We start from the raw sequence: 144,179 nt of genomic DNA, 5'->3' as shown, positions 1-144,179 counted from the left end.
CTGGAGTCAGTGGCAGACAGCAACCAGCGTCTGTGAAGCTCTGAATGAGTACTGTTTGTGCCTCCTATACTCTCAAAGCCGCATCAAAGGCCACAGTCGTGTTGTCAGGTCTACACTGAAAGTCCTCGGGAGCCACAGCTCCGAGGCATGGGGCGCCTGCAGCAGCACTGGCTCCCTGGGGGACCAGGTACTTTCCTGAAGAGAACACATCACGCGGCTCTTCCTGTGCTTTTACTGTAAACTCTTGGTTTACCATTCATCTAAAAGGAAGGACAGAGGGGAAGAGAGAGAGAGAACAAGACAGGCGGCAGAGAAGACACAGAGACCTAAGCAGCAGAGAGGTTTGATCCCAAAGGACATGGGGAATACCACAGACTCTTAGGCATTCCGAGCTGTCAGCAGCAGGCCCCTATTTGAGGAGACTGAGGCCCAGAGAGGGAACGTGACCTGCCCATGGCCCTGGAAGCTCAGTGGGCAGAAATGAAAACCTGACCTCCCTATGCTTTGTCCAATGCTCTTTCTGCCACATCCATGCGGCCACTTTGCCTGAGACCCCTCTACAATCCAGGACCTTTGGGCTAGCGGACTCTTAGGAAGGAGGGGAGGCCTCTTGCCTCACAGAGCCCCCAGCCCAGGGAGTGAGATAGGTACACACACAGCTCCACCCACCCCCAGGCCAACTGCGAGAAGGGTTAGAGGTGCACAGAGAAAGGGTTTGAGGGTCAGGATGGTCAGAAGCGCAGAGAGAAGCATATCAGCCAAGGCTTCACAACCAAGTTTAGCCTTAAGGGTGAGCATATGTTCACTGGAGGAAGAAAGGTCACAGCAGGAAGAGGGATGTGCAGAGCAAAGGCCCTGAAGTGGGGAAGTACGCAGTATAATCCTGGTGAGTCACCCCTACGACTGAGGCTTAGTGTGTTTGCAGGGGCAAGTGCAGAGAACTGACTAGGAAGGTGATTCCACCAGGTCATGAGAGACGCAGAGCCAGGAGCCTGGCCTCATTAATCTGTGAGTCCCCAGCACAGGGCTGGCACAGAATAGCTGTACATTGAATGAATCATGCACTAGATGAATGGCAGTGGAGCCTGGTTGTGCAGACTGAAAGTTTGGGGCCTTAATGAAATGCAAAACACGTTAACTACAACCTCTCCTATTGCTTGGGGGTTTGCGCATAAATCCCAACAGCCTATCTACAAAGCAATACCCATCACGTACCCAACATTCAGAAGCCTAGAAATCCTATGTCAGACTTGAGGTCAGGTAGCCCCCAAACTGCTTCTGCCAACATTACACCGCCACCTTCCTATAGACTTTACAAAAGGGTTTACAATTCTTCCAGTGCATGAAGAGGTAAGAAAATTAGGGCTTCTTTAGAGAGAGAATTTGTTGGGGTGCTCTACTTTTTCTCCCCCATCCCATCATAGGGTATGTGCTTTCCCCACCTCAGTCCAAATGAAGGGGCCTTCAGTGGGTACAGAGAGAACTTGACCTGTGACACCTGGACCTTGATGGTTTTGAACTCAGGGAAGGGGGGTGCTACTTACTGGACCCTTCAAATCTCAACTTATTTTACTTTTTTATAAGCCTAAATTTGCATACAAATAAAACCATCAAAATGTATCTGCAACATGTCTTTTTCACTCATTGGAATGATTTAGATTTATCTTTGCTGCCACATAGAGACCTAGTTCATTTATTTTAACTGCTATATGGAATGCCATCACATTTTATGTATCTACTCCCATACTTTATTCTTTTCTAGAATACAAAAGAAATGCATGATCAGTGAGGAAAACTTGGAACATACAAAAGGAGAATTTGTTAAAGCTGGTTATGCAAGGCAGTGACTCAGACCAATCACTCTCCTGCAGCATGGAGGTTGAACTGATAAAGTGGAAACAGGAGGCAAGGAGAGAGTAATCCAAGTCTGCGATAACAATGGCCTGGTCACACAAATAAAGACTGGGAGCCAGGCTTCAAAGCCCAAGTAGCTCTGACACAAACCCTAAGCTTTTTTTCATGATTTAATGGGATGTAACCGTATCTGTCAACTCGAGGGCAACGGGTTTGGTTTTGGTTTTTAACTGTATCTGTCGGGGCAGCAAACAGGATATGTTGAGGGGAACGTATTTAAAATGCATGCTAGCCACACTTCTGCCTAGAGACGGGAAAAGAAATCACTTAGAAAAAGTACTTTTGTGGGCTTTCTGAGTTATGTAAATACAGGCGACACTCACTGTGGGCAAAGGGAATTGGGAACAGAACCTTGAGTTATTACTTAAGAGTGCCACTTCTGGAGACCAACTGTGTACAAAATAGCAGGGCCGATTTATATGAGGAGGACAGGGTCTTCTGGGAGAGAAAGGCTGAGACCTCACCTGCTCTTCACTGAGATTCACAGTCAGGAAAAACAGTTGGGGGTTGAAAGTAAGGTACAGAGAGGTCCACATGTAATTAAAAGTTCAGAGGAAGGCAACGAGGCACCAAAAATAAAGTTACATTGAGGAAAGGGAGTGCGAAGGCTAGCAACACAGGCTCAGCATACATGCCTAAGAGTTCATGCAGGGAGAGCTGTTTCAGGTACAGCTTCTGGCCAATGCTCCCTCTGGCAGAGTGAAGTGGTGTGGGTGATAATGTCTTACTCATTGCCGTTGAGTTCATTCTGATTCGTAGTGATTCTATAGGGAAGTGCCATGGGTTGAATTGTGTCCCCCAAAAATATCTGTCAACCTAGCTGGGCGATAATTCTCAGTATTGTGTGATGGTTTGACATTTTATGTGATTCTCCACCATTTTATATGATCTTCCTATATATTGTAAATCCTATCACTAAGATGTAATAAGATGGATTAACGGCAATTATATTGATGAGCTCTACAAGATTAGGTAGTGTCTTAAGCCAGTCTCTTTTGAGATATAAAGAGAGGAATGATCAGAGAGACAGGGGGACCGCACACCAGCAAGAAAGCTGTGCTGTGAGCAGAATGCGTCCTTTGTACCTGAGGTTCCTGCGCTGAGATGCTCCCAGACGAAGGGAAGACTGATGACAAAGACCTTCCTCCAGAGGTGACAGAGAAAGAAAGACTTCCCCTAGAGCCAGTGCCCTGAATTCAGACTTCTAGCCAACTGGACTGTGAGAAAGTGAACTTCTCTTTGTTAAAGCCATCCACTTGTGGTATTTCTGTTATAGCAACACTAGATAACCAAGACAGACAGTATAGAACTTCCCCATAGGGTTTCCAAGGAGTGGCTGGTGGATTCAAACTGCCGACCTTTTAGTTAGCAGCCGAGCTCTTAACCACTGCACCACCAGGGCTCTGATGATGCCTAGGCTTATGGATATAATTGAAGAGAACAATCGGCATGGAAACCAAATAAGTGATTTGCATCTATGCAAAGACCTTGACAGCAAACATTACTACAGATTGGAAAAACAACCACAGGGCTCTACAGGACTAATTTGCAACAGCGACACCACCTGGCTGGCAGAAGCATGTGTGCCAAATCCAGCTTTCTCTCTGGGTTTTTTATGTGTAAAATGACTGATGCCATTGAGTAAAGTAAGCATCTGAAGTTCCTGGACAATCTGGAGGGGGTGGGGGAGCCTGAAAAAAAGAAAGAAAGAAATAGTACCTTTCTTTCTAATGGGCATGTGGGTTTTCAAGCAATAAGAAGTGTGACTTCATTCATACCCTAAGCTGGTAAAGGAGGTGATAGGGATTTTAGAAAAATCTTTTCCCCAGCCTATCAAACTCCGTTTTCACTTACTTTCCCTGGTTCGACTTTCAAAAGTCAAAAAAAAAAAAAAGTGGGAACTCATTGCCTAAGGTCATCCCCACCCACTACCTAACAACAGCTTATAAAAGAAAGAGAAAATACAAGGATATGTACTTATTTATGTGAAATTTCATTCATGTATCATTCATTTAATACTGACTCCTAATATTATAGATTATGACATTCTAGGAAATCAAAATATGGAGAGTTGCAGAGAATAAGTAATTGAAAACCCCATATTAATATAAATCACTTCTATAATGGTTTGCATAGTTATGCATTTTGCATAGGGAAGCATAAATTCACTCTGCTCCTGTGGAATAAATAAGAGCACTAAACATTACACCACCACCCTTCTGTCAGTTTGTCAAACTGTAGTGTCTTGTGCGCTGCTGTGATGCTGGAAGCTATGCCACTGGTATTTCAAATACTAACAGGGTTGCCCATGGTAGACAGGTTTCAGGGGAGCTTCCAGGCCAAGACAGACTAGGAAGAAAGGCCTAGTGATCCACTTCCAAAAATTAGCCACCGAAAACCTTATGGATAACAACAGAACCTTGTCTAATACAGTGCTGGAAGATGAGTCACTAAGGTTAGAAGGCATTCAAAATACAATTGGGGAAGAGTTGCTTCCTCAAAGTAGAGTCAGCCTTAACGACACGGATGGAGTAAAACCTTCACACTGATGTGACACAACTCAAAATGAGAAGTAACAGCTGCAAGCATCCATTAGTATAATGGAAATATATTGCATGAAAAATGAGGAAAAGTCTTAATGAAATGGATTGTCACAGTAGCCTCAACAATGGGCTTAAATATATCAAAGATCATGGAACTAGAGCAGGACCAGGTGACGCTGGTTGTTCTCTTACACATAAGGTCGCCATGAGCTGGAACCTACTGGACAGCAACTAACAACAACAATAAATATTAAAGCTCCCATTTCTGCTTGCCTTCTTTTATCCTCTGTCCTCTTGACACCTGCAATCGATTAAAAAATATATCTAAATAGTAGGAAATCCAGTATCAATGTTGTCCTACCCCATTGTGGCTAATCTACAAATCCCAAATATCTTTCCTTACATGGATGGAGTAAGGTAGAATGGAATTCATGCAGCTGGGTATGAAATTCTTGCTCTGCTACTGATTATATCTGTGACCTGGGGCAAATTACTTAAACCCTTGGAGCCTATAAATGGGTACAATTGCATAGACTTTATACCAGTGTTGCTCTGAGTATTATCTGAGACAACATTTACTAGACTATGGTGGGCACACGATAAATGAACTGTGGTTACATAAGATATGCTTATCTATCTGCCCCTCATTCTTCTCATTCTTCTAACTCCACCCTGGAAAATTCAATTTGTGGTCCACATTCTTGATATGAAATGCTAATGAAGGATGGTGGGCAGCTGTGGTAAGCATTCCTAAATTCTCTTCCAAGATATGCTCTCAGTGGGCATACCCAGCACCCACACAGCCCTGGGGGAGCCAGGCTTCAGGCTGGGGCCCCCCATGGTGCTGTGCCAAACCAGGGTGCCCCAAGACAAGGTGGATATCCCCAAATGCCTGTATCTCTGCCTCAAACAATCCCAGAAAGCTAAACAGCCTTAAAGTTTAAATTGGATGTAGGCTGGTTTCCTTGATCTATGTTAATATTGATCAAAAAGACATTTGAAAAATTGAGAAGTATGCACATAATACCATGCATTTGAATTGTGCTTCCCAAACATGTATATACCCCTTATCTCTTTCGATTGTTGCAAAAAACTTGTGAGGCTCACTGGGCAGGTACAAGTATCCCACTGTCATGGATTGAATTATGTCCCCCCCAAAATTTGTTTGTCAAACTTGGTAAGGCCACAATCCCCAGTATTCTGTGGTTGTCCTCTATTTTGTGATTGTAATTTTATGTTAAAGAGGATTAGGGTGGGATTGTAACACCCTTACCAGATCACATCCCTGATCCAATATAAAGGGAGTTTCCCTGGGGTGTGGCCTGCGCTACCTTTTATCTCTCAAGACATAAAAGGAAAGGGAAGCAAGAAGAGAGATGGGACCTCATACCACCAAGAAAGCAGTGCTGGTAGCAGAGTGCGTTCTTTGGACCTGAAGTTCCTGCACTGAAAGAAGACTGACGAGAAGGACTTTCCTCCAGATCCGACAAAGAGAGAAAGCCTTTTCCAGGAGCTGACTCCCCGAATTTAGACCTGAAGCCTACCAGATTATGAGAGAATAAATTTCTCTTCGTTAAAAGCCATCCACTGTGGTATTTCTGTTATAGCAGCACCAGATGACTAAGACACCCACCTTTGTAGGTGGGGAAATGGCAGTGCAAAAGGTGAAGCATTTTGCTCATGATCACAAAATCTGTAAGTGGTAGAGGTGAAGCGAAATGCAAAGGGTTCCCTACTACCACAATCTATTGTCCATGTCCCTGGGTATACAGTGGTGTGACTTATTTTAGTGCCTGGACATTGTTTCATGTCTATGTCCCACAGCATACCGATCTCATCTCCCTGCTGAGTGTATTTACTAGTAACCATGAGTTTATAAAAGAAAATATGTAAAAAAGGAGAGGTAAATTCAATCCTTTTTATTCACACTTGGAATTGGTACTTGGTGCAAATGTTACACTCCCCACTCTGTAGTAGTTTGTGCTAATGTTTTCTGAACCATGCAAAAAGAGGAGGATTTAGGGTCAAAATCTTCCTCTTCTTTGGCAATTCCTTGAAGACAATATCCTGGACCTTCCAGAATATTCTAATACAGATTTATACTAACATTATTTAATCTAAAATTACAACAGTATTTACTTAGATGAATAGAAAGATATTTCCACTAAGAAAAATATTTAAATATGGAAAAAGTGTGAAAATGAAATCACCCATAATTACACTGTATGTATATAAGTATGTATGTTTATACATATACGTGTGTGTGTGTTTCCAGTTTTTTTCCATGCTATGAAACTTGTCCCCCGACATGTTTGTCAGTTTGTCATACTGTGGGGCCTTGCATGTTGCTGTAATGCTGGCAGGTATGTCACCAGTATTCAGGTACCAGCAGGATCACCCAAGGCGGACAGGTTTCAGCTGAGCTTCCGTACTAAGACAGACTAGAAAGAAGGACCTGGCAGTCTACTTCTGAAAAGAATTAGCCAGTGAAAACCTTATGAATAGCAGTGGAATATTGTCTGATATAGTGCCAGATGAGCCCCTCAGGATGGAAGGCACTCAAAAGACAACTGGAGAAGAGCTGTCTCCTCAAAGTAGAGTTGGCCTTGATGTGGATGGAGTCAAGCTTTCGGGAGCTTCACTTGCTGATGTGGCAAGACTCAAAAAGAGAAGAAACAGCTGCAAATATCCATTAATAATTGGAAAATGGAATGTACAAAGTTTGAATAGAGGAAAATCGGAAATCGTCAAAAATCCTCACAACTTGACCAATAAGCAACATCATGATAAACAAAGAAAAGACTGAAGATGTCAAGGATTTCATTTTACTTGAATCCACAATCAACACCCATGGAAGCAGCCGTCAAGAAATCAAAAGACACATTTCACTGGGCAAATCTGCTGCAAAGGACCTCGTTAGAGTGTTGAAAAGCAAAGATGTCACCTTGAAGACTAAGGTGCTCCTGACCCAAGCCATGGTATTTTCAATCACATCATATATGTGCAAAAGCTGGACAATGAAAAAGGAAGACTGATGAATCACATCATATTCGTGCAAAAGACTGGACAATGATTAAGGAAGAATTGATGACTTTCAATTGTGGTGTTGGCGAGGAATATCGAATATACCATGGACTGCCAAAAGAACGAACAAACCTGTCTTGGAAGAAGTACAGCCAGAATGCTCCTTAGAAGCAAGGATGATGAGACTGCATCTTACATACTTTGGACATGTTGTCAGGAGGGATCAGTCCCTGGAGAAGGACATCATGCTTGGTAAAATACAGGGTCAACAGAAAAAAGGGAGACCCTCAATGAGATTGCTTGACAGTGGCTACAACAATGGGCTCAAGCATAACAATTCTGAGCGTGGCTTAGGACTGGGCAGTGTTTTGTTCTGTAGAACATGGGGTCACTATGAGTCAGAACCAACTTGACAGCACCTAACAACAACAACATGAAACTTATCGCCCTACCCCTTCCACTCACACTTGCACTCCTTCAGCAGAAAGATCCTAAGTCTTCATATTACCCCCTTTCTACTTACAGAGTGCAGTGTGAGAACGCCATGCCTAGGAATCTTATCTAGCCTAATATGCAGAAAAAGTAATTTTTCAAAATTTTCTCCTAGACATTTTTGTAAGTCTCAGTGAGTTGATGGTTTTATAATGGCATCCCTCTTTAAAAGCAGAGAGACTCTGGGAAACTGCTGGTTCCCCAAAAAGACCTCCACTTACTATGTAAAGTCAAGTTGTTACTGACCACAGTGAATGAGAGCTCAATCTTGAGAGAGTCTTAGTGTATCTGAGAATGAGGAGGTCAAACCAAAAAAATATCAAACCTGTTGCCCTCGAGTCAATTCTGACTCATAGCAACCCAAAGGACAGAATAGAACAGTCCCATAGGGTTTTCAAGGAGCACCTGGTGGATTCAGACTGCCAACATTTTGGTTAGCAGCCATAATAGTTCTTAACAACTATGTCACCAGGGTGGGTATTTATAGGTTTGGGAGGTCTAGATTTAAGTATTTCAAGCAGGTCTTTCAATAGGAGGTCTGACTGAGATTGGGCAAGCTTGGTTATTTAATAGTTCAGGCTAAGTGAATATGGAGAGAATAGGTTGAGCAGGATAAATGGGTTTTCAATAAGTGCCCGAAGTTCATGATGATGTTATTTACTGGTTTTTAAGCGTTATTCTTCTGAGCAAGAATTTTCTGGAACAAATGGTAAAGGCATTTGGGGGGCCTCAGTTCCTAGTCATGATCATTGAGCTCTAGGGATGCATATATTTCCATTCATACCAAAAACTAAAGAACCAAGAAGTGAATAACTGCTGCACCTACTAACAGACCCCTGATCCCATCGTGGACAGAGATCCATGCTGTCATGGATTGAATTGTGTTCCCCAAAAATATGTGTCAGCTTAGTTAGACCATGATTCCCAGTATTGTGTGGTTGTCCTCCATTTTGTGATTGATGTAATTTTCCTATGTGTTGTCCTAACCTCTGCCTGTGATTAATGAGGCAAGATTAGATTTTGCTAAAGGGGATTAGGGTGGGCTGTAACACCCTTACTCAAGTTACATCCCTGATCCAATGTAAAGGGAGTTTCCCTGGAATGTGGCCTGCATCATCTGTTATCTTACAAGAGATAAAAGGAAAGGGAAGTGAGCAGAGTTGGGGGCCTCATACCAGCAAGAGAGCAGAGCCAGGAGCAGAGTGTATCCTTTGGACCAAGGGTCCCTACGCTGAGAAGCTCCTAGTCCCTGGGAAGATTGATGATAAGGACCTTCCTCCAGAGCCGACAAAGAGAGAAAGCCTTCTGTCTTAGTCACCTAGTACTGCTATAACAGAAATACCACAAGTGAATGGCTTTAACAAAGAGAAATTTATTTTCTCACAGTCTAGTAGGCTAGAAGTCCAAATTCAGAGTGCCAGCTCCAGGGGAAGACTTTCTTACTCTGTCGGCTCTGAAGGAAGGTCCTTATGATGCATCAGTCTTTCCTTGGTCTGGGAGTATCTCAGCACAAGAACCTCAGGTCCAAAGGATGCACTCTTCTCTCAGCACTGCTTTCTTGGTGGTATGAGATCCCCAAGTCTCTGCTTGCTTCCCTTTCCTTTTATGTCTTGAGAGATAAAAGGTGGTGCAGGCCACACCCCAGGGAAACTCCCTTTACCCTGGATCAGGGAGGTGACCTGAGTAAGGATGGTGTTACAATCCCACCCTAATCCTCTCAATTGCGATCACAAAACGGAGGACAAACACACAATACTGGGAATCATGTCCTAACCAAGTTAATATACACATTTTTGGGGGGACGTAATTCAATCCATGACAACTTCCCCTGAAGCTGATGCCCTAAATTTGGACTTCTGGCCTTCTAGACTGTGAGAAAATAAAATTTGCTTTGTTAAAACCATTCACTTGTCGTATTTCTGCTATAGCAGCACTAGATAACCAAGGCAAATGCCAATAATGAAGGGAAATGTCCAGTGTGCACATAGACTGAGCTGTCTTAGAGAACTAGTATTTGTGTTAGGTGAGACAGTATGAGAATGTGTTTGAGTGTCTGTGTGTGAGAGAGAGAGAGAGAAGGAGAGTGTGTGTAAGTGATAGATTGAGGGAGAAAAAAACACACTGGAAAAACAAGGAAGAAGAATCCTCATTTTCCACTTCTCACAGGCAGGAATAATTTCATAATTATCAAACTTGGAATGCAAACTCTTCCTGTTTTGTCAATGCCATTTCTCTGGCTCCCAGTGGTTTTAAATTAATCTGAGTAATTCAGACCTTGAAATAAACTATTTGGGATTACAGTGCATGGAAGAAAAGGCCTGGTGGTCTGCTTCTGTTAAGACTACAGCCAAGGAAACCCTATGGAACAGTTCCATGATGCACACATGGGGTTGCCATGAGTCGGAATTGACTCAACAGCAACAAACAACAACAGCAACATGTGGGGTAAGGGGAGTATTCTAGGAAAAGATTAAACCCTGCAGCAGTTTCCTTTCAGGCACAGAAACGAGATGATTTTGTAAGCCCCCTCCCCCACTCCAGAGGCTATTTGGCAATGCCTGGAGACATTTTGGGTTGTCATAACTGGAGGGAGGTGGTTATTGCCACCCAGTGGGTTGAGGCAAAGGATACTGCTAAACTTCTTACAATGCACAGGACAGTTTCCCTCCCAACAAAATATTATCCACTCTAAAATGTCTAGAGGTTCAAGGTTGAGAACCTCTTTTCTTAAAAGAAAATGAAGATTCACTCTGAGGACAGTTAAAGGAGGAAAGGAGAAGCAGGGACCAGAGGCCCAGGAAGCAAGGTCAGGAATAATGAAGGACCCTCTGTGAAGGAATCAGTTTAAAAAGAGAATTGGGGAGGAAGGGCCAAGATGGAGGAATAGACAGAAGCTTCCGGCTAACCCTCTTACACAAAGACCTGAAAAAACAATTGAAACGAGTATATTTATGACAAGATAGGAGTCTGAACATCAAAGGCAAGGTTAGAAAACAAACTGAGGGGTGGGGGAGGAAGGGATCGTTCAGAAGTGGAGAGGAGTTACCAGACCTGAATCTCAGGGAGCCCTTAGGCACCATTCCAGGGAGTGACTGCAGTGGGCTGGCACTAGCGTTTGGCCACAGCTTCCTCAGAGAGAAGCAGCCAGCCACACAGCCTACTCACACCTCCGGAATCAGAGAAGAACAGGGCTCTTGGCAGAAGCTAAGTACTTACATATATTTTACCGCGACCCCCGCCCCCAAGCCAGCTTCAGTGGCTGTTCATTTCCCTGGGCCTGAGATAGGCCCAGCTGAGTCCCTAGAGACATCATCCCAACCTTGGAGAAGGAATAAATTTGCAGTTGGGGGAAAAGATAATTTGTCAGCTCCACTAACCAGGAGAGTTTAGGACATAAGCGGCTCCTGTCAAGGCATAAATGGTCTGTGGACTTTGAGTACCATTCCCCTCTGCCTGGAACTGTGTGGACCTATTTCAGGAAAATAAGCCCTTGTTGGAAGGCTACAACTGTTTCAGCTGTGCAGTGGAGAGGTGGGTATTTCATGTTTGACATTGCTTTGCCTATTAAACAGGGTCCTTAGCTACCCCCATCAGGGGCCTAAGGACTGGTGGCTCCCCTCAGGTCACCCAGCCACCCGTGACAGGGGACCAAGGATAACTAGTACCTCCAAGTCCTTACAACCAAAAACATTGGGTGCCCATGGTCCATCTGCAGAACCCACCCACCTGTGTACTCTACGGAACAGGGACATACTTTCCTCAGAGACAGTTGGGGGATGGTTCTCAGCCCCTTGTCTTGTTCAGAGTGTGACCCCCTGCTGCAACTAGATAATGGTACCTACACCAATCACCCCTGCCCCTCTAAGACTGTAAGACAGAGTCTGTACCACACACTTGATGATCAGCTACCTAGGCACCTGAGCTGAATTCATACAAGAACAGTGAACGATCTCCTGATAACACATCTAGCCATCTGGGGACAGGACATCAGAGCTTCAATCGTGAAAATAATCAAGCTAGCTCACTCAAGCAAGCCATTTGGGTATATTAAAATGAAACAAAGCAACAAGCTACGACACAGTAAGCAAACATAAAATAAACTAACACAATAACTTATAGATGGCTCGAAGACAACAGTCAATATCAAGTCACATAAAGAAACAGGCCATGATCACCTCAACAAGCTCTCAAAACAAAGAATCAAGGGATCTTCTATATGAAAATACATTCCTGGAATTACCAGAGGCAGAATACAAAAGATTACTATACAGAGCCCCTCAAAACATCAGGAAGGAGATCAGGCAATACGCAGAACAAGCCAAGGAACACACAGATAACGTAGTTGAAGAAATTAAAAAGATTATTCAGGATCATAATGAAAAATTTTAATAAGCTGGAAAAATCCACAGACAGACAACAATCAGAAATTCAGAAGATTAACAATAAAATTACAGAATTGACAACTCAATAGAAAGTCAGAGGAGCAGGGCTGAGGAAGTGGAAGGCAGAATTGGTGCCCATGAAGATAAAGCACTTGGCACCGATATACTTGAAGAAAAATCAGATAAAAGAATTTTTAAAAAAATGAAGAAAACTTAAGAATCATGTGGGAATCTATCAAGATGAATAACCTATGAGTGATTGGAGTACCAGAACAGGGAGGGATAACAGAAAACACAGAGAGAATTGTTGAAGATTTGTTCGCAGAAAACATCCCTGATATCTTGAAAGACAAGAAGATATCTATCCAAGATGCTCATCAAACTCCACATAAGGTAGATTTTAAAAGATAGTCAACAAGACATATTATAATCAAACTTGCCAAAACCAAAGATAAAGAGAGAATTTTAAGAGCAGCTAGGGATAAAGGAAAAGTCACTTACAAAGGACAGTAAATAAGAATAAACTCTGACTACTCAGCAGAAACCATGCATGCAAGAAGGCAATGGGATGACTTATATAAAAAATTGAAGGAAAAAAATTGACAGCCAAGAATCATACACCAGCAAAACTGTCTCTCAAATATGCAGATGAAATTAGGATATTTCCAGATAAACAGAAGTTTAGGGAATTGGTAAAAACCAAACTAAAACTACAAGAAATACTAAAGGGAGCTCTTTGGTTTAAAAATCAATAATATCAGGTATCAACCCAAGACTAGAACACTGGGCAGAGCAATCAGAATTAAACCCAGACAGGGAAATCACAAAACTAAATCAAGATTTAAAAAACCCTCAAAACAGGGAAACAGCAATGTTATTATGTAAAAGAAGACAACATTAAAACAATAAAGAAGGACAAAGAAATGAAGTCATAGAACTTCCATATGGAGAAGACAAGGAGATACAAACAAATAGAAGTTAGGTTTAAATTTAGAAAAATAGTGGTAAATAATAACGTAACAACAAATGAGACAAACTATCCTACACATCAAAATAAAATACAAGAAAAAAATAGAGATTCAACGGAAACAAAATTAACAACAACGAATATGAGGAAAGGACATTATACAAAGATAATCTACTTAGCACATAAGATTAAATGGGAAAAAGAAACTGTCAACACACAAATTCATAGCACTAAATTCATACCTATCCATAATTACGCTGAATATAAAAGGACTAAATGCACCAATAAAGAGACAGAGAGTGGCAGAATGGATTAAAAAACAAGATCCGTCTATATGCTGCCTACAAGAGACACACCTTAGAGATACAAACAAACTAAAACTCAAAGAATGGAAAAAAATATATCAAGCAAACAACAATCAAAAAAGAGCAGGAGTGGCAATATTGATTTCTGACAAAATAAACTTTAAAGTTAAATCCATCATAAAGGATAAGGAAGGACACTATGTAATGATTAAAGGGACAGTATACCAAGAAGATATAACCATATGAAATATCTATGCACCCAATGACAGGGCTGCAAGATACATGAAACAAACTCTATCAGCACTGAAAAGTGAGATAGAGAGCTCCACAATAATAGTAGGAGACTTCAACACACCACTTTTGGTGAAAGACAGGACATCCAGAAAGAAGCTCAATAAATACATGGAAGATCTAAATGCCACAATCAACCAACCTGACCTCATAGCCATATACAGAACACTCCACCCAACAGCAGTCAAGTATAGTTTCTTTTCTAGCGCACATGGAACACTCTCTAGAGTAGACCATATATTAGCTCATAAAGCAAGCTTTAGCAGAATTCAAAACACTGAAATATTAAAAAGCATCTTTTCTGATCATGAGGCCATAAAAGTAGAAATCAATAACAGAAAATGGAGGGAAAGAAATCAAACACTTGGAAACTGAATAATACCCTGCTCAAAAAAGACTGGATTATAGACGACATTAAGGATGGAATTAAGAAATTCATAGATTCCAATGAGAATGAAAACACTCCCTATTAGAACCTTTGGGATATAGAGAACGGAGCACTCAGGTAAATTTATATCAATAAATGAACACATACAAAAAGAAAAAAGGGCCCAAATCAAAGAATTATCCCTACAACTTGAACAAATACAAAGAGAGCAACAAAAGAAACAGGCACTGGAAGAAAACAAATAATAAAAATTAGAGCTGAACTAAATGAATTAGAAAACAGAAAAACAATTGAACGAATTAACAAGACCAAAAGCTGGTTCTCTGAAAAAATTAACAAAATTGATAAACCATTGGCCAAACTGACAAAAGAAGAACAAGAAAGGATGCAAATAACCCAAATACGAAATGAGATGGGCAATATTACAACAGACCCAACAGAAATTAAAAGAATCATATCAGATTACTATGAAAATTGTACGCTAACAAATTTGAAAACCTAGAAGAAATGGATGAATTCCTAGAAATACACTACCTACCTAAACTGACACAAACAGAGGTAGAACATCTAATGGACTCAAAATGAAAGAAGAGGTTGAAAAAGTAATTTAAAAAACTCCCAACAAAAAAAACCCTTGTCCTGGGTGACTCCACTGCAGAGTTCTACCAAACTTTCAGAGAAGAGCTAACACCACTACTACTAAAGGTATTTCAGAGCATAGAAAAGGATGGAATACTCCCAAACTCATTCTATGAAGCCAGCATATCCCTGATACCAAAACCAGGTAAAGACACCACAAAAAAGAAAATTAGAGACCTGTATCCTTCATGAATTTAGTTGCAAAAATCCTCAACAAAATTCTAGCCAATAGAATTCAACAACATATTAAAAAAATAATTCACCATGACCAAGTTGGATTCATAGCAGGTGTGCAGGGATGCTTCAACATTAGAAAAGCAATGAACATAATCCATCATATAAATAAAACAAAAGACAAGAACCACATGATTTTATCGATCGATGCAGAAAAGGCATTTGACAAAGTTCGACACCCATTCGTAATAAAAACTTTCAGCAAAATAGGAATAGAAGGAAAATTCCTGAACATAATAAAGGCATTTATACAAAGCCAACAGCTAACATCACCCTAAATGGAGAGAACCTGAAAGCATTCCCCCTTGAGATCAGGAACCAGACAAGGATGCCCTTTATCACCACTCTTATTCAACATTGTGCTGGAGGTCCTAGCCAGAGTAATTAGGCTAGATAAAGAAATAAAGGGCGTCCAGATTGGCAAGGACGAAGTAAAAATATCTCTATTTGCAGATGACATGATCTTATACACAGAAAGCCCTAAGGCATCCTCAAGAAAACTACTGAAACTAAGAGTTCAGCAGAGATCAGGATACAAGATAAACACACAAAAATCAGTTGGAGTCCTGTAGACCAATAAAAAGAACATCGAAGAGGAAATCACCAAATCAATGCCATTTACAGTAGCCCCCAAGGAGATAAAATACTTAGGAATAAATCTTACCCAGAAGTAAAAGACCTATACGTAGAAAACTACAAGACACTACGGCAAGAAACCGAAAGAGACCTACACAGTGGAAAAACATACCTTGCTCGTGGATAGGAAGACTTACCATTTTAAAAATATCTATTCTACCAAAAGCGATCTATAGATACAATGCAATTCCAATCCAATGACATTTTTTTTAATGAGATGGAGAAAGAAATCACCAACTTCATATGGAAAAGAAAGAGGCCCCAGATAAATAAAGCATTACAGAAAAAGAACAAAGTGGGAGGCCTCATTCTACCTGATTTTAGAACCTATATATATTTTTTTATACCACGACAGTAGTCAAAACAGCCTGGTACTGGTTCAACAACAGATACATAGACCAATGGAACAGAATTGAGAATCCAGACATAAATCCATCCACATATGAGCAGTTGATATTTGACAAAGGCCCCAAAGCATTTAAATGGGGAAAAGGCAGTCTTTTTAACAAATGGTGCTGGCATAACTGGATATCTATCTGCAAAAAAATGAAAAAAGACCCACACCTCACCCCATGCAGAAAAAAGAAACTCAAAATGGATGAAAGACCTAAATATAAAATCTAAAACGATAAAGATCATAGAAGAAAAAATAGGGACAACGTTAGGAGCCCTAATACATGGCATAAACAGTATACAAAACATTACTAACAATGCAGAAGAGAAACTAGATAACTGGAGGTTCCTTAAAATCTAACACCTATGCTCATCCAAAGACTTCACCAAAACGGTAAAAAAATTACCTACAGACTGGGGAAAAGTTTTTAGCTATGACATTTCCTATTAGTGCCTGACCTCTAAAATCTACATGACACTGCAAAAACTCAACTACAAAGACAAATAACCCAATCAGAAAATGGGGCAAAGGATATGAGCAGACACTTCACTGAAGAAGACGTTCAAGTGGCTAACGGATATATGAGGAAATGGTCACGATCATTAGCCATCAGAGAAATGCAAATCAAGACTACAATGAGATTCCACCTCACTCTAACAAGGCTGGCATTAATCTAGAAAACACAAAATAATCAATGTTGGAGAGGTTGTGGAGAGACTGGAACACATACACACTGCTGGTGGAAATGTAAAATGGCACAACCACTTTGGAAATCGATTTGGCATGTCCTTAAAAAACTAAAAATAGAAGTACCATAAGATCCAGCTATCCCACTCCTTGGACTATACCCTAGAGAAATAAGAGCCTTTACACGAACAGGTATATGCACACCCATGTTCACTGCAGCACTGTTTACAATAGCAGAAAGATGGAAGGAACCACAGTGTCCATCAACAGATGAATGGATAAGTAAATTATGGTATATTCACACAATGGAATATTATGCATCAGTAAAGAACAGTGATGAATCTGTGAAACATTTCATAACATGGAGGAATCTGAAAGGCATTATGCTAAGTGAAATCAGTCAGTTGCAAAAGGACAAATATTATATAAGACCACTATTGTAAGAACTGGAGAAATAGTTTAAACAGAGAAGAAAATATTCTCCGATGATTACAAGGTGGGGGAGGGAGGGAGGGAGAGAGAGGGGTTTTCACAAATTAGATAGTAGATAAGAGCTACTTTAGAGGAAGGGACAGACAACATACAATACAGGCCAGGTCATCACAACTGGACTAAACCAAAAGCAAAAAAGTTTCCTGAATAAACTGAATGCTTCAAAGGCCAGCGTAGCAGGGGCAGGGGTCTGGGGACCATGGTTTCAAAGGACATCTAGGTCAACTGGCATAATAAAATCTGTTAGGGAAACATTCTGCATCCCACTTTGGAGAGTGGCGTCTGGGGTCTTAAACGTTAGCAAGCAGCCGTCTAAGATGCATCAATTGGTCTCAACCCACCCGGACCAAAGGAAAAGGAAGAACACCAAGGATAAAACCAAAAAAACCAAACCCAGTGCCGTCGAGTTGATTCCGACTCATAGCGACCCTATAGGACAGAGCATAACTGCCCCATAGAGTTTCCAAGGAGTGCCTGGCAGATTCGAACTGCCTACCCTTTAGTTAGCAGCTGTACCACCTAACCACTACGCCAGAACACCAAGGATACAAGGTAATTATGAGCCCAAGAGACAGAAAGTGGCACGTAAACCAGAGACTACATCAGCCTGAGACCAGAAGAACTAGATGGTGCCCGGCTACAACCGATGACTGCCCTGGCAGGGAACACAACAGAGAACCCCGAAAGGGAGCAGAAGAGCAGTGGGATGCAGACCCCAAATCCTCATAAAAAGACCAGACTTAATGGTCTGACTGAGACTAGAAGGACCCCGGTGGTCAGGGCCCCCAGACCTTCTGTTGGCCCAAGGCCAACTCTTCAGACAGGTATTGGACTGGACAATGGGATGGAGAGGTATGCTGGGGAAGAGAGAGCTTCTTGGATCAATTGGACACTTGAGACTACGTTGGCATCTCCTGCCTGGAAGGGAGTTGAGAGGTAGAGGGGGTTAGAAGCAGGCAAAATGGACACAAAAAGAGAGAGTGGAGGGAGGGAACAGGCTGTCTCATTAGCGGGAGAGCAATTGGGAGTATGTAGCAAGGTGTATATAAGTTTTTGTGTGACAGACTGACTTGATTAGTAAACTTTCTCTTATTGTTGTTAGATGCCATCGATTCGGTTCCGACTCGTAGCGACCCTATGCACAACAGAACGAAACACTGCCTGGTTCTGCGCCATCCTTACGATCGTTGTTAGGCTTAAGCTCATTGTTGCAGCCACTGTGTCAATCCACCTCATTTCGGGTCTTCTTCTCTTCTGCTGACCTGGTACTTTCCCAGGCATGATGTCCTTCTCCAGGGACTGATCCCTCCTGACAACATGTTCAAAGTATGTAAGATGCAGTCTCGCCATCCTTGCTCCTAAGGAGCATTCTGGTTGTACTTCTTCTAAGACAGATTTGTTCATTCTTTTGGCAGTCCATGGTATATTCAATATTCTTCACCAACACCACATGGTACCTTCAGTATTCTCCACCAATGCCACAATTCAAAGGAGTCAGCTCTTCTTCGGTCTTCCTTCCAGCTTTCACGTGCATATGATGCGATTGAAAATACCACATGGCTTGGATCAGGCGCACCTTAGTCTTCAAGGTGACATCTTTGCTCTCCAACACTTTAAAGAGCTCCTTTGCAGCAGATTTACCCAATGCAATGCATTTTTTGATTTCTCGACTGCTGCGTCCATGGCTGTTGATTCTGAATCCAAGTAAAATGAAATCCTTGACAACTTCAATCTTTTCTCCGTTTATAATGATGTTGCTCATTGGTCCAGTTGTGCGGATTTTTGTTTTCTTTATGTTGAGGTGCAATCCATACTGAAGGCTGCGGTCTTTGATCTTCATTGGTTGTGTCATCTGCATAGCACAGGTTGTTAATGAGTCTTCCTCCAATCCTGATGCCCCGTTCTTCTTCATATAGTCCAGCTTCTCAGATTATTTGCTCAGCATACAGATTGAGTAGGTATGGTGAAAGAATACAGCCCTGACGCTCACCTTTCCTGATTATAAACCAATCAGCATCCCCTTGTTCTGTCCAAACAACTGCCTCTTGATCTATGTAAAGGTTCCTCATGAGCACAATTAAGTGTTCTGGAATTCCCATTCTTCTCAATGTTATCCATAGTTTGTTATGATCCACACAGTCGAATGCCTTTGCATAGTCAATAAAACACAGGTAAACAACCTTCTAGTATTCTCTGCTTTCAGCTAGGATCCATCTGACATCAGCAATGTTATCCCTGGTTCCACTTCCTCTTCTGAAACCAACCTGAATTTCTGGCAGTTCCCTGTAAATATTCTGCTGCAGCCATTTCTGAACAGCAAAATTTTGCTTCTGTGTGATATTAATGATATTGTTCTATAATTTCCACATTTGGTTGGATTGCCTTTCTTGGGAATAGGCACAAATATGGATCTCTTCCATTCAGTTGGCCAGGGAGCTGTCTTCCACATTTCTTGGCATAGATGAGTGAGCACCTTCAGTCCTGCATCTGTTTGTTGAAACATCTCAATTGATACTCTGTGAATTCCTGGAGCCTTGTTTTTTGCCAATGCCTTCAGAGCAGCTTGGACTTCTTCCTTCAGTACCACCGGTTCCTGATCATATGCCACCTCTTGAAATGGTTGAACATCGGCTAATTCCTTTTGGTATAATGACTCTGTGTATTCCTTCCATATTTTTTGATGCTTCCTGCGTCTTTTAATATTTTCCCCATAGAATCCTTCACTATTTTCTTTAGTTCTTTCAGCTTGAGAAACGCCGAGCGTGTTCTTCCCTTTTGGTTTTCCATCCCCAGCTCTTTGTACATGTCATTATAATACTTTGTCTTCTCGAACCACCCTTTGAAATCTTCTGTTCAGTTCTTTTACTTCATCGATTCTTCCTTTTGCTTTAGCTGCTTGATGCTCGAGAGCAAGTTTCAGAGTCTCCTCTGACATCCATCTTGGTCTTTTCTTTCTTTCCTGTCTTTTCAGTGACCTCTTGCTTTCTTCATGGATGATGTCCTTGATGTCATTCCAACTCATCTGGTCTTCGGTCACTAGTGTTCAATGCGTCAAATTTATTCTTCAGATGGTCTCTAAATTCAGGTGGGATGTACTCAAGGTCATATTTTGGCTCTCATGGACTTGCTCTGATTTTCTGAAGTTTCAGCTTGAACTTGCATAGGAGCAATTGATGGTCCGTTCCACAGTCAGCCTCTGGCCTTGTTCTGACTGATGATATTGAGCTTTTCCATCGTCTCTATGCACAGATGTAGTCAATTTGATTTCTGTGTGTTCTGGTGAGGTCCATGTGTATAGTCGCCGTTTATGTTGGTAAAAAAAGGTATTTGCAGTGAAGAAGTCGTTGGCCTTGTAAAATTCTATCATTCGATCTCCAATATTGTTTCTATCACCAAGGCCATATTTTCCAACTACTGATCCTTCTTTGTTTCCAACTTTCACATTGCAATCACCAATAATTATCGATGCACCTTGACTGCATGTTCGATCAATTTCAGACTGCAGCAGCTGATAAAAATCTTCTACTTCTTCATCTTTGGCCCTAGTGGTTGGTGAGTAAATTTGAATAATAGTTGTATTAACTGGTCTTCCTGTAGGCGTATGGATATTATCCTATCACTAACATCCTTGTACTTCAGGACAGATCTTGAAACGTTCTTTTTGATGATGAATGCACACCATTCCTCTTCAAGTTGTCATTCCCAGCATAGTAGACTACAGGATTGTCTGATTCAGAATGGCCAATACCAGTCCATTTCAGCTCACTAATGCCAAAGATATGGATGTTTATGCGTTCCATTTCACTTTTGAGAATTTCCAATTTTCCTAGATTCATACTTTGTACATCCCAGGTTCCGATTATTAATGGATGTTTGCAGCTGTTTCTTCTCATTTTGAGTCATGCCACATCATCAGATGAAGGTCCCGAAAGCCTTACTCCATTCTCGTCATTAAGGTTGACTCTACTTTGAGGAGGCAGCTCTTCCCCAGTCATCTTTTGAGTACCTTCCAACCTGGGGGCTCATCTTCCAGCACTATGTCAGACAATGTTCCACTGCTATTCATAAGGTTTTCACTGGCTAATGCTTTTCAGAAGTAGGCTGCCGGGTCCTTCTTCCTAGTTGAACTTTCACTTAAAGCACAATAAAAATTAAAAAAAAAAAAAAAGAGGATTGGGAACTTTCCATATCGATCCTTTATAGTTCAACATTGTAGTGGAGCATTTTCTCACATCATTAAATAGGCTTTGAAAATCTGGCATTTAGCGGCTTAATAATATTTTTTTATAGGCATGTACTATAACTTTGTAACCAATTCCTTATTTTTCACAGCCAGAGTACTTCTAATTTTCTGGCTATGTCAATAATAGAGCCATGAACACTTGTATAAACTCACCTTTGTGAACATCTGATTTTTTCCTTAAATTCTTAGATGTAAAATTGCTAAGTGAAAGGATTTAAACAATTCTATGTCTTTTGATATATACTGTCAAATTGGCTTCCAGAAAAATTTCTCAGTACACATTTCCACCAACAGCAATGGTTTCTAAAGAATTAGTCTCTATCATAAGTGATATTTCTATCTGATGGTTCCTGCCCCTCCTTTCAAAGAACGTATCTGTTTAGGAATATTGTGCCAGTACGTATGTCTCAATCTTCCAGATTTCAGTTTTTCCGTTCATGAAATTAGCAGGAGTAGATAGAAATTGAGAAAACAATCATTTCCCTAATCATATCCCCAAAATGTAAATGTTTTCATTTCACTTTACTGTCAAAGGACTTACTTTGAAAAGAAAGAAGAGAAACTGGTAAGCATGTACTCTATCACCCCTGCCTCCGGCTTTCAAAATGGGAAAACTAAGATCCAGAGAGATGAAGTGATTGCTAAAGTCTCGCGGAGAACGTAAACCTGAAGCTATGATCCAAATTGTTTATTCTTTGTCCAGTGCTAGTTCAGCTGAATCCAACTTCCAAAAAAAAAAAAAAAAAGAGATACCTCAACAGGTGACATCTTTTACGGATGAGGGAATGGGGCTCAGAGGAGGTAAGCAACTTTCTCAAGATTGCATAGCAGCTCCTCAGTGGCACAGCTAGGTCCCAGCCAGTTTTACTGGACTTTGCTAGTTGGTATGGTTATCCTGTTAGGCCCCTCATGATCCAGAAAGTGGATAGCCTTATGGTCATACACTCAGAGAAATGTCTCAGGGGAAATGTACTGTTCTCTTTCATGTTAATATAGACTATAAAAAACCAAAACCCAGTGCCGTCGAGTCGATTCCGACTCATAGCAACCAGTTACCAATTGCCATTAAGTCAGTTCATGCTCACGGTGACCCCGTATGCGTCAGAGTAAAACCATGCTCCACAGGGTTTTCAGTGGCTGTAATATTGAGTTAAATATGCATCAGTTAATTAGCAGAGTACCTTTAGAACAAAGCAATTTATGTGTGCATACAATGGTGCTATTGTTTTGGTAAACACAGCTTATGTATGTATGACTGTGCTAACCAATTGGGTAGCCAGTAGCCACATGAGCGCTGGAAATGCAGTTAGCCCAAATGGAGATGTGCTGTAAGTGGAAAATACAAACTGGACTTCAAACACTGGATTTTTTTTTTAATAAATAAACAAAATATCTCATGAATATTTTTTACATTGATTACCTGATAAGTTAAATAAAACATATCAAAATTAATTTTACCTCTTTCTTTTTGTTTTCTTTAATGTGGCTACTAGACATTTTTAAACTATGGTGTGCTCACGTTATGTTCCTATTGGATAGTGCTGCTCTGCATGAAAATAAAAAACTGTCGTCGAGTTGCAGACTGCCACATCTTTCTCCCATGCACAGGAACCACTGACCTTTTGGTTAGCAGCCCAGTGCTTGCACCACTGCACCACTGGGACTCCTATGCTAATCGTGCAATCAAGACATTTCAACCATCACCCAGAGGAGAGGGCCTTATAGATAGAGGTTGATTTGATACCTGGTCATCCAAACTGTAGATAACACCCAGAATCCTCTAGAATTTTAAATCCGGAAGGCAGATGTGGCAGAGACTTCTAATTATTTAGCAACACCCATTCTATTCTCCTCTTCTCCCAGAGTGATGAAATTCAGTTTTTAACTGACAACATAGCAACTAAGAAAAAAGGCTATATTTCATAGTCTGCCTTGCAGCTAGTGAGACCGTGTGACAAAGTTCTGGCCGATGCAATGTGGGTGAAAGTGAGAAGTGTCACTTCTAGGTTTTATATTTAATTATTAGGGGTGGTGTAGTCTTCTTAGCCCTTTACATTTTCCTTCTTTCTGGAGAAATATAGAAGGATCCTGAGTCCATGAGGATTTCTCAGAGTAAAACAAAAACCAAACCAAACTTGTTGCCATTGAGTCGATTCCAAGTCATAGTGACCCTATGGGACAGAGCAAAACTGAACCAAATGGTCTCCAAGGAGCAACTGGCATATTCGACCTGCTGACTTTTTGGTTAGCAGCTGAGTTCTTAACCGCTGCACCACCTAGAGACACCTATAACCTCTTGGGACCTCTATATGTGGGAGAAGTACATTTCTATCCTATTTAAGCCATAGTTTTTCATAGAACTAATTTAGACTTAATTAATACAGATCCTTGAGGCCATCTTTGTTTAGCACTCTTATATTACAAGACTATTATATTTAAGAAAAGATTAGAGGATACTCAAATTCATCCATCAATTTAGCATGAGAGTTGAGTCTTGAACCCAAGGCTACTAATTGTTTTTCCTACCATATGGTGAGTTGCACTCAGCTAGCTCATCTAGTTACAGAGTCTATAAAAGTACAGTTCAGAAGACATGACTTATAAATGAATTAGTCCCCTTTGGGTCCCTGAGAATTTGCTTATATAATTGGTGTTTTAAACTGCTTCCTTAAAACCACAATACGTTATGTAAATTATCATTGATGCAATAGCAGCTTACTTGAGCACGGCAGCATCCATAAGATAAATGTATCAATGACACCTTGCTGGAGGCAACAAAACAATGAAATGTAATCCTGATGCCATTTGCTTCCCTCCAGCCCTTTAAGATCCAGATAAGATTGGTGCAAACCACCAACTCTGTACCCATGGAAGACCTAAGCCTATAAGATTTTGGCAGATTTCCCGGGCGGAAGCGGGTACGGGGAGGGAGGGAATGAGCTTGTATTCTGCTGTCTCTAAATTCCTGATTTTGCATATGCTGTCTGTTCCACACTGTGACAATCTAGACAAAAAAATCCAGCCCTCCCTCAGTATCCACACACGCATATACATACACACATACACACACATATACATACATACACACACGTCACCTCACACAAAGAGCTAATAAATATAATATACTTACTGAAGATTTACTTAGGAGGTAGACAAGGCTTACATCACACAACACAACTCCAAGTTGAACATTAAACATTTCCCTTGTGAAAATTTCTTTTGGCCACTGGAGTGTGAGGGAATTCCCATGGGGCTTTTTTCCCAGGATCACCACTAGGCCAGAGAGGTGTTGCTTCAGGTGCTCACAGGCCCAATGAAGTGTGAGTTAGCAGAGCACAAGCTTCATTTGCAGGCCAACCTGCCCCCTCAGCCAGCCAGCTTGAGTCCTCTGCACAGCATGCAGTGTGCTCTGGTTTTACCCTCCGTAGTCCTCCGCCATAGCGTTTATGGCTCCCATAACACAGGTCCAAAGGTTTTAGCATAGAGTTCAGGCTCTCTCTATATTTCTCTTATACCCTCAAGCTGGATAGCTTGGCCATTGCTTTTCCTTTTTTTTTCTTTTAATTTTTATTGTGCTTTAAGTGAAAGTTTACAAATCAAGTCGGGCTTTCATATAAAAAATTATAAACACCTTGCTACATACTCCTAATTGCACTCCCCCTAATGAGACAGCACGCACCTTCCCTCCACTTTCTCTTTTCCTGTCCATTTGGCCAGCTTCTGACACTCTCTACGTTCTCATCTCCCCTTCAGACAGGAGATGCCAACATAGTCTCATGTGTCTACTTGATCCAAGAAGCTCATTCTTCACCAGTATCATAGTCTATCTCATAGTCCAGTCCAAACCCTGTCTGAAGAGTTACCTTTAGGAATGGTTCCTGTCTTCGGCTAACAGGTCTGGGGACCCTGACATCTGGGGTCATTCTAGTCTCAGTCAGGCCATTAAGTCTGATCTTTTTACGAGAATTTGGGGTCTGTACCTTTACCCACCGCTCTCCTGCTCCCTCAGGGATTCTTTGTTGTGTTCCCTGTCAGGGCAGTCATCGGTTGTAGCTGGGTACTATCTAGTTCTTCTGGTCTCAGGCAATGTGGCCTTTTCTGTCTCTTGGGCTCATAATTACCCTGTGTCTTTGGTGTTCTTCATTCTCCTTTCCTCCAGGTGGGTTGAGACCAACTGATGCATCTTAGATGGTCTCTTGCTAGCATTTAAGACCCCAGACACCACTCTCCAAAGTAGGATGCAGAATGTTTCCTTAATAGATTTTATTATGCCAATTAGATGTCCCCTGAAACCATGATCCCCAAACCCCTGCCCCTGCTACACTGGCTTTCGAAGCGTTCAGTTTATTCAGGAGACTTCTTTGCTTTTGGTTTAGTCCAGTTGTGCTGACCTCTCCTGCGTTGTGTGTTGTCTTTGCCTTCACCTAAAATAGTTCTTATCTACTATCTAATTAGTGAAAACCCCTCTACCTCCATCCTTCTCTCCCCCCTCTTGTAACCATCAAAGAATATTTTCTTCTCTGTTTAAACTATTTCTCCAGTTCTTACAACAGTGGTCTTATACAACATTTGTCCTTCTACAGCTGACTAATTTCACTCAGCATAATGCCTTCCAGATTCCTCCATGTTATAAACTGTTTCACGGATTCATTGTTGTTCTTTATTGATGGGTAATATTCCATTCTATGAATATACCATAATTTATTTATCCATTCATCCGTTGATGGGCACCTTGGTTGCTTCCATCTTTCTGCTATTGTAAACAGTGCTGCAGTGAACATGGGTGTGCATATACCTGTTCGTGTAAAGGCTCTTATTTCTCTAGGATATAGTCCAAGGAGTGGGATAGCTGGATCTTATGGTACTTCTATTTTTAGTTTTTTAAGGACATGCCAAATCGATTTCCAAAGTGGTTGTGCCATTTTACATTTCCACCAGCAGTGTGTATGTGTTCCAGTCTCTCCACAACCTCTCCAACATTGATTATTTTGTGTTTTCTAGATTAATGCCAGCCTTGTTAGAGTGAGGTGGAATCTCATTGTAGTCTTGATTTGCATTTCTCTGATGGCTAATGATCGTGACCATTTCCTCCTGTATCCATTAGCCACTTGAATGTCTTCTTCAGTGAAGTGTCTGCTCATATCCTTTGCCCCATTTTCTAATTGGGTTATTTGTCTTTGTAGTTGAGTTTTTGCAGTGTCATGTAGATTTTAGAGGTCAGGCACTAATAGGAAATGTCATAGCTAAAAACTTTTCCCCAGTCTGTAGGTAATTTTTTTACTGTTTTGGTGAAGTCTTTGGATGAGCATAGGTGTTAGATTTTAAGGAACCTCCAGTTATCTAGTTTCTCTTCTGCATTGTTAGTAATGTTTTGTATACTGTTTATGCCGTGTATTAGGGCTCCTAACGTTGTCCCTATTTTTTCTTCTATGGTCTTTATCGTTTTAGATTTTATATTTAGGTCTTTCATCCATTTTGAGTTTCTTTTTTCTGCATGGGGTGAGGTGTGGGTCTTTTTTCATTTTTTTGCAGATAGATATCCAGTTATGCCAGCACCATTTGTTAAAAACACTGCCTTTTCCCCATTTAAATGCTTTGGGGCCTTTGTCAAATATCAACTGCTCATATGTGGATGGATTTATGTCTGGATTCTCAATTCTGTTCCATTGGTCTATGTATCTGTTGTTGAACCAGTACCAGGCTGTTTTGACTACTGTCGTGGTATAAAAAAATATATATAGGTTCTAAAATCAGGTAGAATGAGGCCTCCCACTTTGTTCTTTTTCTGTAATGCTTTATTTATCTGGGGCCTCTTTCTTTTCCATATGAAGTTGGTGATTTCTTTCTCCATCTCATTAAAAAAAATGTCATTGGATTGGAATTGCATTGTATCTATAGATCGCTTTTGGTAGAATAGATATTTTTAAAATGGTTAGTCTTCCTATCCACGAGCAAGGTATGTTTTTCCACTGTGTAGGTCTCTTTCGGTTTCTTGCCGTAGTGTCTTGTAGTTTTCTATGTATAGGTCTTTTACTTCTGGGTAAGATTTATTCCTAAGTATTTTATCTCCTTGGGGGCTACTGTAAATGGCATTGATTTGGTGATTTCCTCTTCGATGTTCTTTTTATTGGTCTACAGGACTCCAACTGATTTTTGTGTGTTTATCTTGTATCCTGATCTCTGCTGAACTCTTAGTTTCAGTAGTTTTCTGGAGGATGCCTTAGGGTTTTCTGTGTATAAGATCATGTCATCTGCAAATAGAGATACTTTGACTTCGTCCTTGCCAATCTGGACACCCTTTATTTCTTTATCTAGCCTAATTACTCTGGCTAGGACCTCCAGCACAATGTTGAATAAGAGTGGTGATAAAGGGCATCCTTGTCTGGTTCCTGATCTCAAGGGGGAATGCTTTCAGGTTCTCTCCATTTAGGGTGATGTTAGCTGTTGGCTTTGTATAAATGCCTTTATTATGTTCAGGAATTTTCCTTCTATTCCTATTTTGCTGAAAGTTTTTATTACGAATGGGTGTCGAACTTTGTCAAATGCCTTTTCTGCATCGATCGATAAAATCATGTGGTTCTTGTCTTTTGTTTTATTTATATGATGGATTATGTTCATTGCTTTTCTAATGTTGAAGCATCCCTGCATACCTGCTATGAATCCAACTTGGTCATGGTGAATTTATTTTTGATATGTTGTTGAATTCTATTGGCTAGAATTTTGTTGAGGATTTTTGCAACTAAATTCATGAAGAATACAGGTCTCTAATTTTCTTTTTTTGTGGTGTCTTTACCTGGTTTTGGTATCAGGGATATGCTGGCTTCATAGAATGAGTTTGGGAGTATTCCATCCTTTTCTATGCTCTGAAATACCTTTAGTAGTAGTGGTGTTAATTCTTCTCTGAAAGCTTGGTAGAACTCTGCAGCGAAGCAGTCCGGGCCAGGGTTTTTTTTGGTTGGGGGTTTTTTGATTACCTTTTCTATCTCTTCTTTTGTTGTGGGTCTATTTAGTGGTTCTACCTCTGTTTGTGTCAGTTTAGGTAGGTAGTGTGTTTCTAGGAATTCAACCATTTCTTCTAGGTTTTCAAATTTGTTAACGTACAATTTTTCATAGTAATCTGATATGATTCTTTTAATTTTAGTTGGGTCTGTTGTCATATTGTCCATCTCATTTCTTATTTGGGTTATTTGCTTCCTCTCCTGTTTTTCTTTTGTCAGTTTGGCCAATAGGTTATGAGTTTTGTTAATTTTTTCAGAGAACCAGCTTTTGGTCTTGTTAACTCTTTCAACTGTTTTTCTGTTTTCTATTTCATTTAGGTCTGCTTTAATTTTTATTATTTCCTTTCTTCTGGTGCCTGAGAGTTTTTTTTTTTTTTTGTCGTCGTTGCTTTCTTTCTATTTGTTCAAGTTGTAAGGATAATTCTTTGATTTTGGCCCTTTGTTCTTTTTGTATGTATGCATTTATAGATATAAATTGACCTCTGAGCACTGATTTCACTGAGTCCCAAAGGTTCTGATAGGAAGTGTTTTCATTCTCGTTGGATTCTATGAATTTCTTTACTCTGTCCTTAACGTCTTCTATAACCCAGTCTTTTTTGAGCAGGGTATTGTTCAGTTTCCAATTGTTTGATTTCTTTTCCCTGCTTTTTCTGTTATTGATTTCTACTTTTATGGCCTTCTGGTCAGAGAACATGCTTTGTAATATTTCAATGTCTTGGATTCTGCTAAGGCTTGCTTTATGACTTAATATGCAATCTATTCTAGAGAGTGTTCCATTTGCACTAGAAAAGAAAGTATACTTGGCTGCTGTTGGGTGGAGTGTTCTGTATATGGCTATGAGGTCAAGTTGTTCGATTGTGGCATTTAGATCTTCCGTGTCTTTACTGAGCTTCTTTCTGGATATCCTGTCCTTCACCGAAAGTAGTGTGTTGAAGTCTCCTACTATTATCGTGGAGCTGTCTATCTCACTTTTCAATGCTGATAGAGTTTGTTTTATGTATCTTGCAGACCTGTCATTGGGTGCATAAATATTTAATATAGTTATATCCTCATGGTATAATGTCCCTTTAATCATTATATAGTGTCCTTCCTTATCCTCTATGATGGATTTAACTTTAAAGTCTATTTTGTCAGAAATTAATATTGCCACTCCTGCTCTTTTTTTGTTTGTTGTTTGCTTGGTATATTTTTTTCCATCCTTTGAGTTTTAGTTTGTTTGTGTCTCTAAGTCTAAGGTATTTCTCCTGTAGGCAGCATATAGATGGATTGTGTTTTTTTAATCCATTCTGCAACTCTCTGTCTCTTTATTGGTGCATTTAGTCTATTAACACTCAGTGTAATTATGGATAGGTATGAGTTTAGCGCTGTCATTTTGATGCCTTTTTGTGTGTGTTGTTGACAGTTTCTTTTTCCTATTTAATTTTTTGTGCTGAGTAGTTTATCTTTATATATTGACTTTTCCTCTTATTTGTTATTGTTGATTTTGTTTCTGCTGAGTCTCTATTTTTTCTTGTATTTTATTTTGATGAGTAGGATAGTTAGTCTTCTTTGTTGTTACCTTAATATTTACCCCTATTTTTCTAAGTTTAAACCTAACTTTTATTTCTTTATATCTCCTTGTCTTCCTCTCCATATGAAAGATCTATGCTACATTTCTTAGTCCCTCTTTATTATTTTAATGTGGTCTTCTTTTACATAATGACATCGCTGTTTCCCTTTTTGAGACTTTTTATCTTGATTTATTTTTGTGATTTCCCTGTCTGGGTTGACATATGATTGCTCTGTCCAGTGTTCTAGTCTTGGGTTGACAACTGATATTATTGATTTTCTAACCAAAGAACTCCCTTTAGTATTTCTTGTAGTTTTGGTTTGGTTTATATGAAATCCCTTGACTTCTGTTTATCTGGAAATGTCCTAATTTCCTAATTTGAAAGACAGTTTTGTTGGATATATGATTCTTGGCTGGCAATTTTTTTCCTTCAATGCTTTGTATAAGCCGTCCCATTGCCTTCTTGCCTGCATGGTTTCTGCCAAGTAGTCCAAGCTTATTCTTATTGACTCTCCTTTGTAGGTGACTTTTCGTTTATCCCTAGCTGCTCTTAAAATTCTCTCTTTATCTTTGGTTTCGGTAAGTTTGATTTTAATATGTCTTGTTGACTTTCTTTTAAAATCGACTTTATGTGGAGTTGAATGAGCATCTTAGATTAATATCTTCTCATCTTTCATGATATCAGGGAAGTTTTCTGCCAACAATTCTCTCTGTATTTTCTGTTATCCCTCCCTGTTTTGGTACTCCAATCTCTCATAGGTTATTTCTCTTGATAGAGTTCCACATGATTCTTATGGTTTCTTCATTTTTTTTAATTCTTTTATCTGATTTTTCTTCAAATATATTGGTGCCAAGTGCTTTATCTTCAAGGTCACCAATTCTGCCTTCCCCTTGCTTGATTCTGCTCCTTTGGCTTTCTACTGAGATGTTTAATTCTGTAATTTTATTGTTAATCTTCTGAATTTCTGATTGCTGTCTCTCTATGGACTCTTGCAGCTTATTAAATTTTTCATTATGTTCTTGAAGAACTCTTTTAATTTCTTCAGCTGTTTTATCTGTGTGTTCCTTGGCTTGCTCTACATATTGCCTGATCTCCTTCCTTATGTCTTGAAGAGTTCTGCATATTAGTCTTTTGAATTCTGTATCTGGTAATTCCAGAAAGTCACCTTCATCCAGAAGATCCTTTGATTCTCTGTTCTGAGAGCTCACTAAAGCAATCATGGTCTGTTTCTTTATGTGGTTTGACACCGACTTTTGTCTCTGAGCCTTCTATAAGTTACTATATTAGTTTATTTTATGCTTGCTTACCATATCCTCATTTCTTGCTTTGTTTTGTTTTGATATGCCCAAATGGGTTGCTTGAGTGAGCTAGCTTTATTATTTTCACCTTTGGGCTCTGACATCCTGTCACCAAATGGCTAGAGCTGTTATCAGGTACATGAGCTTATGAGTTCATTCACTTTTCTTGTGTGGATTCAGCTCAGGTATCCAGGTACCTGGTCATCAAGTGTGTCATACAGGCTCTGTCCTACAATCATAGGGGGCAGGGGTGTTTGGTGTAAGTACCAGTATCTGGTTTCAGCAGGGAGTCACACTCTGAACAAGGCAGGGGGCTGAGAACTGCCCCCCCATGTCTCTGAGGAAAGCGAGACCCTGTTCCTTAAAGTGTACAGGTGAGTGGGTTCCACAGATGGCCCATGGGCACCCAGTCCTTTTCATTGTAAGGACTGGGAGGTACCAGTTGTCTTTGGACTCCTGTTGCAGGTGGCTGGGTGACCTGAGTGGATCCACCAGTCCTTAGGCCCCTGATGTGGATAGGTAAAAAAAAAAAAAAAAAAAAACCCAAACCCACTGCTGTTGACTCGATTCCAACTCATAGTGACCTTATAGGACAGAGTAGAACTGCCCCATCAAGTTTCCAAGAAGCACCTGGTGTATTTGAACTGCTGACCTTTTGGTTAGCACCTGTAGCTCTTAACCACTATGCCACCAGGGTTTCTGTGGATAGGTGAGGACTCTGTTTAATAGGCAAAGCCCTGTCAAATATCAAACATCCACCCCTCCACTGCACAGCTTAAACTGTCACAGTCTGCCAGCAAGGGCCTATTCTCCTGAAATAGGCTCACACAGGACCATGCAGAGGGGAAAGGTATTCAAAGTCCATGGACCATTTACGCCTGGGCAGGAGCCACTTTTATCCTGAGCTCCCCAGGTTAGTGGAGCTGGAAAATTATTTTTTCCCACTGTTGTGAATTTATCCTTTCTCCAAGTCCAGGAGCATGGCTCAGTGTGTTCACATGGGCCTATCACAGGCCCAGCGAAATCAAAAGCCACCAAAGTCGGCTTGGGGGTGGGGGGGGCACGCTAAAATATATGCAAGTACTTAGCTTTTGTCGAGAGCACTGTTCTTCTCTGGTCCCAGAGATGTGAGTAGACTGTGCAGCTGGCTGCTTCTCCCTGAGAAAACTGTGGCCAAATGCCACCACTAGCCTGCTGCAGCTGCTTCCAGGAATGGTGCCTGAGGGATCCCAGCAATTCAGATCCTGCAACTCGTCTCCGCTTGTGAACAGTCTCTCTCTCTTCCTGTTGCTCAGTGCATTTTCTAACTTTACCTTTGATGTTCAGGGCTCCTAGCTTTTCATAAATATAATCGTTTCACTTGATTTTTCAGGCCTTTATTGTAAGAGGGATCACTGGAAGCATCTGGCTATTCCTCCATCTTGGCCTCGCCCTCCCTTCCACCATTTTTCTTTTGTTTGAGCTCCTGCCGATCCCTTTGAGGTCTTATTTCCTATTCAGAGTGGCTTGACACATTATCTTTTCAAATAAGAAGGATCCCTTCATCTGAAGAATTCTGGTATGGCTATTAAGATATTAGTGTTTTTTTTTTTTTTTTTTAAGTTAACTAAGTTAAAAAGAAGTCTACTGTACCTCCAGGCTACTGCTTTCATGGTGGGAAATACAATACACAGCCTGAAAAACTGAGACTGGGCCATTCACTGTGGATGGCAGAGACCATAAAACCCTGTCAAATACCCTGTTGTTGTCTTCACTTTGATCAACCTCCAACAAAGGGTGGCCCAGCCTCTGCTGATGGAGAGTTCATTCTCTCCCAAGGCATCTCTGTTGCGCTGTACCTGCCATCACTGGACCCAGTCCCATCACAGGGCACAGGGGAGGGAGGGGGGTTACTTCTACGGTTCTCATGACATAGGTCCAGATGTTTTAGCATAGAGTTCAAGACTATCCACACTGTGGCCAAAAACCAGACATACCAAACTGCTGTTGAGTCATAGTGACCCTATAAGACAGAGAACTGCTCCGTAGGGTTTGCAAGGCTGAAAATCTTTACAGAAGAAGACTACCACATCTTTCTTCCACAGAGCAACTGGTGGGTTTGAACCACCAACCTTTTGGTTAGTAGCTGAGCACTCAACCACTTTGCCACCAGGGCTTCTCCACACTTTGGAAGCCACCCCAATCTCCAACCTTCTTCATACTCTCCACTCTTTCCCACACAAGCTACTTTCTTGTCCCTGTATGTGTTGTTCTTTTTGCCTGGGATTGTCTTTATCACCTTTCTAAGCCTGGAAAAGTTTTATTAACCTTAAAACTCACCTAAACTTCCCAGGCAGAGTAGTTCAGTTGCTCCTTTGTCTTCCTGGAGTTCCTCCTCCTCCTACATACCTTTATTATAGTAACTATCAAACCATGTTGGAATGTTTTGTTAAACTCTCTGTCTTCTCTACCACGTAGGAGAAATGCATCATCTATTTCTCTACCTCTTAGCACAAGGCCTAGCATATACTGCATTGGCTGAATTACTGCACAACAACTACGTCCCCTCTTCTCCATGCCAGCCGTTAAAACCTATGAAGAAAAGCAGCTACCTAGCCAACTGACTGCAAGAGATCCATATATGTGCCCATTCCAAAGAAAGGTGAGCCAACAGAATGTGGAAATTATAGAACAATATCATTAATATCACACATAAGTAAAATTTTGCTGAAGATCATTTAAAACCATCTGCAGCAGTGCATCAACAGTGAACCGCCAGAAAATCAAGCCAGATTCAGAAGAGGATGTGGAACAAGGGATATCATTGCTGATGTCAGATGGATCTTGGCTGAAAGCAGAGAATACCAGAAAGCTGTTTGCCCATGTTTTATGGACTATACAAAGGCATCCAACTGTGTGGACCATAACAAATTATGGATAACACTGAAAAGAATGGGAATTCTGGAACACTTAATTGTGCTCATAAGGAACCTGTACTTGGACTGCAAAAAGAACAAACAAAATTGTCTTGGAAGAAGTACAGCCAGAATGGTCCTTAGAAGTGAGAATGTTCTTACTGTGGACGTGTTATTAGGAGGGACCAGTCTCTGGAAAAGGACATAGTGCTTGGTAAAGTAGGAAAAAAAAAGCCTGGCCCATTGCCATCGTGTCAATTCTGACTCATGGTGACCCTATAGGTCAGACTAGAACTGCCCCATAGAGTTTCCAGGGAGCAACTACTGGATTTGAACAGCCGACCTTTTGGTTAGCACTTAACCACTACACCACCAGGGTTTCCTGGTAAAGTAGAAGATCAGCAAAAAAGAGGAAGACCCTCAATGAGATAGATCGACACAGTGGCTGCAACGATGGTTACAGACATGGCAGTGATTGTGGGGATGGTGCAGGACTGGGCGGTGTTTCCCTCTGTTGTGTATGGGGTCACTACGAGTCAGAACCAACTGGACGGCACCTAACAACAACAGAACTGAGTTGACTCATCTATGAAATAAGAAGGAATCACTGTGTGACACAAACTGTGCTGGCACTTCAAATCCACCCAGAAGCACCTTGGAAGAGAGCTCTGGCAATCTGCTTCCAAAAGGTTATAGCCTTGAAAACCCTATGGAGAGGTTCTTCACACACGGGATGACCATGGGTTGGAATTGACTCAACAGCAACTAACAACAATTTGATAATTACTATAATTTCTTCTAATTCAAATATCTTACATTTAAAATACTGAGCAAGCACAAAATCTGTACTTACATTTAAGATTTAACCACCGTACTTTAAATTTAAAAAATATTGTTCACTTTTAAACTATTTTCAGGTGAATAAGTTCATCACAGTTAAATGCATGTCACCCCATCTGAGCCCTCAACTTCCACTTAACCCACAGTGAAGTGCAGAACATACACAGTCAAATACATAATCTGCCCTTCCCGGATCCCCACCTCTCTGAGCTTGTTTCCTACAACAGTCTTTCTCCTCGACCCTCTCCAGCCTCACTAGTCTCCTTGATATTCTATTGAATATGCCATACATGATTCCACCTCAGAGTCTTTATATTTGCTGTTCCTTCTTCCTGAAATGCCCTTCCCTTAGATATTCATATGACTTGTTCTCTCACATCATTAAAGTGTCTCATCAGAAAGGCTTTCCCTAACCACAACCCTATCTACCACTCTGTATCTCCATACCCTCGGTATTTATTGCCCTCATATATATGCATATATTTGTTCTAGTTCATGCCCCTCACTATAAAGTATATTCCATGATGGGAGAGACTCGTTCTTGAATCCCCAGAGTGTAGAAGTATGCCTGGCATATAAAATCTAGAAGTATGCCTGCTCAGGAAATATTTGGTAGTTGAATGAATGGGTGGATGAGTGAATGAATGAAATACCCGTGAGGAGTATATCAAGGAGTAGAGGGGTAATCTGTACTCCCTTTCTAAGAAACATGCGTATAATTTAGTAGGAGCCTTAATTACTTTAGCTGAAAGAAACGTTTTTAAGGCAGGCATAGGTTTGACTAGTTAGGGAAAGAGTGGGAGAAGAGAGGATTTTAGGCTGGGCCAGAATTTACTCAGTTGGTTTTGTGAAGACTCCCGAATTATGGGATATTCCCAGCTACGGAATAAAGAAGAAGAAGATGTAAACTGTGGGCCTTAAGAAATATGTGGAATCCCATCTCCACTCTGCTTGCCTGGAGGCCTGCTGGGTTCTGCCTTTTAAAATGGGCCATCCCTCTCTGAAATGGATAATCGGGAGGAAAATGTATTTTGATATTTCTTCTTAGTCTTCACCATGAGTTAAATGAAGATAGGGATTAATCCATAATATAGGAATATACTCACTTTTGCCATTATTCACAATAAAATTTTCTGATCACTATTTCTTTAATTTTATGTTGACAATCAGAATTTGAGTTTATTTTGCTTTAATAGTACAAACCAGTGTTATAAATTGAATTCCAGATGCCCAAGGAAATTTTTCAAAGAGAACTCTTTTTAAGTATGCTCCCAACAGAAAGAAAAAAAAAATTACTTTGTTATGTACTTGGGGGCTCAAGGAGAGGTCAGGATCCGGCAGGAAGGCCCTTTTCTAAGAATTCCCAGCAATTTCATCAAAAAGTTAAACATGGAGTTACCATTTAAAAAAAAAAAAAAAATTGCTTCAGAGTCAATTCCAACTCATAGAGACCCTATAGGACAGAGAACTGTCCCATAAGCTTTTCAAGGAGGACCTGGTAGATTGAAACTGCTGACCCTTTGGTTAGCAGTGAGCTGTAACCACCTACCAATTCCACTTCTAGGTATATACCCAAGAGACTTGAAAGCTGTGAGGTAAACAACATACATACACCAATGTTCACTGAAGCATTATTCACAATAGCCAAAAGTTGGAAACAACACAAGTGTCTATCAACTGATGCGTGGATAAACAAATGTGGTATATCATACAGTGGGATATTATCAGCCATAAAGATAAATAAAGTCCTGATACACACAACAACATGGATGAAACTTGAAAACACTATGCTGAGTGAAATAAATCAATCACAAAAGGACAAATATTGTTTGATCTAACTAATACCAAATATGTAGAACAGGGAAATGTATAGAGATCAGAGTTTAATGTGCTTTCTAGGGGCAGGAGGGAGAGGAAAGAGGTGGAATCATTGCTTAGGAAGCAGTGAGTTTCTGTTTATGGTGATGGAAAATCTGGCAACAGATATTGGTGATGGTTGCACAATACAATTGATGTAACTGGTCTCAATGAATAGTACACGCAAAAAATGTTGAATCAGCAAATGTGTTATCTGTATTTTTACAATTAAAAAAAAAATGTATGAAGACAATTGCTTGCCCCCCTCCCCCAGTCATCTCTTCTCCTGGCTACATTCCTAGGATCTTCCATTGGTTCTTCCTTAGCATGGACCCCAGCCCACTATCTATCTTTGACCCCCTCCTCTGGATATGGTTGCATTTGCCAAAGTCACTCTGGCAACTGGGACTTTAATGTCATGCTCTGGGAAGTGCTCTGCTGGGGTCCTGAGAGCTCTATGGAGAAGAAATAAATGATTGTGCTTATATAATAACTCTGGGCTGTACTTCTCTCGGGGCCCCTTAGAGAGAATTACTATTAACATTTTGAGATACATCCTTCCAGATTCTTTCTCTGCATGGATACAGAGATTGTATTTACATTTTTCTTATAAAATTCTATCATCCCATACATTCTGTTTTGTGAACTTTTTTTTTAATGGAAAAAATATCCTGCTTATAAATAAATGCCTTTCCAGGTCATTAAAACCACACCTAACATAGAGGTTCTTAACCTAGTCTCCCCCTAAATGGCTTCAGGAGAATTGAGAAACCACCTGAAATTGCTAGAAGAAATTTCTCTGTGTGTCCATACATAGCTTTTTCTGGGGAAAAAAAATCCATGATGCTCAGAGTTTCAAAAGGGTTTATGAACCAACAATTATTAAAAATAAACTACCCATCATCATTTTTATTGCCTGCACAATATTCCATTACATGACTGTGCCATATTTTATTTTTAAAATATACTGTTGTCACACATTTAGGTTGTTTCCACTGCATCAATCTTACAAGCAATTCTGCTATGGCTATTCTTATGAATACTTGTGCACATACCCACTAAGATCTCCTTCAGGTTAATCCCCAAAAGAAGAATTTCTTGCCTGAAGGATGTGAACATTTTTAAGGCACTTATCTGGTCCTTATTTGGAGGTTATCACCCTCTGTTTCCCTAGGCTAATCCAGGACTATCTTGGGCCTGCTCTGGAGCACCTCGTAAGTTCAGCATTTGAGCATCATCTCAAGTCTGCCTTCACCCAACCACTCTTCCCTGACCATTCAGGTAAGTGACTTCAAAGTAGGTGCCTTCTGGATTCTTTCAGACACAGCCAGCCTCATTGACTAGATCTTAGACAAAGCAATGGACTTTGTCTCAAAACACTTGGAGTCAAGCTACATCTCTGTTAGACAGTCTCTGTGAGATCTTGGAAAATTTACTGAACTCCTGAGTGATTGGGCAAGATATATCTTGCCCTACATGAGTACCGCATACTATAAGTGAAGAAATTGACTCTGGCTGGATGTGACTTAACCAAAGAAAGACCCTCTATCTCCCATGCATTTGTCAGTTTGTCCTGCTGTGGGGGCTTGTGTGTTGCTGTGATGCTGGAAGCTATGCCACCCATATTCAAAAATAGCAGGGTCACCCATGGAGGACAAGTTTCTGCTGAGGTTCCAGACTAAGACAGACTAGGAAGAAGGAACCAGCAGTCTACTTCTGAAAAAGAATTTGCCAGTGAAAACCTTATGAATAGCAGCAGAACATTTGTCTGGTATAGTGCTGGGAGATGAACCCTTCAGGTTGGAAGACACTCAAAATGCAACTGGGGAAGAGCTGTCTCCTCAAAATAGAGTTGACCTTAATGACATGGATGGAGTCAAGCTTTTGGGACCTTCACTTGCTGATGCGATATGACTCAAAATAAGAAGAAACAACTGCAAACATCCATTAATAATTACGACCTGGAATGTACGAAGTACGAATCTAAGAAAATTGGAAATTGTCAAAAATGAAATAGAGTGCATAAACATTGATATCCTAGGCATTAGTGAGCTGAAATGAGCTGGCATTGGTCATTTTGAATTGGACAATCGTAAGGTCTACTATGCTGGGAATGAAAACTTGAAGAGGAATGACGTCACATTCATAGTCAAAAAGAATATTTCAAGATCTATCCTGAAGTACAAAGCTGTCAGTGATAGGATAATACCATACACCTTCAAGGAAGAGCAGGTAATATGAATATGATTCAAATTTACACACCAACCACTAAAGCCAAAGATGAAGAAATTGAATATTTTCACAAGCTTTTGCACTCTGAAATTTATCTGACATGCAATCAGGATGCACTGATAATTACTGGTGATTGGAATGTGAAAGTTGGAAACAAAGAAGAAAGTTGGAAAATATGGCCTTGGTGATAGAAACAATGCTGGAGATCACATGATAGAATTTTGCAAGATCAACGACTTCTTCATTGCGAATACTTTTTCACCAACATAAACAGCGACTATACACATGGACCTCACCAGATGGAATACACAGGAATCAAATCGACTATATCTGTGGAAAGAGATGATAAAGAAGCTCAATATCATCAGCCAGAACAAGGCCAGGGGCTGTCTACAGAATAGATCATCAATTGCTCACATGCAAGTTCAAGCTGAAACTGAAGAAAGTTAAAATAAGTCCACGAGAGCCAAAGTACAACCTTAAGTATATCCTACCTGAATTTAGGGACCATCTCAAGAACAGATTTGACATGTTGAACACTAATGATCAAAGACCAAACGAGTTATGGAAAGACATCAACGACATCATACACGAAGAAAGCAAGAGATCATTAAAAAGACAGAAGAGAAAGAAAAGACCAAAATGGATGTCAGAACAGACTCTGAAACTTGCTTTGAAAGATGAGTAAGTAGCAAAAGCAAAAGGAAAAAATGGTGAAGTAAAAGAGCTGAACAGGAGATTTCAAAGCGTGGCTCGAAAACACAAAGTGTTATGATGACATGTGCAAAAACCTGGAGATAGAAAACCAAAAGGGGAGAATGTGTTCAACATTTCTGAAGCTGAAAGAACTGAAGAAAAAATTCAAGTCTTGAGTTGAAATACTGAAGAATTCTTCAAGGAAAATACTAAACAATGAAGGAAGCATTAAAGGAAGATGGAAGGAATAACACAGAGTCACTATACCAAAAAGAATTGGTTGATGCGCAACCATTTCATGAGGCAGCATATGATCAGGAACCGATGGTATGGAAGGAAGAGATCCAAGCTGCACTGAAGGCATTGGCAAAAAACAAGGCTCCGGGAATTGACGGAATACCAATTGAGATGTTTCAACAATCAGATGCAGCGCTGTAAGTACTCACTCATCTATGCCAAGAAATTTGGAAGATAGCTACCTGGCTAACCGACTGGAAGAGATCCATATTTATGCCTACTCCCAAGAAAAGCGATTCAACCAAATGTGGAAGTTATCAAACAATATCACTAATATCACATGCAAGCAAAATTTTGCTGAAGGTCATTCAAAAGCAGCTGCACCAGTATATTGACAGGTAACTGCCAGAAATTCAAGCTGGATTTAGAAAAGGACATGAAACCAGGGTTTTCACTGCTGATGTCAGATGGATCCTGGCTGAAAGCAGAGAATACCAGAAAGATGTTTACTTGTACTTTATTGACTATGCAAAGACATTTGACGGTGTGGATCATAACAAATATGGATTACATTGCGGAAAATGGGAATTCTAGAACACTTAATTGTGCTCATGAGGAGTCTGTACATTGACCAAGAGGCAGTCGTTCGAACAGAACAGGGGGATACTGCATGGTTTAAAGTCAGGACAGGTGTGTGTCAGGGTTGTATCCTTTTACCATACCTGTTCAATCTGTATGCTGAGCAAATAATCCAAGAAGTTGGACTATGTGAAGAACTGGGCATCAGGATTGGAGGAAAACTCGTTAAGAACCTATGATATGCAGATGACACAACCTTGCTTGCTGAAAGTGAAGAGGACTTGAAGCACTTACTGATGAAGATCAAAGACCACAGCCTTCAGGATGGGAGATATCGCAACACAAAAAAAACAAAAATCCTCACAACTGGACCAATAAGCAACATCATGATGAACAGAGAAAAGATTAAGGTTGCCAAGGACTCCATTTTACTTGGATCCATAACCAACACCCATGGAAGCAGCAGTGAATAAATCAAAAAATACACTGCATTGGGCAAATCGGCTGCAAAAAAGACTCTTAAAAGTGTTAAAAAAAACAAAGATGTCACCTTGTAGGGTGTGCCTGACCCAAACCGTGGTGTTTTCAATAGCCTCATATGCATACAAAAGATGGACAATGAATAAGGAAGACAGAAGAAGAATTGATACCTTTGAATTATAGTGTTGGTGAAGAATACTGAATACACCATGGACTGCCAAAAAAAAAAAAAGGATGAATAAATCTGTCTTGGAGGAAGCACAACCAGAATGCTCCTTATAAGCAAGGATGGAGAGATTACGTCTCACATACTTTGGACGTGTTATCAGGAGGGATCAGTCCCTGGAGAAGGATATCATGCTTGGTAAAGTAGAGGGTCAGCGAAAAAGAGGAAGACCCTCAATGAAATGGATGGACACAGTGGCTGCAACAATGGGCTCAAGCATAAGGACTGTGAGGATGGCACAGGACCCGGCAGTGTTTCGTTCTGTTGTGCAGAGGGTCGCTATGAGTCGGAATCTACTTGATGGCACCTGACAACAGCAACAACTCCACCCAGGGCCTCATGGGGACAGATGAGGACTTAAAAACTGGGATATCCCCTGGAATTTCCTTATCAACTACCTTGCCATTTCTCTATTTTCCACGAGAGGGATAATAAAAAGCTAACTGAGCTCCAGTTTTCCAGAGAAGCATTTAATGATATAAGATTATCCGAGTGAGTCACACACCCACAAGGCTATTCAATTTTGAATTTATTGGGTGAGAAATAATTTCAAACTTTCCCAAAAAGAAAAAAAATATGTTCAAACTGAAATCTTTAGGGAAAATCCCCACATACACTTTTTCATCCTTTGCTCCACAGTGAGTTACGTCTGCCAAAGCACTAGGCGAAAACCACAGGTGAGCCCTGAGCCACAGATAACACCTCTGCGACAAAATGTAACAAGGGTGACAGAGAACAAGTTACGGCTCTCTGGGAAGAGCTCCTCTCATAATGGAGAGACTCTAGCCTCAGCCTGGTCTCCTATAAATAATACCAAGGTGTCTCTGAAATGATAATGATATTACCTGTTTCACAACTGCACTAGATAAACTATGGGTTTGGTGGTGGTAACACAGACCCAAATTAACTATGGTTTAAACTAAGCAGGATTTTATTTTTCTTTCCAGGGTCGATAAGTTACCTTCATATTCACCAGGGACCCAAATTCCTTCAATCTTGTTGCTCTGTCATTCTTTTTTTTTTTTTTTAAATAAGAGAAAAAAAACCATTGCCATCCATCAATTTCAACTGATAATGACCCTACAGGACAGAGTAGAACTGCCCCATATGGTTTCCAAGGAGTGTCTGGTAGATTTGAACTGCTGACCTTTTGGTTAGCAGCCATAGCTCTTAACCACCACACCACCAGGGTTTCCTTTTTTATAAAACCAAAAAAAAAAAAAAAAAACAAAAACCCAGTGCCGTGGAGTCAATTCCGACTCATAGCGACCCTACAGGACAGAGTAGAACTGCCCCACAGAGTTTCCAAGGAGAGCCTGGAGGATTCGAACTGCTAACCATTTGGTTAGCAGCTGTAGAACATAACCACTACACCACCAGGGTTTCCTTCTCTTTTTAATAATAAATATAGGAGGTGTTTATTAAAAGGATGTTGAAGAACATGCCTTGCAGGTTAACGGTGGCAAGAAGAATTAAAACATAGCCCTCCTTGCCTCAGGGCTTTTTGGGCTTGTTTCTTTGTTTTCCTCAATCCCTATTTCTGCTTTTTTTTTTGAACACTTTATTGTGATTTGGGTTAAAGTTTACAGAGCAAATTATTTTCCCATCCAACAATGAATACACATTTTGTCTCATGACATTAGTTACAATCCCCTCAATGTGGCAGCCCTCCACTCACTTCCTTCCTCAGTTCCCCGTTGCCATTTGCCCCATCTTTCCTGCCCCTTCCTAAATTCTGAACTTTGTTTTTTGGGCAAATGCTGCCCTTTTTAGTCTGGTATGGTTGATTACTCTGTCATCTTTAGCAACTAGTTTCCATCTTAAGGCCAAAAATGGCTGCTCCAGCTCCCACTGTCACATCAGCATTCCAGTTAGCAGGAAATGAAAATGGGAAGCGTATGCTTCTTTCTTTAAATTGTTCAACTTGGAAGTACTGTACATCTCTTTAGCTCAATTCCATCTACCTATAAGGAAGCTGGACAACCAAATGACTAGCTAAAATTTCTATCTACATTTAATTTTATCTAGTAATATGAGAAATTAAGCTTTACAAGTATTTGATGTAGTGGCATCAACAATGAGTCCTTACACCAAATAGTCATGTGTCATGTAGAATAGTGCATCTCAAACTTTAATGTGCACATGAATGATCTGAGGTTCTTGTTAGAATGCAGATTCGTATTCAACAGTATTGGAATGGGGCTCAAGATTCCACATTCTAGTAAGTTCCCAGGTAATGCCAATGCTGCTCTTGCTCACATCATTTTTAGTAGCAAGGGATCTAGAACACATAAGGTATCAAGAAGCAAGTGGGAACTCCACAGAGCTGGAGGGTTATAGCAGTACCCTCATGACTTGGTTCACTTTCAGTATACTGAAACATACAGCACCTTACATATGTCCAGTTAATTTACGCAAGTTAGTATCTGTTGTTGTTATGTACCGTTGAGTCAGTCCAACTCATAGTGGCCCTATGCACAACAGAACAAAATACTGCCTGATCCCGCGCCATCCTCACAGTCGTTATTATGCCTGAGCCTATTGTTACAGCCACTATATCAATCTATCTCTTTGAGGGTCTTCCTCTTTTTCACTGACCCTCTACTCCTTCTCCAGGGACTGATCCCTCCTGATAACATGTCCAAAGTGTGTGAGGTGTACTCTCACCATCCTGGCTTCCAAGGAGCATTCTGGTTGTACTTCTTCCAAGACAGATTTGTTCACTCTTTTGGCAGTCCATGGTATATTCAATATTCTTCGCCAACACCACAATTCAAAGGCATCAATCCTTTTTCGGTCATCCTTATTCATTGTCCACCTTTTTTGAATGCCTGTGAGTCAACTGAAAACACCATGACTTGGGTCAGGCGCACCTTAGTCTTGAAGGTGAAATCTTTGCTTTTCAGCATTTTGAAGAGGTTTTTTGCAGCAGATTTGCCTAACGTAATATGTCTTTTGATTTCCTGACTGAGGCTTCCACGGCTCTTGATTGTGGATCCAAGTTAAAAGAAATCCTTGACAATTTCTGTCTTTTCTCCGTTTATCATGATGTTGTTTACTGCTCCAGTTGTGAGGATTTTTGTTTTCTTTAGGTTGAGGTGCAATCCATACTGAAGGCTGTGGTCTTTGATCTTCACCAGAAAGTGTTTCAAGTCCTCTTCACTTTGAGCAGGTAAGGTTGTGTATGTTTATCACAGGTTCTTAATGAGTCTTCCTCCAATCCTCATGCCACGTTCTTCTTCATATAGTCCAACTTCTTCGATTATTTGCTCAGCATACAGGCTGAATAGGTACGATGAAAGGATACAACCCTGACGCACACCCTTCCTGACTTTAAGCCACACAATATTCCCTTGCTCTTTTCGAACGACTGCCTCTTGATCAATGCACAGTTCCTCAGGAGCACAATTAAGTGTTCTGAAATTCCCATTCTTTGCAACGTTATCCATAATTTGTTATGATCCACACATTTGAATGCCTTTGCATAGTCAATGAAACGCACGTAAACACGTTTCTGGTATTCTCTGCTTTCAGCCAGGACCCACCTGACATCAGCAACGATATCCCTGATCTGAATCCGGCCTGAATTTCTGGCAGTTCCCTGTTGATAAACTGCTGCAGCTGCTTTTGAATGATCTTCAGCAAAATTTTACTAGCATGTGATATTAATGATATTTTTCGATAATTTCTAGCTTTACCTAAATCAACCCTCACGAAGTAGACAAGTAGCTTAAAAATATTCCTGAAAATAACAGTGGGTTGAAATTATACCAATACTTTAAATATAATAATATCAGAAAACAGGCAGAAATGCCAATTTCTTTACTCCAAATGTAAGTTTTCTTAGTCACATTACAAGATAAAAGACTGATCTAATTAGATTGGAACAGAAGTCCACCAAAAAAATTAAATTATTAAAAAGACTGTTTGCAATAAGACTTCCTCTATCTTTAGCAAGGAGGCTAAGCCCAAGTGTATTTTGTTCCTTGTAATATTAGCTAATGAAAGTATTTTATGTAAATGATTGGAAAACAAATATAATAGAATACAGGAATGAAACTTTTAGATTTTTTACTAGTGCTTTCAAGATTTTCTTTTTTGATTTCAGTCAAACCTGGCAGCCTTTCGTACTGGCCAATATAAAGCAATATTCCCAGCATGAAAATATGCAGCTTCCAAAACCCACAGAGGCCTACCAGTGTGCTTTCTTCTTCATGTTAGGAAGTATGACATGCAATAACTGCAACCACACTTTGGAGGGAGTGTCCTAGCATGGCCAAGGAAATTAGACCTCTAAAAATTTTACTGGTATCGTGGGCTCATATATCTATATAAGGGTTATCTCCTACCCCCATAGCACTTGTATCTTATCAACACCTCTAAGGTATTTGCCTGTTCTTGTTTAAATGGTCCAATTATCATGACGCCACGAACACAACAAATCAGTGTGGTATTCTTCTGGATGTTCTGACAGCCTGTATTATGACAGACCAATATTATATTACATGACACTACATTACATTGTATTATAAAAGTCCATTGCCATTCAGTTGATTCCGACTCCGAGCAACCCTATAGGGCAGAGTGGAACGGCCCCATTGGGTTTTCAAGGAGTGTCTGGTGGATTTGAACTGCCAACCTTCTGTTTAGCAGCCTTTGTTAGCAGAACTCTTAACCACTGCACCACCAAGACTCCATTATATTATATATTATATTACATCAGACTGTATTATGACAAAGGGCAAGAGAGTTAACATAGCCTAGAAAACCAAAACCAAACCCGCTGCCATTAAGTCAATTCCGACTCATAGTGACCTTGTAAGACAGAGCAGAGCTGCCACATAGAGTTTCCAAGGCTGTTGTAATCTTCACAGAGGCGGACCGCCACATCTTTCCCCCACAGAGTGGCTGGTGGGTTTGAACTGCTGACCTTTCAGTTAAGCGTTTTAGCACTAAATGTATACTACTGTGTGTTCCAAGTGAATACAAACTATTTCTCATTTTCTTTTCGGATAGGGATGGAAAAGAACACATTTGTCAGACCAATGGCCACATGCTATGTACCTGAGACCATGCTGGTTTAGTCTACCCAAAATACCACATCTTGTATAGCAGCTCTAATTAGGGGTTCTACTGGGTTTTGGTTTAGTTGTTAAATTTATGGTAGACTCTGCCATACTCTAGGAACCATCTGGTTTTCGTAGGGGCCACACTCATGAATTAATAGTGATGGGAATCACCAATCCTGTATTCTTTATGTCTTTTAGGATGGCATTGATCTCTGTCATTCCCCACAACACAAAACATTGATTGATAAAAAATAAAAAATTATTTTTTGTCTTTTTTTAAATAATATAAGAGAAACTAGAAAGCAGTTTTACTTGAATAATAATGAAACACCATATTTTTCCCAAATAACACATCCATGTAAATAACACCCCCACGCGTATGATATGTGGAAATGATGAAATAGAATAAAACAGTTCTGATTTGTAATAGCCAAAATTTTTTTCCCAGTCTGTAGGTTCTCTTTTTACTCTTTTGATGAAGTCTTTTGATGAGCATAAGTGTTTAATTTTTAGAAGATCCCAGTTATCTAGCTTATCCTCTGGAGCTAGGGTGTTGTTGGTTGTGATTTGTATCCTGTTAATGCCATATATTAGGGTATCTAGCATTGATCCTATTTTTTCTTCTGTGATCTTCATAGTTTTTGCTTTATATTTAGGTCTTTGATAGATTTTTTAGCATTGATCCTATTTTTTCTTCTGTGATCTTCATAGTTTTTGCTTTATATTTAGGTCTTTGATCCATTTTTTAGTTAGTTTTTGTATATGGTGTGAGGTATGGGCCCTGTTTCATTTTTTTGCAGATGGACATTCAGTTTTGCCAGCACCATTTATTAAAAAGACTGTCTTTTCCCCGTTTGATGGACTTTGGGCCCTTGTCAAAGATCAGGTAATTCAAAGATAGGTGGATGGATTTACACCTGGGTTCTCAACTCTGTTCCATTGGTCAGTGTATTTGGCGTTGTACCAGTACCAGGCTGTTTAGACTACCATAGCTGTATAGTAGGTTCTGAGGTCAGGTAGTGTGAGTCCTCCTACTTTATTATTCTTCTTCAGTAGTGCTTTACTTATCTGGGTCCTCTTTCCTTTCAATATAAAGTTAAATATAAGTTTTTCCATCTCTTTAAAGAATGTGTTGGAATTTGGATTGGTATTGCATTGTATTTGTAAATCACTTTGGGTAGAATTGTCATTTTCACAACGTCGAGTCTACCTACCCATGAGCATGGTATGTTTTTCCATTTATGTAGATCCGTTTTGGTTTCTTGCAGTAGTATTTTGTAGTTTTCTTTGTATAGCTCTTTTATACCCCTGGTTTGATTTATTCCCAAGAATTTTATTTTGGGGGGCTATTATAAATGGTATTGTTTTCCTGATTTACTTTTCATCATTCTCTTTACTATTGTATAAACCAAAAAAAAAAAAAGCAAATCCATTGCTGTCGAGTCGATTCTGATTCATCGTGACCCTATAGGACAGAGTAGAACTACCCCATAGAGTTTCCAAGGAGCACCTGATGGATTCAAACTGCCAGCCTTTTCGTTAGCAGCCATAGCACTTAACCACTACACCACCAGGGTTTCCTTATTGGTCTATGGATTAGATAATTAATTTTTAATCTTTTTTCTTTTCTAATGTAAACATTTAAAGGTGATATTGTCTTCTAAGTTCCAGTTCAAATTGTTTTTCTTTGACCTATGTGTTATTTAGAAATGTGTTGCTTATTTCCAAATACTTGGAAATTATCATTTTGTTATTGATTTCTAACTTAATTCTGCAATTGCCAAATGATATATTCTGCATTATCTCAAGTTTTTTAATTTATTGAGAATTATTTCATGGCACATGCATTCTATCTTGGCAAATATTCCATAAACTCTTGAAAAGAATGTGAATTCTACTGTTGTAGGCAGGGTGTTCTATAAATGTCAGTTAGGTCAATTTGGTTGATACTGTTGTTCAATTCTTCTATACCTTTACTGATTTTATGTCTATTTTTCTGTCAGTTACTTAAAGAGAAATGTTGACATCTCCAAACATAATTGAGAATTTATCTAATTCTCCTTTCAGTTCTGTACATTTTGCTTAGTGTATTTTAAAGTTCCGTTAGTTGGGTGGAGCCCTGGTGGCACAGTGGTTAAGAGCTTGGCTGCTAACCAACAGGTCAGCAGTTTGAATCCACCAAGCTGCTCCTTGGAAACCCTATGAGGCAGTTCTACTCTGTCCTATCGGGTCACTATGAGTCAGAATTGACTCAACAGCAACAGGGTTGCATTTTTGGTTTTAGAGTTGTTAAGGTGGTGCAGTAGTTAAGAGCTAGCTGCTAAATCAAAAGGTCAGCAGTACAAATCTACCAGCTGCTCCCTGGAAATCCTGTGGGGCAGTTCTACCCTGTCCTATACGGTTGCTATAAGTTGGAATGACTCAATGGCAACAGGTTTTATTAGCTGCATATTTAAGATTGTTATATCTTCTTGGTGAATTATCTTCATATTATTATAAAATATTTCTTGTTAGACTTGGTAATATTGCTTGATTTAATAAAACAGCCATATTTAGCTGCAAGAAAATCTGGAAATGAGGTTTTATCCTGAACTACTCTTTAACTAGGTAACTTTTAGGTGCTGCATTGCTGAGGAAGAAGGTGAGAACAGATATTGGAGGACAACTAGCCTTTCTGCATTACTTATTCTTTCCTTCAATAAAACTGCTTGGTCACCTATATTCAAAGCACAGTGTTTCAGATACATAGGTATAGTTACCACTATATACAGATATATAGACAGGATGAACAAAAATACAGTACCTCCTAAGTGACTCTTACAATCTAGTGAATACATAAAAGTTGAGTAGCTAAACTCATGTATCTTCTATGCCATTCTTACAACCTATTTCTCAGCCAGTCATAGGTGTAATGCTATTCTGTTAGTTTAATTCCCACACATCACCGATATCATTATTAAGCATCTACTTAGAGCTCAGCATTGCATTAGGCACTGTGAGGAATTCTTGGATGTTAGAATGAAAGGAAATTTAAGAGATCATTTAATCCTTTGTGGTTGAGAAAACTGAGGCCCAGAGAGAGAAAGGGACTTACCTAAGGAACTTCCTTCAATGTCTTTGTTGGCAAGGAACTTAGATTTTTATCTGCAATCACCACAGAGCCTGCCAGGACTCTAAAATTCAGGAAATAAAAACCGAGCTTCATTCAGGATTCCCCTGCTGTGTATGAGTCAGAGGGAAAAACCCCTGGGGACAGCCAGCAACCAATACTGCTGCTTTAAGAGTGCAGCTCATTAGGCACTTCAACTTCTCATTATTAAATGACAACTGATCCCACTTGTTGTTGTTAGGTGCCATCGAGTCAGTTCAGGCTCGTAGCAACCCTACGTACAACAAAATGAAATGCTGCCCAGTCCTGCACCATCCTCACAATCGTCATTATGTCTGAGCCCATTGTTGTAGCCACTGACAGACATGTGGGGGATCCCACCTAGCCTACTGAAATACCTTTCAAAGGAGGCTCTGTCCCTGGAAACAAATGAGTTAGTTGGACATGCTGGATTTAATCCTTACACCAACACTGGTTAGCTGTGTGTCCTTAACCACATTGCTTAACTCCTCTGAGTTTCAAATTTCTTATTTCTAACTTGGGGATGATTATCCCTATGCCTGGGTACTAAAATGATCAAGTAAAATACCATAGATAATATCTTTAGCATATGTACTTGATAAATGTTATTTTCATTCACTTACATTAGTTTGTCATTGCTTCCAGGGTTTTTTTTTTTTTTCCCCCAGGGAGACTATTCTCTAACAAAGTTATTTGGGGTGGTTGAACCATTTCAAATCCTTCAATGATTTACAGTCACTTACTAGTGAAAGTACAAACCCCTTCACATGATTTTCAAGGCCTCTTCTTTTTTAAAGGGGGAGCTTTAGTGAATAAAAGATGGGAACTCAAACATAGGTCAGTTGATTCCTGTTCCAATAATCCCTGAACAAATAACTACAGTAAAACCTAGAAAATTCTGTTGTTGTTGTTGTTGTTAGCTGCCGTTGAATCTATTCCAACTCATGGTGACCCCATGTGCACAGGCTAGAACTGCTGGATAGGGTTTTCAAAGGCTATGAACTTCCAGGAGCAGATCACCAGGTCTATCTTCCAATGTGCCCCTTGGTGGGTTCAAACCACCAACCTTTCAGCTAGTAGTGGAGTGCTTAACCATTTGTACCACCCAGGGACTCAAGAGACATTAATATAGAGCACCGAATATAGAAGGGGAGTCCCATTTGTCATAATGATGCTTATATCTTCTCATCTATTTACTTCCAGGTGTTGGAATATGACCTAAAAGATTAACTTTGGTCACCTCTAGGTGTCAGAGTTGTGGATGATTTTTAATTTTTTTTTTTTTATCAGTTTGAGTATTTTCCAATTTTTCAACAGTAACAACTTTCTTATTTGCATAATAAAAGTAAAATGATAATGATGTGTTATGCTTATAACTGAGGATTATCCCCATGTGAAGGAAGTGATGAAAGAATATTTTAGTGAATAAAGTTAGATATTAGCAAGTTTCGTGACAGGATAATCCCAGTGGTCCTTGTAGCCATAAAAAAGTATAGGTAATTCAAGGCTTACCAACAGTTTATGCTATCTTAAGTCTCAAGATAATTTTTCTGTTCTGAAACTCTGTGACTACATCTTGATGTACAATCTGCAATGTAAGGGCATTCCTCAGCGCTAAGGTAAGCAGCCTTGCTCCAACCACACATATATCTTTCAATTGCATGACGTCTGATGATTCATGCAATTACTTTTGTGGCCTGCTGGTCAATATTCAAATGATTTTTTGTGCCCCTTTCTCATTTCTCTTGCACCTTATTGCCATTTAGTTCTCGGAACCAATAAGAAATTACTTCTCTATTTAAAAGTAAAGGGTTGGACTATTAGGCAACTCTACTCTGTCCTATAGGATCACTATGAGTTGGAATCGACTTGACAGCAAAAAGTTAATAGTAAAAACCTAGATTGCCTTAAAGAGATTGTTGGTAATTACAGACATCAAAGACAATTCTGGTGAGGGCTCAGAAGGAAGTGAGTAGAGCAATAGAGACAGTCTGCATCATCTTAGCGAATACATATGGCGCCAGCAACAGAATGGTGCTAGAAATGTGGATGTGCTTTGGGTGAGGCTTTAAAAGAATATGACGAACCTGTGATTGGACAATGGAGGAAGGGTGATGCTTTTTATGCAGTGTCAAAGAACTTGTCTGAATTATGTTCAAATGTTTGGTGGAAGGTGAAACTTGTAAGTGATGAACGTGGATATCTGGCTGGTGAGATTTCTAAGCAAGATCTTAAAGGGGCAGCATGGTTTCTCCTTGCTTCTTATAGTAAAATGGGAAAGGGAAGAGATGAACTTCAAAATGAACTGTGTAAAACAAAAACAAAACTTGAGGTTTGGGAAATTCTGTTGTATAAACTAAGGACAATTGTTCTAGAACATTCACCAAGGACATGGTTCCACAATCTTTTGAGAAAGAGATTAAACGTGTGACTGATGGCTCTAACTGACTGCCACAGCAGAAAACCCAACAGCTTAGACTGAAGGGAACGGAGAAAGAATAAAAGGAAAGAATATTGCCTGCCTCTTGGAATTCTACAGGCACTAAATAGGCCAAAGGAGCTAGATCTGTTGCCCTCCAAAAAAAGAAAAGGACCATACCTGGAGCAGCTCAGAGATCAGCAGAACTGTTGGAAGGAGCACAGGAAGCAGGGCCTTCTTGGTTTCAAAGGGTGGGGTCAAGGTCTTCTGGATCTCAAAGGATGGAGCCACAGCCTCCTAGTTTTCAAAGAGTCAGATCTTCAACAGCTCAGTTCCAGAGTATGAAGGTGCACCACCTCCCAAAGTTGAGGGGGTAGGACTGCCATGCCCAAGGGGGAGAAGAGCAGGGCCTGCGAAAGCTGAGGGGATGGGGGTCACCCCTCAGATGAACTAGGAGAAAGGGGCTGCCTAAACCCAAGGGAGCAAAATTGCTATCCCAGAGGGTCTGGAAAGTAGAGCTGAAGCCCAGGCCTGAGGAGCCTCTACCCAGAATCCAGAGGGCATGTCCAACACCCAGGTTCTGGAGGGCAAGGCCATTGCCCAGATAGTCTCAGAGAAGAGAGGATTATTTTCAAGTCTTGAGAGCTAATGTAAATTGTTCTGCTGAGTCTTGGACTTGCTTGATGCCTGTTATCGATTCTTTCCCTCCAATTTCTCCCATTTGTAGTGGGAATGTCTACCTTGTGTCTGTTCCACCATTGTACTTTGGAAACAGATAACTTACAGTCTAGACTTCACAGGTTCACAAATGAAGAGGAATTTTGCTCCAGGATGGAGTACCCATAAAGTCTAGCCCATATTTGATTTAGATGATTCAGAAAATGAGATTTTGGACTTGGGGTTAATTGAAGAGTTTTGGGATGATTTGATGGGTAAATGTGTTTTGCATGTGGCAAGGACATGTTATAATTTGAATTATGTCCCCCCCCAAATATGTGTAATAAATCCTAACTTCTATGCTTGTGGTTATAACCCATTTGGGAATGGGTTGTTTTGTTATGTTAATGAGGCAGGATTAGTGTAGGGTATATCTTGAGTCAATCTCTTTTGAGATAGAAAAAGAGATTAAACAAGGGAGCAGAGAGAGAGATGGGTTAAGATAGATGCCAAGACACATGGAGATCTCCAAGGAAGAAGAAGAGACAAAGACCTTCCTCCAGAACAGGTAGAGAAAGACTTCCCCTAGAGTCAGCACTCTGAATTTGGACTTTAGCATCCTAATCTGTGAGAAAATAAATTTCTGTTTGTTAAAGCCAAAAAGAAAAAAATAGTAAAAGGTTGAAGCGAACCTGGAAAATTGCTTCTCTTGGAACATTCTTACCATTGGAACATACATCTACTACCAATCTACTTAATGCAGGGCACTGGCCCTCTTCTTTGCTCTTTCTCCTTCTTTCTTCTCCTCTATTTCTCTTCATCCCTTTTTTCAAGTTAAGAAGGGGATAAAGAAAGTGTAGATAGTAGGCGTCACGAAAAATACTTTCCAAAGAGATGCTTGAAATGCAAGACCTAATTTCTCCTGTGAGACAACTTGCTTCACTAAGCCTCTGTTTTCTCACCTGTTAAATAGCCATAAATGTATTTACCTTAAGGCATTGTTGCTAGGACTAAAAGTTATGATGCACTGAAAGAATTTAGTTTAGGTTTTGCTCAATAAATTTTCGTTATGTGCTTGTTGCCATCAATTCACTCAAAGGAAAGACAGCCTATTCAGACATTGTCCTATCCATGTCTATTGAAAGTAGAAATTGTAAAGTGTTAGTACAGTATCAAAGATAGAGTTCTTCCAAACCCTTTTATAGGAAGATATCACTTAAAACAACTGCTAAAAGTAAGATGTGATCAAGTATCTTGGTTGAGTTTTGAATTACTTCCCTTTGAGGTAGAAATTTTGGTAGAAACTTCCACTGTTCATTCATGAAATTTTCCTATCCTCCTGGCACATAGGAGATATATATGTCCCCGTCTGCATACAATTAGGAAGAGTCATGTGACTTTTGGTCAAAGAAAATGAACTAAAAAATGAAAACTTCTTCTAAAATTTATATGAAGAAATAAAACTCCATAAATACTTAAGTCAACTTAAAAAAAAGAGGGACAGAAAGGAGTAAAGAAAAAAGGATTTCCCCTACTAGATATGACATTCTACAAAGACATAGTAATTAAAAAATGGGATTAGGACAAGAACAGACAAATAAAACATAGTTCAGAGATAGATTCGTGTATATGTGGAAATTAATATGGCTAAGATGGCATCTCAAATCAATGGGAAAGAATAGTTTTTAACAGATGATGTTGGGAAATATCCTCTCACCTTGTTGGGTTTGTTAGCCCTGGACCTGTTTGCCCTCAGGTCCAGTTTTTGTCCTCCTCTGCTTTATATCACAGAAGTTGACGACTACAGGCTGTATTTCCATATCCCCTGTCAGCTGGCTTCCATCTGGATTAGGTTGGAGAACTGGAAGAAGAGACAAGCCAGAGAATTTCTCCCCCTCCCTTTGTGCATTTGATGGCATCTCTGGAGCAGCTGCATATCTTCTTTCATTCCAACTCTCTCCAGAAAGGTCTGTATTGGTTCCACTGAGTGGGCACTAGCCTCTGGGTTCCTGTAACATTGCCTCCTGCTGTTGTTCATTCGGAAACCCTAATCGTGTAGTAGTTAAGAGCTACGGCTGCTAACCAAAAGGTCAGCAGTTCAAATCCACTCCTTGGAAACTCGATGGGGCACTTCCACTCTGTCTTATAGGGTCACTATGAGTCGGAATCAACTTGATGGCAGCAGGTTTGGGTTTTTGGTTGGTTGTTCATTCAGACTAGGAATGGTAATGACTTTCTACTTCTGCTAATCTGTGGGTTGCCTCACCATCCCCTGTTTAGTTTATCAGACCTACCATCATCTGTGTAACCAATTCCCTATATTAAATTCTTTCTGTTATAAACACTTGAAGCAGTCTTAGTTTCCCCCAAATAGAGAAAAATAAGTCTGTCTAAAACTACATACAAAAGTTGGTCTCAAAGAATTTAAGACCTAAGTATGAAGGCTAAAGCTATAATTAATAGAAGAAAACATAGAAAAATATATTTGTGACCCAGAGACAGAAAAATTCTTAAATTTTCAAAATCACAAGCCATAACAAAAGAATTTGACAAATCTGATTATATCATAATTAAGGACTTCTGTTTAATAAAATGGACAAATTCATAGGCCCACCCACTGCCGTCGAGTTGATTGCGACTCATAGTGACCCTATAGGACAGAGTAGAACTGCCCTATAGAGTTTCCAAGGATCGCCTGGCAGATTCATAGACTGGGAAAATATATATGTGTAAGGTCTGAAGCCAATAAAGGAAAAATTATAAGAAAATTTTGTAAATCAATTAGAAAAAGGAATATGGTAAAAGGATAGGAAGAATCAGTTTACAGAAGAGGAAAGCCCAAAAGCTAACAAGCATATGAAGAGGTGCTCAAAATTAGCAATGCTCATTAGCAACTAGAGAAATGCAAATGACATTTGGGAGCTAGGAAAAATTATAAACATTTTGTGCCAGCAAAAATTATAAAACTTTGTAAAAGAAAACAAAACTGGGTGATTAGGGAGGTGCGAACGTAGGGGCCGTTATGTCTCAGTGATAGGTCATCCTAAAGGGGCAGCCACCCTAGAGGGCAGACTGCCAGTACTTAGTCCCTTTACAAATGTCTTAGATTATTGATGTGGTAACATAGATGGATCTTAAAAGCATCGACCTTGATAAAAATTTTTAAATTCAATTGAATAATAGGATTCAATGTAAATTAAACATACATGTGTATAAAATGATACACGTTTTGAGAGAACACATCCAAACAAAGAGAAGGACATAAGCACAATAGCATCTCTTGGGCCTCCCCTCCTCCCTCACTGCCCTGTGTGTCTATACTTTCCATGCCAATAGTACTGACTGTTTGCAGTTCCACAAACTCAGCATGCTGTTTCACCTCTAACTGTCTTTGTACATGCTGTTCCTTCCCCCCAGCCTTCCCATCTAGGTCACTGAGAGCTGGTCACACTGAATTGTTAGGCACTGTTGAATCATCAGAGCTTCCAGCTTGGTATCGATGCCGAGTAACTGCTCAGTCAGTAGTGATGACACACTTAGTGGGCCTCCCCTGCACCACAAACCCCCTCCACCCTCACCCAATCTTTTTGTAAAATTTCTACAGGCTGTTGAGTACCTTCCAAATCCCAGTACTATGTTACTCTCCAGAAGGCTCACAAAGGGCCTTGGTGGCACAATGGTTAAGCACTCAGCTGCTAATCAAAAGTCAGCAATTTGAACCCACCCAGCTGCTCTGTAGAAGAAAGACAGGGTGGTCTGTTCCTGTAAAGATTACAGCCTAGGAAACTCTATGGAGCAGCTCTACTTATGGAGCCACTATAAGTAGGAATCAATGCAACAGCACCCAGCGACAGCAAAAGGCATACACAAGATACTGGGAGCTCAGTGTGGGAAGGGGGCTGGGGTGTAACAGTCCAGTATGTTGACTTTCACTTAATCCCCCCACCTCATTTTCTCACTTCTTACCAGCCCAGAACCGTCTAGTTTACTCACAAACCTCCAGCTATATGCCAAGGCTAAGAGGAAATGTCATCTGGTATGGTGAGTGGGAGTCGATCCACAAATCTCATAGCTCTTTATACAGATCTTCAACAAATATTTCTCTTTTCAGGGCCAACTTCACCCTGTTATGAGGTTCCAGAAGCCAAAACCTTTCTGGGGCTCTGGAACGCAAAGCTCCATGTTTTCCTGCTCCCACCAGTTTAGGGTTCAGGCTTCTCAGGTCTTCTAAAGCCAGTTATCAGATGTCCATTTGCTTTCCAGCTTTCAATATTGTCATCAAATATTATCGTCTCTTCTCCAATTCTTTTTGTCCTTGAGGGTCTATGTCACCCACTATGCTAAAAGCTCATCCACTGTCATTTTATTGGTGTTTCAGGAAAGAGCAGGGATGAGTGTGTTCAATCTATCATCTCTAACCAGAAGCTGCTCACTTTCAGAAAGTTTACGTTGTTGAAAATGTTTTCCTTAAAAAAAACTAGTTTGAAGCAAAATTGGCTACTTGATAAGACCCACCTACTCTTCTTGTTTTGCATGACAGCCCTTCAGATATTGGAGAAAACCTTGGTGTCCCCCTCATACTTTGATTCCTCTCTTTTCCAGGTTAAATAAGTCCCTCCCCTGGTACTCATTAAAATTATTTTGTTTGTGAGCAATAGAACTATACCTGGCAAACATGGGCATATTGGAAAAATAGTGAGATGGATCACAGAATTAAAGGAAGCAATAAAAAGGCAAGATTTGGGAGGGATAGGATTGGACAGCCCAGGGGCCTCAGTAGTGGGAATTGATCTATCTACTCCCTGATATGCTGTCTGTCATTTATGGGTCATGATTCAAGGCCCCCCATCAATCAGGCAATGTGTCTATACACCATCCCAGGCAGAGCAGATCACCAGGTGATCGCCTGACCCAGCATGATTCCATTGCCTATTCCTACATTAATGGTTCTGTGTATGTGATCCCCAGACTAGCAGCATCAGCATCACCTAGTAATTTGTTAAAATGCAATTCTCAAGCCCCGTCCTAGACCTACTGGATCAGAAACTCTGAAATACAGCAATCTGTACTTTAACAAGGGGATTCTGACACGTGCTTAAGTTTGAGAACCACTGCCCTAGGATCAGCTATGACCAAAGGTACAGGCAGATAAGAACAAATCTGATGTTGTAAGGACCATTCCCCAAGAAAGGGATTTAGATGGAGAGCCGCAAAGTTGATGTCAACTATCCTGCAATCCCCATTAATCAATAACACACATGTGGAAAAATCAGCTAACTTCAAGTCTGTGTTGAAAATGTCTCTCCCTAGCTCATGCTTTAGCCTCATGGTTTTAGTTGCTCTCTCTGCATCCGGCACATGATTTTCTGTTCTAAGAGAACTGGGCCAGGTCTATAGCATTTTCACCATTTGCTATCCCTAGTGCTACTCGTAATTACAGCCTTGAAAACTGTTTTGTTCTGAAGGTGTTACTGACAGCCTTCCTAGGAGCTCTGCTCTCAGGAGCTAATGCTTTAAGGTTTTTTTCACCAGGAGTTTTTTCTACGACAGGGAGGAAGGCTGCCTCACCCTTAAAACCAAAAAAACCAAACCTGTTGCTGTCAGGTCGATTCCGACTCATAGCAACCCTATATTCAAACATTGTAAAATGCAGAGGTGGGATGCACCTCTAAGGAAAATTTTCAGGGTTGTGTTGAAACACGTATTACTGCAATTCAGACAAGTTTCTGAAAGGTTAACAAGGGAGTTGAAAAGTTGTAAATAATACATAATCCATTCTCCACGGGGCATCTTCTCTCACCCCCCACCACTCAAACCAACTTCCCAGGGTACCACTACAGCTTCATTAGACCAAAGGTCCAATATATTGAAATTAAAATCATGGTTTCAATTTGAGGGTCTACTGTGTGTCCAGCAACGTGCAAAGCTTTCACAAGGATTACCTCAATTCACTTAAAGTTTATGACATTCCTGAGTTTTATGCTCCTTTTAAATATGAAGAAAATTAGACTCAGAAAAGTTAAATAGTTTGGCCAAGGCCACAAAGCTAGTAAGTCAAGATTAAACCCATATCTAACTGCCTTCGACACCCATGATCTTAACCGCCTGCCATACTGGTTTCATAGCACACAGAGCTATGGTCCAAAAAAAACAGTTCCCAGTTCAGGTGGGACTGGATCACTCCAAAAGTTATTCATAATTTTCCTTTGCCCAGTAAACGCTTCAAATCTTCCCTGCCACCTGATAAATTTGTTTTTTAAAAAAAACTCCTGCAGTTCCTCTGAGACCCAGTACGGGATCACCTCCTTCATGAACCCTTTCCACCACTACAAATGTGAGTCAGTCACTGATGACACTTTGCTGTTTGCTTACTTATCTGTCTCCTTCATAAGACATGAGCTCTTGTAAGGCAGGGTGTGCTTGAGCTCTTGTCTCGCTAGCACCTAGGACAGGGCCAAATACATTTAAAAAAAAAATACGTAGAATGCCTTTAACAGTTGTTAAGGAGACCCTGTGGCATATTGGTTAAACAATCGGCTGCTAACCAAAAGGTTGATGGTTGGAACCCACCAGCCACTCCATAGGAGAAAGATATGGCAGTCTGCTTTGATAAAGATTTACAGCCTTGGAAACCTTGTGGAGCAGTTCTACTCTGTCCTACAAAACCTGTTGATATGAGTCGGAATCGACTCGAAGGCAACGAGTTTCAGTTGTTGCTTGTTGAATCAAAAAGTAATTTAAAGGATGGATGGATGGATGGATGGATGTGTGGGTAGATGGATGGGTGGATGGATGGATAAATAGATAGATTTCAAAAGAAAATGATGACAAGAAATACACAATTCTAGTACCCATAGCTCAAGTGTCAGTAGAGGCAAGAACCAAAACTATTTATTTGCAAACACTGGCACTGAATCCCAGTATCTCTTGCCCTCATCATGTATTTTAATCTCTGCCAATTTTTGTGTCACCTATCTCCCCCCTTTTTCCCCTTCCCCTTCTTTACCCTCTCCCTCTTCCTCATAAATGTTTTATAGTATAGAACTAAAATTATGCATATAATATTTTCATATGTTATAATTTATGATTCAGATATAAACATAATCCTCCCCGTTCTTAATTTTAAAATCCAGTGAGTGGAACATTTTTGTAATCTCTAAAAATAAGATTCAAAACACAAACACCCACAACTCTCTCCCTTAAACTAACAACATACAGTAAATTGACTTTATGTATGTGCGTGAGTCAGCGGCTATCAATAGGAAAAAACCAATTATCCAATCCTGCTGAACGGCAGGAATTAACACAGCTTCGGCACCTACTGCGTATCAGCAATGTATCATATACATCTTCTTATCTGCTATTTATAGGGAGACAACTGAAGCTCAGAAATGTTAAGTAACTGTCCAATGTTACTCAGTACGGAAGAGGAGGAGGTGGGATTTAAACTCAGGACCCACGTTTTCCCACAAGATTAAACAATCTCTCATATGAAATCAGAGAGGCCATATTGGTAGGAGAAAGGAGGAAGAAATGCCCCTGAAGACAAAAACGCAGGATTAAGGAACACATTTTCAAAGAGAGCACAGGGCTACTCGACCAGAGTTTTGAAATCATGGGTGTAGAGCTTGCATGCTCACACTTCCTATGATTCAGCTCTGCCGTCTTACTTGGCTTTTTACGAAATTAAACCACATTTTAGAAAAGGAAACAATATCACCCCGATAATAATTTCTGTTTAAAATCAGATAATTTAAAATAAAGGTGAACAGTGGAATGACATAGATTTTTATCTCGCCTTCTAGTCACAGAAATGTTGAGTGTGAAAATCTTGAATTCCAAATTCCAGAAACAAAACTTTCTTTGCTGGCTTTGGAGATTTCTCATATTGTTTCACAACCTACATGCCCCACGCCCCCACCCTCATGGTGTCTGCTTCCTCTTCCACCCCCGATCCATGCCATGAACCCAAAGACGCTCTACAGGGAAGGGGCCCAGTGGGGAGAAAAGCCCTGGACTCCTTCCCTGAATGAGGTGCTTCTGAAAAACTCTAAATGTCACCACCCCATAATTCTCTCAAGCTGCACTGGGCTCAGCGAGAGAGAGGAAGAAACCAGGCAGGATGTCAGCCTCGCTCAGCTTCTGAGAATTGCTGCTTGGCCACAGTTTTCCCTGACCCAAAACATAGCAGCGGGCTAGGTAGAAAGTGTACGAAACCAAAGTGCAGCTGATGCTCTTGGGGAAGCCATCTGAGTGAAAGCAGTGGGAGACCTCAGCCCTGGCCAAGACCAAACTGACCTGCCTAAGCTGCCTGGTCTAAGCTGCCAGGCCCTGCCCTTTTTCCCAGACTCTGCAGAGTCATATAGCATGAGTATTCTTCTCTCACACGTCATCAACTCTCTAGTGCATGTTGTACCTCCATTCTTAAGGAGTCACTTGTCATGTTAAATGTGAGTGTTTTCAAAGCCAATCCTGAGGGTCTCCTCTTCTGGGCTGCACTTTGATGGCATTTTGGAGTCAATAAAGTATTATGGTTGGACATAGGATATGGATTTAAACAGACTTAGCTTTCAAGTTCTGAGTCTTCCAATTACCAGCTATGTGATCTTGAACAAGTAATCTTTCTTCATGTTATTCTCTCCTTTGGCTTCTCTGTAAGAATAACTCCTTAATCTATGTTTCCATTTTCTACCTCTAGTATAGCCAACTGCTTGCTAAACATTTCTGTTTGCAAGTTCATTTATTGCTTCAAATATGACAAAAGTCATTATCTACTTTTCGCCTTGAAGACTAAGGTGTGCCTGACCCAAGCCATGGTATTGTCAATCGCATCGTATTCATGTGAAAGCTGGACAATGAATAAGGAAGACCAAAGAAGAATTCACGCCTTTGAATTGTGGTGTTGGCGAAGAATATTAAATATACCATGGACTGCCAAAAGAACGAACAAATCTGTCTTGGAAGAAGTACAACCAGAATGCTCCTTAGAAGCAAGGATGGCGAGACTACATCTTACATACCTTGGACATGTTGTGAGGAGGGATCAGTCCCTGGAGAAGGACATCATGCTTGGCAGAGTACAGGGTCAGTGGAAAAAAGGAAGACCCTCAACGAGGTGGATTGACACAGTGGCTGCAACAATGGGCTCAAGCATAACAACGATTGTAGGGATGGCTCAGGACTGGGCAGTGTTTCATTCTGTTGTGCATAGGGTCACTATGAGTCGGAACCGACTCGACGGCACCTAACAACAACAAAAAAAACAATGCTTTTCCCTACCCACCCCCAATTTTGTACTTTCTTTCTGCTTATGGAACCACCAGGCTTTGAGATTCATCTTTAACGTCCCATATTGAATCACAGCTTAAGTCCTATTGATTCGTCTTCTGTAAGGTCTCTCCAGGTCAACCCTTCCTTTCTCACAGGTACTTGTCAGTTCACGCCATCGTGTTCTTCCAAATACATACTCCTTCCAAACTAGCCTTTACACCACAATCATAAAATTCTTTCTGAAATCACTTTGACCAAAATACCCTACCACCACCACCTACAATGAGGTGTCCAACTAGGAAAGGGCACATACCATGGACTGACGTTCAAGGCCTTTCATAACCTGGGCTCAGCTTCTTGTGCCAGCACCATCTCCCAGGTCTGCCCACCTGAGGGATCTGCACTCTGGACAGATGAAACAGAATTGAGATAAGCTGTTGAATGATGGATTCAAATGAATTACCCACAGTGTTATTCAAGAACAAAGTGAGCTATTTAGGTAAGCCTATCACCTTTTTTTCCAGGCAGAAGACCTGGATTTGATTCCCAACCAAGGTACCTCATGGGAAGCCACCACTCACCTGTCAGTGAAGGCTTGTGTGTTGCTGTGATTCTGAGCAAATTTCAGTGGAGATTTCAGACTAAGGCAGACTAGGAAGAAAGGCCTGGTGATCTACTTCCTAAAAATCAGCCAGTGAAAGCCCTATGGAGCACAATGATCCCATCTGAAAACTATCATAGGGATGGCACAGGGCGTCTTTTGTGCATGGGGTCACCATGAATCAGGGGCTGACCGGACAGCAGGCAGTGAAAAACAATCACCTTTTGAATGGCATCGCTTTGGCTGCCAAGTGCCCACATAAACAGTCCCATAGACCCTAAATCCTGGCTTATGTGTCAAATGTTTAAGAACCACTCCAGCAATGTCCTTAGTGACAAACTCTTCTTGTATGTAATGGAATATGTACTGGGAGAATCTCTCTTTCCTGCTAAGTTGGGAGGATTAAATGAAACCCTTCCTGTGAAAACACCAATCTTTGAATAATTAAACAATTTTTGCTTTCTTTTGTTTTCATGAAGTCAGCAGTCCTCAAAATGTGGTTTGGGAACCCCTGAGAATCCCTGAAGCCTTTTTTAGGGTACCCATGAGGTCAGAGCTATTTTCACAAGAATGCCAAGATGTTATTGACCTTGTTCATACTCATTTTCTCAGGAGTTTTTAAGTGGAGTTTTTAAGTTTCAAGCAGAGTTCTTAGTGGTAGCATGATGTATGATGTTGTAACAGGTTGAATGAAGAAGCAGATGTCTCCTACTAAGCCAGGCATTAGATTTGCAAAAATGTAAGAACAGTGCCACTCTTTTCAGTCAAACCATTTCGCTCTTCCTTTATTCATTCATTCACCAGTTGTGTGTAGACACCCACTTCGAACAAGACATTAGGGATACAGGGGGTGAGCAAGCAGACACAGCCTCTGCACTGCTGGAGCAGACAGGCTAGAGACAAGTGTCTTAGTTATCTAGTGCTGCTACAATGGAAATACCACAAGCCGACGGCTTTAACAGACATTTATTCTCTCACAGCCTAGTAGGCTAGAAGTCCAAATCCAAGGTCCCAGCGCTCAGGAAGTCTTTCTCTCTCTGTTGATTCTGGAGGAATGCCCTTGTCATCAGTCTTCTCGTGTCTAGGAGCTCCTCTGAGCAGGAACCTCGGGTCCAAAGGAAGTGCTTTGCTCTGAACGCTGCTTTTTAGGTGGTGTGAGGTCCCCATGTCTCTCTGCTCAGTTGTCTCTTTTATATTTCAAAAGAGATTGGCTCAATACAAAATCCAATCTTGTAGATTGAGTCTTGCCTTATTAACATAACTGCCACTAATCCCATCTCATTAACATCATAGAGATAGGATTTATAACACATAGGAAAATCACATCAGATGACAAAATGGTGGATAATCACACAATACTGGGAATCAGGGCCCAGTCAAGTTGACAGATATTTTGGGGGACACAATTCAATCCATGACGATGAATGAGCACAAAACAAATTGTGAACTTGCGGTAAAACAGGACAGACTGACTACAAGCATTTATCTCTTTTTTCTTCCCCCAATAAAATGATCCAAAAAAAAAAAAAAAAGGTTTTAGAAGATATAAACTCAAACAGACAAATAAAAATGAGGAGGCATCAAGTGGACAAGAAGTTTTAACCAAACTTTGGAAGATAGGATATGATATATGAGTAATGATTGATTTAGCAGAATGGAGAAAACGTCGCCTTAAAGGGCCTGGAGGGGAGGAGACATAATAATCCATCTCATTCGTCCTGCAGAACACCCAGAGATCTGATGTACCACAGAAGCTTTGGTGACAAGACATGAGGCTGCACATCTGAACACAGGAAGAATTAAAACCTTAGATTCCTCTCTTGACCACACAAACCCTGATGGCCATCTTACAGGCTGAAGTGTCTGGAGAGACTGTGTGAAGAAACCCCAGACACTCCATACCAGGCACAGAATGGGGCAGAAGTGAGGCAAGGGGCTGAGAATGACCATGCCCGGGCACATTACCATGACGTTTCAGAACTCCAGAGATAAAGAGAAGATCATAAAGACTCCCAGACAAGGGGAAAAATCATATACAAATATATACATATATGTATATATACAAATATACTTATATATTTATATATATATAAATCAGAATTGCATCAGACTTTTCACCAGAGATGCTGGAAGTTAAAAATCACTGGCAAAAGTCTTCAAAATTCTGGGGGATTAATCTAGAATGCCTTATTTAGCTAAGCTACCAACAAACATAAAGGGAACACGTGGACATTTTCAGACACATGAAGACTTCGCAAATTTACCTCCCATGTATCCTCTCTTTTACAAGAAGTTACTAGAGAAGGTCCAAACAAAGGAATAAAGCAAGAAAGAGGAAGATGCAGAGACCCACAATGAGAGGGCCAAAACAGGAAAGCCCTGAAGGGAAGTTCTAGGATGCCACTAGGGCAGGAGACAGAAATCAACTGGTACAGCAAGAACAACATATGGAAAGTTCCAGAATAAGAGCTACAGGAAAATAAAAATTACAAAAATTAATATCTGGTATGTTTTATTATTTAGAACAGGGGTTGGCAAACTACAGCCCATTCACCAAATCTATTTGTGTAAACAAAATTTTATTGGAACACAGCCACACCCATTCTTTTAGGTATTGTCATAAAGTCTACAACAACTTTATTGCTACCACAGCTGAGTTGCATAGTTGCAACAGAGACTGGCTGGAAAAGCCTAAAATATTTACTACATTTTTATAGAAAGAGTTTGTCAACCCCTGATTCAAAAGAAAAAAAAAAAACTGCAGAAAGTTTTATAAGAGATCTGATGGAATGAGTGGGAAAAAAAGGTAAGAATAAATGTAAAGAAAAAAAAAAGGAACACCAACTGAAGATAAAGAGGCAATTATTAACTAAGAAAGATAAAGTTGAACAAGGAAAAAACAATCATAGTATACTACTTGGGTTCTGCAGTGAACAATATTTGCATGATCATAATAGTATAATCGATTCTGATTTATCCGAAAATTGTGACATAAATATTAAGAGAAGTGGAAAGAAGAAATAAAGAGAAGTATAAAAGGTCTGGAAACCCCGGTGGCATAATGATTAAGAGCTACGACTGCTAACCAAAAGGCTGGTGGTTCTAACAATTCACCCAGGCGCTTCTTGGAAACCCTATGGGGCAGTTCTACTCTGTCCTATAGGGTCATTTTGAGTCAGAATTGATTCGATGGCCATGGGTTTGGTTTGGTATAAAAGGTGTAAATTCTCATCTACTATAGCAGGAAGGCAATAGAAGTCTGTTGTTGTTGTTAGGTGCCTTTGAGTCAGTTCCTAACAACAGAACAAAACACAACCCAATCCTAGGCCATCCTCATAACCATTGTTGTGCTTGAGCCAATTGTTGCAGCCACCGTGTCAATCCATCTCGTTGAGATCTTCCTCTTTTTCCCTGACCCTCTACTTTACCAAACATGCTGTCCTCCAGGGAATGGTCCCTCCTGATAACATGTCCAAAGTATGTGAGACGAAGTCTTGCCATCCTGGCATCCAAGGAGCATTCTGGTTGTACTTCCTCCAAGACAGATTTGTTTATTCTTTTGGCAGTCCATGGTATATTCAATATTCTTCGCCAACATCATAATTCAAAGGCATCGATTCTTCTTGGGTCTTACTTATTCATTGTCCAGCTTTCTCATGCATATGAGATGATTGAAAATGCCATGGCTTGGGCCAGGCACACCTTAGTCCTCAAAGTGACATCTTTGCTTTTTAACTTTGCAGACCAATGCAATACATCCTTTGATTTCTTGACTGCTGCTTCCATGGGTGTTGATTGTGGATACAAGCAAAAGGATTGACAACTTCAATCTTTTCTCCATTTGTCATGATGTTGCTTATTGGGCCAGTTGTGAAGATTTTTGTTTTCTTTATGTTAAGGTGTAATCCATAGTGAAGACTTTGGTCTTTGTTCATCAGTAAGTACTTCAAGTCCTCTTCACTTTCAGCAAGCAAGTTTGTGTCATCTGCATATCGTAGGTTATTCATGAGTCTTCCTCCAATCCTAATGCCTCATTCTTCTTCACATAGTCCAGCTCCCCAGATTATTTGCTCAGCACATAGACTGAATAAGCATGGTGAAAGTGTACAACTCTGACACATACCTTTCCCGACTTCGTTGTTAGGTGCTGTACAGTTGGTTCCAACTCATAGCGACCCTGTCCACAACAGAAGGAAACACCGCCTGGTCCTGAGCCATCCTTACAATCATTGTTATGCTTGAGCTTATTGTTGCAGCCACTGTGTCAATCCATCTTGTAGAGGGTCTTCCTCTTTTCCGCTGACCCTGTACTCTGCCAAGCATGATGTCCTTCTCCAGGGACAGATCCCTCCTGACAACATGTCCAAAGTATGTAAGACGCAGTCTCGCCATCCTTGCTTCTAAGGAGCATTCTTGTTGTACTTCTTCTAAGACAGGTTTGGTCATTCTTTTGGCAGTCCGCGAAATATTCTTCGCCAACACCGCAGTTCGAGGCATGAATTCTTCTCTGGTTTTCCTTATTCGTTGTCCAGCTTTCACATGCATGTGATGCAATTGAAAATACCGTGGCTTGGGTCAGGTGCACCTTAGTCTTCAAGGTGACGTCTTTGCTCTTCAACACTTTATAAGAGGTCCTTTGCAGCAGATTTAGCCAATGCAATGCGCCTTTTGATTTCTTGACTGCTGCTTCCATGGCTGTTGATTGTGGATCCAAGTAAAATGAAATCCTTGACAACTTCAATCTTTTCTCCATTTATCATGATGTTGCTCATTGGTCCAGTTGTGAGGATTTTTGTTTTCTTTATGTTGAGGTGTAATCCATACTGAAGGCTGGGGTACTTGATCTTCATTAATAAGCACTTCAAGTCCTCTTCACTTTCAGCAAGCAAGGTTGTGTCATCTGCATAACGCAGGTTGTTATTGAGTCTTCCTCCAGTCCTGATGCCCCATTCTTCTTCATATAGTCCAGCTTCTCAGATTATTTGCTCAGCATACAGATTGAATAGGTATGGTGAAAGGACACAACCCTGATGCTCACCTTTCCTGATTATAAACCAATCAGCATCCCCTTGTTCTGTCCAAACAACTGCCTCTTGATCTATGGAAAGGTTCCTCATGAGCACAATTAAGTGTTCTGGAATTCCCATTCTTCACAATGTTATCCGTAATTTGTTATGATCCACACAGTCAAATGCCTTTGCATAGTCAATAAAGCACAGGTAAACATCCTTCTGGTATTCTCTGCTTTCAGCCAGGATCCATCTGACATCAGCAGTGATATCCCTGGTTCCACGTCGTCTTCTGAAACCAACCTGAATTTCTGGCAGTTCCCTGTCAATATACTGCTGTAGCCATTTTTGAATGATCTTCAGCAAAATTTTGCTTGCATGTGATATTAGTGATATTGTTCTATAATTTCCACATTCGGTTGGATCACCTTTCTTGGGAATAGGCATAAATATGGATCTCTTCCTGTCAGTTGGCCAGGGAGCTGTCTTCCATATTTCTTGGCATAGATGAGTGAGCTCCTCCAGCGCTGCATCTGTTTGTTGAAACATCTCAATTGATATTCCATCAATTCCCGGAGCCTTGTTTTTCACCAATGCCTTCGGAGCAGCTTGGACTTCTTTCTTCAGTACCGTCGGTTCCTGATCATAGGCCACCTCTTGAAATGGTTGAATATTGACTAATTCTTTTTGGTATAATGACTCTGTGTATTTCTTCCATCTTCTTTTGATGCTTCCTGCGTCGTTTACTATTTTCCACATAGAATCCTTCACTATAGCAGCTCGAGGCTTGAATTTTTTCTTCAGTTCTTTCAGCTTGAGAAACACTGAGCGTGTTCTTCCCTTTTGGTTTTCCATCTCCAGCTCTTTGCACATGTCATTATAATACTTTGTCTTCTTGAGCCACCCTTTGAAATGTTCTGTTCAGTTCTTTTACTTCATCGATTCTTCCTTTTGCTTTAGCTGCTTGACGCTCGAGAGCAAGTTTCAGAGTCTCCTCTGACATCCATCTTGGTCTTTTCTTTCTTTCCTGTCTTTTCAATGACCTCTTGCTTTCTTCATGGATGATGTCCTTGATGTCATTCCACAACTCGTCTGGTCTTCAGTCACTAGTGTTCAATGTGTCAAATCTATTCTTCAGATGGTCTCTAAATTAAGGTGGGATTTATTCAAGGTCATATTTTGGCTCTCATGGACTTGCTCAGATTTTCTTCAGTTTCAGCTTGAACTTGCATATGAGCAATTGATGGTCTGTTCCACAGTCAGCCCCTGGCCTTGTTCTGACTGATGACTTTAAACCACGCAATATACCCTTGTTCTGTCAGAACTACTGCCTCTTGGTCTATGTACAGATTCCACAAGAGAACAATTAAGTGTTCTGGAATTAACATTCTTTGCAATGTTATCCATAATTTGTTATGATCCACACAGTTGAATGCTTTTGCTTAGTCAATGAATCACAGGTAAATATCTTTCTGGTATTCTCTGCTTTCAGCCAGGATCCATCTGACTTCAGCAATGATATCCCTGGTTCCACATCCTCCTCTGAATTTGGCTTGAATTTCTGGCAGTTCCATGTGGACGTACCACTGCAACCATTTTTGGATGATTTTCAGCGTAATTTTACTTGTATGTGATGGTAATTATACTGTTCAATAATTTCCGCGTTCTATTTTTTTTTTTTTTAATTGGATGATCTTTCTTTGGAATGGGCACAAATAAGTCTCTCTTCTCTCGGTTGACCAGGTAGCTATCCTCCGAATTTCTTGGCATAGACTAGTGAGCACCTTCAGCACTGCACCCATTTGTTGACATATCTTACTTGGCATTCCTTCATTTCCTGGAGCCCTGTTTTTCTCCAATGCCTTCAGTCCAGCTTGGACTTCTTCTTTGAGGACCGTTGGTTTTGATCTTATGCTACCTCCTATAGTGGTTGAACATTGACCAGTTCTTTTTGGTGCAGTGATTCTGTACATTCTTTCCACCTTCTTTTGGTATTTCCTGAGTCTATTTAATATTTTCCCTGTAGAAACTTTCAATATTGCAACTCAACACTTGATTTTTTTCTTCAGTTCTTTCAGCTTGAGAAACGATGAACATACTCTACCGTTTTGTTTTCTAGCCCCTATCTTTGCACATTTCGTTATAATACTTCACTTTGTCTTCTCAAGCCACCCTTTGAAATCTTCTGTTCAGCTCTTTTACTTGATCATTTCTTCCTTCTGCTTTAGTTACTTGACGTTCAAGAGCAAGTTTCAGAGTCTCTTCTGTCATCCATTTAGGTCTTTTCTTTCTCTCCTGTCTTTTTAATGACCTCTTGCTTTCTTCATGCATGATGTCCTTGATGTCATTCCACCATTCATCTGGTCTTTGGTTATTAGTGTTCAACGCGTCAAATCTATTCTTGAGATGGTCTCTAAATTCAGGTGGGATATACTCAAGATCGTACTTTGGCTCTCGTGGACTTGTTTTAATTTTCTTCATTTTCAACTTGAACTTGGTGTGAGCAATTGATGATCTATTCCACAGTCAGCCCCTGGCCTTGTTCTGACTGTTGATATTGAGCTTCTCCATCATCTCTTTCCACAGTTGTAGTCAATTTGATTCCTGTGCATACCGTCTGACAAGGTCCATGTGCATAGTCACTGTTTATGTTGGTGGAAAAAATGTCTTTCAATGAAGAAGTCTTTGGTCTTGCAAAATTCTATCATATGATATCAAGCAACATTTCTATCACCAAGGCCATATTTTCCAACTACCAGTCCTTCTTTGTTTCCAACTTTCACATTCCAATCACCAGTAATTATCAATGCATCCATATTGCATGTTTGATCAATTTCAAACTGCGGAAGTTGGTAAAAATCTTCAGTTTCTCATCTTTGGCTTTAGTGGTTGGTGTGTAAATTTGAATAATAGTCGTATTAACTGCTCTTCCTTGTAGATGTATGGCTATTGTCCTATCACTGAAAGGGTTGTACTTCAGGATAGATCTTGAAATGCTCTTTTTGACAATGAATGTGACCCCCATTCCTCTTCAATTTGTTATCCTGACATAGTAGCTGTCATGGATTGAATTATGTCCTCCAAAAAATTTGTGTATCAATTTGGTTAGGCCATGATTCCCAGTATTCTGTGGTTGTCCTCCATTTTATGATTGTAATTTTATGTTAAAGAGATAAGGGTGGGATTGTAACACCCTTACTGGGTCACATTCCTGATCCAATGTAGCAGGAATTTTCCTGGGGTGGGGCTGATCACTTTTGTCTCTCAAAAGATAAAAGGAAAGGGAAGCTAGCAGAAAGGGGAGACCTCATACCACCAAGAAAGCAGCACAGCGAGCAGAGCACATCCTTTACACTTGAGGTTTCTGCACTGAGATGCTCCCAGACCAAGGCAAGCCTGATGACAAGGACCTTCCTCCAGAGCCAACAGAGAGAAAGCTCTCCACTGGAGCCGGCACCCTGAATTTAGACTTTTAGCATACTAGACTGTGAGAAAATAAATTTCTCTTTGTTAAAGCTATCTACTCGTGGTATTTCTGTTATAGCAGCACTAGATACCTAAGACAGTAGCCATGGGATTGTCCAATCCAAAATGGTCAACACCAGTCCTTTTCAACTCATTAATGCCTAGGATATCAATCTCTATGCATTCCATTCCACTTTTGACAACTTCCAACTTTTCTAGATTCGTACTTTATACATTCCATATTCCAGTTATTAATGTATATTTACAGCTGTTCTCATTTTGAGTCATCCAGCTCAGCAAATGAAAACCCTGAAAGCTTGACTCCATCCATGTCATTACTGTCAACTCTACTCTGAGGAGGCAGCTCCTCAAAGTCATATTTTGAATGCCTTCCAACCTGAGGAGCTCATTTTCCGGCACTATATCAGACTGTGTACTGCTGCTATTCATAAGGTTTTCACTGGCCAATTTTTTCAGAAGTAGACCACCGAGTCCTTCTTCTTAGTCTGGAAGTGCCACTGGAACCTGTCCACCAAGGGTGACTTTGCTGGTGTTTGAAATACCAATGGCAAAGCTTCCAGTATCACAGCAACACACAAGCCACTACAGTACAACAAGCTAACAGATGCATAATAGAAGTCTATCAAAAACAAAACAAAAAAAACCCACTGCCGTTGAGTCTACTCCAACTCATAGCGATCCTATAGGACAGAGTAGAACTGCCCCTAGAGTTCCCAAAGAGGCTTGGTCAATTTGAACTGATGACCTTTTGGTTTAGCAGCCGTAGCACTTAACCACTACACCAACATGGTTTTAAATAGAAGTCTACCATTGATAAATCAACAGGTAACAACATAAACATATTTGCTAGAAATATGGAGGCTCTGCCAGAAGAAATAGTTAAAAGAGATTCATCTGGTGAGCAGGACTAAGGTTGGTAGGGACGAGTAGGCAGAAGATTGCTGTTTTCATTATCAACTTTTCAGTGTTTTTTTTAAATAATCATATACATATTATTTGATAAAGTGGGAATTAATTTTCAAATATACACAATCCAAAATTAAAAATATGAAAGATATTATGAAGTCTCAGAATAAGGTGCCATAAGAGAGAATAATGAAGGTAGATAAATTATAAACTTATTTTGGTCTTTAGAGAAGATGGGCCTAAGAAGATGACATTTAAACTGAGAACTTAAGAGCTAACCAGCTAGCCTGTTTGAGGGAAGTAGCCTCCCAGGCAGAAGAAATAGCATGTGCAAAATCCTGGGGATGAGCTCAAGCGTGATGATTTGAAAGACTTAAAGTGATTGAGATTGGCTACAGAAGGGTTGAGAAACAAGCTAGGGAAATCAGCAAGAAAGAGACCATGAACCCTCCATAAAGCCTTTGTATCCTATCTCAAAGGCAATGTTGAATCGCTGGACATGGATATCATAAAAAGACTAAGACCAACATTTGGAACATGTTTCTTTTCATTGAAACAAATTCAAATCCACACCCCAAAGAAGTTACTGTACAGCCACAAAGTTGAGCTGGACTGTGTTTGTTTCCTTGAAGATGATATGTCAAACTCCAGCCATAAGCCAGCAAGGGGAATTCCCAATGTTCCTGCCTGATTGGAAGTAGCCACTTACTCATTCCAGATTGAGTGCTTACTCTCATCAGTATGTGACAGCTTCTTTTTGATCCATCTTTTTCATGTGAACCCCTAATCCTTTGTGGAATTTTGGTTGCAGGATTCTCTCTAAACCCTCCTGGGGCTCCCAGTGGCCTCTCTTTGACCAAATACAAAGTCTTGATGTCTTGCATCACTTGATTGGCTTCTTAAATGCCCTGTTATTCACCTTCTCCTCACTCTTTTCCAGCTGTCTCAAAACAGACTTGAGTCTCTAAAGAAAAGACGCCTGAGATGCTCTCTCTTTACCTCCATCAGGAAAAATGGACCCCAGGAAAAGAAGAGATTTTCCCAACATCATGCATTAACCTGATGGCAGAATTACAGTCACAGTGTAGGTTGTATTGCTTTTGGTTTGTGGGGTCCCCCTTTTAAAGCTCTTTAGAAAGAAGCCACAGCATGCCCATGGCCAGATACCCAATGTTATGAAATTCCAAGAGGTGGATTTCCTGTTATCGGGGTCCGTTTTAAAGTGCTCTTTCATTAGTATTTGGGAAAACGTGTTCTAGTTACATTTTACAATTCAAGCACTTAGGTTAAAGTGTACCCAGATGTAATTATTTTTGTGAAATAACACTTAAGTCTCTGCATATTAACTCTCGTTTCCTTTAAAAGCAGCAGGAAATCTCCACATCACTGCTGTTGGCATATTCTTGTTGGAATTATTAAGGATCAATTACAAATTATTTTTATTATATTGGGACTAACCAAAAAACCAAACCCACTGCCATTGAGTCGATTCAACTCATAGCGACCCTATAGGACAGAGTAGAACTGCCTCACAGGGTTTCCAAGCAGCGCCTGGTAGACTTGAACTGCCGACCTTTTGATTAGTAGCTGTAGCTCTAACCACTACGCAACCAGGATTTCCACATTGGGGGTAGGCTGTGCTGAATTAATAATGTGTCCTAAACATTAGTTTAATCAGTTGTTCTCAAACATTTTGTTCTCAAAACTTTTTAGCCTTTTAAAAATTGAGGACCCCAAAGAACTTTTATTTGGGCATTCTCATAAATTTTATTATTAATTGAAGCTGAGAAACTTTCAAAAATATTTATTAATTCATTTTGAAAAAAATGAGAATAAGTCCAACAAACATGTTAACATAAATGACAGTGTTATGAAAAAATAATTATATTTTCAAAAGATACTGAAAAGAATGATACCATTCTAACATCTTTGCAAATCTCTTTAATGTCTGGCTTAATAGAAGAGAGCTGGATTCTCACATCCACTCCCTTCTGTTTCAATAACATATATCATGCTGCCTCTGAAAATTCTGCTTATACTTATCAAAGAATGAGTATGAAAAAAGCCAACAACATTTTGATATTCTTATGAAAATAGCTTTAACATCACAAAAAAAAAAATTTTTTTTTGAGCACCCTAGAAAAGATTTCAGGGAGCCTTACGAGTCCCCTGATTATATTTTGAGAACTGCTGACTTCATGAAACTAAAATAGGATAGTTGTTTATTTACTCAAACACTGGTGTTTTCTTTTAACCCCCATAACCAACCAGGAGGAGATATACTTTCATTACATGGAAGGATTTGTCAGTAAGGGTGTTGTTGAACTGGTTGTTAATTATTTTAATATCTGAGCCAGGATTCGGGGTCTGTGGGACTATTTGGGTGGATATCCAGCAGCCAATTCTTGATGGCACTGGGTTATCCAGCAGCCAAAGCAATACCATTCAGAAGGTGATAGACTTACCTTAATAGTTCACTTTGTCCTGGAATACTCATGGTAGGTAATTCATTTGGATCTGTCATTCAACCGCTTAGCTCACTTCTATTTCATCCGTCCACAGTGTAGGTTCCTATTTCAGGATGAAGACTGTCTTATTTTGGTGTATCTTTATTTTTTAGGGGGAGGTAATGTCCTAAAAGAAACCCTGGTGGTGTAGTGGTTAAGTGCTATGGCTGCTAGCCAAAAGGTCAGCAGTTCAAATCTACCACACGCTCCTCCAAACTCTATGGGGCAGTTCTACTCTGTCCTATAGGGTCATTTTGAGTCAGAATTGATTCGATGGCCATGGGTTTGGTTTGGTATAAAAGGTGTAAATTCTCATCTACTATAGCAGGAAGGCAATAGAAGTCTGTTGTTGTTGTTAGGTGCCTTTGAGTCAGTTCCTAACAACAGAACAAAACACAACCCAATCCTAGGCCATCCTCATAACCATTGTTGTGCTTGAGCCAATTGTTGCAGCCACCGTGTCAATCCATCTCGTTGAGATCTTCCTCTTTTTCCCTGACCCTCTACTTTACCAAACATGCTGTCCTCCAGGGAATGGTCCCTCCTGATAACATGTCCAAAGTATGTGAGACGAAGTCTTGCCATCCTGGCATCCAAGGAGCATTCTGGTTGTACTTCCTCCAAGACAGATTTGTTTATTCTTTTGGCAGTCCATGGTATATTCAATATTCTTCGCCAACATCATAATTCAAAGGCATCGATTCTTCTTGGGTCTTACTTATTCATTGTCCAGCTTTCTCATGCATATGAGATGATTGAAAATGCCATGGCTTGGGCCAGGCACACCTTAGTCCTCAAAGTGACATCTTTGCTTTTTAACTTTGCAGACCAATGCAATACATCCTTTGATTTCTTGACTGCTGCTTCCATGGGTGTTGATTGTGGATACAAGCAAAAGGATTGACAACTTCAATCTTTTCTCCATTTGTCATGATGTTGCTTATTGGGCCAGTTGTGAAGATTTTTGTTTTCTTTATGTTAAGGTGTAATCCATAGTGAAGACTTTGGTCTTTGTTCATCAGTAAGTACTTCAAGTCCTCTTCACTTTCAGCAAGCAAGTTTGTGTCATCTGCATATCGTAGGTTATTCATGAGTCTTCCTCCAATCCTAATGCCTCATTCTTCTTCACATAGTCCAGCTCCCCAGATTATTTGCTCAGCACATAGACTGAATAAGCATGGTGAAAGTGTACAACTCTGACACATACCTTTCCCGACTTCGTTGTTAGGTGCTGTACAGTTGGTTCCAACTCATAGCGACCCTGTCCACAACAGAAGGAAACACCGCCTGGTCCTGAGCCATCCTTACAATCATTGTTATGCTTGAGCTTATTGTTGCAGCCACTGTGTCAATCCATCTTGTAGAGGGTCTTCCTCTTTTCCGCTGACCCTGTACTCTGCCAAGCATGATGTCCTTCTCCAGGGACAGATCCCTCCTGACAACATGTCCAAAGTATGTAAGACGCAGTCTCGCCATCCTTGCTTCTAAGGAGCATTCTTGTTGTACTTCTTCTAAGACAGGTTTGGTCATTCTTTTGGCAGTCCGCGAAATATTCTTCGCCAACACCGCAGTTCGAGGCATGAATTCTTCTCTGGTTTTCCTTATTCGTTGTCCAGCTTTCACATGCATGTGATGCAATTGAAAATACCGTGGCTTGGGTCAGGTGCACCTTAGTCTTCAAGGTGACGTCTTTGCTCTTCAACACTTTATAAGAGGTCCTTTGCAGCAGATTTAGCCAATGCAATGCGCCTTTTGATTTCTTGACTGCTGCTTCCATGGCTGTTGATTGTGGATCCAAGTAAAATGAAATCCTTGACAACTTCAATCTTTTCTCCATTTATCATGATGTTGCTCATTGGTCCAGTTGTGAGGATTTTTGTTTTCTTTATGTTGAGGTGTAATCCATACTGAAGGCTGGGGTACTTGATCTTCATTAATAAGCACTTCAAGTCCTCTTCACTTTCAGCAAGCAAGGTTGTGTCATCTGCATAACGCAGGTTGTTATTGAGTCTTCCTCCAGTCCTGATGCCCCATTCTTCTTCATATAGTCCAGCTTCTCAGATTATTTGCTCAGCATACAGATTGAATAGGTATGGTGAAAGGACACAACCCTGATGCTCACCTTTCCTGATTATAAACCAATCAGCATCCCCTTGTTCTGTCCAAACAACTGCCTCTTGATCTATGGAAAGGTTCCTCATGAGCACAATTAAGTGTTCTGGAATTCCCATTCTTCACAATGTTATCCGTAATTTGTTATGATCCACACAGTCAAATGCCTTTGCATAGTCAATAAAGCACAGGTAAACATCCTTCTGGTATTCTCTGCTTTCAGCCAGGATCCATCTGACATCAGCAGTGATATCCCTGGTTCCACGTCGTCTTCTGAAACCAACCTGAATTTCTGGCAGTTCCCTGTCAATATACTGCTGTAGCCATTTTTGAATGATCTTCAGCAAAATTTTGCTTGCATGTGATATTAGTGATATTGTTCTATAATTTCCACATTCGGTTGGATCACCTTTCTTGGGAATAGGCATAAATATGGATCTCTTCCTGTCAGTTGGCCAGGGAGCTGTCTTCCATATTTCTTGGCATAGATGAGTGAGCTCCTCCAGCGCTGCATCTGTTTGTTGAAACATCTCAATTGATATTCCATCAATTCCCGGAGCCTTGTTTTTCACCAATGCCTTCGGAGCAGCTTGGACTTCTTTCTTCAGTACCGTCGGTTCCTGATCATAGGCCACCTCTTGAAATGGTTGAATATTGACTAATTCTTTTTGGTATAATGACTCTGTGTATTTCTTCCATCTTCTTTTGATGCTTCCTGCGTCGTTTACTATTTTCCACATAGAATCCTTCACTATAGCAGCTCGAGGCTTGAATTTTTTCTTCAGTTCTTTCAGCTTGAGAAACACTGAGCGTGTTCTTCCCTTTTGGTTTTCCATCTCCAGCTCTTTGCACATGTCATTATAATACTTTGTCTTCTTGAGCCACCCTTTGAAATGTTCTGTTCAGTTCTTTTACTTCATCGATTCTTCCTTTTGCTTTAGCTGCTTGACGCTCGAGAGCAAGTTTCAGAGTCTCCTCTGACATCCATCTTGGTCTTTTCTTTCTTTCCTGTCTTTTCAATGACCTCTTGCTTTCTTCATGGATGATGTCCTTGATGTCATTCCACAACTCGTCTGGTCTTCAGTCACTAGTGTTCAATGTGTCAAATCTATTCTTCAGATGGTCTCTAAATTAAGGTGGGATTTATTCAAGGTCATATTTTGGCTCTCATGGACTTGCTCAGATTTTCTTCAGTTTCAGCTTGAACTTGCATATGAGCAATTGATGGTCTGTTCCACAGTCAGCCCCTGGCCTTGTTCTGACTGATGACTTTAAACCACGCAATATACCCTTGTTCTGTCAGAACTACTGCCTCTTGGTCTATGTACAGATTCCACAAGAGAACAATTAAGTGTTCTGGAATTAACATTCTTTGCAATGTTATCCATAATTTGTTATGATCCACACAGTTGAATGCTTTTGCTTAGTCAATGAATCACAGGTAAATATCTTTCTGGTATTCTCTGCTTTCAGCCAGGATCCATCTGACTTCAGCAATGATATCCCTGGTTCCACATCCTCCTCTGAATTTGGCTTGAATTTCTGGCAGTTCCATGTGGACGTACCACTGCAACCATTTTTGGATGATTTTCAGCGTAATTTTACTTGTATGTGATGGTAATTATACTGTTCAATAATTTCCGCGTTCTATTTTTTTTTTTTTTAATTGGATGATCTTTCTTTGGAATGGGCACAAATAAGTCTCTCTTCTCTCGGTTGACCAGGTAGCTATCCTCCGAATTTCTTGGCATAGACTAGTGAGCACCTTCAGCACTGCACCCATTTGTTGACATATCTTACTTGGCATTCCTTCATTTCCTGGAGCCCTGTTTTTCTCCAATGCCTTCAGTCCAGCTTGGACTTCTTCTTTGAGGACCGTTGGTTTTGATCTTATGCTACCTCCTATAGTGGTTGAACATTGACCAGTTCTTTTTGGTGCAGTGATTCTGTACATTCTTTCCACCTTCTTTTGGTATTTCCTGAGTCTATTTAATATTTTCCCTGTAGAAACTTTCAATATTGCAACTCAACACTTGATTTTTTTCTTCAGTTCTTTCAGCTTGAGAAACGATGAACATACTCTACCGTTTTGTTTTCTAGCCCCTATCTTTGCACATTTCGTTATAATACTTCACTTTGTCTTCTCAAGCCACCCTTTGAAATCTTCTGTTCAGCTCTTTTACTTGATCATTTCTTCCTTCTGCTTTAGTTACTTGACGTTCAAGAGCAAGTTTCAGAGTCTCTTCTGTCATCCATTTAGGTCTTTTCTTTCTCTCCTGTCTTTTTAATGACCTCTTGCTTTCTTCATGCATGATGTCCTTGATGTCATTCCACCATTCATCTGGTCTTTGGTTATTAGTGTTCAACGCGTCAAATCTATTCTTGAGATGGTCTCTAAATTCAGGTGGGATATACTCAAGATCGTACTTTGGCTCTCGTGGACTTGTTTTAATTTTCTTCATTTTCAACTTGAACTTGGTGTGAGCAATTGATGATCTATTCCACAGTCAGCCCCTGGCCTTGTTCTGACTGTTGATATTGAGCTTCTCCATCATCTCTTTCCACAGTTGTAGTCAATTTGATTCCTGTGCATACCGTCTGACAAGGTCCATGTGCATAGTCACTGTTTATGTTGGTGGAAAAAATGTCTTTCAATGAAGAAGTCTTTGGTCTTGCAAAATTCTATCATATGATATCAAGCAACATTTCTATCACCAAGGCCATATTTTCCAACTACCAGTCCTTCTTTGTTTCCAACTTTCACATTCCAATCACCAGTAATTATCAATGCATCCATATTGCATGTTTGATCAATTTCAAACTGCGGAAGTTGGTAAAAATCTTCAGTTTCTCATCTTTGGCTTTAGTGGTTGGTGTGTAAATTTGAATAATAGTCGTATTAACTGCTCTTCCTTGTAGATGTATGGCTATTGTCCTATCACTGAAAGGGTTGTACTTCAGGATAGATCTTGAAATGCTCTTTTTGACAATGAATGTGACCCCCATTCCTCTTCAATTTGTTATCCTGACATAGTAGCTGTCATGGATTGAATTATGTCCTCCAAAAAATTTGTGTATCAATTTGGTTAGGCCATGATTCCCAGTATTCTGTGGTTGTCCTCCATTTTATGATTGTAATTTTATGTTAAAGAGATAAGGGTGGGATTGTAACACCCTTACTGGGTCACATTCCTGATCCAATGTAGCAGGAATTTTCCTGGGGTGGGGCTGATCACTTTTGTCTCTCAAAAGATAAAAGGAAAGGGAAGCTAGCAGAAAGGGGAGACCTCATACCACCAAGAAAGCAGCACAGCGAGCAGAGCACATCCTTTACACTTGAGGTTTCTGCACTGAGATGCTCCCAGACCAAGGCAAGCCTGATGACAAGGACCTTCCTCCAGAGCCAACAGAGAGAAAGCTCTCCACTGGAGCCGGCACCCTGAATTTAGACTTTTAGCATACTAGACTGTGAGAAAATAAATTTCTCTTTGTTAAAGCTATCTACTCGTGGTATTTCTGTTATAGCAGCACTAGATACCTAAGACAGTAGCCATGGGATTGTCCAATCCAAAATGGTCAACACCAGTCCTTTTCAACTCATTAATGCCTAGGATATCAATCTCTATGCATTCCATTCCACTTTTGACAACTTCCAACTTTTCTAGATTCGTACTTTATACATTCCATATTCCAGTTATTAATGTATATTTACAGCTGTTCTCATTTTGAGTCATCCAGCTCAGCAAATGAAAACCCTGAAAGCTTGACTCCATCCATGTCATTACTGTCAACTCTACTCTGAGGAGGCAGCTCCTCAAAGTCATATTTTGAATGCCTTCCAACCTGAGGAGCTCATTTTCCGGCACTATATCAGACTGTGTACTGCTGCTATTCATAAGGTTTTCACTGGCCAATTTTTTCAGAAGTAGACCACCGAGTCCTTCTTCTTAGTCTGGAAGTGCCACTGGAACCTGTCCACCAAGGGTGACTTTGCTGGTGTTTGAAATACCAATGGCAAAGCTTCCAGTATCACAGCAACACACAAGCCACTACAGTACAACAAGCTAACAGATGCATAATAGAAGTCTATCAAAAACAAAACAAAAAAAACCCACTGCCGTTGAGTCTACTCCAACTCATAGCGATCCTATAGGACAGAGTAGAACTGCCCCTAGAGTTCCCAAAGAGGCTTGGTCAATTTGAACTGATGACCTTTTGGTTTAGCAGCCGTAGCACTTAACCACTACACCAACATGGTTTTAAATAGAAGTCTACCATTGATAAATCAACAGGTAACAACATAAACATATTTGCTAGAAATATGGAGGCTCTGCCAGAAGAAATAGTTAAAAGAGATTCATCTGGTGAGCAGGACTAAGGTTGGTAGGGACGAGTAGGCAGAAGATTGCTGTTTTCATTATCAACTTTTCAGTGTTTTTTTTAAATAATCATATACATATTATTTGATAAAGTGGGAATTAATTTTCAAATATACACAATCCAAAATTAAAAATATGAAAGATATTATGAAGTCTCAGAATAAGGTGCCATAAGAGAGAATAATGAAGGTAGATAAATTATAAACTTATTTTGGTCTTTAGAGAAGATGGGCCTAAGAAGATGACATTTAAACTGAGAACTTAAGAGCTAACCAGCTAGCCTGTTTGAGGGAAGTAGCCTCCCAGGCAGAAGAAATAGCATGTGCAAAATCCTGGGGATGAGCTCAAGCGTGATGATTTGAAAGACTTAAAGTGATTGAGATTGGCTACAGAAGGGTTGAGAAACAAGCTAGGGAAATCAGCAAGAAAGAGACCATGAACCCTCCATAAAGCCTTTGTATCCTATCTCAAAGGCAATGTTGAATCGCTGGACATGGATATCATAAAAAGACTAAGACCAACATTTGGAACATGTTTCTTTTCATTGAAACAAATTCAAATCCACACCCCAAAGAAGTTACTGTACAGCCACAAAGTTGAGCTGGACTGTGTTTGTTTCCTTGAAGATGATATGTCAAACTCCAGCCATAAGCCAGCAAGGGGAATTCCCAATGTTCCTGCCTGATTGGAAGTAGCCACTTACTCATTCCAGATTGAGTGCTTACTCTCATCAGTATGTGACAGCTTCTTTTTGATCCATCTTTTTCATGTGAACCCCTAATCCTTTGTGGAATTTTGGTTGCAGGATTCTCTCTAAACCCTCCTGGGGCTCCCAGTGGCCTCTCTTTGACCAAATACAAAGTCTTGATGTCTTGCATCACTTGATTGGCTTCTTAAATGCCCTGTTATTCACCTTCTCCTCACTCTTTTCCAGCTGTCTCAAAACAGACTTGAGTCTCTAAAGAAAAGACGCCTGAGATGCTCTCTCTTTACCTCCATCAGGAAAAATGGACCCCAGGAAAAGAAGAGATTTTCCCAACATCATGCATTAACCTGATGGCAGAATTACAGTCACAGTGTAGGTTGTATTGCTTTTGGTTTGTGGGGTCCCCCTTTTAAAGCTCTTTAGAAAGAAGCCACAGCATGCCCATGGCCAGATACCCAATGTTATGAAATTCCAAGAGGTGGATTTCCTGTTATCGGGGTCCGTTTTAAAGTGCTCTTTCATTAGTATTTGGGAAAACGTGTTCTAGTTACATTTTACAATTCAAGCACTTAGGTTAAAGTGTACCCAGATGTAATTATTTTTGTGAAATAACACTTAAGTCTCTGCATATTAACTCTCGTTTCCTTTAAAAGCAGCAGGAAATCTCCACATCACTGCTGTTGGCATATTCTTGTTGGAATTATTAAGGATCAATTACAAATTATTTTTATTATATTGGGACTAACCAAAAAACCAAACCCACTGCCATTGAGTCGATTCAACTCATAGCGACCCTATAGGACAGAGTAGAACTGCCTCACAGGGTTTCCAAGCAGCGCCTGGTAGACTTGAACTGCCGACCTTTTGATTAGTAGCTGTAGCTCTAACCACTACGCAACCAGGATTTCCACATTGGGGGTAGGCTGTGCTGAATTAATAATGTGTCCTAAACATTAGTTTAATCAGTTGTTCTCAAACATTTTGTTCTCAAAACTTTTTAGCCTTTTAAAAATTGAGGACCCCAAAGAACTTTTATTTGGGCATTCTCATAAATTTTATTATTAATTGAAGCTGAGAAACTTTCAAAAATATTTATTAATTCATTTTGAAAAAAATGAGAATAAGTCCAACAAACATGTTAACATAAATGACAGTGTTATGAAAAAATAATTATATTTTCAAAAGATACTGAAAAGAATGATACCATTCTAACATCTTTGCAAATCTCTTTAATGTCTGGCTTAATAGAAGAGAGCTGGATTCTCACATCCACTCCCTTCTGTTTCAATAACATATATCATGCTGCCTCTGAAAATTCTGCTTATACTTATCAAAGAATGAGTATGAAAAAAGCCAACAACATTTTGATATTCTTATGAAAATAGCTTTAACATCACAAAAAAAAAAATTTTTTTTTGAGCACCCTAGAAAAGATTTCAGGGAGCCTTACGAGTCCCCTGATTATATTTTGAGAACTGCTGACTTCATGAAACTAAAATAGGATAGTTGTTTATTTACTCAAACACTGGTGTTTTCTTTTAACCCCCATAACCAACCAGGAGGAGATATACTTTCATTACATGGAAGGATTTGTCAGTAAGGGTGTTGTTGAACTGGTTGTTAATTATTTTAATATCTGAGCCAGGATTCGGGGTCTGTGGGACTATTTGGGTGGATATCCAGCAGCCAATTCTTGATGGCACTGGGTTATCCAGCAGCCAAAGCAATACCATTCAGAAGGTGATAGACTTACCTTAATAGTTCACTTTGTCCTGGAATACTCATGGTAGGTAATTCATTTGGATCTGTCATTCAACCGCTTAGCTCACTTCTATTTCATCCGTCCACAGTGTAGGTTCCTATTTCAGGATGAAGACTGTCTTATTTTGGTGTATCTTTATTTTTTAGGGGGAGGTAATGTCCTAAAAGAAACCCTGGTGGTGTAGTGGTTAAGTGCTATGGCTGCTAGCCAAAAGGTCAGCAGTTCAAATCTACCACACGCTCCTCCAAACTCTATGGGGCAGTTCTACTCTGTCCTATAGGGTCATTATGAGTTGGAATCAACTCAATGGCAACAGGTTTGTTTGTTTGTTTGTTTGTTTTTAATGCCTTAAATCTCCCATCAATTGAGCAAAACAGTATTCATAGCAATAATCAACTGAGTCCAGTTTGCACTTTGCCAAATGCTGGAGTTGGGGAGGAGGATCATGGGAAGAAGCAATGCTTGCGGATTAAGGACTGAGGCTGTACAGTAACAGGGAACTGACTTCCAATCTGGTTCTGCCCCTTCCTAACTGTATGACTTGAGCAAGTTGTAGAACTCTGTGAACCTCAGAATCCTCATTGGAAAAATAGGCCTAACAATGCCAGTTTCCCAGGGCTGTTGGAAAGTTTCTGTAAGATAATACACGGATAGTGCCTACCACTGCACCTGATACATACTGAAAGCTCCACAAATGATAGCCATGATGATTTAGACGATAGTAATGATTTTTTTTTTTTTTTTAATGATAGTGCAGCCACACCTCTGAAGTTGGCACAGCCAGGTTGACTCAAGGACCCACAGTTTCTATGCAGACACTACAGCTTCCCCTTCCTCTCTCTCTACTTTCCAGCCTCAGGAGCCCTCATTCAGCTTCTCAATCAAGCCAGGCCCCCCTCAGCCTCAGGCCTTCCCTAAATGCTATTCCCTCCACTTAGAAGCACCCCGTACCCCTCCCTAACTCACAGTCACCAAGCTACTTACCCTTCAGATCTCATAAAAAGCCACCTTCTCAGGGAAGCCTTCCCATACCAGCCAGACTAGTCACACACCCCTCTCCCTACATGGGCTTACAGAGAACCTAGTGTTTCTTCATAATATTTTTTATTGATGAAATGATTGTATGATCGCTTATCTAATGTCTGCCTTCCCCCTTCTCTGTACTATGTCTCTAGTTGCAAAGGGAAAGGATGAGGCCATAGCTCCTGAGCTGTTCCCTCTACTTCACGCCATGTGCATTGACTTTTCCTCTTTAAGAATTTGCTGAAAGCACAGGCAAAAACCCCCAGGAGTAAAATTCTCTGAAAACTGACAGCCTAATATCTTTTAAGAATAATAGTAGTGGCTTTTGTTGCGATGGTCCTCTGTGCCACGCTTTGTATACCCATTACCTGTTTAATCCTCCCAGCAACCCAAATTTGCAGATGAGATAACAGACTCAGAAAGGTGAGGAAAATTACCTATGGTCAAAGTCAGCAAGGAGCAAAGCCAAAATCCAAATCTAGGTCAGCTGGATTCCAAAATCCATACTCATTTTACTCTGCCAAAAACTCTCATGCAAACCCTTCCCTTTCCCGGTCTTATATTATTTTATTATGTCTTGAATTATGCTGATTTCCCTTTATGGATTCCCTCATTTAATCCTAAGGCGGTTAGTGTTAATACTCCCATTTTACAGAGAGGAAAACTGAGCCTTGGGAGGTTAAAACTCATTTCCAAGGCTACACAGCTATCAAGCATTAGAGCACAAACTCTTAATCCATAAAGAAATGACAAAGATGAAAAGTCCTAATCAGGTAGATCCTCCTCGGGCACTCTGTCATTGCCAAAGACAACATTTTCTCTCCTGCCTCTTAAACTTAGTATCTCATTTCTAATTGTTCCTTTCTTCATTCTCAATTCCTGCGTCAGCCACCTCTTAAGGGAGAAGGGTTGCCGTGTGCCTTTGTCTCTGGCTGTCCCCTAGCTCTAAGTCCTGGTTTCCTCCTCCCTCACCTCCATCTGGTTATCACAACCTCAGCCACAGTGTGGTTTCCTTTTCTATTATAACTCAGTCTGAATCCCATTCCAAGTACCTTATCTGCAGGCACCAACCACCTCCAGAGCTGCAATGCCACTTTTAACCACTTCTATAAGGCATATGTTAACAGTCCCATTTCCCATTCTTGCATTCAGCAAGCATGCATGCATATGGTACCTTCCAGGAACAAGACTTCCTCCCCCCTCCTTCTGCCCCCACACCTCTTGCTAGACTTCTCTCCATGAGCCCACAACGTTCTGTTCTGGTTAAAGGTGTATCTCTTGCCAAAAGTTCCCCATTGCCCTAGGATCATGTGCAACTACCTCCACCTGGCATGAACAGTTCTCCATAATTTGCCAAAATACCCTCCCCAACTCCCACTCTTTCTTCAGTTGTGGTAAGCGGTCATCTCTTCTAGGAAGCCATCCCCACCTGTCTCAGGCAGATTTGCTCAATCCTTCCCCTAGGCTCCCACCCCTGCTTTTGTGGTGCCTGACTTGTGGTAAGGCAACTACCTGCATATTCTGTGAGCTCATTGAGGCCTCTGAGGCCCTGCCTCTTCAAATTCGCATCCCCAGGGCTTAGTACAGAGCCTGGTACATACAGCCTAGAATAATGGCTTAGGGCTGCACTGTCCAATACGGCAGCTATTGGTCACATGTGGCTATTGAGCACTTAAAACACAGCTTATTCAAATTAAGATGTGCTGTAGAGGAAAATGTACACTAAATTTCAAAGACTTAATACAAAAAAGAGAATGAGAAGTATCTCATTAATACCTCATTATCATTCTTATATTGATTACATGTGGAAATAATATATTTGGATATATTGTTTTAAATACAATATAATATTTTTTAATATATATTTTCATTTGATTCTTTTTGCTTTTTCATGTGGTTGCTAAAAGATTTAAAATTATATATGTGACCTACATTTGTTGTTCATATTATAATTCTATTGGGTAGCACTGGCTTAGAGCAAGGACTTCAAATGTTGGCTCAACCATAGAGCAACTAGCCATCCTGTTTTTTTCAGGGCTCTGAAAGTCTCACATTCCCAAAACCACTCAGTCCTGGGCAAACCATGATAAACGGCCACCCTGCCAACCTACCTAGCTGTCTGACCTTCAGGAAGTCACACAACCTTCCCAAGCTTTGGTGTCTTCATCTGTGAAACGGCAATAGCAACCCTGCCTGCAGGATGGCTTCGAGTAGTAAATGAAATGATGTATTTAAAGTCTCTGGCACATAGTAGGCCTTCATTAAGTAACAAAGTTAGCTCTCAATGAATGTTTATTAAATGGAATTAACAAATTAGTAAAAGCAAATACATAGGAAATGTACTGATAAAGTTACCCGGAAGCATTTAGAAAAGGGAGACTATTGTGAGGTGAGGGCATCAGAAATGGCTTCAGAAAAGATGGTCTTCTTCAACACTCCTACCTGATCTTCTCAAGGATCAACTGCCCACACTCAACTATTTGCTTGACACCAGCTAGTACGTTTACCCTGAAACGTGCACAAGAGATTCACTCCCCCCAGGCTGCCTGCCGTTTTGTTTTTGTCTTCCCCTTCTCTTTCTCTTTCATTAACCCTATTTGGGGCCTGTGTCAATAAAAATGATTGATTGCCTTTATCTAGAGGTAATTAGCGTGCTAACAATTCACCAGATTTCTCTGAGTAATTCTTTAACAACACTCTGAAAGAGGAAATTGGGTCCTGTAAAATTCTGTACTTTTCCCAAGTTCACAAAAATCACAGGTTACAAAAGAGTGAGACAAAGAGCGCTCAGCTGCTAACCAAAAGATTTGAGGTTCAAATTCACCCAGAGGTGCCTCGAAAGAAAGTTCTGGCAATCTACTTCCAACAAACCAACCACTGATAACGGCGTGGAGCACGGTTTTACTCTGACAGGCACAGGGTCATCATGAGTCAGAAATGACTTGACGGCGGCTGGTACTGGCACTTCCCAGTCAACAAGCTAAAAATGAGCAGACAGTAATTCACTTTTGTTCTCAAGACTTCTGCTTTATTTCATTGGAGGCCCCTGGCTTTGTTCCAGCATTATCGAAAAATAGCATGGAAAAGCAAAAAAGAAAATACTTACACATTTTAGACCACAGTCATCATTTCAAAGAGAAAACAGCTCCAGTTAAATTAATGAAACTACAAGAAAGAGAACTGAGCTCCACAGTGGCTTCCACATTGGTTCTCTGATCTCTGCCCCCCATTTTCCCCTTTGGATCTATCCAGCCCCATCCTGCTAGATTAGGTTTCTAAAGCACAGCTGAAATCTTGCCATGTCTCTCAGAAATGTTCACTGTCCCACCATTACCCAGAGCATAAAACCCCAACTCCTTACCCTGGTGTTTGCACCCCTCTGTGGTATGCTGCATCCCACTTTACCAACCTTCTGTTTCTCTCTACTCCTCTATCTCTTACCTGCAAGTGCCAGGTGGCCTATTGCAAGACTGTCTTGATGAAGGAAGCAATGCATTGATATACATTCAAATACAAGCTTCTTAGTGCACAGACCAGTTTCTTTGAATAACACTGCCTGATGCAATTCTCTTTCTCTGGAATTCCTTTCCATTATCAATATCCAAGATCTATCTATCCTTTAAAGCCTCACTCAAATGCTACTCCCCCCAGGGAGCCTTCCTTACTCATCTCAGCTGAAAATAATCTGTCACTGGCACTCCCTCTTATACTACTATTGTCTTGTCTTGTATTATCATTTTATATGCTAGTATCCTAACTCTTCCAGTCAGCAACTCCATGGAAGGGCTATACCTTATTTGCCTCTATATCCCCCCACCTCCTACACACAACATCCTGTACAGGTCCTGGCACGTGGTAAATATCAATTACTGGCTTCAAGCAAATTAATGGATCAAATCCAATCTTGTCACTGTCCTGTCTAAACTCCTGCAGTGGCTTCCCATCTCACTCAGATTAAATCCAAACTCCCTAACAGCATCTACAAAGCCAGGCACGATTGTCCCCGTCCTCTTTAACAGCCTCATAGGAACCCTCTTCCCTTTGTCCCTATGCTTTGGGGTCTTTGCACATGCTCTTCCCTGTTTCTAAATCGTACTTCCTCCCACTAACTGCGTAATCTATAACTTCTGATATTTCAGGTTTCAACTTAAAATTAACATCCTCAAAAAGACCCTCCCAAATATACGTCAGTCAGGGCCCTGGCAAAAAAAATAGGTGTCATACATCAAACAGGGTAAATGGAGATGTTAATAAAGTTCTATATACAAAAGTATGGGAATGGAGAAATTCCCATTTCAGTTTCCAAGCAGAATTTAGAGAAAACATTAGAGAGCTGGGAAATAAAACCCTAGGCAGAGTTTAGGTGCGCCATCAAGGGATAATGCTGTACCCCAGGGCTAGCAGCAGCAGAGCCTGAGAGGTTGGGGGGTGGGAAAGGGATCATGTACCAGAACCTGGAGAGAGTAAGTGTGGTAAGAAGAGGTCCACCTTTAAGAACGGTGGCTTTCAGTACAGGGACACAACTGAGCAGGGCAACCTGGTAGAGAGGGAGCCAGGGAAGCAAATACCCATCCTCCTTCTCCCACCATTTCCAATGGCCAATCCCCAGCTGGGATCCTGAGAACAGAGGACATCTTTAAGGCTGTCCACGCAAATCAGCCTCCCTGGGAGGATGGAGAAGAATGGAGATGGATTGCAGAGGCAAACATAAACGACCCAGCACATCACCCAGGCTGAAATACACACTTCCTAATCTCTTATCGCCCTATTCTTTTTCATGTTAGGAGTCAACTTTTTTTTTTTTTTGGCTTCAATGTTTATATGCTTATTTAATGTCTGTAAGCACCTCCAGACTGGAAATTTAGTGGCCAAGAAAACATAACCCATACTTGATGGGCTTACTGCAGTATTCCCAGAATCTAACAGATGTTATTATTGTTGTTGTTAGTTGCCGTCAAGCCAACTCCAATCCATGGCGACCCCATATACAACAGAACGAAACATTCTTAGCCCAGTTCCACGCTATTTTTGCACTCATTGGTAGGCTCAAGTCCATTGTTGCAGCCACTGTATATTTTGAGTGCCTTCCAACCTAAGGGATTCCTCTTCTAGCACTACACCAAACAATATCGTCTAACATAAAGTAGGTGCCAAAGAAATGCTGGTTAGCGAATAAGTGAACACTTGGATCAGTCAGATACCTGGGCCTGCGGCAATATTATATGTATAACACATGAAATTATACTCACATACATCTCAGCATCAAAGGGAGAAACCTCCTTTATAGAATTAAGAAATGCCAGGAAATTCCACCTCAAAGTCAATTCAGTGAAAACAAAACTTTGCCTAGCATAGAGAATCAAACTCTAACTTCAAAAGAGCTGATCATTTTCTGAGAAAAGAAGAAAAAAGTTGTTCCTATTAACCTTCTGTGCAAACATTTTGAGCCAGACTAGATAAATTATCACTGTATTATACAAACCTGTTATCATCCCCAATCCATATTGCAAATTTAAATAAGGTCAAGTGGAAGTTTTCCTCTTTGAACTCTTTATTCTTTATTAAACCTCGATAACTCCCATAACCAACTTTATGGTTTAAAAAATTAGAACTGCTAGTAAACCCTGAATTCCCTCCATTTTGTTGTGGGGCTTTTTGCCTCTTCAAAAAGCCTGGATTTCACGGAGCTCTTGTGGTAACATTATGAGAAATACAGACACAAAAATTTTCAATCACATTCTCCATAAGTTCATATTACATAGTAGAGGTATTTTATAGGCAGTTGAACTTGCCTTCCAACCACAAACTTGCTTATTTGCTTCTTTCCTTCCTCCGCCAACACATTCACAATCTGATGGGAAGAGAAGTTGTTTTCCTTATAATATTTTACACAAAAATACTTCAGCTTTCTTTCAGTTCCTCAAATGTGTTGTGTGGCATGTTCTCTTCAACCACAGGATCTTGGTACATGCTACTCTCTTTGTCTCGAAGATGCACATATATTTGGCTTGCTAGCTCTACTTTTCAAAAAGGGGGGAGTAGTATTAGTATCTAGATCATAGAATAACAAATAATTGAAATGATACATGTAAGGTACTTAGAACAGTGTCTGGTACACAGGTCTCAGATAAGTGTTATCATCACAAACATCGTATTATTATGAACTGTTAGTTTATTTCCAGTTTTACCTTCAGATCTCTAATCAAATATTATTCGCTCCAGAAAGCTTTCATAGCTCTCAAATTAGATTGAGTACCCCAGGATATCTGTTCTTATTACTGTGCACCTTTCCTTCATAGAACTAATTATAATCCATAATTTGTATTATTTAAATAATCACAAAAAAGATGTATATAGTCCTTAACCTGTCGCTGTAAATTCAATTCTAACTCATGGTGATATAAACCTTGCTAGGCAAAAAAACAAAAAAGCCATGAAGGCAGCAAGTGTGTTTTTTATTGGTCACTATTTTATCTCTGGAGCCTTGGTGGCTCAGTGGTTAAGAGCTCGGCTGCTAACCAAAAGGTCAACAGTTTGAATCCACCGGCCACTCCTTGGATACCCTATGGGGCAGTTCTACTCTGACCCCGGCAATGGATTTCTGGCTATCGTACCTCTGGTTTCTAACAAAATATTTGGCACTTAGTAGGTGTTCAAAAACACATGTTAAATCAAAGGATGAATAGATAACCTCTTCTCCTCTGACTATGACAATAACTACCACCTCTTTTCTTCAAGTTTCTTTAGGCTCATTATTTCAAGAGTTCTTAAGGTAGAAATGTGGGTAACTGATGCATCAAGAGACCATGTGACCAGAGTCCTAGTTCCAGAATCACAAGTGGCAAAGGCTGGACCAGAACCCAGGTAACCACATTTCCAATCACATAGTGTCCTGTGTGTAGGCAGAAAATGGCAGAAGGTCATCTGTGGAAGACTGCAGAGGGGTGTGGGGAAATTCTGCTGCACTCATGGGTCCTCAGTCTTGCTTACTTAGTTTCCTATATACATACTAGCCAATCGTTAAAGCATAGTTCTGAGAAAGTGTGTGGAGAAAATGTTATGTTTGCCACACTATTTCTTCTTCCTGAGCACATAAGAAGACATTTCCCAGCCTCCCTTGCACTTAGGGTGGGGTCAAATGACAGAGTTCTGGCCAACAGAATGCAAGTAGGAGCGGTATAAACCACTCCCAGGCCTGATCCATCGAATATTCCATGTGCAATCCTCCACACTTTCTTCTATTTTCACAGCCAACTTGGAGACCTCAAGGGCTGCCTGTCACCCATTAGATATTGCATGAATGAGAAATAAACTTTAAGTCCCTGAGATTTCAGGGTTAACTTGTTATTGTTGCATATGCTAGTATTATTCTGATTACTACAGAAAGGCAGAGTGGAACACTGGAGAGAGAAATGAAGAGACCAAGAGTTTGAGTCCTGGTTCTGTCATCAGTTTATTGTGGGACATTATAAAGTCACTGGCCCTCACTGGCCCTGCATTTTCTCATTTATATTACTCAAACATGAATAAATCACTGTGAATGGTCCCTAGTTTCGCCCCCATGTCCACCTGGAAACTGGGCTCAGTGCTTCATTATGTCTATCCTTCCCACACATAGACACAGCTCTGAAAGCTGTGGTAAGTAATATTGCTTTTTCTGAAGAACTTGTTGGGTGACAACAAAATGGATATACTAGGGTGATCATATATGTCCTGCTTTGGCTAGGTCAGTTCCAGTGTGTACCTATTGTCGCTATGCAACTTGGAGTAATTATTAATATCAACAACCTTTGTCTCTTAGGTGTCCTGGTTTGAACAATAAATTGTACGGTTACACAAGTTATATCACACACAACATACAGCAACTTTTACTCTAACTTCTGCACAGACATCTCTTCACCCATGCCACTGTTCTTCCTCCACGTTGAGGCTCCACCATCCCCTACAGATCTTCCTTGGAGTCCTTTGCAAGATCCTGTGCACTCAGACAGCTAGTTAGCTAAGAAGGAGTTCAGAGAAATATACCAACTCACAATTCGCCCATCATGCCCTATTGCCTCAAACTAACTATATGGTACCTAACTGCAAAGAAGACACGTTATTGTCCTCTTCCTAGAGGTCTTCTTGTGTGCTCAAGAACAAAAAATTGAATTGTTGACTGTGAGTAAAGGCTTAACCAGATGCCTTCTCCATCTCTATGGGAAATGACAGTGGGTTAACCTCCTAGCACTATTCCCTGGAAACTATTCTCTGATAAACGTGTATTGGCACTGCTAATGGGAAAAAAAAAAAAAATGACTCCTAACTGGTAAATTGCCTCTAGACTGAGAAGACTATGCATAAACTATGAATGCCTAGTAGAAAGCCATAGATACAGGATTTGCACAGCTGGGGATAAGAAAACTATTACAACAGATATTAATTCTGTCTCACTTATCTAGTACTGCTATAACGGAAATACCACAGTTGGGGAGCTTTAGCAAACAGAATTTTATTTTCTCCCAGTTAGAAGACTAGAAGTCCATAATCAGGGTGCCGGCTCTAGGGAAAGACTTTCTGTGTCAGCTCTGGGGGGAGGTCCTCATCCTTCAGCTTCTATTCCTTGGCTCCTTGGTGACCATGTGGCATGGTGACTATCTTCCCTCATCTCTGCTTTGGTATCTCAAGAGAGATTGACTTAAGACATACCCTACACAAATATTGTCTCATTAACATAACAGAGAAAACCCAATCTCAGATTATAACCACAGTCATAGAGGTTATGATTTATATATTTTGGGGGGCACAATTCAATCCATAACATTCCACCCTGTGGCCCCCCAAAATGAGCTATAGCTGCTAATCACAGTCAGCAGTTTGAATCACCAGCAGCTCCTTGAAAACACTATGGAGCAGTTCTACTCTGTCCTATAGGGTTGCTATGAGTCAGAATCTACTTGACGACAACGGGTTTTGTTTTGTTTTTTGGTTTATTTGTTTGCCATATGTAAAACACATTCATCCCATTGCATCATCCCAAAAGTCTGATATCAACTCCAAGTCCAAAACCTCATCTCCTGAATTCTCTAAACCAAACATATATGGGTGAGATGTTAGGTGTATTCCATCCTGGGGCAAAATTCCTCTTTATCTGTGAACCTGTGATATCTAGAATACAAGTCATCTGCTTCCAAAGTACAATAGTGGAAGATAAACATTTTCATTACAAATGGGAGAAATTGAAGGAAAAAAGGGATAATAGGCCCCAAGCAAGTCCAAAACCCAGCGGAACAGATTACGTTAGCTCCCAAGACTTGAAAATAATTCTGTTCTCTAAGACCATATGGGCAATGGCTGTGCCCTCTGGACTCTGAGTGTTGGTCATGCTCCCTGAATTCTGGGTGGTGGCCCCTTGACCCTTGACTTTAGCCTCGCCTTCCAGGCCCACTGGAATGGCAACTCTGCTCCCTCGACTTTGTGCAGCCCCATTTTCTTAATCCATCTGAGTGGTTACCCCACCCTCTCAGTCCCTGCAGGCCCTGTTCTTCTGCCCCTTGGGCACGGCAGCCCTACTCCTTCATCTTTGGGTGGCCCCATCCTCTGGGCACACCTGAAGTTCAGCCCCATATTCTGGTATTTAGTTGGTAAAGATTTGACTCTTTGAAACTTAGGAAGCCATAGCTCCACTCTTTGAAACCGGGGCTGTCCCGCTTCCCATGCTCCTTTGACAGTTCTGACTAAGCTGCTTCAGGGATGGCCTTTTTCTTCTCTTGGAGGACAACAGAAATAACTCCTTTGGCCTCTTTTCCTGCCTATAGAATTCCAAGAGACAGACAGCTTTTCTTCCTTTCATCCTATCTCTGTCCTACTCAGTCTAAGCTAATGGATTTTCTGCTGTGGTAGTTGGTTAAAATCATCAGTCAGTCACAGGCTTAATCTTTTTAACAAAATATTGTGTAGTTATGTCCTTGGGTGAACATTCTAGGACACATGACCTTAGTTTGTACAACAGAATTTTCCAAATTTTTAAGTTTTGTTTTCTTTCATTTTATGCAGTTCATTTTTAAGTTCATCTCTTTGCTCTTGCATTTTACTATAAGCAGTAGGGAGAAACCATGCAGCCCTTTTAAGATCTTGCTTAGAAATCTCCTCAGCCAAATAACCAAGATCATCACTTACAAGTTCTGTCTTCCCTCAAACATTTGAACATAATTCAGACAAGCTCTTTGCCACTGCATAAAAAGCATCACCTTCCTCCATTGTCCAATACATGTTCATCATTTTCTTTTAAAGCCTCACCAGAAGCACATTTAACATCCATATTTCTAGCAACATTCTCTTGACGGCACCGCATGTACTTTCTAAGATGATAGAGATTTTCTCTGTGGCTCTCCTCACTTCCTTTTGAGCTCTCACTAGATTTGCCTTTGACAGCCATAATTCTACCAAAGGTCTCTTCAAGGAAATCTAGGCTTTTTATTATTAGACACCTAAAAACTGTTCCAGCCTCCACACTTTACCCAATTCCAAAACCACTTCCACATATAAGGTATTTCTTAGAGCAGCACCCTCACTTCTCAGTACCAAATTCTAGTGCTGTTATAACAGAAATGCCACAAGTGGGTGGCTTTAACAAACAGAAATTTATTTTCTCACAGGTTAGAAGTTCGAAATCATGGTGCCGGCTCTAGTGGAAGTCTTTTTCTTTGTATGGGTCCTGGGTGAAAGTCCTTGTCTCTTCAGCTTCTATTCCATAATGATCTTCATGTGCCATGGCATTTATCTTGCCTCATCTCTGCTTGCTTGTTTAATCTCTTTTATATCTCAAAAGAGATTGATTTAAGACACACTCCACACTAATACTGTCTCATTAACATTACAAAGTAAACCCATTCCCAAATGGGATTATAATCACAGGTATAGGGATTAGGATTTACAACACGTATTTTGGGGGACACAATTCAATCCATAACAGGTTCCTATGAAACTTGGGGCTTTTAAGCTAGGGCAGTTGCTGTACTCAACTGTAGAGTCTCACTAACTCATAACTGTGTTATGTGAGGAAGTCCCTGGGTGGTGTAAATGGTTAAGTGTTTGGCTGCTAGCCAAAAGGTTGGTGGTTCAAGTCTACCCAGGGGCACATTGGAAGAAAGTCCCCATGATATACTTCCAAAAGATCAGCCATTGAAAACTCTGTGAAGCACAGTTCTACTCTGATACACATGGGTTTGCCATGAGTTGGAATCAACCCAACAGCTACTGGTTTGGTTTGATGTTGTATGGGCAGAAATGGGGGAGGGAGGTTGAGGAACAGTCCCTGAACTGCTGTCTTCCTTCTGCAATATTCTTCTAAACGAAATGGACCACTGTAGTCAGGTAAGTTTGATATTCAAAGTATGGTCTGTGGACCAACAACATGAGCATTACTCTGAAGCTTATTAAAAATGCAGAATCAGTCCCGGTCCAAATCTACTGAAATGAAATCTACATTTTAACAAGATTCTCAAGATATTCCTATGCACATTAAAGTTTGAGAAGCAGTGGTGTAGATAAGCCCAAGACCAGTGCTGGAGGTCACATAGAATGGGCATTTCAGTAACACTAGCTAACTTATGCCACTCTTGAGAAGTCCTTGCCAACTCCCAGATCAAATCAATATTTATGTATATTTTCTTCTAGCTGTTTCTAGTTTTTACATGTAATTCTTTAATCACAATGTTACCTATATTCTCCAGAGTACTCTGTGGGTAGATTAAGCCCTTCTATTTTAACCTAAAATTATTTGATTAAACCTCCCAATGCAGCATGGACAACAATCTCTATTATGTTCCAAATGTATTAATTTTAGGCTGTATTTCCTCACACACATATCAGAGCTAGAGAAAGAGAAAGGAAAGGCAATGCCGTGTAGTCTCTGGGTTGGTGTTCCCCTGGACCCGTGAAGAACAGGAGAGCCAGGCCAATCTTGCTTGGCCTGGATCCTTCAATGGACTTGAACAGGTAAACCAAAGGCAGACTTCTGTGGGAGAAAGTTGTGATTAAGTGAGCCTTTCTAAGCTTGCCTGGGTTCTAGTCCTCAAAGGGCAGGGAGATTGTCTTCTACAATTTTGCAGAACTGGGAGAATGAGCCCCTTGGACTGGTCTTTTATTCTCTCTCAGTTCCCATACAGGGTGTTCAACCTATCCAGTTATGTGTCAAGAAGAGCATGGGCAGCATCCCAGAAATCCCTGTGCCTCCTTCCAGTCATACCTCCCCCCCAATAAGGTGACCACTCTCTTGACTTAATATCACACATTAACTATGCCTGTTTTTAAATGTTGTATAAATGCCGTCATGTAATACGTATTCTAAAAAAAAGAACAGCATAGGATACTCCAGAAAGCAATTTTACAGAGCAAGAATTAAAGGGCACCCAGGGCTGGGTCAACTACTTGTGGGCTGGTTGCAATGGGAGAAATTTAATTCTATTTCTTGCATATTCCACATTCCCTAGAAAGACGTAGTGAAAGTTGTTCAGAAAAGGAAATAATAGTGTTTTCCTATGACATGTAAGAAGCTACGTGTATTAAAAAAAGAGAAAAAAAGTATAAATTTTATATTCAGTTTTTACATGTAATTCTTTAATCACAATGTTACCGATATTCTCCAGAGTACTCTGTGGGTAGATTAAGCCCTTCTATTTTAACCTAAAATTATTTGATTAAACCTCCCAATGCAGCATGGACAACAATCTCTATTATGTTCCAAATGTATTAATTTTAGGCTGTATTTCCTCACACACATATCAGAGTAATATCCCAAGTTATTACTTGTGGTCTTTCCTATAGGTTGGGATTAAGTGTTATTTCTAGTATCTTCCTAATAAAAAGTAATGCATATTCATTCTAAACAACTTGGGACATGCAAGCAAATACAATGCAAAAATAAAAAGAGATAAATATGCCTAGTAAAATTGCAGCTGAAGAGTCAGCAGGAGGGAATATCAGAACAAGTGGATGGCAGAAGGGCAAATCAGAAAAGAAAGAGGGAGAACCCTACGGAGCACCATTCTACTCTGCATGTGTGGGGCCACCATGAGTCGGAATCGACTCCACAACAGCTAACAACAACAACAGTTTCTAACGCTGCAGGTCAAAATTAAGAAAAAAAATGAAAGACTCAGGTACATTTAACAAAAGTAAACCAAGTGCCCCCTGGGCACCAGGCTGTGTTGTAAGGTGTTTTAAACACATGAGACCAATCATTTAACTACCCCAAAAGTGAATACTATTGTTGTCATATTACTTATGAAAACATCTGAGACTTGGGGTAACTAGGTCGTATCCCCAAAAGTTACAAGCACCTAACTTACTGCAGGTGCTCAACAAATGTTTGTTGTGGAGTGAAAGGAAGGGAGAGGGGATTGGAAGCTAGGTCTATATTTCCGTGATACCTCTCTGAGCCTTTCTCCAAACATCCACAATCTCCCATAGCATCACTCAAAAGAATTTCCCATAGAGGTACTCTGCTAGAAGTTTTCCATCTATCAAACACCTTTTTTATTCCCCCTCATTGGTTACCCCTTCTGTCCATAAGCATCAAGCAGACACCCACACTTTGGAATATTCACACTCTGCCAATCCCCCCTTTCTCAGAACAGCTGAAAATTTGATGTTAAGAAGGTAAAGTTAGATTGGGACTTTTTTGTTCTCCTTCTCAGTAAAAATAATAACTATGAAAAATGAATTTGTGCATTCTGTTGTGGTTCACATGTTTTCTCCCTGGCTTGTCCCTTCACACCTGAAAATGCATGTCTTTGCCCATTTAAAGCATCTGGGCAATCTGAAATGGTTTACATATTTGCCCTAAGCACCCAGGGATAAGTTGATTTTTACTTCAAAATCAAGATCCATCCACCTTCAAATTTCATAGAAGTTGGAAAAAAAAAAAAAAAAAAGCCCACTTTAAAGAGAAAAGGAAAGGTCACTTCCTGATTTCGCAAATATCAGGAAACAACATTTTTAGGACATCTTTAAGTATCAACCTCCACTCCAAGTAAAATCCTTAAAAAGGAGAATACAAGCTTGATTCTATATGAAAAAGTTTAATTGAGTAACTCAGAAACTCACTTCCCACTCTTTAAAGAGAAATGAGCCATTCTTTTCAAACAAAATCTCATACCCCAAACTTCTAAAATGTACTCAAATTTTCTATTTTCTCTCCTTCTTTTCTTTTCTCCAAATAGCATTTATTCATCCACTTTTTTTGCCCATATATTACGTTCCAAACACTGTTTCAAAAAGACATCAATTTTCTTAGAATCTGTTTGTCGCAGTTTCTGTCCACTTCTATTTCAAAAACAGCTGTGTATGAATACACTTAAAGGCAAGGACTAAGTAGGGAGAGACAGGAGTTTTGAGAATGGAAGGCAATGAGGGTGTGGAGTTTACAATTAACTTTGCCCAAAGAATTTGGTCTTTGTCCTTGATTCCCAAAACACAATCTCTAAAACCTTGGAATTTCCCCAGTGATTGGAGTCTTTGTTATCCATGAGTGCTCCTGATCAAACCTGAGGGTTTATGCTAATGAGGGGGCTCTTGGGTGGAAGCTTCCAGGCCAGAAAGACCCACCTTGTCATATCAGCCCGACCTCAGGGGAAAAGGCAGTTGGTAGTTGGGTTCCACTAATTGGGCAATGATTTGATCAATCCTGTCTATGTAAGAAGGCCCTAATAAAGGCTCAGGACACTGAAGTTCAGAGAGCTTCCTGGTTGTTGATAGACGTAAATGTATGGGCAAAAGTAGAGCTTTCTCTGAGGCATGAAAGCTCCACATTGGGAGCCCTCCAAGATCTCACCCTATAGGTCCTTGCATTTGAATCCTTTTTGCTGTAATTAAACTCCGTTCATAAATATAGCATTTTCCTGAGTTCTGTGAGTCATTCTAGTGAATTATCAAACCAAAGGAGGTGATGAGAATCCCCAAATTTGTAGTTAGCAGGTCAGAAGTGAGGGGAATCTACAGACCAGTAAGCTTATAGCTGATATCCTGAGGAGATAAAAGAGACCCCCCCAATTTGTAGCCAGCAAGTGAGAAGTGAGGGTGTGGGGACTCCCAACCTTGCAGCTGGCATCTGAAGTCTTGAGCAGACTTGGCTATCTGGAAGCCTATGCCCTTAAACTTTTAAGATCTGATCTTGCTCTGGTGGTTAGGGTTAAAGGAAGAAATACTGCATTTGCAAATGATATCAGAGAGCTAGAGTTATATTTAAAGTTAGTTGGTGTATGTTGAAGTCACACACAAAATAAGACACCCTTTACAGTGGGTGGAACTGGAGTGGGGGCCAGATATGGAGCCTCTGTCCTGGGACAGGCTGTTCATACCTCATTAATATGAGATTTCTGAAAATGAAAATATATATATATATCTTAAAACTACTAATGTTTTTCCTTAACATTATGTATTTATAGTGGATTTATTAGGTAAATGTTCAGTTTAAACATTTATTGGGAACTGGCTAGTTGTGGAAATCTGCAAGTCACTTACTCTAAGAATAAACGCGCTGTGTCTTCAAAGTGCTTACAGTCTGGGTGGGGAGACAGAGCCTTAAATAGCTACCTAGACTATATATAATATAATCACATGGTAGTTACAGCAACTTGCTCTGAAATCAGGCAGAGCAGTGTCAGAATCCCAGCTTCCCCACCTAATAACAGTAACCAAAAAAAAAAAAACCACCAAACCCATTGCTGTTGAATCGATTCCGACTCATAGAGACCCTATAGAACAAAGTAGAATCACCTCATAGAATTTCCAAGGAGGGCCTGGTAGATTTGAACTGCCAACCTTTTGGTTAGAAGCCATAGCTCTTAACCACTACGCCAGCAGGGTTTCCTAATAACAGTAAGACCTTGGAAAAGTCATTCTGCAACTCCAAGCCTCAGTTTCCTTTTCCGTCAAATGAGAATGCTAGCAACCGTCAAGATTATTTGTAAAAGTGAAATGAAATCATGAATGTAATATGATTGGAACATAATCAATATGAGCTCACTAAATGTAGGTGATTATTGTAATCACAAAAATAATCATTATCACTCATCATTGACCAGAAGTTGTAGCCTGCTATGAACTCCTACAACCAAAAGCAAAATATGTTTCTCACTGAAAGCTGGATGTGGGAGCTCAGAGAACAGATGATATTTGAACAGTAAATTATAAAAAAAAAATGTTGAGTTGCAAGAGCAAGAGATATAAGAAATGGCATTCTATGCTCAGGTGGGATGCTGCAGGCACAAAGACAGAGTCAGAGAAGGAAGCAAAGGCTGAAAACAAAGCTTAGGGCCAGGTCAGGGAGGCCTGGCAAAGAAACACAAGCAGGAATCTGCAGACAAGGGAATATAGTGAAAGATTTTAAACTGGAAGAGGAAAGGAGTGAAATGAACTAGCAGGAGTTTTGGGTGAATTCTTACCCATAAAACTACTGTAGAAGTCCAAGAGTTCACCTCAAGGAAGTCCCCTAGAGAGTGATAGATCAGCTTGAGTTTCCCCTCTGTGTATTCGTAACACCCTGAATCATCTGTTATTAATGTCAATCATATTGAATTATCACTATTTTTTTAATTGATCATCTTCCCCACCAGATAGTAAGCTTCATGAAGACAGAGGTGATGTTTGTCTTGCTCATTGTTACATCAGCTTTGCCTAGCCCAGAGCAAGCTTTCAAATGCCCAATGGGTACATAACATAGAATGCATCACCCTGCTTTCACTATATACATCTGGAATCTTCCCACGTCCATTATATGTTGACATAGAAGGACCTTTTCCTCAGCTTGGCAAAAAGTGAAGACTCATCTCTTTTTACTGAATGACAGTGAAGTTCTTAAGGAGCATGTAACCATTAAAGTTTTGTAGTCCTTCAACTGGACTGGAAGCTCCCTGAGGCCAGGAAAGTGATGCCTCTTTTTTTTTTTTTTTTTTTAATCTCCCACTTTCCTAGTATTCCCTACTTCATCATTAGTTCTGGGCCATTGAAAATCATAAAGTGACATTTATTTTTAAAATGTTTCACTGTTTTCATTTTTAGGGTTGGGTCTCATCCCAATTGATTGCAATGGTGTGCTTTAAAATTCAGAGATGACTATCAGCTGCCATTTCTGAATATGTAAATATTTCAAAGCACCTACGCAAGCAGCAAGGTGTTTATTTCTCCTTTTGAACTCATCTGCTTTTCAGGACCAGTCAAAGACCATGTTGTAACCTGATGTGTTTTCTTCTTTGCCCTATTTGCGGGAAGCTCAGAGGTATACATGTTGTGCTGAACTGCTGAAGTTGTCATCAGCCAGAGTTTCTTAATACTTTCACTTTACTCTTTACCTTTTCTCTTGGCTGCTACATTTTGCCTTGTGTTAATGGTATCAGTTCTTCTACATCTGTGCATTTGTTGTAAGTTGCCTCAAAACTTTTTAAAAATAACCCACTGCCATCGAGTCAATTCCGACTCATAGCGACCCTATAGGTCAGAGAAGAACTGCCTCATGGAGTTTCCAAAGAGTGCCTGGTGGATTCAAACGGCCAACCTTTTGGTTAGCAGCCATAGCTCTTAACCACTATGCCACCAGGATTTCCTTTTTAAGGTAAAAAAAAAAGGTAGGCAGGGGTTAAATACATATACACACATACATCCAATACTGAAAGTGTATCTATCTATATACCTTCCAGATGTCTTCTGCCTGCACCCCCACCCCATCCTTCAGCTTCTGTGTCCTCTTAAGTAGTCTATTTTTTGTCCTGCATCAACCAGGACTTATAAGGTTAAACAGTACAGTAAAACCTGCAAAAGCTGGAACCTGTGTAAAGCAAAAACCTGTCAGAGAAAGAAAACTCCAATATTTTCCACTAATAGAGAGCGATGGAAAAGTGGTAAGACTGTACCCTGTCAAAGGTGGAAAGTTGCAAGAGCCAGAAAAACAAGGCAGTTCCATCAAGTTCCAGCTTTCACAGGTTTCACTGTAAATATTTTAGACTTCACAGGCCATGAGGGTTCTGTTGCAACTACTCAACTTTGCCTGTTGTCGTAGTGCAAATAGAGCCATAGACAATACATAAGCAAATGGACATGGTTAATAAAAGTTTATTTTAAAAAATAGGCAGCTGGCTGGATTTGGTCTGTGGGCTGTAGTTTGCTGACCCCTGCTCTAACCCTACCACCCACTGTACCTACCCTCCCTGGCTCCTCTCCGTGAAGTGTCACTCTGGCCCAACTCCAATGCCCAGTGTCTCAAGTTAGCCCCAGCAAGACAGAGGCTCTTTAGTTTACTTGCATGTTTTATTGCTTACACATACCCTGGGAGTCTCTCCTTCTCTCATATACACCAATAAACAAAAAAACCAAGCGCATTGCCGTCAAGTCAATTCCAACTTACAGCGACCCTAGAGGACAGAGTAGAGTTGCCCCATAAAGTTTCCAAGGAGCAGCTGGTGGATTGGAACTGCTAGCTTTTTGTTTAGCAGCCGAGAGCTCTTAACCATTACACCACAAGGGCTCCATGTACACCGGTAGTTCTTAAAAATATTTTTCTACCACAAGCAGTAATCACCACAAGAGAAATGTAGATAAGTAAAATTATCTCCAATTTATTACAAATATATCCGCATTTGCATAAGCAATAGTATTTTCATATCCTACAGCCACATTTCAGGTTAGAAAGAGGGCTCAATCAAGGGGCAGAAAAACTAGTCTTCATGTCAACTTAACCCAGCTACACGACCCTGAACAATAACTTCTCTATGCCTCAGTTTTATCATCTGCATAATGGGGGGAGTAGTTCAGCTGCCCAAAGTCCAGGGTCTAGACCAGGTAATCTCTTGAAGTTTCATTCTGGAAGTTAGATAGTTTTTTTCCTTAAACTAATGATAGTTTTGTTTTTTTTTTCCTTAAACTTATAATTTTCAAATGGTTTCAGGCATCAGAATTCCCTAGGGCACTTGTTAAAACAGATTGCTAGGCCCCAGCCTGAGCCTCTGATTCAGTAGGTCTGGGGTGGGGTCTGATAATTTGCAGTTCTACCAATTCCCTAGGCGGTGCTGACGCTCCTGGTCCAGGAACCATGCTTTGAGAACTACTAGTAGCATGCTAGCGCTCTCGCAGTCCCTTATAAGGGGAAAAAATGAGTGTCCCTACAACTGGTTCCTCTTCATATCTTCAAAATGGTGTTCCCAGTTGAAGAAATAAGAGACTGTTTGTCCACTGAGCCTCAGGTGCTGCAGCCACACCTCAGCAACTAATTACAGGCTGACAGGAAGCTGGTGGTCATGCTCACAGGGCCATGTGGGAATGCAAAGGCCAGTGGGCAGCCAGGTAAGCCATCTGGAGAAGGATGGGGCAATGGGGGCAGATGAGAAGAGGCAAACATGCCATCACACAATTCCTTTGTATAAACCACTCTTCTAGAATTTTCTCTTTTCATAAACACAAAGTTAAGACAAACATTTGTTGAGGGTTGACCATAGGCCTAACACCAAGTAAAACAGGTATTCAGAAGACTGGGAAAATGCAGACCGCCCTCAGTGGGACTCTGACTCTCACACAGAAGGCAAATTCACACATATTCACACACTTGAGAGCTATAAGTCAAGACAAGTAGATAATTCCATAAGATGTGAGATAATGTGGCATGGAGATAGAATGTTCTGGAAAGAGGATGTTGGTGGACTCAAGAGATCTGGACAGGCTGTCCTGGAGGAGGTGAAGCAGGTGGGCAGAGCTTGGAAGGACAGGAAGGATCTGAAGCTATGGAAGGGTGAGGAAAACATGAGAGGAGGCTTGGACGCAGGGGAAGTATTAGCAGAATAGGGCTGAGAATGTCCACAGGAGTCTTCTAAGCCTGTCTCTATTCCTGCCAGTGTGCACTCCCTCAGGCCATTCTCATTCCTGTGTCCTCGTTTCCGGATTTGAGAAATTAGCAGTTTGGATTACATCAGTTTTCCAATTTTATTCCATCATCAAATGGCCCTAGGCCAGAAGAAGGTGACTGAGCAGGTGGGACCCAGCTCTTCTTGTTGTCCCACCTTTCTTTCAGCCAGAGCAGCTCCACTTTCTTACATTTTTAAACTCTCCATCCAGTTTCACTTCCAGAAAGGATTTGAAAGCCATTCAACGAGATACTCTGTAACGGCTCTTTCCACTCTTACGTTGGGTAACTGAATAGAAGAGAGAAAGAAGCCAGTTAGCACAGGGGATGAGACCTACTAAGATGGTCAGACTAGATTCTGGAAGAGCTTGAAACGCAGAGAGGAGTTTAAACCAGCAAGAGCATGAAATAGGGAACCATCGAAGGTTTATCAGTAGAGCAGTGCACATGGACAGGGATGAAATCTGGCCCAGAAGCTGCTAGAGAAACAAACTGATCTGAAAATCTCAACTCCTCAGAAGGTTCTGAGTAAAAACAAAGGGCGATTTTCCCCCTTGTCAGCTCTTCCCTCCTAGGACATTACACTGTATGCAAAACTGGTAACTGTAAGACAAACATTTTTTTCCACTGCCCTTCTCAGCCCCCTGGGCCTTCAGGAAGACCAGCACTTGAAGCAAAGCATCTTTATTTTTCAACACCCACAGCTTCCATTCAATAATTAGAAGTTTTCCACTTTCATCAAAGAGGCTGAACACAGAGGGCCGAGGAAACGGCCTGTTCTCAGCAGCTCTGGGCAGATTAAAGAGCCCCCACAACTCACTCACTGCCCATGTCCACCAGAGGACTTGGCCTTCTCCCCAAATCAGTCAGTATGCACCCCTCCCCCCAGAAAATACTGGCTTACTCATTCCAATCACCAGACCAAATGAACGTGTACACCCACTTCTTCCAACACCAAGCCCAACTTGGGATCAAGGGGATCTCAACTTCCTCAACTGTCAAATGGGTATGCTGCCTACCATTCTACTTAGCCAAAGAAAACAATTCACTTTTTGATGTCCCTTCCATCTCCAGGGTCCATGACTTTATGGATTCACTGGGAAGAGACATCCAGACCAACTCCTAGAGCCTGACCTAACTCAGGTGATACTCAGAAGTTTAGGATCTATGTGGGGGTGGCAGTGGTAATAATCCAAGCTTGGTTTTGGATACAGAACATTTCTTTTGGCAGGTCTGGGATCGCTATGGCTCTCAGAGATGTATGTAGCCAAAAATTAAGCAGAAAAGGGAGGAGCACTAAAAATTATCTGCTACTTCCCAGGGTGATACCAAATGAAGTCTCCAAACAGGCACATCTGGAAACAGCAACTAGGCAGTGATTCACATTTTAAATAAATGGTGTTTTGAAATAGAGAGTCAACCAGGGAGATTCCTAATCCAGTCATTAGTAACCACAAATATGTGGCACAGCTCTGTTCCCCAGAGAATCTATCTATTGGATCTATCTAAATTCCAGGCTTGGTCCAGAGGACCACTTGAGGTGTTTAACAGGAATGGTCTAACACCATCTGCCAAGTCTATTCCCATTTACAAAGCACTTTTACATCATTATCTCATTTCATCTTCACGGTGACTGTCAACGCTGCTATCCTTAGCCCATTTTACCCATGAGAAAAAGGAGGGGCATAAGTACTTGTTCAAAGACCCAAGGCTAATAAGAAATAGGGCTGAGAAAGGCCAGGTGTCAGGTTTTCAGATTGAATAACACGGCATGGACTTTGGCCAAGCCGGTGAGGATGTGTGCCCAAGCTCCTTCACTGAACAGCATTTGTGACTGTGTAACTGTTTCTGGCAGTTTGTATCCTCTCTGAGCCTCAATTTTTCCCATCTGTAAACGGAAACATGTAATCTGCCTCAGAGGCTGGAGGTGAGGAGGGAGTAAAGCAATATATGTAAAGCTCCTAGCACTATGCTAGAGGTTCATTTGTGGTAGTCACATGCACACACATACACATCACATACATGCACAACACACACACCACAACCACACACCACATACATACCTCACACATACACTACACATACACTACATACATACCAGCCACACATATACCACATACATACACCACACATACACTACATACATACCAGCCACACGTACACCACACACATACACCACATATACACCACATATACACCACACATACACCACATATACACCACACATACACCACATATACACCACTCATACACTACATACATACCAGCCACACGTACACCACACATATACCACATACATACACCACACATACACCACACATACACTACATAATACCAGCCACACGTACACAACACATATAACACATACATACACCACACATACACCACATATATACATCACACATACACCACACACACACCACACACCACACATACACCACATATACACCACACATACACCACATATATACCACACATACACTACATACATACCAGCCACATGTACACCACACATATACCACATACATAAATCACACATACACCACACACATACACCACACACCACACATACACCACATATACACCACACATACACCACATATACACCACACATACACCACACATACACCACATATACACCACACATATACCACATATACACCACACATACACTACATAATACCAGCCACACGTACACCACACATATACCACATACATACACCACATATAACCACATACATACACCACACATACACCACACACGCACCACATATACACCACACGTACACCACATGCATACACCACACAGAATACACACCACATACACACACACACCACATTCCACACCATACCACCTCCCCACTTTCACCCCCACTGCTAATTCCTTCCCCTTTTTATGAGCTTTATGGCAGGCCCCGGTTTATCTACAAGTTTAACAGATTCCAAAACACTCTGCGGGAGTTTTTGTTCAGAAGCAAGGTTTCTAGATTCCTGCTCTGTGACAGTATCTTTTAACCTGTTCCCAAATTTCAAACTGCCAGGAGCTTGCCTCCCTTTGGATAAATCTCCACATCTGAGGGCTTTTCCTTCTCAAATATCTTGAAGTGTTTCCAGTTCTCCCCAGGAGTTAACATTCTCAAACTGAACCCTTCTGAGTCATCCTACTGCAGTCCAAGGAACCTGGCCTTCCTCAGCCCCAGCAAAGAGACCTTCTCTGAGGAGGTCTTCCGAGCAGCAGGCCTCGCTGAGGAGAATGTACAGCTTCTCAAGCAGGAAGGCGTTTTGTGGCTGAGTCTAAGTGAAACAGAAGTTGCTTCGTGCACACACACACCACACACACACACACAGGGAGGGAAACCGTCATTTTCCTACGCGCCCTCTGACATCAGCTACCTTCTCTGTAGCTACAGTTTCTCTGCACTCAAATTAATCCCTGGCGATGAAAAATGAACCTCTCCCCCACCCTTGCTGCTGCCTTTTGCCTTACGCCCCCAGAGAAGAGTTTCTTCACAAGGCAGCCGGTGAAGGTTTTTTTCCAAGTCACATGATCCAGGATGCAGGGGGAGAATCCTTCTTGGAACAGAGATGGGCCAAGAACCGACTCAGATGAGGAGAGATAAGGTGTGATGTGGGGGAGACTATATAAAGAATGGACCCTGGGCTGCAGCAAGCACTCAACAGCGTGGCCCCTTCTCAAGACACAGCCATGCATGTGCCAGCAGGCTCCGTCGCCAGCCACTTGGGAACCACGAGCCGGAGTTACTTCTACTTCATCACAGCCACCCTGGCACTGTGTCTCATCTTTGCTGTGGCAACCATTATGGTTTTGGTAGTTCAGAGAACGGTAAGTGGCCTCCTTTTCCTCGCCTTTCCTTTCTGATTTTTGTTGTTTCCCCCAGAAAGAGCCTTGAGAACAAACTAATGGATTCGCTGAGAGCAAAAACAACATACATGTATCATGGAGAGAAAGGGAGAAAAGAAACAGGAACTTTATTCTCTGAAACAGTCTGGCTTTTTCAGAAAAACATTTGTGGAACCATTATCTCAAAACTTTCTAGGTTCACATGAGCCAAAGGAGTAGAGGGGAGCTATTGGCCTTTAGAGACAGAGACTTGTAATCAAGGAAGGAAGCAATAAGGGAATCTGACATGTTTACACAACTTGTTATCATGTATTCAAGGCCTTGAGACCAGATTTCAGTGTTCCATACACTCAATCTAAATGTTCCTGAGGTTTCTGAGGCCTCATCCATTGCCAAGAGTTTTTAACAAAGAGCTAAGTTTCAGAGGCCAAAGTCTCTCAACGAAGGAGCAGGAAAGCCCAAACTCCTTAAAGTGTTGGGCATTCAACGTTAAAGCCCACAAGGCGAACTGAAAGCTAGTTTCACAAGCCACCGCTCTGATGAGCTTAGAATGTCAGAAGAAACGTGGACCACAGAGGCAGAAAGCAGAAATGTTTTTAACACCTGTTCCCTCAAAGATTCCTCAGAATACTAAAACTGCAAGCAACTGTAAGGTACACGGTGTTCAGGGTCAAGCTGTCTCTGCACACTTACTTTGTTTGAAGTAAATGTTTAGATTTGTATCCAGAAATAGAAGATGAGATGAAGGAGGAAGTTTCTTCATATTTTAGAAAATTGATGTTTAGAGAGAACTCACTAGTATGTATGTTATTGAAAACACTGCACTGGTACCATATATGTTCAGGAACGTTTTAAATGAAGGTTTTGTTTTTAAGAACAGGTAATTTAAGAACTACCTGTTCTTAAAAACAAAACCTTCATTTAAAACGTTCCTGAACTTTTTTTTTAAGAACGTAACACCTCCCCTCCCCCACCTTGCTAAAGTGAAAAATCTTGCCTTCGTTACTTCATAGCACCCAGTTTTCACAGTATTACAATCCCGCAGAATTTGTTTTGTGTTTCTTCACTTGATTCAGGCCAAATGCTTTATAACTTTTCAAACGTTAAAAATAACACGGCTTTAAAGGGCTTTGGATCCATTTCTTGAGTGTCATCAAGCTGAGAAATGTAAATGAAGCTTTGAAGCTCACGTCTCCGTAAAAGTGAAAGAAAACAGAGTTGTTAACATTTTATTTAGGTAGTGAATTTTTTAAAAACCATAATTTAATAGGCTCAGCTACTTCTAAGTATAATACTCCTGAAGATATTCTAGGGCACCTTTGTGTGTGTGTGTGTGTGTGTGTAGCAGCTCTTCAATTTCTTTAATTCTAGTTTAGAGTAAACTAGAGATGTGTCATCTTACAGGAACGGCCGAAGAAAAGAAACTGAAATAGCTTTTAAGACGTTCTTTAGTTAAGCGATGCTGATAGAACTAAAAAGAAAAGGAAGAAGGAAGGGAGGGAGTTAGGGAGGGAGGAAAAAAGGAAGGAATGGAGAAAGAGGGGGAGGAAGAAAGTCAGAGAGAGAGAAAATCAGGATGGTGAGGAGGGTTCAGAGGGGAGGGTAATGATATATAAAGCTAGAGAGAGCTCCAGAATGGTACCCATTAAAATCCATCTTTTAGTTGAATTGATTCCTGCCGACACAAGTGAAGCGAATCTTTCTGCCTCATTTTCTTAGATGTGGAGAATGAGGACCAGAGAGGGGACAAGGTTTGAACTAAGTCTCATCCTGAGAAAGTGATAGACTCAAGACTGCTTGATTGTTCCCTTTGCCAATACAGCCACAGAGCGTCAAGAAACTTTTTTCTCACTCTACTTTTGGGACCGTTTTCTTCTTGTGCATCTGCTTCTTTGTCTTACCTACCCCTCGTGTCAGATATGAAAGGACTCGCTTCACAATCTAATTACATGGTTTCATGTGCTGTGATTTCCTATCCTGTGAAAAACCAGTTAATTGCTTAAAAGCTAAGGCCTGTAATATCAAAAGTAATAGTGATATTAAATGCTAAGTGCTTTACACATATAATTTCCAATAAATTTTTCAGACATTAACTGTTGTAATAACTAAAAAGAGAGTTATTCCCTTGAGCTTGAGCTATCAGGGAAGACTTTGTACAGGTAAAAAGAACATAGGCTGGCTTTAGGACAGGTAGAACTTAGACAAGTGAAAAGGTTCTAACAGGACCTCTGGGAAAGAAATCAATGGGAAAGACATAAAGAACTTACACTCACATTCCCATTATTAAAAATAGAATAGGTTGATGGCCTCATAACACTGTGCATGAGGTTGTCCTAGCTGTGAATGGGGGCAGCAGTGGAAAACAATGAGAATGGTTTTACTGGCCTAAGAAGTCACAATTCTAGATCAAAAGACACATACTCAGGCAACATTTAAAACAATATACACCTATGATAGGTGACGATGATGGAAGGTAGGCTTCCTTGTGATCACAAGTTAGGGAGAGAGAGTTATCCAGGCACATTTAACAAAAATGTCACTGGAGATTGGAGTTTTGGGTTGGCTTGAGAAATGCTTACAATTTCAAACAGGTGAAGAAGTGACATCAGAGGAGAGGGTGCTCCTGGCCAATAGAACAGGGTGAGCAAAGGTATCAAGGAGAAAAGATGCAGTGTATGTAGGAAAATCAACAAGGTTACCTTAATAATTAGATTGAAGAACAAATAACTCCAAAGTCAAAGGCTTTGGGAGAGAAAAAAAAGGAACTTAGGTTTCAAACTCAAATACTTATTGAACATCTGCTGTGTACAGGACATTGTTCTAAGTGCCAGGGATATAGTTCTGAACAAAACCAACAAAATACCAGCTCTCACATTACTTATAGAACTTACTTTCTAGTGATGTCTTTAAAGTCTCTGTGGTGGTTGTATTTTTCTTTTAACTTGTTAATTATAAAATACTATATTCACATAGTTTAAGAAAAGTAAATAGCCAACAAGGGAAAGGAAAGAAAAGCAAAAGTCTTTCATACTCTCCCCCATTCAACCACCAATCCCTCTTGACTGAGATAACCGCCATTGATAGACTCCTGCATGTCCTTCCAAAACGCTTGTGCACCTGCAAGTATATAGTACACACATCATTTTAGTAAAGCAGCAATTTTGTACCTTACTTCATTCATTTCACAGTATATCTTGCATCTCTTTTCATGTCAATACATGGAAGTCCATCTCATTGTTTTGAAGAGTTGCATAGAGTTCTATTACACAGATGCTACATAATTTATTTTAGTTGTGCCCAGTGAGGGATACTTATGTTTTTCTCTGGAATTTTTTCCCTGAGCACACAATTGTGAGTATATCTGTGGGATAAATTCCAGTGAAGGGAATGGAATGTAGATTTTCATTTCAATAAATATTGCCATTCAGAGTCCAAAGGAACTGTACTGTCGGAGAAGTAAAACCCCTACCAACAAAGAGACTTCTCTCACTTAACTACAGAAAGAAAGAAAATTGATTTATTATTGAGTAAGCACAACAGTACACGCATATAGGTAAGCCACAAGAGACTAGATAGTCAGGAGGAAATGTCACCCAACTTACACAGCAAAGCAAAAGAAAAAAATAAAATAAAATGTCGCTTATGTCCTGGAGAGATAAAAGGTTACACAACAAGATAGGCTTCTAGATTGATTCTGTGGAGTTCCTGGGTGATGTGAACAGTTAGCATGCTTCACTGCTAACGGAAAGTTTTGAGGTACGGTACGAGTACACCTCAGAAGAAAGGCCTGGCGATCTACTTGCTAAAAAATGAGCCATTGAAAACCCTTTGGAACACAGCTTTACTCTGACACACATGGGAGTCACCATGAGTCAGAGTCCATTCAATGGCAGCTGTTTTGTTTGTTTCTTATAAGGTTCTCAACCTTGGAGGCACCTCTCCATTGAAAAACTGGAAACTGGGCTGATTTGGTCCCTGGAGGGATCCATGTGCATTCCAAAAGTTTAGAGCAAGGGCTCAGGGTCATTATGTTTTCAAGGATATCTTTCCAGAGAAGAGAAAGAAGCTGTCTCTTTTCACTTTATAAACAAAGAAAAGGCAATTTTCATTTATTCTCACAATACCATTCTACCTTCCCACCAACAACGAGCTGAGCACCTGTTTAGGGGGGTGGTGATTGCTGGTGATCGTGATGTGATTTCGTGTTTGTTGTTAAGCCCAGATGCATATGTGGGTGAGTTGAAACGCCTTGTAATTCTTGCCTCTACCCAAATTACTCTCTCCACCTAGCATTCATTCCATTTATCAATCCAAAAAACGTTTCCTGAGAATATTCTCAGGAGCAAGCTCTGTGCTGAGCTGTGAGGGGGGCCCAGGCAGGCTTGGCAGGACTCCTGTCTTCTGGGAACTCTGTCAGTTTGAGGAGATGAGGTCCAAACACAAGGGCTTGAGCTCCAGACAGATGGCACAGAATGCCACAGATCAGAAGAGACGGAGGAAATCTTTACGTGGGATGAGGTAGGGGTTTGCAGAAGTGCAGGAACAGAAGCCAGGACTCCAAGAATTAGAAGAATCACTTTTTATGCCCAAAGTTTTATTTTGAAAAATTTCAAACCTACTGAAAAGTAGGATGATGAAAACCCACATAGCCTTTCACTTAGATTCACTCAGTGTTAACCTTTTGCCCTATTTGTGCTCTCTCTATATACAATATACAAATATAAAAATAAGTTGCAGATAGCATGACTCTTCATCCTCATATACTTTAGCACCCATATCCTGATGCCCTTATTGTTAGCTAAGAGAGTTAACATTCATTTAATAATAGCTCCATTTAAATTTCACCATTTGCTTGAAAATGTCTTTTACAGCTTTTTGTTTATTTTGTTTTGCTTTGCTTTATTTTGGCATCCAGAAGCTGATCTAGGTTGACACACTGCATTTAGTTATGTCTGAATCTAGAATGTTAGTATTTAAAGGATGGTTAGAAATGCAAAATCTCAAACTCCACCCCAGACCTACTGTCTTGGTTTCTTAATGCTGCTACAACAGAAATACTACAAGCGGTGGTTTAACAAACAGACATCTATTTTCTCACAGTTCAGGAGGCTAGGGGTCCGAATACAGGGCACCAGTTCTAGGGGACGTCTGTCTTTGTTGGCTTTGGGAAAAATCATTGTCTCAGCTTCTCTAGCCAGCCATTCTTGGAGTTCCTGGGCTTGTAGACGGTCTGTCACCTTCAGATAGTGTCAGTCTTCCCTGTTCTCTTTTTTATTTCAGAAGTGATTGGCTTAAAACAGACCCTACACTGATATAGCCTAATTAACATAACAAAGACAACCCTGTTCCCAAATGGGATTACATCCACAGGTATAGGGGTTAGGATTTACAATGCATATTATTGGGGGGACACAATTCAATCTATAAACACCTACTAAATCCAAATCTGCCTTTAACAAGACACTCATGTGATTTTCATGCACATTAAACTTTGGGAAGCACTGGTTTGGCAATCTCCCTGTCCTTTTTTGGCTGTTTTTCATGACAATGGCTGTTTTGAGGGGTCCAGGCTAGTTCTGTTACGGAATGTTTCACATTCTGCATTTGTCTTAGTATATCCTTACAATTATATTCAGATGAAACATCTTTGGAAAGAATGGTACGCAGGTAATATTATACACTTCTTATTGTGTCACAGCTAGAGGCATATGTCAGGTTGTCCCATTATCGGTGATATGTTTAGTCACCTGAATAAGGTGATGACTGCTGGATAGCTCTTTTATAAAACATTTTTTCTTTCTTTTTAATAAGCGATCTATAGATTAATGCTTTGAAGACATAAATACCCTTCCCTCAATGGTTTGGCAATCCTTGTCTGAATCTATTAACGTACTGGGGGTTGATTAATGATGATTATCTCATTATTTCTACATTTATCAGCAAGCATTCTTCTGTAGAGAGGAGCTGTCCAGTGGGAGGATGGTAACAGGTACAAGTGATGAGGCAGAGCATTCCAGCTGAAGCAAAGAAGTGAGCAGAGGCACAGCTCTAGAAGCAAGGCAAACCCAGGTGTGAGGAGAATAATGGTGGGGTCACAATGGAGGTCAGTCCAGATAGTACGGGGGAATAGCAGGAAGTAGAACAAGGTGGCAAGAATCATTGATAGAGGAGGCTGTGTGGACAAAATGCCACCCCACCTTTGGACCAGGAAGGAGATTTTCTAAACCCCTATCTGAGCCCAACTCCACATTCAGCCCCCTGTAGCCATCTCTTGGGGAAGGAAGACTTCAGATGTTCTTGCTGCCCCCTGAGTGATGTTTAAGCCCTGGTGACCCAAAGGGTGGCTGGCCCATGGCCCAGCAGCATTGGCATCACCTAGAAATCATCAGAAATGCAAAGCCTAAGACCTTGTCCAATCATGTCACTCCTCTAAGTCTTAGTCAATTCCTCAGTCTTGGGGTCAAGGCAACTACCAAATGAGATAAGGCATATAATGCCTGCAACCCCAGGAGCAACTCTCCTTAAGTGCTTAATACATGATAGCTTAAAAATAGAAGAGGCATCCCTGACAAAAGCATTCATGGGCCATGACTCAGAACCCAGCTTACAAGACAATGGTGAGGCCAGTGAGGAAGGGGATATGGAATTTCTCCTGAGATATTCCAGACATTAGATGCCTTTGAAAATTTTCAACCAAAGGGGGCATCTTTTGGCAAGAGCAAATTGGGGAGCCTCTGCACATTATTGTTCTGTGAAAAGACATGAGCCTTTCAAAATATTAGAACAAATTAAGCACAGCATTATGGTTAAGGTAGTATCCAAAATTGCTACCATTTTCAAGCACTTACTAACACTTTATATACAATATCTTATTATACCCACAATGACCCAGTGGCCTTCTAATTATTACCCCTCTAATCACAGTGATTAAAGGAGAGAAGGAACAGCCCTAGGCAGAGAAGATGATTGGACTTGTGTGGTTTCACCTGGGGAAGAACAGGTTGAATCTAACTGTTCCTCCCTCCATACAGAGGAAGGGTGTTTTTTATTGTCAGGGATACCCATCAATACTCACTGAGTCTGCAAAAGGCGGAAGCACATCTTAAATAAAAAACAGATGGAACTGTAGTTGGTTGGTAACCATGGGAATGAGGTGTCCTGAGCTACACGATGGAGCCAGGAACATCAAGTTAAAAAAAAAAAAAAAAAAAAACCTGTTGCCCTCGAGTAGATTCCAACTCCTAGCGACCCTATAAGACAGGGTAGAACTACCCGATAGGGTTTCCAAGGAGCGCCTGGTGAATTCGAACTGCCAACCTTTTGGTTAGCAGCCATCAAGTTAAGAGGGTCTATTTGCTTGTGTCTGTGTCTAGCCCATGTCCTTCCTTACTCAAAGCCAAGCTGCTGAGCATGATGGTTTGCATTTTCCCAGCCAGGACCCAAATCCCCAGGCAAGATTTGCGAGGGAATTCTAGGGCTGGGAAATACCATGTCCAAGGAGTTGCTAGGTGGCACTTAGCATGGTGCCTAGGACATGAAACAGTCCTCAGCAAATTTTAACAGTCATCATCTCTTTATACCCTACTTCTCCACCCCCAAATGCAAGGACTGCTAATCAAAAAAGAGAATGAATTTTTCTATCCTTAGCCTCTGAAGATGGCCTCTTTCCCGGGTAGTGGAAAGAACGCTGGGGAATTTCAGGCACTGACTCACGAGAGCCTCGGTTTCCTCCCCTGTATAATTAGCTTGTTGGACTGAAAGAAGTCTAAGTCCCTCTCTGGGTTCGATTCTATGATTCTTGTCCACATGGGCAGCCAGGGAAAGCTGTGGAGAACTCACCCCTACAGGACTTCAAAAATAGGCATAGCACACCTCTATTTTGTATTCCCTGGAGCACTGGAGAAGACTGAAGTATCAAGATACTCTCCCGAACCAAGATACTTTTTTTTTGACATCCACCTGTCTGAAGTCGAGGGCACTGGGTTTTTTTTTTTTTTTTTTTTGTCTGAAGTTAGGAAACCAGAAATCACTCAAATGACAGGGAGAGGCTTTCCCCAACCCCAGTATAAATTAGTCCTTCCTACCTGATATTATCTCTTATAACCTTGCTACTCAAAGTATGGTCTATGGACCATCAGCATCATTCAGGACCTTGTTAGAAATAAAGAAAATAGACTCTCAAAATCCGCTCAAACCTACTGAATCAGAATTTGCATTTTAACAAGATTCCCAGGTGATTTATATGCATGTTAAAGTTTACGAAGTACTATATATATTTGTTTGTATTTTTCAATGACTGCCTCCCCTACTAAACCATAAAACCCACCAAGATGTCTTCCAATTACTAATGCCATGGCTGGCACACCCACCACCCACTGCACACCAGGTGCTTATTCAATGTGTGCTGAATGAATGATTCTCTGGTAATTCCCCAATAGCTATTAGCTATTGGCCTCTGGGATGGCTCCACTGGAATTGGCTGTTGTAGCATTCTCTCATTGTCCCTGGACATGTCCCTAGGCACCTAACAGATTCAACAATCTTCGCACCACATTTAAATGTAAATGTTTGTTCTTTGTGCATTCACACGTCACACAAATCAGTGGTCATGTTGGCAGTAAATTAGGTGTTTATTATTTCTAAGTGCTGTTTGTTGTCATACAGAGGCAACATGAAGGGGAATTTTGTGATGTCAATTTTTCCTATAAGCTGCATGTATAATTGAGAGACCACAAAGGTACAGCACAGTTACGTTAAGTGGATCGCAACTAAAGCAAAATCATAAAATATTAGAGACGAGACCGAAGAAACTTACAGGTCAAGTCCATCTCCCATCTCCTGAAAAGCTTAGGCCCAAAAGTTTAAACTGACTTCCCTGGGATCTCCAGAGCAGTGCTATGTTGGGGTTCTGCCTCTAGCAGTCTTTCTTACCTCATGACCACCCACTTGGGCTGGAGAAGAGATCCATGTATGTCTCCTTTGGTGGAAGGCAAAGGACACAGCTCCTAGGGAGATGGTAGAATAAAAAAAGGGAACTCAAGATGGTCCTAGGTGTTCATATAAAACACTAAGAAAATAATATGCGGGCAGCTGCTGCCTGCTTGCTTTGGTAGCGTTTGGAAAGCTGTTTAGTCCATGTAAATGCTCACACCTCTTTAAGTCTTCATTGATATTTAAATTCAGCACACTATAGGGGATTCTAACCTGGGCAGATCAACAGATGAATAAAATACTTCATTCCTTCATTCCTCATTGGAGATATCTGAGGAGTGTCTCCATGGCTGGGACAGGAGAGAGGAGAGGGGTCAGGAAGTTGGTCACTGAAGACATTTGCTGGGGGAGAGCTGTGCTCCAGTCTTCTCTGGTTTCCGTCTTGCTCAGACCACCTGAACCGGACCTTCCTTTAATCCCCTCCAATGCCCCACCTGGGAGCCACTTCTTTTGGAAGACAATGTGTTTCTATCAACCCCCTTACTTATTTGTATAAACAGTTAGTTATTTATGTGTGTTTATTATATAATAAATAATGGAATGTTTTATAGTATATAAATATATACAGGTATATTATTTATAATATTTTATACTGATAAATATGTATATATTATATTAAAATATAAACCTGTAATACATCCAAAAGTGCAAGGGCCCAATTTTATTATTTATGATACTCTCACAATGTTATATTTAAATACATATATACAAACATATATATGTATATACAATTTATGATATACTCACAATGTTTGACATATAAACATTCAATTAATTTAGAATTTCCAACCACAGGAAAGATAGAGATGTACTTTCCCAAGTATATTTACAACATGCTTTTACTGTTTGATGAATCAAGTGTGGAAAAAACCCACACATACATTTATACACTACTCCCGATTGTTATGTTGACTGAAGAGAGAAAAACACACGTGGAGGGGAAAAGGCAATGGACTAGGGGTTAAGAATCCCATTTTCTGGTCCCTGAGCTGCCATAAATGTGCCGTGTCACCTTGGGACAGTCACTTAACCTCTCTCAGCCCCGGGTTCCTCACCTGTGAAATGTGAACAATAATCCTTGCCTTGCATTTCTGATAGGCAGATAGTCAAGGAAATGGGTAAGAAAGCCCTTGGTAAACTACATCAGTGAATTCATTTTTAAAACTTAAGAGTCAGATTGAAGGTGAATTCTAAATTGTGTAGTACATTGACGATAACTAATGTATTATACAACTCCTTGGAAACTCTATGGGGCAGTTCTACTCTGTCTTATCGGGTCGCTATGAGTCGGAATCGACTCGACGGTACTGGGGTGTTGGGATACGACGTCATTCTCATGTTGCTTCTTTTTTCTCTTCCAGGACTCCATTTCCAACCCACCTGACAACGCCCCCCTTAAAGGAGGTAAGACCTTGGAATTAGGAATAACTGTGTAGTGAATCACACAGATGATGTCATAAGGTGTGGCACCTAATTAGTAACTGGAAACACTATGAGAGTGCCCAACAGTAAAGCAGGGGAGGGGGACAGCCTCAGGGCTAAGCTGATGCATCTAGATTCATCTGAGTGGCTCCTGATCAATACTCTTGTCCCCACCAGTCTCCCACCAGAATGTGACCCTCCCACTAATGAAAACTCCTACCTGAGGCAAAGGATATCGCATGAGAACTGACAGGAATGCAAAGTAGCACAATGTTAAGAGCTTTAAATCTACAGTTGGGCAAATATGGGTATAAATCTTGGCTCTACTTGTCACCTTAGAGCCTCCGCTTCTCATCTATGAAATGGGGATAATAACATCCACCCCCCGAACATATTGGAGAAGCCAATCAGATCTCGTTCGTAAATTTCTTGGCATGACAACTAGCACGTCATAATCACCAAATAACTGGTAATAGCCAACATGCCTAATGAAGTCTAGGACTTGTGCAAACTGACATCCTTCTCACCACCCCCACACACATTTCCAATCACTGAAGTCACCAGTGAACGCATTGTCTCCAGTAGCCCCAGAGAGGTGACCTGCAGAATTCAGTTAGCCTTGAAGATGAAAACTTTGAGATCCTCTGATTCATGTTTTCACTGTACGGAGGAGGAAGAGTCAGGTCCAGAGAGGGAAAGTGTCTGGTCCAAGGTCATACAGAACCAAACCTAGAATCCAGATGTCCTCATTTTTAATTCAGCATTCTTTCCACCCAAGAACATTAACCTCATTTTAGCCCTCTAATCCTTAGAACCTGAACAGCAAACATCACTGTATAATCAGACAACTCCAAGGAAAAAAGTAAAGGAGAAGGGATGGGTCATCATAGGCCCCAGTTAGAGACACCAGAACATCCTTAGGACAAGAAGGCATAGGTATCTGGACACAGCTCCTCATATCAGCACATCACACTGAGTTTTCCTTCAGGGTACCGTTGCCATGCCTTTCCTGCTGTCTGTCAGACAGAGAGACTCAGAAAGCAGGCACAAAAGGCCCCAAACAGAGAGGGATTCTCTATCTTCCAAGGTAGATTAAGAATCACAGCTTCACCAACAATTAATTACTTAGCATGTCACCTCGCTCCGATAACTCCCGGGTAGACAATCACATTAATGTAAAAAGGAACATTGTATAAAGCAGAGATCAGCAAACTTTTTCTGTAAAGGGCCAGAGAGTAAATATTTCAGGCTTTATGGGCCGTGAGGTCTCAGTCACAACTACTCAACACTGCCACTGTGATGCTAAACCATCATAGACTATATGTGAATGAATGAGCATGGCTGTGTTTCAAAAAAACTTTATTTAGAGAGAGAGATAGAAGGCTGGATTTGGCCCACAGCCCAGAGTTTATCAGCTCCTGTAGTGGAAACAGTACAGGCTTTGGAGTCAGATGAGTGAGTTAAACATGTAACGCGCGTTCATATGGAGCCTTGAGTGAAGCAAAACAGACTGAATAAATGTAAATTCCCCCCCTCCAACTCCTACCATTTCACCACCATCTCCACCCAGATTCTCTAAGTGAGACAGGAGCTTTACATTTTTTGAGAGGGCGTGGTGACCTTTAACATAACCATGATCACAATCGCAAGGATCATTTTGATTAAGTAATAAGACCTCAGCCACTCTGGATCCCAGTTCTCTCACCAGTAGAGGACTTCAATCGTGGGTGCCATTCTAGCTGGTGGTGCTGGCGCTATAACAAAGTTTTCACCAGCCCAGAGTGGGGTGGGAAAAAGAAGGACAAGATAGCCCCTTTTTCACATAACTGGTTTTTTTAATATAGGGGCACTCCTTTCCTCTGAGAGTATGTCCTTCCTATCCTATATTACTTGGTGTTAAAATGTCCTTTCTTTTATAACATAAAGTTGATATAGATGGGAGTTCAGTTGGATTGCTTTTTGTCATAGTTGTTTTGTTTTCACGGTCACAATAGGCAAATTAAAAAGCTGCCCACTCTGTAGTGGTCCTGGAATGTTCATTTTGGGGGGAAATTTCTTTGGTCTGTGACTTTCAAAATTTTGGGAACTATGGACTAGATCACATGTAGGGTCCCTTGCTATCTGATATCTATAATTTTATGTAGCTGGGCCATGACTGTGAGTAGAAGAATACAAACTCCACCCAAAACCAATCTCAATTTGCAATCCAATGTTTCCACAACCAGATTTAAAAAAAAAAAAAAAATGTGGTTAATAATCCCCGGCAGGACTGAGAATTTTTGTTAAAGACCCTCCCACACCTTCATTTGGTTGATCTTAGCTTCAGTGCTGTGAGGGAGCAGTCTGGAGACTAGTATTCATTATTTGTTGATGCAGAGCCGAGGTGCAACACATCAAGATGACTTATCTAAGGGCAGATGAGGAGCTGGCAGCAAGGCAAGGATCAGACTCCGGGGCTCCTCCCTATTCCCTAGCATGAAATGCTTCTGCGCCATGAGATACCGGTGACCTGCTGTGTGTTCCTGACTTTCTCCTCCTTTAATGCAAGCCTGCCTTTCTCATAGCTCAGCAAAATGCAAACTAGCAGGTCTACTGTCACAGGATAAAGTGGTCAGAATATGAACTTAGAGCAAGACCTGGTTCCAGAACTGACTTCAACATCAGCAGGCTATGTCTCTTTGGGCAAGTCTTTTCTCCTCTCTAGGCTACATTTGTAACATAACAGCAATGTACTAAATGAACTAGAAGGCCCCTTCCAGCTTGGACACTTTATGATACTATCATTCTCATATCCAATCTGTAAATATAGAAGGAAAGAGCCTCAACAATAATCCTAAGGAAATATGAAGCCATAGCCTCATTCCCCAGCAAGCCCACCTTAAACAGCAGCAAAGTGCCCCTTTTGGAAAAGCCATTGCAAGACATACAGAGTGGCGATGAATCATCTCACAGATACTCATGAGAGGACACTCCAGAGATAGCATGTGGTTTGTCACTAGGACAGACAAGGCCGGAAGCCAGAAACCTCCCAGAGAACCCTCTGCCACTGGCTGATGGAAGTCTTCTGCGCATCAGCAGGAAGCCACCAGCAGCCCAGAGCCTGGGGCCATATACACACACCAAAGCAACAACACGGGATGACACTGAGCTGCAGGGAAACCACAGGAAGCCAAGCCTTTTGGTAATGAAGGGATTTCTGAGTCCTAACAGAAGCCTCCCGTTCCCAACTAGAAGGACCCATGGTAGACTATCACCTCACAGTCACTCCATTGAGCTTAAGCTTCCTCGGACCATTTCAGGGGTTCAGTCAGTGCTGTGAGTCAGGAAAGGTGCTGCTGGTAGGAGGTCCTTTCACCACACCCTTCTCCTCTTGCGGTCCAATTTTCCTCATCTAGAAAGTGGAGCTAAGGACTCCTTCATGGAGCTTTGGTGAGGATGAAATGGGGCAGCAAAGATCACCCATGCCTGCCGCCTGGCTGAGCCTACATCCTTCGGGCACAGGGTCCACTCTGTTCTTTTATATTCAAATAAGGGGTCTCTAAAAAAAAAAAAATCCCATCCCATATTTGGTGGGAAACCAAGGAGGGTGAGGAGAAAGAGAGACTTATGCTCCTCCTGGTTCCTTCGTGTTCCAATCTTCTGCTTCCACCAAATTTTGAATCTCACATGCATTTGTGAGAGTGGATCCACCTTTGCCTTGATTTCCCCAGAGATGCAACTCACCCAAAATTTGTGTGTAGCAGTCAGTATACAGAAGGGTATAGGGTCTGTAAAGAAGAGGGCACTACATTCCCCATGCAGCCCAGCACACAGGTAGAATTGAACATCAGGCCCCTCTGTACTTGTATGGCCTCAGCCACTGCAGCCACAGGGACATCCCTCCTCCCCCTCTGCCATGTGTGCTGACCTGCTCTCCTTCCTACCTGTTTTTATGGCCTTCTTCTCCCATAGACAAGCCTCCCTCCCATCTCTCTTCATAAACTCTGCAGAAATTCAAATGTTACTGATTTTATTTTGCGGAATGAGTCTGGTTTCTTGGTCTCATTCCAATAGGCCCGGGACCCTTTCATAACAAAATACCCCACCAACCAAATAACAGTTCTTATGGCCGGTAGAGGAATTCTGTAGTCAACTTTTTAAGATAGCTTTCTTTCTTCCCTCACTACGTATGTATGAGCATCTGGCAGAGTGAAAATAAGTAACATAGGTGGGACATTTACCGTGTGCCCAGCACTGTGCTGAGTGGTTTGTAGTCCACTCATTTATTTCTCACAATAACTCCCTAAAGATAATTATTGTCCTCATTTTATAGGTAAGGAAATCAAAGCAGAGAGGTTTACCAGCTTGCCTAAGATTTCACAGCAAGTAAGGAGTCCCACTTTGAAGGCCTTTATGCTTAGCCAGGATCCTATGGTCAGACACATAGGAAACTCAGTGCTGTGCTTCCTGCCAGTGGCCCTTGCAGCTCTCCACATCTAAGGATCATTCCAACACTCTTTATCACTTGCTCTGCACCTGCTCCCCCGCTGTTCCTTTTCATGTCTATGCAGCGTACTCTGCTATCAAGTGCGGGGGCAGAGGGCCATTAGGGCGACCGCGCACATGGGTTTGTGTGGGAGGTGGAGTGGTAGAGGAAGAAAGGTCCATGGTAGAGGATCTAGAAGCTGAGTTGAAGCCCCAGCTTCTCAGCCAAAGAGCTATGTCACCCTGGATGACTTCTTCCCCGCTGTCTGCCAGCTAAAAGAGTTTTTCACCCTTCCCGGGAATGTTGTGCAGCCTCCAATATCCCAGGGGTCCCTAGAGGCCCGTTGTTGTTAGCTGCCTTCAGGTTGGCCCCCAACTCATGGCAAACCCATGCACGAAGGGATTGGGCTGTTGTGACCCAGAGGGTTCTCACTGGCTGATTTTTGGAAGCAGGTCCCCAGGCCTTTCTTCTAGCCTGTCCTCCTAGTCTGGAAATTCCTCTGAAACCTGTTCAGCATCATAAAAACATGCAGCCTCCACTAACAGGCAGACGGTGGTTGTGCATGAGGCATATTGGCTGGGAATCAAACCCACATCTCCTTCACAAAAGGTGAGAATTCTTCCACTGACCCACTACTGCCCTCACCCTAGAGGCCCCGAGGAAGTTGAAACAGTAGATATGCCGTGTGTGGGTCCTGACAGCCCTGTCAGCGTGTTTCTCACCCTCCCTTGAATTCAGTCTCCAGTTGAAGGCATGGTCCCAAAGGCAGAGAACTGGACTGGAATTTGAAGCTCACCTGCATTCCAGTCGTGGGCCTCAGGGACTTGAAGCAATGTACTTTCTCTCGCAGTATCTTTGGTTTCCCATTTCTAACATGAAGGAAAAGGCGGGGGCAAGCCAGATGACCTAGCCCTGGCATGGATTTTGCTATGAGTATAACATTCCATGAATCAAACCAATATCTTAGGATTCTCCAACCATTTTACCATTCCAGGATTTTGTAATTCTTATGTAACTTGGCAGGCTTTTTTCCTCTCTCTCATCCTCCTACTTAAAAAAAAAATATATATATATATATATATATATATATAGCGCCATCAGAGAAGGCCAAGTGAGGTTGAGTTGCTAATCTTACCTGGTGAACCGATTCCCATAGAAACAATAGAAGCGGCCATTGAAGGTAAAGCAACTAAGCTACATAGACTGGATATTCACCAATCCCCAGCTATCGTGATTTTTCATGGCTATGATTCCAGTGGTTAAAGTCCCCCCCAGGTACCATATTGGTGACAGGAGAGGAATGAGGAAGAGCAGCAGCCCCCCTCCTCCTTCCCTTAGAAAGACAGAAAACTAGCAGAGACCTCGCTTCTATCAGGTGGGCTGATTTGTATCTAGATTGCCCAGCTCTAGTAAGGGGGAGTGCTCCTACTCAGGGCGTAAATTGCTTTTCAGGTAGGTACAGGCCTACCTGTACTCTATTTACTTTAAACACACTTACATCGTTCAAAACCCACCCTTAAACTCACTGTCTTTCTCTTTCGTCAGAGCTGAGAGAACGCAGGATCTCTCTATAAGAAATAAACTAGAAAATGAGCCTCTAGGAATAAGATGAAATCGGGTCACGAGGAGGCATCCAGAGTGCGAAAGCCATCTTCACCTAAGCGCCCCACCCTTGCCACAGAGAGGAGAGGGGAGGAAAGGAGAAGAGAAGGGAGGAGAGGAAAAGAGAGAAAAGAAAAAGGAAGCAAAACATTTGGAGGGCTGAGATGTGTGTGAAATTTTATACTTGAATTTAGCACATGCAGGTCACAAGTCTCTGAATTCAGAGACAATCTAAGAGTTCCCCACATTTCAAATGCTCTGGGGAAAGAAAAAGAAAGAAAGGAGGAAGGAAGGAAAGGAAGGTTGGCCTAATCCTCGAACTAGTTTAATTGTTTATTTCAGTCAACTCTCTGGACTCCACATGTGTTGGCTTAAATTCCTAATCCAAGCAGTGCAAACTCTGGACCAGGGAATACGAGCCAACCGTTATTTAGTATATTTTATGTGGTAGACACCAGGCTTCTTGTTACGCATTATCTCATTTAATTCTCCCAGCAACCCGTCAAAGTACATATTATTATTGAAAAGGGGGAAGGACAACTCAAAGAGGCTGAGTGACAAGTGCAAGGCCACACAGCTAGTAAGTGGCAGAGATGTGATTTGAACCCGTCTGTCTGATTCCCAAGCCCAGCTTTCTAAATGTGCCACCATACTCCTGCATCGAGAATAGCTTAGGAGATATTTTCAAAAAGTTATTTAAAATGTTAGCAGAGTTTCCCATATGACACCAGACTCATCTTTCCTTTTAAATTACACACTTTAAAACTGCTTCTTAAATACCCCCCAATAATGGCAATTCAACCTGCATTTGGTATAAGTTAATTCCAACAGGTCAGTATTGAAACCCCTGCTGCCATCAAGTCAATTCCTACTCATAGCGACCCTATAGGGTTTCCAAGGCTGTAAATCTCTATGGAAGCAGACTGCCACATCTTTCTCCCACCAGTATTGAAAAGACACAAAACTCCAAAGGAACCTTCAGAGAATTGAAACAAATTCCAACTTGATCTCAATTTGTATTTACTAATCAACTTCTACGTGCTTCATACTGGAGTGGGTATTCCCTAAACGCTCTTTGTAAATCCAGGGTCACCAAGTTGTCCTTTGTTTGACAAAAGACCAATTCTGGAGTTCACGTCTCCATCACTAGTTGACCTAGTGGCATCAAGGAAATGGTCAAATTGAAACCATTTGAACAGACGCATGGGGGGTGGCCCTTGCCCAGGGGCACAAGTCCAAGGGCACCAGATGAGGTGTGGAATGACATGGTATCACTAGGGGGATACAGGTGGGTGCAGACCACACCAAGTGACACTGACTCTGTCAGAGGGAGTGACACCACATGGTCCAGAGATACATCCAAGACCAAACTATGCAGGACTTGAGCTGCTCCAGAAAATCCGTGCCCGCTTCAACCATATTTTGGTGCTGCTCTCTGCTGCTGTGGCTTTCCTGTCTACCATGATGATTCACCAGCCCAGAGGCACTGCTCTCCTCACTGCCCACACCACCACCGCCCCCGCCACCGCCACCACAGCCACCACGCCACCGCGACCCCGATCACCACCCAGGATGCAGGCTCTGCAGGAAGTTGCACTCAGCTGCAGGAATGCTGGACTTCTCTTTTTCATCACAGCTGCCAACGTCTATTCATCTTGAAATTTTGGGGGAGAAATGCAATTTAGAGACTACCCCTGGGTGCCGGTTATCCTCCGTACACCCCTGTGTTTGAATCGACCCTTAAAGTTAAGGGATACACTTTGATCTCAAATTCTACTGAGAATGGAGAGACTCTCCCCTAGATGTCACTGTTGTGTTAACTACATATTCTATCAGAAGGATGGAACTAAGAAGCCAGGAGAAGGGAGATCCAGTCATTAAGATAATCCTTTCCTTGAAAGGATAAAAATGTTTCAACAGATGGAAGGAGGATTATGAACACTTTCCTGAAAGCATCAGATGGCTGCAACCACTTAGGAAACTCCAGTCCATCAGATAATGCCATGAGCTTTGTTTTAATGAGCATTTCATCAACCAGATCGCTCTGCTTAGTTAGGAGCATTGCTAAACTGTGCCGCTCTAACAAGGAAAAGGGAAGTAAGAGAGCAATCAGCTACAATTTTCCAAGTATCTCCTCTAAGCCAGGGACTGCACTGGCCACTTAACATCCATAATCTCATTGCATCTTCACAACATCCTTACATTTGGAATAAGTGTTACTATCCCCACTTCACAGATGCAGTAACTGAGGTCCCGTAAGAAGTAACAGACCCAAGGATAAAAGCCTCGACCATAACCCAGATGCTCTTTTCAAGGTGCACTGTGTCTGAATTGTCCTACCATCAAAGCTGCTGTAGAGCTGGAAGGTACTTGGCACTCAGACCACATAACATCTGGTCCGAATGATTGGAGTGATTGACTTTGCCCTTGCAGAGCTACCTTGCACATTGTTGTGTGTTTATGGAAGCCCAATTGCCCCTAACTTGTGATTTGGCAGAGTTCAGCACATGGGCGTGAAGTCATCTACTGGCATTTTTCCTGCAAGAGGGAGACCAGAAGGCTCATTAGGGCTTGTTTTCCTAGCACCTCCAGCTCTCTCATCAGTTTTCAGTTCCGGTGTCTATGGTAACTGGAAACCCACCTCTTGTATTTAACCCTCCTTGCTCCAAGGAAAGACTAAAAGACAGAGGACTGAGCACCGGTTCTGGACCCAGCTCTGCAACTGTGGTTCAGTCTCTGGGGTCAGTCTCCCCGCTTATAAAATTAGAGTCTTAGTTAACATGACTCTAAGGGCCCTTCAAGGTTTAGCATTTTGATATCTCAAGGTGAGGTCCAGCCTTAAGTTTTCTGTAATGTTGACCTTCTAGAACATGATCCTTTCAACAAACCACCTTTAGCAACCTCTCTCTCCCTATCGCCTCTGTGCAATTGACCAGGAGGGGCATACTGATATGTCCTTTTCTCCAGGCTTCCAAACAAAGCCCAAGAAAGGATTATGATCCTTCTAGAAAAGGACAAAATTTGGGGAGACTACTTACAAATCTCACTCATCTAAAGGCTTTGGTCCTCAGTGGAATTCACAGGGTGCTTGAGTTGTATGAAAGATAGAATGCCCCAGTGAAGGATTAAGGAGTCCTGAGCTCTGGATCTGCTTCTGTCACTAACTCACTGGATGACCTTGACCTAGGACAAGTCTGCCATGGGGGTCACATTGAGAAGCACATCTGTTATGTGTTTGCCAAATTTGGACCAAGTAATCTCTCAGAGAACTTCAATTTCTGTGAACCAAGCAAATCCTTATGGAATCAGACTATTCATAAGTCAGCTAGTCCCCAGAGTGAAAGCATTCTATTCCACCACTTCAGTTGTCTGGAAATCTCAGTGTGTGAAGACACAGTCTCCTACCTGGGTAGAACAATGTGCCCACAAAATGTAGACAGTTGGAGCTGGGGCTAAAATTTCCCCTATAGCAGGTCTGGCAGTGGACAGCTGAGTTTACACATCCTGCTAGAAGAAGCCAGAAGGACCCTTCTTGATCATCAAATCCACACTGTTCTTCATCCAGAAAGGGACACTGAAGCCCGGAGAGGGATAATTCTAGGATTCGAACTCCCAGGCCATCAACTCGGCCACTCTTTGCAAATGATTCTCCTTATCCCCCACCCAAGTATCATGTTCTTCAAACCGAGCCCTGCAAGTCCCCCAAGCACACTCAGCAGAAAAATGACTAAGGCAGGAGTACATTTTCCTCCCTATGCTCCCAGCATTCAAAATTCCAGGGGCATTACAGGATTCCAGCTCCACGTAGCACCGCCTATTTACAAGTCACTTCTTCCTGTCTCCATAACCATAAAAGAAAGTTGTATCAAGGTGATAAGGAGATTTAAGCCACACAGATGATGACCCATGAAATCAGGCCTCCCCATCTTTGAACAGCACTCACTGGTCAGATCTTATTTGAGCGGCCAGCTCTGTTGACTTAGTTGTTCCATTTCCCCGTTGCCTCATCCAAGAAATGGGGATGAGAGAAGTGATAGCCATTAGGCAAGTTTATTTTCCTAAACTTCCACTTGGAGCATCTGTGCTCGGGCCCTATAGAGCAGACAGCATTGTCTTTCTGATGACAGTCGTGTCAAACCTTAAAGGATGACAAATGTGCCCTTCTCCAGGTTTTTTCCAAGCTAAACAGCCCTATCATCCTTCTACTGCTCCTCCAGTGTTCCGGTTCCCAGTCCCCTCTCTGAACCAACTCTAGCAACGTCACTCTTAAAAAGGGCTGCCGAGAAGGGTTTTTCCTTTAGCTTGTAGCCATCTGAAAAGATCTTTTAAGAAAAAAATTAAAATACGCTTGCCATTTGACTTCAGGAAAATGCAAATGCTTCAATGTAGGTTTTTTTTTTTTTTTTTCAGGGAGGGGAGTTGTTTTGTTTTTTTCCATCCTTGGGTTTCTCAGAATTACAAATGAAGTCACCCCACTAAATGTGCTAAGACCAAATGGGAAAAAACAAAAGAGCCTGCATGTATGAGAGGCAACAAGCCTGGACTTGTCTTGCTGTAGCCACCTGTTTACAGAAGCTCACTTGACTTAGATGTCACCAACAGTGGCATGGTGTGAGAAGCCTTTGGCCGATGAGCAGAGCCTGGTCTTGGCGGGCTGTGCTGGCCTCAGCCCAGGGCACCCATCTTATCTACCCATCTAACCTAACTTGCAAAGTCAATATGAGAATGAGGCCCTTTGTTATTGCAACCCCGAGAGGCAAGGCAAGCCATGTATCCCCCATGCCCCTCACTTGTGCCCTGAGTACTTACCTGGCATCCACAGACGGAAACAAGAGAAATGAACTAGATGACTCAATCAATGAACACTTACAGACCATCCCGGCCCTGGGCTGGGCAGTGGGGCCACGTAGATAGCAGTCTGTGCCCTGAGGGTCTAATGGAGGAGGCAAATAGAAAATAGGGCAGGGCCAGAGAAGGTTTCTCAGGGAAGATAACTGCCAGGCTATGTTTTAAATGATGAATAGCTTGATAGGTGAAATGGGGATTCCAGGCAGAGGGAATAGCAGAAGCTAAGGAGGAATGAAAAATCAGCACAGTGCTTGGGGTACTGCAAGCCCCCAAACTCTGGAAGCGTGGTCAAAAATCTGCTTGGGTATCAGTCAGACAGCCTGGGTCTGAATCTCCATGCCACCACTGACAAGCTGTGCAAACTGAACAAGTCACTTAACCTTTTAACACCTTGGCATCTTTACATGCAAAATAGAAATCATAATATTACTTGTTTCATGGGGAGGTTTTGAGAATTAAATGAAACAATGCATGCAATGTACTTAGCATCAAAAAAAAAAAACAAAAAAAAAAACCAAACCCATTGCCGCTGAGTCGATCCCGATTCATAGCGACCCTATAGAACAGAGTAGAACTGCTTTGTACGGTTTCCAAGGAGAGCCTGGTAGATTCGAACTGCCGACCTTTTGGTTAGCAGCCATAGCTCTTAACCACTATACTACCAGGGTTTAGCACCAAACCCATTGCCATCAAGCGGATTCCGACTCATAGTGGCCCTATAGGAGAGAGTAGAACTGCCCCACAGGGTTTCCAAGGAGCACCTATGGATTCGAACTGCCAAACTTTTGGTTAGCAGCTGTAGCACTTAACCACCATGCCACCAGGGTTTCTGGGTTTAGCACAATACCTAGAAAATAAGTACTCAATAAGTATTAGCTATTATTGTTATTACTATCACAACTATTACTGTTAGTATCAGCATCAGCATCACTGGAACATAGTACAAGAGCAGGAGGGAGGTGACTTTAAGTAAAGAAGATTACCCTGGAATATGTGGGTGGGCCTCACCCAATCAGATGAAGGCCTTAAGAGCAAAAACGAGTTTCCCAGGGAAGAAAAAAATCTGCATCTAGACTGCAGCATAAAATCTTGCCTGAGTTTCCAGCCTGCCAGCCAGCCCTACAAATTTCATATGTGTGTATGTATATACGTATGTATATACATATGTATATGTGTGTGTATATATATATATACAGGTAGTCCTTGACTTGCAAAAGGGTTCCATTCCAACAACTTCTTTGTAAATCGGTTCCGATGTAAGTCAAATACCTCATTTTTTATTTTTAGTTTATTATTGCTTTTCATTATCAGTATCTTTATAAATCTGACCCTTGTTTGTCTTTGGGGTTGGCATGAGAATGATAACATCAACAAATTACATTCTGCAACATTGTATGTAGTATATATTACTAACGATAAGTCACACGGGGCGGCGGGGGAAGCTGATGGTCTTAAGTGCAGTTCGTTGTAACTTGAATATGTCTTAAGTCAGGGACTACCCGTATAGACAGAGAGAGAAAGAGAGAGAGAGGAAGATTTATTTTAAAGAATTGGCTCATGTGATTATAGAAGCTGGCAAGCCTGATATTTGTAGGACAGGCTGACAGGCTGGAAACTCAGGCATGATTTTATGCCGCAATCTAGAGGCAGAATTTCTCCTTACCTAGGAAACTTGTTTTTACTCTTAAGACCTTCAACTGATTGTATGAGTACCATCTGCTTTTTCCAGGGTAGCCCTCTCTACTTAAATTCAAAATGACGGTAGTCGTTAACCACATCTACAAAATGCCTTCACACCAACACCTAGATTAAACCTACTGCCATCGAGTCAATTCCAATTTATAGCAACCTACATGAACACTAATGTTTTTTTACATTAGTGTTCATTTAATAACCGGGTACTCTAGCGAGCCCTAGTGGAGCACTGGTTCAGCACTCAGCTGCTAACCAAGAGGTCAGCAGTTCAAACCCACCAGTTACTCCGCAGGAGAAAGATGTGAGTCTGCTTCCTCAACGATTTACAGCATCAGAAACCCTATGGGGCAGTTCTACTCCATACTATAGGGTTGCTGAGTCATAATTGACTCCCCAGCAATAGGTTGTTTGGTTTATAGCCTAGCCAAGTTGACACATAGACTAACCATGACAGATGGGATCAAGAGAATGGCATCTGGCCCATCAGCCCTCATCACCAAGGGAAGCTTTGGACCACAGCCTCTCTACAGGTAGAGGGCAGGTAAGGATGAAAATGTCTGCCCCTGCTTCTGCTGGGGGTGCCTCTAGCAGTGACCTTGTTCAGACAGCTGAGAAAACTCTTCATTTAAATTTCAACCTTTCCAAGATCTCCCCTACCCCCACCCCACCTCCAACCCCAAACCTGGAGCTGTGAGGAAGGCCAGGAGGGACTTTCTCAGGCCCTGGCAGAGAAGGCAATGGGGAAGGTTCTGAGCCCGACAGCTACCGCTCAGGGGTCCAGTGAGCAAACACAGCAGGCGTGGCTGCTTCAGTTGAATGGCCTATGGCAGTCTGATCGCTGATGGATGGTAACAAATGGCCTTCTCTGGTGACATCATTGAAAAGACGTCATTGTCAGGTCATAATCTCCCAGTTTTATAGATTGGGGAACCAAAGTCCAAAGAGAAGAGACTTGCCTGAATCAGTTAAATTCCTGAGTCGTTTCAGGAAATGGATCACTTGGGCCTTTGCACACAAAACAGTTGCTATAATAATAAAAATCTAAGTGACACTCGCCTGCAAATATATTAAAAGCATTTTTATTTCTTAAATGCCATAATGGCATAAACATTGTCTTTTCTTCTGCCAAGGACGCTCCAGATAGCAGGCTTCCTGCTGAGATCTCTTTAATCCTCTTTCCTTTTGAAATTGAGCAAAAGGACATGTTCCTCTCCACTGTCTAGCAAAATGGCCGTAGTGGAGGAAATCTGGCCCCTGGAATCAGATAGACAAGGGAATTAATCCTCGTATTCCCATCAAGTTGTTTTTGACTTTAAACCCATCATTTGTCTAGGCATCAGAAATGACGATCACTCCGTTGTAGAAGGTTATTCTGAGAATTAGACTACTGGTATATGCAGAAGTGCTCAGACACTAGGCTTTCAAGGAAGGACAGTGGTAATTACCATCAATATCACCATTCTGACTGCTACTGCCTGGCTGAGTGGCATGGAACAATTTGCTTATCCTCTCTAGTCCTCAGTTTCTTTCCATCTGTAAAATGGGCTTAGTTATGCCTCTCTCATGGAGTTGCTGTGAAGATTAAGTGAGGTGAAGTATGCCAAATGACAAGAACGGAACCAGGTACACTATAGTAACTCCGGTCATATTCATTTTCTTCCCTGACTTTCTCTTCTCTCAAAACCCAAGTTTAATCAATCAGTTAAAAGAAACCCTAAGGAAGTTGATGGCAAAAATGAAAAATAAAGAGGTTTTCCCTTTGCTTCCAAAATGGAAACAGAATAATAATTCTCTCTATCAAAGGGTCAGCTCCCTGAGCAGCAAAAGACATTTAATGTGTGATCTCTTTATTTTTAGGAAATTGTTCGGAGAACATTTTATGTATCCTGAAAAGGGCTCCATTCAAGAAGTCATGGGCCTACCTCCAAGGTCAGTAACTAAATATAGGGCTCCCTGACCATAGGAACACCACTTCCTGCAGCCTTTCTAAAACTCCTAAGCCAGGAGTCACAAGAAGAGGCCCATAGTCAAATGTGACCTGTGAATGTGTTTTGTTTCTCTTGCATAATACACACATACATATATACATATACATGTATATATGTGTGTATATATTTATACACACACACACACACACACAGTCTAAATGCAAATACCTTAAGGTTAAAAGGGAGAGTGTCTCTCTCCAAAGCTACAAGGCTCCACCTTCCTCAGCCCCATTCATTCATTCCTGTTGCCCACCTTGCCCCTGCTGGCATTTTTATCCCATCTGGCTACCACCACCACCCCTCTCTATTCAGCCCCCTACCAGTTAGAGTCAAGTGCACAGTACTTTTCCAAATGCAAAGGAAGCAGGCTTTTAATCTCCGCCTCCATGGAGTTATCCACAAGGGAGCCACAAAATTGCTTTTACACCAGATTGACAACTTAATGAACATGTTGGCACAGTACCTATTTGCATATTGCAGCATGCTTCAGGTAAGAGGCCCCTTAAAAACAGAACAATAAGTGGTACTTACACCGTGAAAGAATGAGGTATGGAGGAGATGGCCAAGATTCTCTGAACAGAACAGCCATTCTGTGCATTTGAAAAATTCAATTCTGCAGTTAGATTACTTCTTACCCTTTTCAATTAAATTGTATCAGAGTTTAAAGGGAAAGCATGGAGCCAATCAAAACTAACATACCATCATCTCAGTTCTGAAAGGATCCTTACTAGTGAGTGCTGATGTTCACTCCTTATGACTCAGAGAGACTTAGTTTCTGGCATGAACATGGCTTAGAGGATTTGCTGATTCTCTGCTTTTCTGTAAATCCCAGATGGCCAAAGCCCTTAATGTACATATGAAGAACCTACACAATTTTGCTTGGCTGCCCTTTCAAAGAAAGGAAGACATTAAAAAATTCAGAAAATGTCCTCAAAAAATTAAAAATAGAACTACCATAACTCGTTGCCATTGAGTCGATTCTGACTCATAGAGACCCTACACACAGGGTAGAACTGCCCAGTAGAGTTTCCAAGGAGTCGAACTGCTGATCTTTTATTTAGCAGAAGAACTCTTAACCACTATGCCACCAGGGCTCCAGAACTACCTTAAAAAAAAAAATTTTTTTTTTTTTTTTATGACCCAGCAATTCCACTCCTAGGTATATACCCAACAGACTTGAAAGCAGATACTTAAGGAGGCTCTTACACCAAATGTTCACTACAACACTATTCACAAGAGCCAAAAAGTGAAAACAACCTAACTGTCCATCAACAGAAGACTGGATAAACAAAATGTGGTTCATACACATAGTGGAATACTATTCAGCCAGTAGGAGAAATGAAGTATTGATGGAGCTGGAAGACATTATGCTAAGTGAAATAAGCTAATCACAAAAGGACAAATATTGTATGATCTCTCTTATATAAAAATACAAGAAAAGGCAAGTGTATAGAGACCATAGTTTATTAGTGGTTACCAAAGGAAGGGCGGAAGGGAAAAGCTGGATTAACAGTGATGGAAAAATTGCATTGATTAAGGATAAGTTTTCATAGCTGATTTTTGTAATTGCTGTCAATAAGTTGTACACCTATAAAAAGTTCAACGGGCAAAAGTTGTGTGATATTTACAACAATGACAGAAAAAAACAGCTGCTGAGGCTGCTTATGTACAACCAAGCACCTCATGGAATTTGTTTACTTGATTTGGAGGTTCAGGGTCATGGTTTCATGGGACATCCCAGTTAATTGACCTAATAATGTGTTTAGTGCTTCTGTTCTACCTCCTGGTTCGATGTATAGCGCCTGGGGCCTTAAAAGCTTGCAAGTGGCCTTTCAAGGTACACTGATTGATCTCTGTTCACCTAGAGCAACAGAGGAAGAAGGAGAGTCAGGAATAGGAGGAGGAGGATGTGGAATGTGTGGCTAATTGCCTCCATAACAAATGCCTCCTTTGCCCTGAGACCAGAAGAACTGAGTGGTGCCTGGATACTATTAATGAACATTTTGATCCAAGATTCCATAAAAGAATCCTGATCAAAAGCGGAAAAATGCAGAACAAAATTCCAAATTTTCATGGACTTTGTGGAGCCATGGAGGGTTGATGAACTCCTGAAACTACTGCTCTGAGATAATCTTTAAACCTTAAACCAGAAACATTCCCTGAAGTCATCTTAAAACCAAACAATAGTTTAGCTGAACAAGTAAAAAAGGTCTGCCTTGAGCATTTTAAGAACTATCTATATGGGATCAAATTGACAACAGCAACTTGGAAGATTAAATAGGAACCTTAGGGGGCACTGAGTTTATGTTAACAAGGGAGGAACAACTCAGAAAAGGTAGGTAAGAATGGTTGCACAACTCAAAGAATGTAATCAATGTCACTGTACGTGTAGAAACTGTTGAATTGGTGTATGTTTTGCTGTGTATGTTCTCAATAACAACAAAAGTAAATAAATAGAATTTAGAAAAAAAAAATCCTGGAAAAATTTACATGAATAGGAAACAGATTAAATAAATTATGGTACATACAAAAAAAAAATTAGACAATGAGTTTGAAAGTCAACAGACTGAGATTCTCCTGGACCTCTTGATACCTCATTTGGTTATTAATTGAAAAGTATTGAATGTTCTATCTCTAGTGCTCTAAAACCAAATCTTAGTTCTCCGCCAAATGCTCATTGATTCATCGGATCAATGAACATGATAGTCCAGACCTTGTAGGGAATGCAGCCCAGGAGCTTATACTCTGAAAAGGAAAGAATAATAATAAAACAAGTATTAAGTGGAAAAGGCTTTTTTTTTTTTTTTTTTTTTGGATGTTCTGACAGTTCAGCTTTGAGCATTAGAGGAAGGGGTCTTTTGTACGTAGACCTTGAATAATAAGTAGAACCCGGAGACAGTAACATGGAAAATACTCCAGGTGGTTAGAACGGCAGGCAACGCTGTAGAAAACATGGTTCTTAAATGGGAAATTCTGAATAAAGACTTTAAAATTTTCCACCCTATGCTTGAAACTTGCTCAATAATTCTGTTTTTTGTACTTCTTTTCCCAGTGTCAAAACATATAAAGCAAACCAAGTTGTCTTGGAATGCAGATGGCATTGTTGACGGAGTCAAGTATAAAGACGGGAATCTGGTGATCCAGTTCCCAGGTTTGTACTTCATCATTTGCCAACTGCAATTTCACGTGCCTCAATGCCCAGAAAATTCTATCGACCTGAAGTTGGAGCTTCTCGTCAATGAGGTGGTCAAAAAGCAGGCATTGGTGACAGTGTGTGAGTCTGGAGTGAAAACCAAAAATATATACCAGAATCTCTCACAATTCTTGCTGGAGCACCTTCAGGTCAACACCACCGTATCAGTCAGGGTGGATAAATTCGAGTTTGTGGATACAGATACCTTCCCTCTTGAAAATGTGTTGTCCATCTTCTTGTACAGTAGTTCAGACTGAACAGCTTTTCCTGGCCTTCAGGAAGAGAGAAACTCTCCACCTTACAGTACTTCATCCACCCAAACACTTGGACAAAAAAGAAAACTTTAGACCAAGACTGAAGCCACAAAGAGTATTAAATAGAATTCTTCTCCTTCTTTCTCTTGGGAAGATACAGCTCCAGGGTTAAAATGAGTTTTAAGTGAAGTATCTTTCAGAGAAAAGGCAGGGAAGTAATATGGTATGGGGGACAGAGCCCCACCTGGGAATCTGAAGGGATGGGTATATACCCAGCCCTACCACTAACTCACTATATGATCTTGGGCCATTCCTTCACCTCCCTGGAACTCAAAACCCACGTCTGAAAAATGAGGGGGCTAGATTTGATCTTCTCCAAGGTCTCTTCCATCTCAGAAGACCAGACTTTCTTATTACAGGCCTATGAGCTGAGATTCCACACAGTGTTATGGAAGCCCCCAACCAAAGAAAGGCCCCCACACCCATACAAAGCTGATGGTACTAGTGGCATCGGGCTGCACTGTGCTTCAACAGACTCAGAGTATGGGAACAAGGTGCAGGGTGCCTTGCAGAAATATAAGAAATACAGAAATGTAGGAACCACAGGATCCAAAAATATGTAACAGAAAGAACTGCCGAACTGACCATCTGAAAATCCAGAATCTAAAAGACCATCAGGGTATTTGGAAAACCATCCAACCAGGCCTGACTCCATTCCAGTTAAGACTGACAATAAGCGGACAGCAGACGGTACTGCTGTCCTGTCAGAAAAGGGCTGGAAATGATGAGAACTTCTGAGCAATGGCAATCTCCTCTACTGATTTGAGTCGCTGTGAGATTTCTCTAGCTGCGTCAGCCTTTGCAGCTATCCGTCATCTTTGGAGAAGCACCTTATTTGTCTGGGGAAAAAAAAAAAAGAGACTTTGACAAACCATTTGAGTTGGTGTGAAAGTCCCTGAGGTTATGCTTCAGTAAGAAAAGACAAAAACAGACCCCCTAACTTCCATGCAAAAGAATAGAGTGAAACTTGCATTTTTTCTCAAGAAGGAGAGAAGAGAAAAAGAAAGGGAATAGAAATCCAGGAAAGTTTGTCCAAGAAAGGCTAGAAAAGATTTAAAAGAAAGAAAGAAAAACCTAGCCATGGTGGTACAGATAAGATGGACTTGGGAGAATAAAAATGTTGAAGAGAAATGTGTAAGTTATTTGCTGAACGGTGTACAGTGTTCACCTTCTCCTTGGTCTCCTCCATGAAATATTCCGTAAACCTACATTGTTTTCAATGCTTTCCGTGAGTAGATGCTCTGACAGGAGCGAGCATTTGGAGAGGTGTTGAATTAGCAAGCCAAGTGGTACGTGGTGTTAAAAAAGAAAAAAAAAAAAAAAAGGCTGGTTTTGGGGACTCAACAATTAGAGAAGGAGGGGACATCTGGCTAGAGTCATACTCTGTGTAGGAAAATGGAAACTTGCTTAAACCAACTCATGCATTCTTGAAAAGGTGCACAAAATGTAAGTTTATATAATCAAAAGCAAATTTTCTACCATCTCACAATTTAATTCCAGAAAGATTACATTTTTCCTTCTCACCAAGCTTCCTCTGAGCAGAGGTACCTGACTTTTGCACTGTTAAAAAGAAAAACAAAACAAAACATTGTCATCCAGTCAGTTCTGACTCATAAAAACCCATTGCCCTCGAGTCCGACTCATAGCGAGTCTCTCTAGGACAGAGTAGAACTGCCCCATAGGGTTTCCAAGGAGTGCCTGGTGGATTCGAACTGCCGGCCTTTTGGTTAGCAGCTATAGCTCTTAACCACTACACCACCAGGGTTTTCTTCTGACTCATAGCTCATAGCAACCCTATAAGGCAGGGTAGAACTGCTCCATAGGGTTTCCAAGGAGTGGCTGGTGGATTCAAACTGCCAACCTTTTGGTTAGCAGGCGTAGCTCTCAACTGCTGCGCCACCAGGGCTCCAGTCCCTAATCTCAGTCTCTGTCAAGAAATGCTCCAAAAGCCAACAGTTGAAGACACAAGGGACACAGTAGTTAAAATCAACCTGTAGCGAAACAAAAAAGTAAAAGAGAACAATCATTAATAACTCAAACAATAAGTACCTATGGAGTAGACAATCAAGAAATTTAAAACAAAATTCTGTCGTGCCTGTAGGTTAACCAGCCCCTGGAATTGTTCTGAGTAATTGACACCATTCTCTGCAAGTAAAATAAATCATTTTCTAACTAGGAACCTGGGCTACCTGAAACATATGCCTCTTTGATAAAAGCTCAAATTGAACTCGCAGACTCTTTGCCCCTCACACACAGAATACATGCAGAACTTGTAGAGGAAGGAGATGTGTGAGTTAATGAAAAATAACAAATCAATGTAGTCTAAGTGTATCCTTGCCTTTGGAAAATTAACATAGCTTTCTTTCTCCATATTCAGTAACTTTTTCTGCACTTAATCTCCCCATCACCCACACCTGCTGGTGCCTCCTGTAACTCTGCTATCCAATTCCTTCTCTGAACCCCTAATCACACAAAGGTGGTTCATAAAATGGCCCAGTAACCCCTGAGGGTTTCATATAAACAGCAATAAGCGGAGGAAGTGCTGAGGGAAGTTGGGCAGAATTTACCCAACGAGGGAACCTTCCAGAATTGCTGGAACACCACTGATTACTCTGGCACTTAGGAGCCCTGGCTGCACAGACATTAAGTGCTTGGCTGCTAACTGAAAGGTTAGTGGTTCGAGCCCATCAGCAGCTCCATGGGAGAAAGATGTAGCAGTCTGCTGTCATAAAGATTTACAGCCTTGGAAACACTATGGGGCAGTTCTACTCTCTCCTATAGGGTCACTATGAGTTGGAATCAACTCAATGGCAATGAGTTTATTCTGGCACTGGGGAACAAAACCCTCAAGTTAAAAGAATCGAGAAGTCAGCCAGTGTCTTCTCTGGAAAGATCCTGAGAGAGTACTTATGCCAATGTTTGAATGGAAGCCCGATAGGGGGCAGAGACTTGTCCGAGTCCTCACTTGTGATTAGTAACCCTGCTTCCTGAGTCCTCCCCATTATTTCCCACAGTGCGCTATTGCTCTCCTCCTGTGGCCTTCCTGTAATTCCATAGGCCAGCCATACAATGAAGCAGTCCCCAGCATTCAAGGATTTCCTCTACTCCTCCCTCCCCCCAACCCACCTCAATCCCATATAGAGTCAGTATTGTGATCAAATCAGAGAAGAAGGGTTAGGGTCCCACTGTATAAAATCTCTGTCTCTCAGAAACTGGAGAAATATATGACAAAGCCATTATTTTTTCCAGACAAAAATTAAAAGCTTGTCTAATTTGAGATTTTGCATATGTACATGCATATGTTTATGTGTGTACGTATGTACATATATGTGTGCAGAGCCCTGGTAGCACAGTGGTTAAGAGCTTGGCTGCTAACCTAAAGATCAGCAGTTCAAATCCACCAGCTGCTCCTTGGAAACCCTATGGGGCAGTCCTATATGTGTGTGTGTATAGATGGGTGTATAAGTATATACGTGTGTGTGTATATATATATACACACACACACGTGTGTGTGTGTGTGTGTGTGTATTTGAGCGTATATATACTTTCTCCTAGTAGTTGTTTTACAGTCCATCTGCTTAACCTGGGTCAGGTGAACCTCTTGCTCTGGGTCTTGCAAACTTTATATATGCTTGTATTTATTTTTAATTATGAAAAGAACAGACAATATTATTTTTCCCATGCCATACCAGCTTATTTAACAACTATTATTTTGCCATATTTGCTTCTATTTCTTTTAAAATAAAATAATACAGATACAGTTAAAGTACCACTCCTCCATCTGTTTCCCTACCACCCCCTTTCCCCCTAGAAGTAGTCATTGCCCTTAAGTTTGTATGTTCCCTTCACTGGCATAACTTGGAACTTGTTTCCCCATAAGAATATATAGTATAATTTTTTAAATTCCAATAAATAATACCATACTTTACATAACATTTTGTGACTTGGTTTTTTTCACTTAATACTAATTTTTTCTATTTATCCAGATTGATACAAGTAGATCTGGCTCATTCATTTAACCGCTATAGAATATTTCTTTCCTTGTTTAGATGAACCACAGTTTGTCCATTCTTCTACTGATGAACATTCAGTTTGCTTCCAGGATTTTCACTATTACACACAAAGCTGCAGTAAGCACATCTTCTTGTACAGACCCCACCCTTGCTGTCATTTTTCTGTGTAACAAAAATACTCCTTGAAAATTATAAACTGTGCCCCAAAGCTAGTGAGTTAGCCATAACTAGTGAGTTTCTAGATCTGTCTGTGGTCACAGCTCATGAGCTGGAGTTTATTTAGTCTTTGGAATCTGAAGAGCTCTTCCATTTGTTCTACGTACCTCTCTGCTCTGTGCAGTCATTTAACTGGCATGTTCTGAGTACCAGTGTGCTGCCAGGCCCCATGCAAGGTGCCGGCTTACAACCCAGCGTGGTATGCACTATGGCTCTGCCAGCCTGCTGCAAAACCAGCCCCACTCAGCATGTTTGGGTTTGAAACACACCTTTCCAAAGCACTCTGGGCCTGCTTCCTGGGGGGGTAAACAAGAAATCCCAGATTGAAGGGATAGCCACAACCCCAAAAGGAAATTTCTTCCCTAAACTCAAGTGTAAGCTCAAATGTCTATGTTCCTCAGGATTGGTTCCAGATTTCTTCCCACTCCACAGTTTTCCTGGATGACTTAATCCACTCCCATTGTTTCAAATGCCATCTTTCTGCAGGTGACTTCAAAATCTATGTATCCCCAGCTTTGATTTTGCGCCTAAAACCCAACTCCATATATTCAGCAGCCGCTGGGACCTACCCATAGCTCTCTCTTGAGGCCACTCACTTCTCACAGAGTAGCTTTCACTCCTCCTTCTAATGCAGTGGTTTTCAAAGTTCTTTCACCATGACCCAAAGGAAAAAACATTTTACTTCACAAGCAAGGATGCGTGCACATGCATGCACGCACACACACAAACACGAATGCATGCACGCGTTCACCGAAAACAAACCTTTCATGAAGCAATACCCTTACCATCTGTAACTAAGAAAAGAATTTCTTGTTGCGTCTACCTGAATCGATTTTATGATGTTCTGAGTCATGACCCACAGTTTGTAAAACACTGTTCTAGTGTGCCGTCTCCTACTCTGGAAGTTGGAAAGCTAAAAATATACTTTCCCTCACTCCCATGCAGCTTGGACTCTGACATAGTTCAGTCTGACATGGACAAGACTCTGGAATGTTTGTCCATTCAGCCAGCAAGCAGAGCTGTGGAGGCGTTTGGTTTTTCTGCAGCTGCTTTGCAGAGGTTCCAGTGTTCAGATACTAGCTTGGTAGTTGTAGCAGAGTCGGGGTGGGGAGTGGGCAGCCATCCTGCTGACGTGGTCTGTAGCAGACGCACGTAAGTTCTAGAACTAGCAGCAGTAGCGGCTTCCTGATTGTGGTCGTTTCCTGTTCACAACAGTGATGTTGTGCTCTCCAGGAGGCAGCTTTCTGATTGCAAGAGCGCTGAAGAGACAGCAGTTACTATGGCAACCCGGTTCCTACGAGTGGCTTTAGAGATTGCTCCTGAACATCCCTAAGAGCTCAACCTGGTTTCTGTTCCCTCAGTCCTCTTGACAGTTATATAAGCCACTTAATTTCCAGGATGAATTGCTTCCTGTTAAACAAGCTAGAGCAGTCTGTTCTCTGAAACTGATCCCTGATGGATACACACCCCAGTCTGAACAGGTGCAAAATTGACTTCAAAATGCTCACCCAAGCTTACCATTATTACTGTGTTCCAAATCTCAAGAGCTGTCTCAATTTCTCATGCCCCTTCTTTTCCATTCCCCACCAAATCAACATCTCTTCGATTCAGCCAGTTCTCTAGCCCCAGCCCCATCATCTTACTTGCACTACCCTAATCACCTCCTAACCCAAATCCTTGCCTCCTGTCTTGCTCCTTACAAATCCCATCTCCATACGGCAATAATAACCTTCTATTATTGTCGGGATTGATAATAATAATGATAGTTTGTCAAGGTCTTACATGTTATGCACTTTTCATATCCTCACTCATTTACTCCTCAGAATACCTCTGGGAGGTAGACATTATTTTCCCCGTGCTGCAGACAAGGACGTTGAGACTCAAAGACATTGGGTAACATAGCCAACATCACCCAAGCAATGGTTGATAGAGCTGGGTTTCAAGCCCCAGTTTTTCTAAATCTACATTCCAGGCTCCAGTCACTACAAATACAAACTCTCAGCTATTGAAACCAGATCCCTTTCCATCTAGATTCTGTCTCTGCCTAGCTTCATCTGCCCACCCACGTGCGCTTCCCGTGCTCTATGCTCAAATCACATTGAACTTTTTTCAATCCCTCAAACCTTCTGCATTCACCAGGTCTTTGCAGATGGTCTTCCTCCTGCCTGGAATACTCATTTCCCTCTCTTTTGCTTGGTTAACTCCAATCATTGTCTGCTTGCCATTTAAATGTCACCTCCTCAAAGAAGTCTTTCCTGACCCTTCTGACCTCACCTAATTACCTGCTTTCTTTTTCTAGGCTTCTTCCATCCTGAGTTGCATGAAATTTTACTAGTTCCCTCAATACATCTTCTGCAATACCCAAACTCCCTGAAAACAGGATTGTTTAAATCCTTGCTACCCCCTGAAAACAGGAACCAGATGGATCTTATTCAGCACTGAGTCCCTGCACTCCAGCCCAAGGCAGAAACTTGAAACACAGACCCATGATAAGGGAAAAGATCTCAAATCCAGAAAAAAACAAGGAATAAAACTCCTCACCAGATATGGAAATGCAAATTGAAAGTCATCATTTTTCTTAGAAATTTTCAGAAAACAGAATTCAATTGTGTCATCTGAGAATTTAGAAGGGGGAAAATCAAACTTTCACTTACGTTGCTGAATTTCTTCTATGAGTCAGTCATAGTATAGCCACCATATAAATTTCTTCCTACCCCTGTGAATCCACTACCATGGCCCAGTTACCATAGAGTTGACTCCAACTCATGGTGACTCCATGTATATCAGAATAGAACTGTGCTCCATAGTGTTTTCGATGGCTGATTTTTTTTAAAGAGTAGTTTTTCTTTTATTTTATACATGTAGATATATTTCATTATTTTTAATCACTATGCAATATTCCATTTAATAAATATACCATATGTCCCTTTGTTTGTTATTATTACTTTTTTATTGTACTCTAGATGAAGATTTACAGAATAAACCAGCTTCTCATTAAACAATTAGTACACATTGTTTTGCGACATTGGTTACAAACCTCACAACATGCCAGCACTCTCCCCTTCTCGACTGTGGGTTCCCTATTACCAGCTCTCCCGTCTCCTCCTGCCTTTTGGTCCTTGCTCCTGGGCTGGTGTGCCCCTTTA

General features: G+C 41.0%; 1 protein-coding gene and 1 long non-coding RNA gene across 2 annotated transcripts; one reads left to right on the top strand and one right to left on the bottom strand.

Annotated features, from left to right (window-relative positions):
* Positions 1 to 49,487: 49,487 nt before the first annotated feature.
* On the bottom strand, positions 49,488 to 117,796 carry LOC126082568 (uncharacterized). Its single transcript, XR_007518578.1, has 6 exons — positions 117,491 to 117,796; positions 117,218 to 117,291; positions 62,377 to 62,468; positions 54,511 to 54,654; positions 52,317 to 52,433; positions 49,488 to 49,760 (listed from the first exon to the last, which is right to left on the bottom strand). It is a non-coding gene; the product is annotated as an uncharacterized LOC126082568 (long non-coding RNA).
* On the top strand, positions 107,819 to 140,281 carry TNFSF8 (TNF superfamily member 8). The gene is made up of 4 exons (XM_049895130.1): positions 107,819 to 108,268; positions 118,639 to 118,681; positions 133,167 to 133,238; positions 136,350 to 140,281. Exons 1-4 carry the CDS (start codon positions 108,074 to 108,076, stop codon positions 136,745 to 136,747), a joined length of 708 nt encoding a protein of 235 aa, XP_049751087.1. The 5' UTR covers positions 107,819 to 108,073; the 3' UTR covers positions 136,748 to 140,281.
* Positions 140,282 to 144,179: the final 3,898 nt, after the last annotated feature.

This window comes from Elephas maximus, chromosome 9 (assembly GCF_024166365.1).
Source record: "Elephas maximus indicus isolate mEleMax1 chromosome 9, mEleMax1 primary haplotype, whole genome shotgun sequence".
NCBI classification, from domain to species: domain Eukaryota; kingdom Metazoa; phylum Chordata; class Mammalia; order Proboscidea; family Elephantidae; genus Elephas; species Elephas maximus.
Note: the sequence above shows the minus strand (reverse complement) of the source record. Positions and strands in the feature narration are given on the sequence as shown.

Excerpts from the sequence above, each read along its gene's own strand:
- TNFSF8 (XM_049895130.1), top strand. The coding sequence starts at position 108,074 with ATGGACCCTGGGCTGCAGCAAGCACTCAACAGCGTGGCCCCTTCTCAA. Across the intron at positions 108,269-118,638 it reads TTTTGGTAGTTCAGAGAACG|GACTCCATTTCCAACCCACC; the intron begins GTAAGTGGCCTC and ends TTTCTCTTCCAG. Across the intron at positions 133,239-136,349 it reads GTCATGGGCCTACCTCCAAG|TGTCAAAACATATAAAGCAA; the intron begins GTCAGTAACTAA and ends TTCTTTTCCCAG.